The sequence below is a fragment of the Micromys minutus genome, assembly GCF_963924665.1.
Source record: "Micromys minutus genome assembly, chromosome: 19".
NCBI lineage: Eukaryota > Metazoa > Chordata > Mammalia > Rodentia > Muridae > Micromys > Micromys minutus.
Window position 1 is genome coordinate 36,019,452 of NC_137954.1, and position 129,737 is coordinate 36,149,188.

General features: G+C 46.0%; 1 protein-coding gene across 1 annotated transcript; it reads left to right on the forward strand.

Annotated features, from left to right (window-relative positions):
• The first annotated feature begins 11,397 nt into the window (after nt 1-11,397).
• On the forward strand, nt 11,398-108,047 carry INPP5D (inositol polyphosphate-5-phosphatase D). Its single transcript, XM_080932838.1, has 27 exons — nt 11,398-11,558; nt 25,238-25,301; nt 55,968-56,118; nt 58,390-58,561; nt 60,187-60,327; nt 65,495-65,582; nt 70,240-70,320; nt 70,441-70,512; nt 71,872-71,995; nt 77,621-77,727; nt 80,392-80,494; nt 82,106-82,302; nt 82,727-82,844; nt 85,202-85,298; nt 85,800-85,938; nt 87,289-87,397; nt 87,544-87,632; nt 89,073-89,154; nt 92,458-92,547; nt 94,844-94,957; nt 96,282-96,364; nt 97,440-97,527; nt 98,397-98,546; nt 99,569-99,665; nt 101,426-101,701; nt 105,383-105,977; nt 106,980-108,047. Exons 1-27 carry the CDS (start codon nt 11,416-11,418, stop codon nt 106,980-106,982), a joined length of 3,573 nt encoding a protein of 1,190 aa, XP_080788964.1. The 5' UTR covers nt 11,398-11,415; the 3' UTR covers nt 106,983-108,047.
• Nucleotides 108,048-129,737: the final 21,690 nt, after the last annotated feature.

Here is a 129,737-nt window from a genome sequence, read left to right on the forward strand (position 1 = left end):
GGAACCCACAGTAAGGGTTTTGGCAGATTAGTGAAGAAAGCTGCTGGCTGAGGAAGCAGAGAGGAAGAGGTAAAAAGTCTGAAGCTGGAAGCAGCTGACGTGTAATCAGCACCGAAAGCGGGTAGCTGTTGGCAGAACAGGCGTTTGGGAAGCGCGGCTGCGGGCTGCCAAGGAAGGGAAGTGCTGGAGGCCAGAACTCAGGCTGAAATGGTCCAGGCATGGCACAGTACAGTCGGTAGCCTGGCAGCTGTGGTGGGCTGACCCTCTGGTCTGGGGCTTGACTCAGGGACTGAAGTCCAGGGGTGGAAGAAAAGAAGCCTCAGGAATCTGCCACTAGACGAGCATCTTCAGAGCATTTTTCTGGGATGGTTATTTCAAATCTGTTTTTTTTTTTGGGGGGGGGGAGGAGGGTCTCTTTCATTTAATACTGTAATACTGTATCATTAGTACTCTGCTCTGTCCCTAAAAGCCCTGACACCAGCTCGAGTTCTTACTCAATTCTTCCTACCCAATAGATCCTACTCATCAAGATGCCTGGTTTTCTGTCACCCTTGGGGAGCTGTTCACAGGTTTCCTGTTTTCAAGCGTGTCATGGAGCATAGCTGTGGGCATCATGAATTCTTTGTCCTCTTGGGAAATGGAGTCTGTTCCTGATGCTGGCTTTATTTGAAAAGTGACCAGCTGGTTTAGATTGACACCTGAAGGTTGTTTAGGCTTGGGGAGGCCAGGGGTCAACACGCCCCCTGGTGGTAGAAACTGCAAGGGTTTTAGAAGTTGGGGGTAAAGTGTGTACTTGTAGGATGCAGTCCTCTTTCAAAGCAGGGTTGTTAACCGGAGGTGATTTCCAGTGATGCTGGCTACCCCTGGAGCCCACCTGATCCTGTGCTGACCAAGGCCCTGCCCTCCAAGCACTGATCATCTGCACCACAGGGTATCTATCTTACCCTGAACAACACCCCGGCCAGCCATGTTTCACAGCCTCTCACGCTGTTGTCTCAACTTTCCTGAGGTATAGCATGATATTCGGATGGGCTAAATGTTACAAGGCTGAGCTTCAGACTCCGGTTCTGCTCCTGTGTATAATTCTAGGTCTGATCTGGACAGCTGCAATAAAGTTTTCAGAGGTACAGAGGGGAGATGGGATGAACTGAGAGCCCCATCATCACATCAAGGCAAGCCTGTTCCAGGAAGCCAGCCAAATCCTCTAAATCCAGTTGCGATGAACTTTGCAAGCTTGAAGGAAATGTGTGTCTGCTGAAGCCCGATGCTAGGATTTGCAAAGACCACCCTGAGGATGTGGTCCAGGAGCAGAAATGCACACGGGACTGAAAAGGGAAATAGGCCAACAGAGCATAGTGCCCTGACCGAGGCAACTTAGAGGGGATGTGGGAGCAGGAGGAGCAGAGTGAAGACTGGATGGAGAGAGAGATGGGAAAGGGGAGGGGACACATGGGAAGAGTGAAGGGGTCAGATGGGAAGAGAGCCTCCCAGCTCACACCCAGGGCTGCCGTCCTCCTCATGACTTTCCTTGATCTTTGACTTGGAAGAAGTTAATGCAGACCTACAGTGCAAGTGGACCTAGAAGGTGTGGCGCATGAGAGCTGTGTAATGTACCCTGGTGCTCTGAGGGTCACATAGACAGGGTAATGCAAGATTGAATCAGGCACAGGAGAAAATGATGTCATCAAGATGCTGGCTCACTATACTACAGTAAAGACCTTTTTGGAAGTAGGTTAAAAGCACAGTGCACTAAAAATGAAGCCAGTAACGTAGCTGCTTATTATCACTACAAAATAGTCTTTGTCATTATAAAATTTTTGTTTCATATCTGTCATACCGGCACCTAAGAGGCTAGGTGATGTAAGAGGGTCTCATGCTTGAAGCCAGCCTGGGCTATGTAGAAAGACTAAAACCAAATAAATAACTTGTTCTGTATATGACTGTATTGGCCTGCTTTTATATATCCTGCTGTGCCGTGGGTTTTTGCCACTGGCCTTGCCCCAGACAAGTGAATGGAACACCGGCCTATACTATCAGAATGTTCATGACAGCACCAGAAAGAAGAATTTTTTAAAGCACTATCATCATCTTAGGAGACTCCTGACAGGGTGTCATTGGTGATTGTGCCACATACATACTGTCACACACCACATAAGGGTATTTCAGCAGTTGAAGAACTGTGGGGAGTTTGACATTAGCTACTCGTGGAGGAAAGAACCGACAAGAGCAAGTGTTGAATGTGAATGAAGCATCCCTGCTCTGGGACGGATATGTGAAAGGACTTCCCGTTGCTAAGAGGCCGAGACAATGCAAAGTCTACGGGTTTTTACAGACGGGACAGATGACTTACTTAGGGGTGATATAACAAGCTACACGTCGAATCCTCTAAGTTCTGGCCAAGTGAGTGCCTCAGAGCCTTCCAGTATATTAATAAGCACACACTGCCAGTGTCCTACAGGAACGTAAGGAGCCCCAGGTAACCTGGCAAGCCAGAGAGGTGGAGAAGTATTGGCTGGCAAGTACCACACCTTTCAGAAGGATGATGCTGGTGAGACCCGGACACCATTCTAGGTTTGCAGCCTCTCTGATCACATTGAGAACCTGGCTCAGGCTTAAGTGATGTCACCAAGGAATGTAATGAATGCCATCTAGAGACGCATTGAGAACATCATCCATGGCTTCAAAGGGATCCATCAACATAAAAAGGTTTCAACACTCAGCATGGTGGCCGACACCTGTAACAGGCAGTGGACAAGGTTGGCTTCCAGGAGCTCCTGCAAGCGTATCTGAGCAGACAGCCAGGCTCCAGGCAGTCTCTGCCCAAAATGCTGACATGGGGACAAGATATGGGGCTGATGTAGCAGAAATACTGATGAACCTGATCCTACAGAGTCTGAAGCTAATGTGTTCATTTGTGCCTGATTTTCTTAAAAAAACAAAACAAAAAAACAAAAATAACTTAAGCAAGAATCACAACTTCCAAAATAAAGACATAAAGAGAGTGGTTTCGTGTTGTCATACAATGTATTTATTTTAAATCAACTTATTACAAAATTGAAGAGGTTTTAAAATATATGTTAGACATATTTTATAATGTTAGGATGAAAAGCAAAAGCTTACATTGTTGAGCAGAAGACAGGAAGAGGGAAGACCTTATTTTAAAATGGAGTCTCTCTGGGTGTGGTGCCTCAAGCCTGGAATCCCAGCATTCAGAAAGCAGAGGCTGGAGGATAGCCACAATTTTAAGGACAGCCTGGGCTACTCAGTGCAGTCTTATTTCACAAACAAACTAGTCCCCCTAGCCCATTCCTAAGTAACATCTACTGTGCATATTATCTAAAAATTAGCTGGGAGTGGTCCCATGCATCTGCAATCTCTGCCCTTGGGAGGCTGGTACAGGAGAATCATTGTGAGTTCAAGGCCAGCCTGGGCACATTGTGAGATCCAGGCCAGCTACACATAGAGAGTGTCTCAATTAAATAAACAAAAGAAAAAAAATGATGGGGCTTCACTCACCTCACTACATTAGAACAGAAAATGTCACTTAGCTCCAGCTCAGGGACATCACAGCTCTCCAGACCTGAGCTGTGCCTGCCTCCCTTCCTAAAGCCTAGAGAAACCCACTTAATATATCATGCAGCTGCACATGGGCATGGCTTACACACACACACACACACACACACACACACACACACACACACGATCTTCCTCCATAAGAGTCCTCCAAACCACCAGGACCCTTTCAAAGGCTCAGATTCTTGCTTCAAATCTGAGAAATAACACACATGCATTCATTCACCCATGTGCCCCTGCTTATTCTCCCTGTGAGTGTCACAGAAGGCTGTCCCACTACAGCTTCAGGTCCTACTAAGAAGGGTCCTGGGGAAATCCTGGATGTTGGTGGAACATAATGTAAGGCAGACAGGAAGTTTTTAAGCCACTTTAGGGATCATGGGGACTTTTAGGTAGTGACCCCTGAATAGTCAGCTGATGCTCCAGGGAAAGGGAGGTGGGAGATAGCAGCTATCCACTCAAATACAGTCCGTGTGTTTCATGTGAGCCAGCCCCATGGTCTCCTGCTTAAAGAGGCGGGGGCGGGGGAGCAGGAGAGATGGCTCAGTGGTTAAGATCACTGAGTACTCTTCCTGAGGTCTTGAGTTCAATTCCCAGCAACCACATAGTGGCTCACAACCATCTGTAATGGGATCTGGTGCCATCTTCTGGTGTGTCTGAAGACAGCTACAGTGTACTCATATGCATAAAATACTTTTCAAAAAAGAGGGTGGGGGCTGTTCAAGACTCCAGTTGACTATGAGATAGTAAAGGAGGACACCAGCAGCGGTGCCTGGAAGTACCAAGGTGATGATCACCTGTCACCAGAGTAGAATGCTCTTAAAGACCTCTGAGCCCCATCCAGCAAGAGTGACTCAAATGTCCGGACGATGGGGGGCCAATGTCCGGACCATGGGGGGCAGGGTTGTTGTAAGTCATCTCCAATGGCCAGCAAACACATACAATGAGGAGGTTGTGCCTATGATCTAGTTGAAGAAACCACTGATGATGTCCAAGTGTGCAAAAGCGTTGGTGGCAAAGATGCTAGTTGTGCTGCTAGGACCTACGATGAGAAAATCATTATTGGTGAAGCTTCAGATGACAGCCTATGGTGGTTCATGTCCATGGTCAGCTTGGTTGGATTTGGAATCACCTAGGGAACACAGCCCTTAGCATGCATGTGAGAGGGTTTTCAAAGAGGCCTCAGCGAGGATGGAAGACCTATCCCAAATGTGTGACACCAGCCCATAGACCAGGGTCCTGAACTGAATAAAAACATAAAAGGGGAGGAGCCAGGGGAATATTTGTTTCTTTTTATTTCCTGCCTGCAAATGCCATGTGACCAGTCATTGCCTGCTCCTGTAGCAGCTACATACTCCTTTGCTGTGACAAACACCTGGCAAAAGCAACTTAAAGACTGACAGAGGGTGAATTTATTTCAGCCCATATATAAGGGGATGCAATACATCATGGTGGGGGACAGGTCATAGCATAGAGTGTAAGCCTATGAACCTCTGATTACAGGAAGCAGAGATGAACACCAGTCTCCATTCGTTTTCTCCTTTTTATTCTGTCTTAGATCATTGTCATAGGGTTTTGTTGCTGTGAAGAGACACCATGACCAAGGCAACTCTTATAGAGGCAAACATTTAATAGGGGGTGACTTACAGTTTCAGAGGTTCAGTCTGTTGTCATCATGTTGGGAAGCATGGCATTTTGCAGGCAGACAGGCTGCTGAAGGAGCTGAGAGTTCTACATCTTGATCCGAAGACAGCCAGGAGAAGGCAGCCAGGAGGAGACTCTCTCTTCCACACTGGGCAAAGCCTGAGCATAGGAGACCTCGAAGCCTGCCTACACAGTGACACACTTTCTCCATCAAGGCCACACCTCCTAATGGTCCAAGCATACAAACACATGAATCTTTGGGACAAACCTATCCAAATCACCACAATCACAGAACATGGCATAGTACTGGCCACATTTAGAGTGAGTCTTCCCTCTGTACTGGTTTGAATGGGAAAGTCCCCATAGGCTTATATGTTTGAGTGCTTGGTGTCCAGTAATTGAAATTGTTTGAGAAGGATTAGGAAGTATGTCCTTGTTGAAGGAAGTGTCACTGAGAGTGAGCTGTGACATTTCAAAAGACCACCCCCCTCTGTGTCTGTCTCTGTCTCTCTCCCTCTCTCCTTCCCTCCTTCCCTCCTCCCTCCTGCCTGTGGGTCAAACACAAACTCTCAGACCCTGCTGCAGCATCATGTCTGCCTGCTGCCATACTCCTCACCGTAATGATCGTGGGCAAACCCTCTGAAGCTGTAAGCAAGCTCCCAATTAAATGTTTCCTTTAATAAGTTTCCTTAGTCATGGTATTTCATCCCAGCAAAAGAACAGTAACTCAGACACCTCTTCAATTAGAGTGCTCTGGAATCTCAACCTCACAGACACTCCCAGAGTCTGTTTCCTAAATGTGTCAAAAAAAAAAATCACCTCAAGTTGGCAATGGACATTAACCATGACATCTTCCCTGTCATGATGGACTTATGCTCTCAACCTGAAGACAAAACAAACAAGGTACCAGCCCAGATGAGTAGCATGCTACTTCATCTAGAAAGAACTGTTTAGAGTGTTCATGGTAACCAGACTGTCTTCCTTGACATATATTGTTATTAAGCAATGTATTACTGTATCAACATATAGTATATGTGGATCTAATTAGTTTTTTCAAGTGCTGGTAATTGAACTTTGAGACTCATACATATCTATTAGATCAGCAGTTTCAACTGGTAGATCATGACCTTTTTGGGGTTGCATATCAGATAGCTTGGATATCAGATAAATCAGATATTTGCATTATGATTCATTACAATCAGTAACAAAATTATGACTCAGTAACAAAATGAGTTATGAAGTAGCAGTGAAATAATTTTATGGTTGGGGGTCAGCACAACATGAGGAACTGTGTTAAAGGGTCGCACCATTGGAAGGTTGAGAACCACTGTATCAGACAGATGATTGAAGGGTAGATGAATAAACAGACAGATAGATATTGGTTCTCCAGTAACTCAGGAGACAAGCAAATCCAACCCTGTTAGGCAAAGGAGAATGCTGCAGTTAAAATGTAAAAAGCATTCTGCTGGAAAATGCCCTCCTATTTGAAGGAGGTCAGTTTTTCTCTCTTAAAGCCTTCAAGCCTTTGGATGAGCCAAACCCACACCAGGGAGGATAATCTGCTTTACTCAAAGTCAACTGATTTAAATGCTAATCTCTCCTTCAAAAACTCCTTCACAGGGACATCTGGAGTCATATTTGACCAGATCTCTGAGTACTGCTGCTAGTCCGAGTTGACTGATGAAATGACCTGTTTGCATTTGGTAATGTGGTGAGTGTCCATGCTTCCTGCCTAGTAATGGCTCCAGGTAGTAGTTGACATGCATTTGCCTTCCCAGGCTGGAGTAGCAAGGGAACCCAGAAGAACAGTAAAGGGGTTTGGTGGGCATAGGAGAGGAAATGTGATACATGATACATGTTTGTCTGGTCATGTGTGGTGTGGCCTCTACTCCATTAATTCTTGCTCCCTATCAAGTCTTATCCTTATACCTGTGACTTCCTAGTCCATCCATCAATCATCTAGCCGTCCAATAGAAAATTGATAGATGCGTCGATTCATATTTGGGCTGAGGATATAGCTCGGAGGTAGAGTGCTTGCCTAGCGTGAGTGAAGCCCAGAGTTCAATTCTCAGAAATGAAGAAAACAATGAGATCCACATATATATTACACATCGGTGCAATGATGGTCGTTTAGCAGCATCCCCTCCCAGCCCCGAAGTCCATTCTGTCCCAGAGGAAGGACCCCCAGGAAGGTAGGTTGACTGTGTCCCTAATGACCCATCTTTTAGCTTTCTCCAACAAGAGACTCAGCTTGAGCCTGTACTCTGCCCCTCGTGAAACTTTACACACAGAATCTGTGATGCCTGGCACCAGCCCTGGGATATAGCCCTTCCAACACAGCTCTCTCTGTTCTCCAACAGCTCTAGAGATGGACCAGTGCCCAAGTCAGAGGCCTGCCAGACCACCCTGTTGCTGTCACTAACTTCCCAGAAAATGTCTAAGCCTCCCTCCAATACCCAGATACTAGCCATAGCTAACATGGGTACCCTAGCTGGGCCTACAACCATGTGAATCTTAACCTTCCTTCTCTCCCTCAGATAGTACTATCCAAACCTCTGCCCCATATGACAAATTAACAAATTGCCCAAAAGAGCACAGCGACTCACACCAATAAAGCCATGTGTGGCTTCCAGAAATAGCTTAAGGAACAACAGATCATTCCTCTGAGTAACCCTAAGTACCAAGTGTAGCAGAGGTGGTGTCAAGGGCCCTTTAACCTCTGTGCCCCTGCCAACATGATCCAGACAGCCACTTATCTCCTTTGGAGGCTCCCATCCAGGGGTCAGGCAGCCTCCCTCTCCAATAACAGCTGGGCATGTGGATGTGCAGTGCCCACTGGGCTCCTTCAGTCAGCATCTCTCCTACCTCCTGCTGTGTTCCCACATTCCCCTAGTTGATGTGAAATCATGCCAGGTGTACAGTGAACACTTCTGGCAAATGGGGGTGCTCTCCTGTGTGGAAAGTTGGACTGTAGTCATTTTTGTAATGGATTACCAAATAGGAATGGAACGATTATAATCTAAAATGTCAAGAGAACATGGCTGGGTGATACAGTAAATTCAACATTAGAAGATAATAAAATCTCAGCGTCTGGGGGATGGGGGCAGAAGGGTAAGAGTTCAAGGCCAGCCTGGAACAGGTAACAAGCCTCTGTCTTGTACAGATGTAAATGAGCTATGGCTGTTTTCTTGTATGGTGTAGGGAAGTTGGGCACCATGGTCATAAACAAAGCAACACCACAATGTCAGCAGGAGCCCTTGAAAGCCAGGTTCCAGAGCGACCTGTGAATGAGCCAGAAACATGAGGGTGGGCATAGCTAGCAGAAAGGCATGGTGCTACCTAAATTCAGAAGCTACATGGTCTCAGATTCTGCAGATCTGTGGCACTGTGAATAAAGCAGCTGCCACCCTTGGTGCTCAGTGGAAACAAGTCAGCCAGAACAGTGTATCAGCCAATGATAAGACACCAGGGCTGGCTCCTGGCCCTTTGGGGGAAATAAAACAGAAGATCATGAAGACTATGTATGCACATTCGACTTTGAACATTTGTTATTCCTTTCCTCTCTGTTATTCCTGGTGTCCACTGGCTCCTTGTTTTATCCTAGATGCTCTGGGAACTTTGTGGCATATTTTAATTGAATTATTGATGTAGATAAAAGCCTACAAAAACATAATCTCTACCTAGACCCAACACACCGTAAGGACATCAGTGATGTTTTCTCCAAGTTAGAGAGAGGGCAAAGAAACTGTGCTCATGCCTCAGGCACATGTTTAGGGAACAAAGTGAAGAAGAGATGAGCCTTGGAAATGAGGGAAGCAGGAATGTTCCTTGGGTGTTATGTGTAGTAGGCAGTATTATTGAGTTCAAAGGTAGCCAGGCATGGTAGCACACACCTTTAGTCCCAGGAGACAGAGACAAAGGGATCTCTGTAAGTTCAAGGCCAGCCTGGTCTGCATAGCAAGTTCCAGACCATCTGGAGCCACAGAGGGAGAAACCGTCTTAAAACAACAATACAAAGGTAAATTCAGTGGTAATAAAAGCTCAAGAAGTGAGATGTTTCGTTAGTTGGACTTCTTATCGATATGACAGAATACCTGGTATAACTTAAAAAGAGGGAGGATTTCTCTTGGCCACAGTCCCAGATGTGTCAATCCATCACTATGGCAGGTAGAGGGGAGGAGCTAAGCAGCCTCTGTCATGATAGTGGGGCCATGTGTTGGAGGAGCTTTTTAAGTTGAACAGAAAGCAGAGGAGCAGGATATAGGAAGGGACTGGGGCAAGAGAGAATCCTTAGGAGCACAACCCCAGTGACCCACTTCCTCCAACTAGGCTTCACCTTTCACCTTTTCCCAATAACACAACTGTGGAATTTATTAAGGGATCTGACTGTCATCAGGTTAGAGTCCTTGTGACCTGATTATCTCGGAAATGTCCCTAGCAGACACTCACAGAGGTGTGCTTTATTGATTTCCTATGTGCTTCTTAGACTGATAAAATAAGTCAAGAGTAACCACAACAGGAGTGATGCTGAGAAATGCAAAAAAGACTTAGCTATTAGCAGGACAGTCCTGGATGTTGACAGATGGATAGAATTGAGTTAGTCAAGACACCAAGAGACTAAGATTGTGATGAGACTAGAGCTTGGCCCTTGTGGTGAACTCTGGAGGCTCTGGGATAAGGGCAATGACTCAGTTTGCAGAGGTGTTCAAGGAAAAGAGGAGAAAGATTCGAGGATGTATTAGTTCGTGTGTTGGATAAAGATTTCCTACAGAGGGGTGCATGGGGTACTGTGAACATGAGAGGTCTCCATGATGGGTCTATTTTAACATCCTTTGCGCCCAGATGGCAAAGTCAGAATGTGAATGTGAGCTCTCACCGTGACCGTTGTCCCCTCCCTCTGGCTCAGGACTTGGCTGGGGTACTCTACCCAGTCTCAGATTTCTCACCCTGCAGGCCTCAGACTCCTGCTGTGGATGACATCAGAACAGCTCCCAGGTCCTCCATACACCAAAGCTCCTTTCAGAATTACACACTGCAGTCTAAAGAAGAGAAAACTGAGGCTGAAAGGGAAAAGAAGCTAGGCCAGGCTCCAGTATGTGTGCGCACGTGTGTGTGTGTGTGTGTGTGTGTGTGTGTGTGTGTGTGTGTGTGTGTGTAGGTGGGTGCCTGGCTTAGGTCTGTTGCCACATCTAATGTGAAAGGTTCATATGAAGGAGTGAACGATCACCACTTCTGCAGTAAACCAGCACTTCCCTTGGTGGGCCTGGCGTGAGGAATGAGGTCACCCAGCTCTGGGATCAAAGGGACAGTGGCTACCTTAGAGCTTGCAGAACTCAGATAGTATTAAATGGTGACCCTTAAGGGGCGAGCAGATGTGGCCATGTCCAGCCACAGAGGGAACAGCCTGACTGGTCATTTGAGCTTCTCAGTCACATATATCATTAAGGAGGCCAGCTTTTGCCATAGGGACATGTAAGCCTTCCATGAGCTTCTCCCCCCAAGTGCCCAGCAGAATTCCAGAGGGGCCTAACCAAACTGTTTTAGCTGGGAAATAGTGATCCTCACAGTTGGCTGGATTTTGTGACATCTATTAATTTCATTAAGACAACCCTGTACAGATATATCCAAGGCCACCCAATGCAGACATTCACTCATGGAGAGTCTCTTCCTGGGCAATTCTGAGTTGTGTCGAGTTGACAGTTAAAGCTCCTCACCACAAGTATGCTGGGTGGTACTGAGGAAAACTGTAACCCTTGTGGACATCAGCAAAGGCTTCTGAGCACCGTTCCTTTGGCCTGTTCACAAATACTAGGTCAGACTGGAGAAGTCAGCCATGAAACTTGGCTTCCCTCATGTGAAACTTCGGCTGATAATGGACGCTTCTGGAGGTTGAGTCCCACTCAGGGGAAGAAGAGAGCCAATGAGTGAGAGGGTGGAGCAGGCAGCCAGTGCTGGACTGGGTAGGAAGGTGGATGATTACACCCCCCCAACTTGGTTTCTATAATGAGGAAGTTCTCTGCAGTTCAGTTTCCTCTCCCTCGCTGAGCGCCTGAAACAGGAAGTCAGTCAGTTAAGCTGGTAGTAGCAGCAGAGGCAACTTCTGAGAGGCAACAGGCAGTAGGTCTCAGCCTAGGGCCCTTAACTGCTTTGCTGGAGTATCCATCCTGGGAGTGGCTGCTGACCCAGCCCAGGAGACCCATGCCTGCCATGGTCCCTGGGTGGAACCATGGCAACATCACTCGTTCCAAGGCAGAAGAGCTGCTTTCCAGAGCCGGCAAGGACGGGAGCTTCCTTGTGCGTGCCAGCGAGTCCATCCCCCGGGCCTACGCGCTCTGTGTGCTGTGAGTACCCCATTTCCTCCCAACTGTCAGATCCAGGGACCCCCCCCCAAGGGGTGGATCCAAACCCCTGTAATGAGGGTTTGAGTTAGTTTTATGTCACAGAATGGTGGGACCTGCCTGGTGCTTTGTTACCCTGTGGGGAGGGTGAAAGTGGGTACAGCGCCTGAAGCCCACTTCGGACCTTGACTTTGGAGTTCAGGGAGCCTGTGTCATGACAAGCTCGGGTGGTGCTTGGGCTCTCTGAGTGACTCCGGTCCTCCCCCACACTGCAGCCCTCCATGACCCGTGGTGCGAGAGGCCTCCCTGAGCTCCTGTGGCAGGAGGAGGGATCCTCACGCTGAGCCAGGAAGAAACTCGGGACTCTCTGGTGGAGGGTGCATTGGAAAGCATCTCTGTCAGTTCAGATGTCAGTCAGGGACGCAGTGAAACGCAACAGTGACAGGAGGGATTCCCTTCCTCCATCCTGCTATGGTCTTAGAGCTCATTCTATTTGGGGAGCTGAGTCTGGGGTGCATTTAACCAGGAAAGGACTCCTCATGCAGACATTTTATTCTAGGCTGCAAGGACACAGGAAGACACAGAGCTGCTCTTTGAGTACGTGTTTGTCCTTCCCCCCTGGACTCAGCTATGTCCCTATCTGGGTCTCTGTCTCCATTGGTTACCCCCACAGCCCAGTGTGAAGATGTTGCTGAATGTGCTGATTATCCTAAGAGGAAGCAGCCACTTGACTGAAGGTTCCTTTTTAACACTCCGTTTGTCTAACGTCTGAGGAAGGCCGTCACCCCTATAGCCCTGTGGTCTGACCCTGTCCCTGCTTCAGGCTGGAGCAGGGCAGGAACACAGTCAGGAAGGGTGTGTCTACTTGAACAGCACAGGTAGCATCTGATAGATTGTCCCTCGACTGAAAAAGATCGTTCAGAGCAGCTAGGGCCCCCATATCTTCGTGCAGGAGGGAAGTGGGTAACTGACCACAGACTGTTCTGAGCTCTGACTCATGTTGGGACCTGCTGTGCTAGGCATTTGTTCGCTAGTTTCATCTTCAGGAGAGCCAGGAGTGTGGGTTCCATGAACATCTAGACCTGCAGATAAGGACCATGGGGCTTGGACAGGTTATGGACAGCTTGCTCCCAGAGACCACCAGCTGGTGCTGCCTGCCTCCTCTACCGCCATCGAGCTGGGCGTGCCAGTGGACTTGGGTGGGAACAAGAGGAGCTAGGGTGTTCACAGAGTTGGGGGGCAGGGACACTAGAAGCCAGTACAGGCTCACGGCTGGCTGAACAACTTGTGCTGGTGGAGATAGCAGCCAGCTTCCTGCACACCCACCAGCGTGTTTCAGGAGAGGCAGTGCAGGTGGCCTGGACCTCCCCAAAGCACTGTCCCTTGGGGAGTCTAACAGTGAGAGGCTCTAAAAGCAGGACAGGGAGGTACCTTTCAGTGTGTCACAAGCTCAGCCTGACTCCACTAACCCAGTTACATTTTTCTGCCCCAGTGGGATTTGGGCCAAGGGCAATTTTGTTGGGAGTTGGCTTTGGGCTGAGAGACTGTTGCGTGCTTTGGTTACAAACGTGCACCAAGGTATGGATTCTCTTATGCTAAGCCGGCAGCGCCTAGAAGGCTTGAGTCGGAACAGAAGGAGCCTAAGCCAAGACCAAAGGGTCTTGGGGGACCTTCAGGCAGACAGACCTTGACTCTGCCTTTCCTTTTCACCTATCACCCCTGCTTCAGCTGACTTAAGTCCCTGCAAAGCAAAGATGATACAGAGATACAGAGATTTTCAAACTAAAGGAATGATTTCCACCTCAGTGTATGGTATAAAACATCGTTCCATGTCACCAAAAAAAAAAAAAAAAAAAAAAAAATCAGGAAAGGCTTACTTTTTTAATTTGAAAAAATTGTTAGAAGCCCTTTAATGCAAAGAGATTTGACTTCCTGTAAAAACAAACTTCACATCCTTACTTTCCCCTGTTCCCAGTGGATAATGGAACCTAGCCCACCTCATCCCTGCCCCCTCACCATTTGCCCTGGCCAGAGTCCAGGCTCCTGCCGGAGACGATCAAGTCAGCAGCTTCAGGACAGCAACAAGGTAGAGGTCAGAGCTGGGGCTGCGAAGGAGAGATGAGGTATGGGGTGGGTGTGGGATACAGGACCCTTGCGTTTTCTTGGGTGATAGATTTGGCACGTGTGCTGTTTTGCTGGACACCAGCCAGTCTGTGTGGGTTCTGGGTCATGCAGCTATGGGTCAGAAACTTGGTAACACTGCTGCTGGGGTTTCAGCCATGTCCCTTCTTGTGACCAAAGGAACAGCAGCAGAGGCATCATGCCTCTGTTGGGTTTGTTTGGCACTCTGGGAAGAATGCAGCATTGTGAGGAGGACCTTCCTGGTCTGAGATTTAACTAGATGTAACAGGGAAGAGGGAGGTAAAGGCTTAAAGACAAGGTTGCAATTCAGTACCACTCACGTGACAGAGGAGTACACATTCACCCCACACCCTGACCTTTGTTTGGAAGAGATTGATCCTGTCACTTAGCTTAGGCTTTTATTTCTTCTCAGTCACCACTCAGAGAACCTTGGTTTAGGGGAGCCTGGGTTCACACTGGGGTCCTGAAGCACCGGCTTGGGGAGACCTTGCTAGTATGAATAGAGCTGTTCTTCCTCCTTGAAAGGGGAGATGTGCCCTTCTAAGTGGGGACTGTGTCACCTTCGCTCATTTCTACTCAGTTCCTCCATGGTGAGTCAGCTACCTTCCAAGGAGCCTGTGCACCCTGTGCGGGGTATCGGCTAGGTGGATGGAGACCTTTTAAGAGGCTTATGAGCAGGGACAACATAGCTGCCTGTTACTGTGTGTTATAGAGAAAATAATGCGTCTGAGGGTAGCTCAGCCAATGCAGGGTCTGTGGGGCATCCAGGTAGTTTCTTTTTGCTGAAACATCCTAGAAAGAATCTGAACAATGACCCAGCACTTGAAAACAACCTGCTCTTTCTAAAAGACATGACCAGGCCTAGACAGAGCACAGATTCAACTAGGTCAAGTTGGCTGCTGTCTATGTGAGTGGCCATTTCCCCTGAACCACTCTGGAGTGATCTGGCTTCCTCCTTTGCAGGGAGAATGTGGTTGCCTTTGGTCCAGCCTGATGTGCGAGGATTCCCTCAGCAAGTGGCCTTCCATAGTGTACCCAGGCCTGGCAGTGGAGTAAGGCTCCATCCCATGGGTAGAATGCCATGAACTCTGGGTTTGGTAGCTCTGACAGTGCAGAAAGAAAAGGAGACCAGGCATGGGACATGGACAACCAAAACTACCCTTAGAGAACGTATTCTAGTCTTTTGAAAGAAAAGTGACCAGCCACTGGTGGGAGAGCAGGCACCAAGCCCACCAGGGGTAAGAAAACAAGCCATGGTTTTAGGACTAAAGGGGAGCAGAATGAAGACTGTATCATGCTTGTTCTTTGGTGGAAAGAAAACGGCGGAGCAGGAGCTGGTGAGGGTGGAAATGCCTAGCAGAGGGGTCAGGCATGGATTGTGCTGTGAGAGGGTGTGATGTCATCTCCCCTCCCCCATCCTCCTTTGAGAATGCCTGTAAGGCTTGCACAGTATGACAATGACTTTTGTGCAAGCGCAACATGGTATTGTTTTGCATATCTGGCATCGAAAGGCAAATGAGGGAAATACCTGCATAGGCAGAAGCCAGAGCCGAAGGCTCCTGCCATGAGAAAGGCCTTTGTCTGAGAATGACTCTTGAAGACTCATGTCCAAGACCAGGAGGGAAGGCTGGACCCAGGAAGGCCTACTTAAGGCCTATTGTATCATTTATGTAAGTGACAGGGTGACTATGATTCTGCCCGTGCCCTGTACCCTGGAGGGACAGGGTAAGCACTGGCTTAGGTGCACTTTCCAACTCTGCCTATGGCGTAGGTTAAATTCACCTGTGCATGCCATTAGTACTTCTTAACAATCTTACCTCTCTGGGACATGAGGCTCCCATCTCCCTGCCACAGCAATGGAACAAGAACTCTGCTTTTGTTCTCCAATTCACCCCATGTAGTCCTGAGGAACAAGACTCTGGAGCTTCCTAGAATCTCTTGGGTTGTGTCAGCAAGACACCCAGAACCCCAGCTCCAAAGTGAGGCGGGCCAGACCAGTTCACTGGCTTACAGTGCTTCGGCTCAGGTTAATGCACACACTGTAAAGTCACCCGTCCACAGTCTAGTTTGTGGTTCAGTGGTCCTTAGTAATAGTCACATAGTCGTGCAAACAACACCACAATCTAATTTCTGAATGTTCTTATTATTCCCAGAAGGACCCCCGCCCAATACACATGAACATCTGCTTGCCACTCCCCTCTCTTCTGACCTCTGGAAAGGGCCCATCTACTTTCTGTCTCTAAGGATTTGTCTATGTGAGATTATATGACATATAGCTATCGACATCTGGATTTACCCTCTTGGCATAATCTAAACTGTAGCAGACCATCCATCTTTTGAAAACCCATTGTACGGGCTTACCACATTCACTGGTTGAATGACTTTTGCACTGTTTTTACTTTTTGACTGTTGTGAATAGTTGTGAACAGCCATCCTGCAGCCTGTGTATGGATGTCTGTTTGCTGTAGTCTTGGGTGGTGAGAGGCAGGGCTGGTAACGTGGTGGTTTTATGTTTAGCATTTTGAGGAATTGCTAAACTCTTGTGTTCAGATGTGGCTCTAACCAGTCATTGTGACAGTCCAGCTTCTCTACTAGTTGTTACCTGGTGTGTGTGTATGTGTGTGTGTGTGTGTGTGTGTGTGTGTGAGAGAGAGAGAGAGAGAGAGAGAGAGAGAGCAAACCCAGTTTGCTGTTTGTGGTGGTCAGTTGTTTTTTTAATGTACAGTCTGGGCATCCAACTCAGGTTCTTATGCCTACAAGGGAAACACTTTATCAGCACTTCTCTCCCCAGCCCCTCACTTGTTTGTGTGTTTGTGAGCTCACATAGCCTAGGCCAGCCTCGAACTCCCTATTGTAATCAAAACTGGTTTTGAACTCCCGATCTTCCTGCCCGTACTTCCTAAATGTATTCACCATGATATCTGGCTGTCTTTTTATTCTACCTGCAGCAGTACAGCATCCTACTGTGGTTTTAGGTTGTATCCCTGATGTTAACAATGCTAATGAGTCATTTGTATGCCTTATTTGGAGAACTGTGTATAGCCTTTGCACATTGAAATAGCTATATCATTTCAGGAGTAAGATAGGAAGAGTCACGTGGATATCCCGTAGCCTAGCCTGAGACAGGCCACAATGTTTTACATATACCACTAGGTGCTTTGTATATGTAAAAATACAGCTGGCCATTAGTTTTTAGATCTGAAAGCAACCAGTGATATCTCAGAAGCAGAGGACCCATATGTGAAGAAATTTCCATGACAGAAGGGGAGAACTGTGACACTGTCACTTCCGGGACTTCCTGCAGGCCTGGAGGCCTCTGGAAGACACAAAGCTGTCATATGGGGCCTCCACAAAGGAAGTGCTCAAAGTGATTGAGGCAGGAAGAGGACATCAATGACGCAAGAGTGTCTGGTGGCTGCTGAGCCACCGGGGTTGACAGCCTGGAAGCCTAGGGGAAGGAGGGGCCTAGGCACAGACACAGAAAGAAATGCCTAGAAGACTGGGGGGGAGTGAAGTCTAGGACAGATACTGGCCCCCCATGACCTCTGACCCTAGCTCCAAGTTAGTAAAGAAGGGATGAAGTCCTCTGGTTGCTAACAAACTAGACACAACACAGAATGTTCTATGGGAGGGAGCCCCATAGGGGTAATTGTGGTGGGCATTGCCCTTTGGGAGAGAGGGTGATGGAGGTGGAAAGAAAGAGCCTATGAAACGTTTGGGGTCAGATTGATTACAAACGCTACAGAGTTTGTAGTGTTGTCTCTGAACCTAGTGCACATGCTCTTTTTACTCTCTGTAACTTAGAAACCTGTCTTACTGGGATAGAAAGACGGCTCAGTTGGTAGCATGTTTGTCTTGCAAGAAAGTCAACCCACATGGTACATGTTTGTAATCCCAGTTCTAGGAAAGTGGACACAGGAGGATCCCTGGGGTTCACTGGCCAGCCAAACTAGTCTCGGACCATGTCTCAAAAAACAACAAAACAACATCAAAAAAATCCTAGAGGATATCTGAAGGAGGACACTCAAAATTGTCCTCTGATCTCTACTCACACATTTATGTATGTATACATGTGTCCCTACACACATTCCTGGGGACATACTGTTAACATGTACCAGACAGTCTGGGTTTACTTTGCCATTGAAATAACACTGTGGAGGGCTGGCCAAAGGAACCTCTGTAAAAAGAGAGTGCTCACATGGCCCTGCGACTGGAGTAGTGTGGGGTAGACAGACCTGGTGGTAAACAGCAAGGTTTAAAAGTAGCAGTGCCATTGGCTGTGTGTGTTGGACACACACATGCACACTCAGAAAGCTGAGGTGGGATAATTGTTGAAAGTTCCAGACCAGCCTCCCAGGCTACATAGTGAGGCCCTGTCACAACTGCTACAATGAGTCAAGCATAAGGTAAACAGTGTAAAATAAACAACAAACCATCACCCAGGCACTGAGAGTCTAGCACAGCCATGTTCATCTGTTGATGTCTTTTCATTCCCATTTCCACCACATAATGCACACACATACACACACACACTCACACACGTACACACACACATGTACACACACATGTACACACATGTACACACATATGTACACACATGTACACCCATGTATACACACATGTATGCACACACATACATATACCCACACGTACACACAGGTGCACACACACACACACACACACACACACACACACACACATTACCTTTCATTTGTGGTCTGGGGTTCCAGCAACACCAACTTTTCCTGCCCAGTTAGAATTTCTTCCTAACTATCACTCTTCCAGGGTGTCTCATGCTTTATGGAAGGATTCTTTGATTGGCATTTATATTACCAGCAGTTTTGCTGTAAGTGTGGCAGCAGCTAGGAAGGTCTTCCAGCAGAATTGTTACAATGTTGCTGGTTACAAATCCCCACTATGATTAGATTACCAGCAGGAATCTTCTTCAAAGACTGAGGATACAGAATGGCAAAATTGCTTTCCATAAATTTCAACTTAATTGATGCTTCTGGCAAGCAGTATGAGAGAATGCCCACCTCCTTCCATATCCTATTCTACATATGGTTACTTAAAAAAAAATTAGAGTCATAAGGTACAAGGTCATCTGTGACCATTGTGATTTGCTTTTGTTTGCTGATCTTGTTTGAGAGGCTGGCCATTCTCTTTTGTGGGTGGCCCTCTATTCTCTTAGCTTTTTTTCTTCAATTAAAACTGTTTGTAGCTTGAGAAGAAAGATTGTGATGAGTTCCAGCCACCATGGACTATATAATGAGGTCTTGTCTCCATAGAAGGCAGAGTGGGGCTGGAGGTATAGCCCAGTGGTTGAGTGTTTGCCTACTGTACATGAGGTCCTAAGTTCAATCCCCAGTACCAAGCAATGTTACAAGCTTTGTCATCTGCCTATGTGAGTTAGATATGTCATGTTTGTTGAAAATACATATTCATGAAGGTCTGACTTCAAGCTTTCTATTCTCTGACATGGGAGGACCATAAATGTTTGGGGGGGAAAATTCTATCACTTTGATTTCTTCTGGGACTTCTTCCTTGAATTTCCAACACAGAGACTCATTCTGCATGAAGAAATCCACTCATAAAGGTTAAGACTGGGTCTTTGTAGCTCATTGACTTGGGTTAAGGAAGTTAGTCCAGCAGTTAGACGAATTACTCTGGGCCCCAGACTCATCATCTGAAACCCAAGCATGGAAAGGCCTATGTGGTAGAACTGGTGCATGTGTTGATGTGTGTATCTGTATCATGGATCATGATACAAACAAATGCAGCAGCCATGGCTGTCAATCCCATGTTTTATTGTTCACATTTAAAGCTAAATCTTACTGGACTTAATAGATGACAAATGATAAAGATTTGTGTGTATTTTTCTCAAGTAACCATCTTTCCCAAACCTTTTATTAAATGGCATGCTTTTTCCCTCCATGGTTTCTTTGTCTGCCATGTTCTAAGCTCTTTCTTGGTTGTTTATCTGTCCAAAAATATCCCCTTACATCACTACCATTACAAAGACATAAGCGTAATTTTTCAAAATGTTATATTCAAGTGTTTTCCCAGGCAAACCAGAGAGTAATATTTTTCAGCTTGGACAAAACTTGCTGCTGTGACTTTTACTGGGATGGCAGAAAATCCTAATGTAAGCCCTGAGCGTGACAGTCTTACTGTGTTATCTCTTTGATTGTGTCATATTTTTTGTTTCTTGTCTGGGTCTCTGCTGATGACTTTTTTTTTTGTTGTTGTTACTGTTGTGAATGACACATTTCCCACACAGTTACTTGTTCATGATAAGAGCTTGCTTATGCATAGAGTTTATGTTTTTGTTACTGTTGTGAATGACACATTTCCCCCCGCCCCCAGTTACTGGTTCATGATAAGTGCTTGCTTATGCATAGAGTTTATGATTTTACCTTTTATTCTGTCCCTCTCTCTGGCCATTCCTCAATTGGCTTTCAGCTGCTTCTCTTGTCTTTTATCTGTGGTGTGTGATACCATTCGTGTGCACACACATGTTTGTGTTTGCCTGTGCATGGGCTGGAGGCTAGATAAGGACATCTAGAATCCTGATCCATCACTCTCTGCCTTGTTCCCTTGAGACAGTATTTCTCACTAAGCATGAAGCGTGCTGATTTTAGCTATACTGAGTGACCAGGTCCAACAAGCCCTCTATCTCTGCCACCCACCCACTCCCAGCCCAGCTCTGCAGTTATAGATGTGTGTGACCACACCTCAAATTTCTTAAATTTAAAAAATTTTTCCACTATATATCCCTGGATGGTTTATGACTCACAGAGATGAGTCTACTTTCCAAGATTCAGTATTCAAGGCATACATACAGGCTCCCTGCCCTACTTTTTTGTGTGAGCTCCAAGGAATCTAAACTCAGGTCTTTATGCTTGCACAGTGAGCACTCTTAACCACTGAACCTTCTCCCCAGCACCAACTTTTCTGAATAGGCCTTCATATCATCTACAAATCAGGATCATAGTGTTTGCTTTCAAATGCTTACAACTGCTTTCTCAAATTTCATAGTTCATTATATTGACTAGTATTTCTAAAGTAATATAGTGACAACCATTGGAAAAGGAAAATGTCTACCTTAAGGAGAATCTCACATGCCCTACCACCGAGTTGCCTTTTGGTCAAGGCATTTTATTACAAGCACCAGAATGGAACTGGAACATGTGGGTTCTGGAAATACACATACCCACCTGGGCTTCTCCATGCTGTTTTGGAATAATGAGTTTATTTAAGATAGAGATAGCTCCTCTATATCATTTGTTGGGTGGGGGCCCCATTTTGAGTGGTGATATATTTTCACAGGTCTGGTGATTTTTTATTTGACAACTGGGGGTTGGGGGGAGACAGTTTCTTTTAGAATCATAAGTCCACTTTTGCCCAAATTATCTTATCAAAATAAGGAAGGAAGGGAGGAAGGAAGTAAGAGAGAATAGAAAAAGAAAAAGACCAAGAGGAATGGGGATGAAAGACACCACTAAACCAACAACACCCATGCAGTATTGGGCCAGGTGGTAAACTCTGACAGACAGACAGACAGACAGACAGAGGACTTGCTTGCTGGAGCCTTACTCCCATGTATTTGCTTAAAGCTTTAGGTCAAGAGTGACCACTTGGGTCTCTCCTGCTAAGCACGGATCTCTCCCTGTCTCTCCTCCATTTCTCACCTGTTGGACACCTGCACCCTCTTTCTGTTTTCTCTCTTTTGGAGAGGCCCAAGTAATCCAGGGATGGCCTCTGTTAATACATTGATTCTTAGTCCTGTGACTTCAGTGATCTCTAGGTTAGAGCAATAGAAATAAATGTTCTTGCTTCCTGTGGCTTAGGTACATTTTCTCTTATTCCGTGTTAGCCAATATGCCTTGCCTCCCCTCTTTATTAGTGCATAGGGGCAGGGTCACTATGTAGCCCAGGTTGGCTTTGAACTGCCTATCCTCCTGCTTCAGCCTCCCAAATGCTGGGGTTTTAAGTGCACAGGATCATAACCAACTCCAGATGACTTTACAGATACAGCCTTTCCATTTTGACTGTTTTCTACCCAGCCTGCCCAGAGTTGTGCAGCATTTATCCAAGAAAAGAGAAAACACATGCAGAGAGTGTTTTCTAGAACACATAGCTGGAGTCCCAAGCAATTAGAAGACCAGAATGCAGGGCAAGAAAAGGCCTGGTGTCCATTCTCTGCCTCTTCGGGGCTCACTGTGGTGAAGGGTGTTTCTGGGCACTGTTGATACTGTTTGGCCAGGAATCATCGTGAGACTTGAACAGTTTTCCATTCCCATGTGACCGTCCTCTCTTCTTGTGGTGAAACACAACTTTCCATTCCATTTCAGGATCGTCCAGAGAAACGCCCACCCCTCACCCACTTCCCACTCTGGCAAAGACAACTTCCCCCTTTTCCTCCAGGATCAGCTTAGGACAGACATCTGTCACTGGGCACCAATGGAAGGAGTCAAGCAGGAATTCTACCCTTAGAACTCCTTCCCTCAAAAATGGAGAATGTCCTTTGGTAACGGGAAGCTCTGCTCGTCCCCAAAGAGCAATGAACATGCTATACAGATCACGGTGTGGAGAAGCACTTGCCAAACAGAATTTATCTGTTACTCTTTACCTTCTTTTTCCCCGCTATGGAGTTGTGGATCAAATCCAGAGCCTCTCACATGCTAGGCAAGTGCTCTACCATGGAGCCATGTGAAGCCTGCTTTCAAGATTTTAGCTGTGATGCTTTGTATGTTTGTAGAAGTGTTCTGTGTATCCACATGTGCATGTGCATATGTTACGTGTGTGCACATGAGCTGGTCTGTGCACACATATGTGTGTGGGTACATACTATACATAAGGCAAGGGAGAGGTCAGCTGCTGGTAAGTTGGAGAGGCTAGCCTCCCTATGGAGGCCCCAGAATGTAATTAAAATGTAATTTTAGACTAATGTTTTTGCACGGGTGATGGCTATGATGCTGTCTGAATATTGACAGTGCTCAGGTAGGATCGCCTGAGATGCTGTGGTTGTGTTCAGTTCTGATTTTGGCCTTAGTCACATGAGGCCGTGTCTTTGTTTTAGTTTCTAGAAAATCTTTGAAAAGGCCAGGTGAACTTTTCTCCTAAACTTGATTAAGTGAAGGGTTTTTTTCTATTTGGAGCAGCCACATCTTTATCTCTGTCTTTTCTGTCTGCATATGAGCCTTTGCCAGTTCCTTGGGGCTATGCCATAAGTAGCTGCCCTCAGCCTAGGAAAGCTGTTCTCATGCTCCCTCCTTTGCTTAGGGGAAAGAGTCAGGGCTCCTGAGAAAGAAAGAAGGCCAGGGCAGAGTGGGCTCTACAGTTGCCCTGGCTCTGTAGGTTGAGCCTAGGAGCCATGGGATATGTGAGTGGGTGTGGATTCTCCATTGATATCTGTGAGAAGTGAGAAGATATCCAGACGGATGGTGGAGATACCGACCTAGCCCGTGGAAATAGGTTGGGGTCGGGGTAGAACAGTAAGTCAGGATGTGAGCCAGATTTCCCATGGGGAATAAAGCAACAAAGTCATGAAATCTCCCAAAAGCACTGCCCCAAGTTTTCTTTAAGTATATATGAATTCAAAACAGTAGAAGAAAAGATTATAAATCTGGCTACGTTCCTAAAAATGTGAATTTATACAGCTACAGAAGGTAACCAACAAACATTATTGAAATAAATACCAAAATCCATGGTAGTGTAGATCAGAGTCCTGTCTGATAATAAGCACAGATGACATTTAAAAAAAGAAAAAAAGACAGAGACATAGAAAAGAATTCGAAGAAAAAGAAACAGAAACTGTCAAGAACAAGAACGAACCAAACCTTTCTCACAGAAGAGGCAAATTAAGGCGAGCAGTCATTGTTCTCCCTCTCACCGATTTGAAAAGATTAAGAGATCTGATAAGGCAGCCAGCAGGGTGTGGGGAAGTAGACACTCTCATATCTGTTAGGAGGAAGCAAAAAACCTACAGTCTCACTGGATGGCAACTGGCAGTCTTTATCAAAATATAAAATGCCAACAAGACATGGTGGCTCACACCTGATATTCTAGCACTTGGGAGGCTGGGCCAGGAGGATTATCATGAGTTAGAAGCCAACCTAGGCTACATAAAAGTGTGTGTGTCCACAGGTGTATGTTTGTAAAGTGCCTATGTCTTTTTGTCTGGTTGACTCTGTCTAGTTAATTGTTTATCAAAGTAACTAGCAAATACTGACACGTGTGGTGTCCAGTGTGAGCCAGGCACTGTTCCAAAGGCTTTCAATACACAAATACAGTTAGTCTTCCCAGCAACACATAGATATGAAATTGCTGTCATCTCCATTTTACACGGAGGAAACTAAAACCAAGATGTCAGCAATATGTACACACAGATGTAGCCATGAATATATGGATGTAACCATGCATGTACACATGAATGTAGCCATGTATGCACTCATTAATGTAGTCATAGATGCATGGATGTAACCATGTGTGTATACACAGATGTAGCTATGTATGTACACATAGATGTAGCCATGAATACATGGATGTAACCATGCATGTACACATGGATGTAGCCATGTATGCACTCATTAATGTAGCCATAGATGCATGGATGTAACCATGTGTGTATACACAGATGTAGCTATGTATGTACACACAGATGTAGCCATGTATACACGGATGTTTGTTCACTGCAACATGTTATACAGGTAAAACATTCAAAATAACTACCACTACCAGGCCACCCTGCCCAAAGGCATGATAGTACATGTATGTGGTAGAATGCTAAGACCATCAGCAAACCATCTCTGTCATGTGTGTCTTGGCTATTTCCCTATTGCTATGAAGAGACACCACAGCAAGGCAACTTATAAAAGAAAGACTATCTTAGAATTCACAGTTCATGATCCTTCTCAGGGTTAGAGTCCATGATTGTTAGGACAGGGAACATGGAAACAGGCAGGTAACTGAGAACTTACATCCCGATCCTTTCAAAACCTCAATGTCTACTGCCGGTAACATACATGGAGGAAGATGGGTAAGAGGCTATTCTAGCAGGATTATGATGATGATGATGATGATGATGATGATGATGATGATGATGATGATGATGATGATGATGATGATGATGGTAATGTTTCCAAAAACTGCTCACAGCCTACCAGGCTCGTTGTGATTCGGATCTTGCTGAGCTCCTGGGAGTTTTGGCTCTTTGCACATGTCTCTCGCTCTATTCTCTTTGACAGTGTAGCAGCTGAGGGGTCAAGGAAGCCCCTCTAGATGATAGAACTTCAATCATAGCTATCTAGCAGTTACATAATGACACATCCATGTCCACTCTTGGTGTGCTGAGGGGGGGAAAGCAGTGCCACATGCAGGACTGTGAGACATCAGGTTCAGCACTGCCTCAGAACGCCATCAACCCTGACACTTACAGGCTTTGTACGCAGACGCCCCAAGCTGTGTCAGACAGCCCTGCTCTCTCTGGCTCTTTGTTTTCCTTCCTGGTTTCTAATGTCATCTTTGATCTATTTCAGGTTCCGGAATTGCGTTTACACTTACAGGATTCTGCCCAATGAGGACGATAAATTCACTGTTCAGGTAAGTCCCAAACCAACTCATGTTTTCTATGAGAGAAAAATGAAAAAGAAAAGAAAAAAAAAAAAAACAGATGGCCCAAGTAGTCTCGATGTGAGAACCTGGTGGGGCTTAGCTTTGTCCCTCCAAAGCTATGTGTCTAGGGAACTGAGTGGATAACAGTGACTCTTCGTAGATGACAGTCATAAGATGATAGCCATGCATGCCAAGGATTGTTGGTGGCCATGGCTGGGAAAAGGACACAGTGGTGAAGGAAAACCAAGCCAGTGGCTATGCCTTGATCCATTATTTTGTTTGGCTACTATAAATGAGCAAATGTCAGCGGCCCAGGAAGCAACAGAGGGAGGTGAACTTGCAAGAAAGATGGAAGGTCAGATGAATTAGTGCCTTTGAATCTCCATAGTTCACTTTCCCTCAATGCATCTATCGTGGATCTGAACTATACAAAGCCATAAATAAACTTCTTGATTGATTGGTTGATTGGTTGATATATGGGTTATGCCACAGTGTGTGTGTGTGTGTAGGGGTCAAAAGACAACTTGCAGGATTAAGTTCTTTCTCTCTCTCTGCCATGTGGGTTCTGGGGATTGAACTCAAAGCCTAAGGCTCGGGTGGCAAGTGCCTTTACCCACTGAGCCATCCAACCAGCCATAGCTGGACTTTAAAAGGGAGACAAACAAACAAACATCAGCAGTGCCAATCAAAGCCTGGGAAGACCACCTTTGCAGAGTTCGTGTGACAAATGTAGGGGCCTGGGTGGCAGCTGAGTGATATAGAAGGCAGGGAAGTTAGTTTCTGCCTGGCTTTGTTAGGAGAGCATGGAATTGTGCAGAAAGGAGGTGACAGCCTCGGTGTCCTCAGTTAGAGGAGGGTGCCGTGCGTCACTAGGTTCACAGCAGCATGTGGGGCACATCTTCGTGAGCAGTGCAGTAAGAAAAGACAAGCATCGAGGCACAGTGTCACCGGGACAATGAGGAACAGAGTGTTCAGGGTATTGCTAAGAAAGGAGCAGGAAGGGAGAGGTGAGGCATGTTGATGGATTCTGAAGTGTGAAGGGAATGATGAATTGTTTAACTCACAGCTGCCTTGACAAAAGGCAGTCCCCAGACAAAAGCCCCCAGAAACATGGAAGAGAGAGAAGTTAAAAACAGACGGAAAGCCCCGAAGGGCAAGTCATAATGGGATTCAGAAGAAGCCACCTCAATACTTCCACCAGCTGCTTCATCCAGAGAGTGGGACTCGAAGGGGACCAGTTTTGTCCAGGTTGTGGCAAAGCTTCCTTCTCAGGGGAAGGGTCTATTCATACTGAATTTCATGGGAGAGGCAAGTGTGGACCACTGTGGGCTGGAGTAACGGCACTACTGCACAGCCTGGTGGTCAGGCTGAGCACAGTTCACGCTTCTCCTTCTCTCTGGTGCATGAACACCAGGATGGAAGGAGGGTCGGCTGGCAGGTATAGGCTAGGGATCAGGGAGTCCCTGTCCAAGCACAGTCATCGGTGGAAATCACCAGAACAGATCTGAGTACATGTCAGCAAACGCTCTCTTTAAGGTTGGCAGATGCTCGTTATCGAAGATGTGGACTCCACAAGCTTCTGAGGACATGGCTAGCTCAGGGGAGGTGGCTCAGGCATGTAGTGGGCCTTCGTGGACCCTACTTTTTTATCCAAATCTAGGACTGTGTGAACTTTGCCTGGTGGCATGGTGTCCTTGGCAGGTGGCTTCCCACTAGGAGTCAGCTCTCTTAAGTTAAAAGTTAGCCGACATCTTTGATCTTTCTGCACTTTTGTGGTTTCTTCTTTTCCTTCAAAGTGATGAAAACTTTTAAGTGTAACTGGAAAAGAGGTGACTCTGTGGCTTCTTGTCAAGGGTTTGTGCCCACAGCTTATAAACCCGTAACTCCTCCTGTCTAGAGTCTCTGCCCATGTTTTCTTCACTCTTGTGTTGGTGGCTTCCTGTGACCCCATAAATGACCACAGTCTTTCAGTGTGCTTTGGGGGTCCCTCTGGCTGATTTTTGCAAAGGTCTACTGTCCTTGGTGGCCTGGAAGACACTAGAGAAGCTCAGGGATTGGGACCAGGGGCTCTGGGGCCCTGGCTGGGCTCTACCTGAGTGAGTCAGCTCCTCTGTGGGTTGCTCCTCCCCTACTGACAGCACTGCCCTTCTCTGGTCCCCAGAGGGAATCCAGTTGGCTCATCCACCAACAGTTTTCTCTGTTTGAACCACTTACTGCCTACTGAGCTCTTTGTGGCTTGGCTGTTAGGAAACAGGTACCTGGATGGAGAGAGAGTGTAGTCACCCATTGCTACCTCAGCCAGGGCAGTGAGCAGGCAGTTTTTACAGAAGAGATATGGCCTTGCTGGACCTAAGTCTTGCACTTGACCTAGGACTGCCTATACCGGCTAAGGGACAGGAAGCCATGAACCCAAATGGTCTGGGGAAGTCCTCATCTATAAGGATCTCTTGTCCTATAGAAAACAAACAAGCAAGCGGAACGACGAACAAACAAATAAAAAAAAAAAAAACCCACACATTTGCAAGTGGCTGGAGATGTTGCTCAATGAGTAGAGCCTATCCCGCATGTGCTGCCCACAGTTCAGTTCCCTTGTACTGCCTAATGCCTGGCATAGTAGCACAAACCTGTAATCTTAGAACTTGGGAATAGGGTTAAGGGGATCAAAAGCCCTTAGCTACATAGTGAGTTTGAGACCAGCACACATACACACATACTAAAAATGGACAATAGCACAGGACTACTGAGGACCAAATCAAAGCTCACACCCAGTGAAGAAGCCAAGTCGGAAATGTCCCGCAGGAAGCGTTGGTACTGGCTGCCGCTTATTTTAACTCCAGTTCCTCTTTTCATGTTGAAGCAAAACCTGCCTTCTTTTCTGAGCTTAGCCACAGTTTCTGTATAACTCAGCCCTTACACCTGAACCTGCTTAGTGTCAGCAACAGCAGGAGCTAGGCTGAGAGACTGCACAGTGACACACCAAGGGTCTTCATGACCCTGCCTCCTCCTGTGGAAGATCCTTGTCAAAACCTCCATTCCACCCTCACTCTTTCAGAAGGCCAGTCTGTATCTCATGCTCCAGAAGGTCCACTGGCTGACTCGACTATGGCTCCATCATTTATAGACCTACAAAGTCAGAAACAGGAAGGTTCATGGCAGAGCTTCATTGGATTCTCTTGTTTAACACATAAATGTTTGGAACCTACAGACACTAGAGTTCACAACCCTGCTTCCAAGCTAAGTCTTCCTCCTCAGGGCTTAGAATATGTTTCCAGGCATGAATGGGTGCTGAAACACTTGAGCAAGATGGGACCCAAGATTGTTTCATGGATAGGAGGCAAGGTAGTAGTATCTCTGAGATGAGCCCTTTGTCACCTATGTGGGTGGTATTTGATCATGATTAGCACTTGGCTGTGTGCCCCATGCATTCAGGCTTTTGTAGCCACATGGTTTTGTTCAGGGACTTCAAGGAGACTAAACAGGAAGATATAATACTACATTTGCCCTACTGTGGTCACAGTTCTGTTTATGGATAGGGTGGGCGGTCTACATGGAGGCCACTGCTCCCTTTACTACCCTTGTTCTTGGTAAGGAGACACTCATGTCCAGTTCTTGGTAAGAAGGGAGACAGCCACGTGTACTTTCTCAGTCTGCAAGGTGAGAAAAGAATGGGGAAAATGGGAAGACAATGGGAGAGAAAGAGATGCTTTATACTTGGATAAAACAGGAAAATACAAAGAAAAGGAATCAGAGAGTGAGGCAAAGATGTTAAAGAAAGGAACAGTGAAGAAAGAGGAAGGCTGTGGACGAGATGGAAACAGTTTCTACAAAGGAAGAGGTAGGTGTAGAGCAAGAAGTTGCAGAGTCAATGGTGATGGGGGGTGAAGATGGGAGTGTTTTATTAGGGCTGTGAAGGTATCTGTGGAGAATGTTTATCCTAAGCTCTGCTCTGTACACTGAAGCAAGGATCCAAAGCAATCACAGATGCTGTGAGACAGTTTTAAAGGAGATCCTCCGACCTAGAGAATCTTCTGAATTAGCGTGTATGTGGCCATCCTCTGGGTACTGTGTGAGGCCAGAGGCAGGCAGCATGCTTAGCCTCTCAGGCCCCAGGTTCTCCTGCGTAGATTCGGGATTCCTGTGAATCTTGGGTCCTTCCTGAAACTACAAAGGAAGTGACTCTCCCCGCAGGGAAGTGACATTCATCTTGGGCCACTGACTTCAGAGTGAGCTGTTCACCCAGTTGCTGCCTTTCAGAGTAGCTCTGCTCCCTGGGGAAAAAAAGGGAAGGTCTGAGGCAGGACAAGAAGTCTTAGCAGACAACTGCTTTGTGTCTGAGGAGGCTGCAGAGCTCTGAGCAGCCATTAGACATGTTGCCCCTAACTAGGTCCACCACTGAGGTAAATAGGGGTCTCTGGATTTCACTTGGGGCCTGACACTTCCTATGAAGAAAATAGCCCAGCTCATGATTCTGTCTCACAAATATCTCTGCAAAACGAACTTCCTGTCTCTGCTGAACTGGCAGTGTTGGGAATAAGGACTGTAAAAACTGGAGTACCATGGGTTTTCGTGTATGTCCAGAAGAAGAGGGTGTTTGAGATGATCTTTCCCACAGATGCCAAGGTTACCCTTTCAGACAGAAGGAAACCTCACAAGCCAGAGCTGGCCATGATCTATGTAGATCAGACGCGTGACTCAAGTTCCTGGTTCCTGGTGATGTCTGTCACATTGCTCTGGGTAGTACAGCATCTGGAGAAGGAACAAAACCACATTCTAAGAGCTGGCCCGTCACAAGAGTCAGGGAGGGTGAACGGTTGAGCCGTTGTTATGAAGTTCAGGAAGCGGGTGGCAGCTGTTATTGTTCTGAGTGGTCACCAAGTGAAATAAAGATTCCGTCTGAGCCTCTGGGCAAAGGATGTGGCTCAAACACACACTTCCTGAGGTTGCACAAGGAAGAGTGCAGAACAGGCTCGGGGGTTAGCATGGCTATGTGAGAACAAGGAGACCCTTTTATGTCGTGGCAACCATATTCCGGGGTCCTGCATTTTTATTGTTTTAATTTTTTATCTCCTGTAAACATAGATCTATTTTTCTAAGCCCCTGACTGTCTCAAAACATCTTGCAGCTGGGTTCATATTTAAAAGGGAAATCTTTGGGGCCAAGTTTTACTTCAGCATTCCCCAGAGGTGTAATTCTGTTGCCTTTGGAAATATAGTATGACTGAGTCCCAAGCACCAACCCAAGGCCGGCTCATACCAGTTCTAGTAGAAAGATGGTATTGCCATCTGCTCTCTGTGTCCTTTTCCTCCTGTGGCAAGCGTCTGGATCCTGAGCTTGATTATTTTGCAACTCAAGTCTCTCCTTGACTCAAAAGTTTTTATTGTTTGACTGGTTTCTTTTAATCCAGATTATCTATTTTATTTTCTCAGATTCTACTCAGAAAGCCAAGTCTCTCCTTCATTTGCTAGCCTTCTGGAACGCTCTTATTCCCAAAAACAAACAAACAAACACTGCTCACCTCCCCTTCTCCTATGTGCCTGTGGGAGATCTAGTTCATTCCCAGGTGTCTGGGGGCAGGGAGTATTTACTATCTGCCATCACTGCTTCTAAATGACTATCCTTTTCTCCCCATCTCTGTATACCCACAGCCATCTCCCAACTAGGATATGATGGCTGGAGTTGCTGATGTTGTTTCACAACTGTGAGAAAAGTTTATTGAAGAATGAGGTCATGCAGATGGTAGAGCAGAAGTATAAAATGAACCCAGGTCTTGAATGGTGCTATTGGATTAGTTGCATAGAATTAACAAGCCTAGGAGCTGACCTGCACATGGGCTGGCTTCCTGTTAGTGAGATGCCTTGTGTTTAAGTACTTATAGGATTCTGTTATCTGTAGCAGAAAGTGGCCCAACATACAAGGTTTGGTCTACTCTAGGGGGAATATCAAAAAAAGTGTACATTTCATATTGAACACCAAATTTCACTGCACAAGTCCATGGGTCATGGCCTGCAACCTCTATTATACCTCTCCCCTTAGTTCTGGCCAGCTCATGCTGCCAGGAATGGTTCTGTGCCACCCAGACATTCCTAACCACTTGTCTATGGGTTCAAAAATCTTATTTCTCTCACTAAAATCAAAAGAAGCACAAAAATCAATCCGCATGTTAGCAACCTCTGTGCCCTGGGAAGATGTCTCAATTTCTGGTTCTCTGTGGGATGATTTAGTTTCTCATCTCAGTTTGCCCTTTGAGAGCAGATGCCACTCAGAGTTGTATTGAACAGCTAAGTCTTTCCTCTGAGGAAATGTCATTCCCTCCAGAGAAGCCTTGCTGGATCACTCATAACACAACAAAGCTGTGGGCCTGGGGAGGTGGCTCCCAAGTGAAGTGCTGGCCAAACAAACATGAAGATCAGAGTCCATAAAAAAGACGGGTACAACTACACGTGCCTGTCTGGAATCATTGCCTTCTGGCACATGCTTTTCTCCCTGTGGTCAAGTTCTTCTGCACCTTGAGAAGGCTTCTCTCCCCAGAGACTCAGTCCTGCTGTAACTACCACCAGGAGGCTTACATTTCAGTATTGAGATACCAACTATGACCAGCTTGCCTTGGTACCTAGTCACTCTCTACTGACCCCGTTACCAGCAGCTCTTTCTCCTTTCCTTCCTGTGGGCTCTTTCTTGGGTCCTCATGGCCTCATTCCTTAAGGCTGTTGGGTCCTGCCCAGGTGGTTACTCCTGCAGTCACAGTTTCAAAGAAGGCTCTTAAGCTAGGTCTTAGGATCCTAGCACATAAGATGCTGTGTGCAGATTCCATTAATGATGCTGTCTGTGCTTCTGAACCTATCTCCTCAGGAGTGCTGACACACCGTGGCATTGCTTTCTCACAGAGGTTTAAGTACTGAAAGAGGTGGCCTCATAAAGCACAGAGCCTAGTATACCACTATAATTGGTTTTACATGATGGAGCAAATAACTCAGAAGTCTAGAGGCTAGTTAGCTGCCATGCCAGCAAAGGGTGACCCAAGCAGCCACCTTGGCATGTTTGGAGCAGGGCTGGAGACACCAGATATAGAAAAGAGCAAAACACTGGTGAGACTTAGAAGATACCAAAGCAGCTGGAATGTCCAAGAAGGAACTTGAATCAAGACTGAGTGGCCAAGGGGTCCTGACTGGTTTCTAATGTTGGCCATGGACAGAGTAGGAGTCCTGTCTCTAGGAAAAATTGCTGGCAACTGCTCACTGGGGCAAAATCCCTCTACTTAGAAGAACCAGGAAGACAGAGGCAGGGGATAGGGTCATGGCTGGTACCTGGACTACTGGTTATGTCTAAGAGAGACCTGAGGATATAGAGGGGACCTCATGACTTCACCTAGGGTCTATTATGTCAACCTGTTTTACCACTGAGTCAATTTAGTGAGCCTCTGCAGGAGGCAAGGACTTAGGACATTAATCCTGGAAGAGGGACAGCACTCAGCTTTAAGCTAATGGAAACAAGACCAGTGAGACGGCTCCCCAGATCCACCTGTGGCTGACCAACCCAGTGTCACTCTCAGAGCTGCTTTTCCAGGCCTCCCCATCTGAAACCATGTTCACCCAACACCCCTCTTCACTGTACCCTGTTCTAGTTTCCTATTGTCCCTTACCACTATCTACAGCTATAGATATAATAACAATATAACTCAGTGGTATACAGTCATACACATTGATTCGCTTGTATTTTTGGATGCCAGAAATCCAAAACTGACCTTCTCTGGCTGTGCTGAGATCTGGGTATGAGCAGAGCTCTGCCATTTATGAAGGCTTCCAAGGAGGGGCATCCATTTTCTTGTCTATTTCTGTATCTAGGGATTTACTGAAATGTGTGGCTATTGGCTTCTTCCTCTGTTCTTCAAGCCCTATGATTATTTTGATTAATTGGTATCCTTTCCCATCTTAGACCAGAACATAAGCAACCCCAACTCATTCATACTGAATGACAGCTTATTTACAGGGTCTGAGGTGTTCTATACATGAACATCTATAGAACCAGTTGGGAAAATCACTCTTCTCCCGCCTACAGTAGTGATGCTCATGAGCTATCCTACCCATCTCCATCCTGAGAGCAGAAGATGGATCTGAGTGAACTGAGTCTTTATCTTGGACTGAAGTTCTGGGAAACCACCTACACTCATTAGGCACTCAATAAGTATTTGGCAAATGCAAGCTCTACGTTAGGTACTCAATAAATACTGGATACATATAGGCACCCAGTAGGACTGGATACATGCAGGCACCCATTAGGTACTCAATAAATACTGTATACATACAGACACTCAGTATGTACTCTATAAATACTAGATATACACAGGCACCCAGTAGAACTGGATACATGCAGGCACCCATTAGGTACTCAATAAATACTGGATATATGCAGGCACCCAGTAGGTACTCAATAAATACTGGATATATGCAGGCACCCAGTAGATACTCAATAAATACTGGATATATGCAGGCGCCCAGTAGGTACTCAATAAATACTGGATACATGCAAGGACCCATTAAGTAATCAATACATATTGGAAAATGCAGACATGATGGTACAGGCTTGTAATTTTGTGCTGCAGAACTGGAGACAGAAGAATCCCTGGGCCTCACTGGCCAGGCAGCCAAGCCAATGAGAGACACTGACTCAAAAAGTGGGGTGACCAGTTCCTGGACTATGACACAACACGTTGCCCTTTGTCTTTCATACACATGTGCCACACACACACACACACACACACACACACACACACACACACACACACACACACACATGCTCCCCCACAGACATGCACATACATCTAAACACATATATAGATATTGGCTAAAAACCTCTAAAGAAAGGAAGCGAACCATTATATTCTAATTTTCTACAGCTTCGTCCATAATAAGGTGCCCCAGTTGCTGCCTTTAGGACCTCTCTGCAGCCAGGATGACTGGAACCACCTGGCATGATGCTTGGGCAGTGGAGCATCAGCAGCAAAGCTAATCAGACAGCTGCCCTGGGCTGCCCCTTGAGGCAGCTCCTCTCTGGGCTGGCTCCCCGGGCCAAGCACACCCACTCGTCTGCCGGCTGTCACTTCTGTCTCCCAGAGTAACTTGAGTTTTACCGAAAGTAAAGAAAGAAGCTAGAAAGAAGGGCTACTCAGGGATGTAATTAAGGATAAAAATATGCTTCATCCTGGGCTCTGGCAACACGGAAATCTAGACTGCTCTTGTTCTTAGGTCTGTGTTGTCTGTGTCCAAGTGGTCCCAAATGCTGTGTCTAAATTCTTAACAGGAGACAATTTAAAAGTTATATGCGTGTCTGCCTCTTTCCTTTCTTTTTCATATGATGCCAAGAATTCAACCCAAGGCCTTGCATACCCTAAGTGATACTCTACCACTGATCTACACCCCTAATCCCCCCAGAGTACATCTAAAGACAGATTTTGCTTGTGTAAAGCGGGGGGGGGGGTGAAATGCATATTGTACGGAGGTGAGTTGTGCGCAGTAGGAGAAGGTTCCTCAAAGTCAGATGCCCAACATGGCAGTAGCAGAAGCGTGATATGTCTCCCGAACATCTCACCCAATCTTCTGTCCCGAAACACAGTCTGGCCAATGAGCCTGGCCTTCACTATCTCCAGTCCTGAGAGACACCTCCCCCATACTGCCTGCCCAGGGCTCAGTAGATTCTCTTAAGATACAGGAAGAGTGGGCGTAATAATCCTGACCTCAAGATGGCAATGAGCACACAGCAAGAACAAGGTGGGTTAATGTGGCCTGGGAGAAATGGGGAAAGCAAACTGAAGGATCCATCTGGGACCACTGCACACTGGAGTCCTCACGCTACCAGCTGGGAGGTGCCGTGAGCCAACACTTGCTGCCCCTGCTTTTTTCCTTAAGGCGAGTAGAAAGCAGGAATAAGGAAGGCAGGTAGAAAGCAAGAATAAGGGTGTTTAAATCAAAAATACCAAACACAAGTAAAATCCCCTCACCTGGAGGCCAGTTTCCCTTCCTGGGAGAGTATCAGTGTGAACAGACTTCTCTCAAATGCAGCTGTAGAATCTGTAATGTAGCTGGTACCCTGAAAACAGCATTGGAGCACTTTGTGGACTCACCGAGGAGCTCTTTGAAGGTTCGTGGAGGAGAGAGCTGGGCAAGCAGGGACTGGGGCAGTGGCATGGTCTGGAAAACCTTGCAAGCACAAGGGCCTGAGCTGGGTCCCCAGAGAGCACAGAATGGTACGGGGGTGTGAGTGTGATTAAGTTTTCATCACTGGATGGAAGAGACACCGGAGGATCCCTGGAGCTTACCCAGTCTCTGCTAACTGATGGCCCCCAGGCTAATGAGGGATCCTATCACAAAGGACATCCTGAGAAGGATACCTAAGGTAACCTCTAGTCTCCACAGGGATGCATGTACACATGTACAAAGACATATACACGTATGTGTGTGCATGCACACACATAGACACACACACATATGTAACTATACATAAACAAGTTGAAGAAACTATTGACACCCCAACATCAACTTCTGGCTTTCATGTAACATCACATACAAACAAAGAAATACATAATTAATTTTTTAACTTGGGAATAATTATATAATGTCTGCTCAGCTAAACAGTTGTGTCTACTTTTAAGCGCACTGTGATTCCTTTTAACATTTTGGGGATTGTTGCCTAGGAACAGACACTACAGGTTAAATGTCCCTTGTCAACTAGGAATCAGCTCAGGGGGCAGAGGTTTGAATTTAGAACTTTTCCCTCCTGGATGTTGGAATATTTGCACATTCATGAGATATTGTACTGCCTGGACCCAAGTGAAACACAAATTATTTGGTAGACCATGGAACATAGCAAGCCTGAAGGTCACTTCCTGTGTTCTTTCAGCATGCCTGCGTTTTGACTGAAACCTGTCCCATGATGTCAGGTATGGAATTCCCCCACTTGTGACACTCAATAGGTTTACTCAAAAAGTTTTGAATCTTGAAGCGTTTCAGATTTGGGGGTTTTGGATTAGAGGTGCTTCCTGTCTTAGTCAGTATTGTGTTGCTGTGAGGAGACACCATGACCACAGCAACTCCTATAAAAGAAAACATTTAACTACGGCCTTGCTTACAGTCTCAGAGGGTTAGTCCATTATCATCATGGCAGGAACATAGTGGCATACAGGCAGACATGGTGCTGCAGAAGGATCTGAGAGTTCTACATCTGGGCCTGGATCTACAGGCAGTGGGAAGACAGTCAGACTGGGCCTGTCTTGGGCTTTTGAAACCTTAAAGCCCAACCCCAGTGGCACACTTCTTCCAACAAGGCCACACCTCTTAGCCCTTCTAATCCTTTCAAATGGTGCCACTTCCTGATGACTAAGCATTCAAATATACGAGGATCATTCTTATTCAAGTCCCCCTGTAATGATTAATGTAACAAATATCACCTGAGTCCTCAGAAAAGTGTGCAAGTATTATATTTAAAATCTCCAATGCAAAAACTGAGTGGCAGGATGATCTTTTGATTCTTAAAATTGTATTAATGAATTGTTGGTTACAGTTATGCTAGCTGCTAGCCTCCTGGGAGAGAAGACTTCCCTGAAACTCTCCTGGGTCAGGTGCAGACTGGGAGCTATTGGGAATCATTAAAAATATAGCAACCTGCTTACAAACAATAACCCCTTCACACAATACACCCTTCTTTTTGTGTTTGCTTGGTTTTGCTTTTGTTTTCTCTTCCACCTAAGAAAAACACAAATAGGCTTTTAAAAATTATTCTGACAAGGTCTGGCCAGAAGACTCAGGGATAAAGGCACCTTCCACACAATTCTTACCACCTGAATTTTGATCTCCAGGACCCATATAAAGGTGGGAAGAGAGAACCACTCCACAAAGCTATTCTCTGACCTACACAAACACACACGCACACACCCACGCCCACACACATGCTTTCTCTGGTGAGAAAGAGACCTACATTAAAGATATATTTATTTTTATTGTAGATTTGGTCCTTTACCTTGTCTAAAAGCTCATCAAATGAGTCTCCCATAGGATATCTCTTAGCTCCTACCAAGTCATCTTTGTCTCATTACTGGACATTATCACTCTGTGAGTTTCCTCAAACAATGGGTAAAATTTGCATCCTCGGTATTTTGCTTTGCATTTCCTTTACTAAAAGTAACAATAAGCCCTTTTCACATACATTTTCATCATTTGTATTTCTTTTCTTGTGATTTGCATATGTATTTTTTTGTTTGTTCATTTGTTTGAGATAGAGTCTCATTTGTCTCAGGTTGGCTCTGATGCTTCTGTTTCTACCTCCAGTGCTGGACCAACAGGTGTTTTACTCCTATGCTCAGATTTAATATTTTCTTTTTTAAAAATCTTTTCGGGCTGGAGAGATGTCTCAGCACTTGTTGCTCTTTCAGCAGACAAATGTCTGACTCCCAGCATCCATAGGGTGGCTTACCATCATCTATGGCCCCCATTTCAGGGGATGCAATAGGCACACATGTAGTGCACATACATTTATGCAAATAGAATATCCACATGCATAAAATAAAAGTAAATTTAAAAAAACTTTCTGATTAAAAATATGTTAATCCTAGCACTCAGAAAGCAGAGGCAGAAGGCAGGTGGATCTCTGAGTTCAAGGTCAGCCTGATCTATAGAGTGAGTTCCAGGATCAAGGCATACATTTATTGAACTGATTTGCATTTGGTTAGTTTACTTTTTCTTTTAATGGCTTCTCTTCCCCCTGTGTGTGTGTGTGTGTGTGTGTGTGTGTGTGTGTGTGTGTTATCGTTGTTGTTGTTATACATGTGTGATATATGTGCCATTGTGCCTACAGTGCACATAATAACTAGAGGTCAGTGTCTAGTGCCTTTCCTTGATTTTTCTCTCCTTTTGTTCTTAAAACAGTGTCTCCCACTGAACCTTTAGATCTTCCATTCCTTTAGGCTGTGGGACCAGTGAGCTGCAGGTATCCACTTGTCTCCAGGCCCTGCTGCAAAGACTGGGGTCACACACACCACCACCACCAGCAGCAGCACCACCACCACCACAACCACTAAGGCTGGGGTCACACACACACACACACCCCATCATACCCTTCCTGCTCTCTATGCAGTTGTGGGGATCTGAACTCAGAAAATGTATAAACTAAATCATCTCTCCAGCCATCTTTTATTTTTTTAAGATTATATTATTATTTCACAAGTCTATCTGACTTGTGAAAATTTTAAACAGGGGCTGGGACATTGCTCAGTTGGTACTTACCTAGTTCTTGCTAGAACACAGGGAGCCAGGCCTGTGCTCAGTGCTCAGTACCACATAAAAGCAGCATGGCAGCACACTTCCTGTACTTGGGAGGTAGGGGTGGGGCAAACAAACGATCCGGGTCATTCAGCTAAATACGGAGTTTACAGCCAGCCCGGGAAACCATGAGCTCCTGTTTAAAAAGAAATCATTTTAGCTTATCAGTTGCTTTCCTATGGATTCTAGATCTTGTGACTCATCAACCTTAATTATCAGAAGGAAATAGTATTCTTTTTTATTTTCTAACACATTTATCATGTTTCTATGTCAAGTGCTTTATTTTGACATTTGCTATAAAACGGGGGCTACAACTCTTCCTCCCAGTGACTCAGCAGCCTCAGATAGTAAACAGTCCACCCTTTCCTGCTGACTCACTTTTTATGATCCTTTGCCCATATGCTAATATCCCACTTCCTCTCCAGCTGGATGTACACTCCTCCTTCTGTTTCACTTATTGATTAATCTCTACTGGCAATAATGCAGCCGTGCACATTGGTAGCAGTGATATTCCTTTTTTTAAAGATTTACTTATTATATATAAGTATACTGTAGCTTCTCTCATTACAGATGATTGTGAGCCATCATGTAGTTGCTGGGATTTGAACTCAGGACCTCTGGAAGAGCAGTCAGTGCTCTTAATTACCGAGCCATCTCTCCAGTCCAGCAATCATATAGTCTTATGGCCTATTTCTTATTCCTGCTCCAGAAGGAGGCTATAAATCAAGACCAGGACAGCCAAGGAGAACAGGAAGTGGGTAAATAGGACAAGGGTCAGCACAGGGCCTATTCCTTCCAGCCCACTGTGGACTTCTTAGGGAAAGCTGAATGCTAGGTGAGTGGTCAACGCTAGACACCAGGAGCTCTCAGGGGATAACCTGTGCATCCTATAATGTGTTGCTTAAAGGGGAAAGGAATCTGCCTCCTAGGACCATTCCTGCCCACGGCTGGCCCTTCCTCTAACAAGATGCAAAGTCTTTAGCTGTTTGGAGCACAAGCATCTTCCTCTTGATGTTCCCTCAGGTGAAGCTCTGAGATCTGGCCACCATTCTGTATGACCCTCCTAACTCATAGTGTACTAATGCTGCCTTTCCCAAAGGACCTTTGAACCCGAGTGCTGCAGGGTACCCTTCCCCTCCCATTTGCCATGCTCCTAAGAGCTTGGCTTGACCAACACTAGCTTCTGGAAGGCTGTGCCATGCCTTTATTCACACGGCTTTATTCACAAGGTCCTTCCTTGTGTGTACTTTTTCCCACCTCCACATAGGGCGCCTGCTTCGTTTTCTCATAAACTTCACACTGGTAGCCCTGTCTCAGTAAAGCCCACATCCGATCTGAACAGCTGATGGAACGGAGACCCGTGTCCTTGCTGAGTTGATCTCACTCATTTTCTGTGTGGCCCTCAACTAGTCATGAACGAATCTCACAAGATGCTTTGCCCAGATCTACATATGTGAGCTTGACAAGCAGGTGGCTGCTATGGTAATCGAGGCTTAGCACTGTTGGTTACCTTTAATTATGGACCAATGAAAAACAGTTCTTAAAATTAAGAGATTATTTTTTCCACATAATTATTTGGAGTTATTTGAGGGAAAATGAGGTTCTGATGAGCTTGGATTTCTGTAATCCCATGACAATATATGCTGGAGGTGAGTGGATATATGAGTGGGTCCTCCTCCCCCTCAATGCCATAGTTCCCTCCTTGTCTACCACCTCACCTCAGATTGTTCTGCCTTCTGCCTTGGATACAGAAAAAGATCTTCTTGTTGTGGAAGGAGGAGGCACTTGTGAGGTCCCATCACCCCCTGAAGATCTATTGGTAGTTAACAGTACTTTGGGAGGCAGAGATAGTTTCTTCAGGGGTGTAGCTAGTAAGGTACCCATGCTAAATAACCTCTCATCTATGCTCTCATAAACAACCCAGACTAAACTCATCAGCATATGCACACACACACACACACACACACACACACACACACACACACACGCATACCGCATAAATGAGAGATAAAGAGGGGATTAGAAACAGAAAGAGATCATCAGAAATGTGAGGGGGCAACAGAGGGTAATAGGGATAAATGGGAATAAAGTGTGTGTGTGTGTGTGTGTGTGTGTGTGTAAGCCTCACAATGAAGCCTATTATTATGTATAATATTAAGTATACAAATCTAAAAGATTTAATAAAGAGCAAACATACACAGGCCTTCTACTACACATATAAAATATAAAAAATGAGGTTTCACTGACTGGAATGGTTCCCAGTGCACACCCACTGGTCCCTAGACTGCAATACACTTTGCATTTTCTCATAGAACCTGCTTTAGCAGACTGACCTGAAACCACCCAAGATGCACATAAGTCCACTGAACCATGAACTGCAGAGTAAGCCGTCTCCCCCATTGTGAAAGTCACAACTTCCCCAATCTACCCTTCCCCTTAGACCTCCCCTCCCCCAAGGTTCAGTTCTCTTGCTTAAAGGTCTCTTCCTTCCTTGGGATAGAGTCTGGGTGTCACAGCAGCAGGTGTAACTGCAGATGCTTGCCTGCCTTGGCCTCTAGTCTCAGATCGAACCATGTCTTGTTCGGTTCCTCGGAGTGGCAGGAGGTGCGTCAGAGGTAACTTTCGGTTCCTCTGAGGGCTGGTATTTATCAAAGTCTACCTAACTGAGCTTCTGATCCCCAGAGGTCTGGGGCGTGCCATGCTGAGGAGCTGACGGGCCCATGCTATCATGACAGCTTGCCAAGCAGAGAACACTGTGTTCTTGTCCCTTTCCGGCATCTCTCAGCCTCAGACAATCCCACCACCCACCAAGGCAGGCTGGAAGCTTCCTGTTTTGGTCTGGGCCTTTGCCATCTTTAAGTGGGAAAATCTTTGTCTTTGATGAATGCTCCGTTCCCTCTGCATTGCCCCAGCAGTCATTAACCACTGTGCTTTCTTCTGTATTCGATACTGCTTTCTAATCCTGGGGCCATGCAGAAGGAAAACCAGGTATATACAGGAGGCCCAGTCCATAAGAATTGGAGAGATAATGCTGTTAAAGTGGCTGATGTCACTCCCTATGACATATAAGGTGACAGACACTTGACAGCTGTTCTCCTATTAAGTAAATAATGCCCCAATCATCTGCCAATATCTGTGGTGTCAATAGTCCCAATAAGGGGCTTGCTAGAATGGCTGCTTGGGATTGAAGTCAGTGGGAACCATGGATAATCCCATACAGTGTGGTGTAAACTCAAACTGGAAGAGCTGGCAAGGTCCTGCCTCTGGACTTTGGGTGTCTTGACCAGAGCCTCCTTGTCCTAGTTGGGGTTTCTGTTGCCATGGTGAAAACCATTGACAAAAGCAAGTTGGGGAGGAAAGGGTTTATTTGGCTCACACTTCCACATCATAGTTCATCACTGAAGGAAGCCACAACTGGAATTCACACAGGACAGGAATCTGGAGGCAAGAGGTTCTGCTTACTGGCTGGCCTGTTCCTCATGGCTTGCTCAGCCTGCTTTCTTATAGAACCCAGTACCACCAGCCCAAAGATGGCCCCACCCACAATGGGCTGGGCTCTCTCCCCATCAATCACTAATTGAGAAAATGCCTTACAGGATTGCTAACAACCAGACTTTATGGGGGCATGTTGTAAAAAACATTTTATCTCAATCTGTGTTTCTACCCCACCTTTGATCATTCAGTTTCCAGACAAAACACACAACTTTTATATTTATAATAAGCTTTTAATGCACTAGAGCTGGGCAGATAGTTACTCTCTAAACTATTTGAATCTACTTCCCTATTGATATCCCTACTTGCCAGGTTCCATCTGGGCTGCTCTTAACTCCAATTGTCCAGCCCTCATGGCCATGTTTTCATTACTCACCTACCCATGGGGACTTCTCTACTCTAATCTCTCTCTCCTCATGGTTCTCCTCCAACCCCATGCCTGGGAACCCCCAAGCCCTATTTATCCCAATTCAGCCCAACTATAGGCTGTGGGCATCTGTATTCACCAATCAGGGATAATTTGGGGGCCAAGTCACTTGGGTCTAGTTGTAAATTCTTTTGTCCCTGGGGGCAACCAGGCCTTAGGGTCTAGTATTTAGCATTACAATACATAGAAAGACCAAACTTGTGGAGGTCAGGCAAATTCAGTCACTTCCACCTGACTTAGGGTCTTACAGTTGTTACAATTCCGAGTTTTCCTTTCTTTTTATCACCTTTGGGGAGGGTTTTTTTTTTTTTTTTTTTTTTTTAATTTTCCCCAGAGACCTCTTTTGCAGACTTGACTGTGTTGTCAAACTTCCCATTTCTCTGAGCTTCAGTTTATGCATCTGAAAAGTGGAAGCCAATTAAGCTTAGCAGATGACTCCTGCCTTAGGCTTACAGCAGCACCTAACTTCTCTCTTACAAATAGATCTTACCATCCTCTTTCACGACCAGGACAGTAATGTTGTGTTAGGTATCACACTCCAAAGACAAAAGGTCCCAGTTAGAAGCAACTTAAGGGAAGTAAGGTTTATTTGGGGTCATGGTCCATGTTGGTGGGGAAGCAGAATGGTGAGAATATATGTCTTACTGTATCCAGTCAGGAATTGGACAGAGATGAACAGGAGAGTTTGGCTGCCTTTCTCCTCTTCCGTGTTTGGTTATAAAGCCTAGACCCCCGCCCCATGAGAAAGAGTGCTACCTGCATTCGGATGCTAACTCTCCTCAGTTAATCTTCTCTGGAAAGTCTTTGACAGGCAGACAGATTGAGAGGTTTGTTTAGCAGGGGATTCTAAGCCCTGCTTATGTGGCAATGAAGATTAACGACAAAGGTGGAGCCTTGAATTACTTTCCCTTGACATTTGACATTTGTAAATTCTGGCAACCCTAGGTCTAGGTTCCCCCATAGGCTATAATTGGAACTAAATGGGAACAATTTCAACAACTTTCTTCTACCAGTCGCCCCTCAGGGTAATTCTCCCTTGTGCCACAGTAGCCCCCTCTCTCTACCTCACTCACACGAAATTTCAGTTTTTATACTTTTTCCAATGTTGCTTCGTATTGTCCAGCTCTCCTGCATTTGTTACTTTCACATTTATATCTATTTATCTGGCAGGGTCTCATTCTGTAACCAGCCTTACATTTTTTTTTTTTTTTTTACAACTTTCTACACAAATGGTACTTTTGACCTGGGAATAAGTCCCCAAACCATGAATGGGAATGTTGTAAATTTAAACTGTAGCAACCCTCTGATAGCGTGAGACCTCCTAAAGCCTCTGCCTCTGACCATTTTTTACTGGCTCTGGTAGCCGCTGAAACCGCTGGCAGGGGATGGGGGCAGAGCCCATTTCAAGTCATCCCACAGAATCCTTCCAAAGGGATGTGAGCAAAAGGCTGGGTGGGATGGGTGAAGAGAGGAGGCAGTGTTAGAACTGGGAAGACCCCAAGGTACTAGCTGAATGCAGAGAAGAGCCTGCCCTCCCCCTACCCTCCCCCCATATCTAGTACTTCTAGAATATATGGGACGGGGAAAATTTATTTTTTGTGGCTTCTGCTCATGGATGGAAGTGGGGCAGAGTCTGTATTGTGTCCACTTACATCCCTTTACACTGCAGGTGTCCTTCCCAGGGCTCGGCGGCTGTCTTTTCTGCTCATAACTCTCAGCTTTGGTTTTCTAGTCATCAGTTCGGGAGTCCTGGCCTGGGGCAAGTCAGCAGAAATAGGACTGTACCCAGAGAAATGAGTGTTAGTCCACTGCCCCTACCTTCATCTGCACTGGGAAGGAAGATCTGGGGTCCCCACACGGATGCCTCCAAAAACTCCACCCAAACTATCTTCTGAGACCAACAACCTTGAACCTTCTGGTCACCTTGTTCACACTACCTTGCAATTCCCTCTGTCTGCCTCCTCCTCAGACTCTCACCCAGTCCTTTCCACCCCTTTCCTCATCTCAGAACACCCTTCCATGTACTGTTCTTCTGATAAAGTCACTGACCACCTAGGTGGCTTGCTAAAGCTCTCCAAGACTCTCTCCCTCTGTAACATGGAGAAGTCCTTTCTACCTGTGTCAGACCCGCTGCATGCAGACCACCCTGTTCTCCACGGCAGTCATGTGCTTCCTCCCTCCCTCCTCCTCCCCTGCTAACTGGATGTGAACTCTCTGAAGGGTATGGTTTTCAGCTGGGAAGGGCCTGGAGCCCAGGATTTGGCATTTGTTGTGTGCCTTGTGCCACCAAGAGCTTAGTGTCTGTCCCGGCAGCTAGGGATGAATTAGTCACTGCTAAAATGAGAGACGGCAAGGAGAGACTTTCCCCTAGACACATGTCCACCTGCTACCTGCTGCCTTGCCTTCCATCCACACATATGCCAATCATAGCTCACTGGCCCGTGTCCTAGAAACCCATTAAACCAACCATCTATATGAGATATAGTGGCTCAGGTTTCCTGTAACCCAACTACCAGGCTGGCCTTACTCAGAAGTTCCCTGGAAGAATTCTGAGATACCCTGAGATACCCATGCATCTCAGGTAACAATACCTCATTGGCTCCTGTTGTGTGGGTCTCCCATGTACAAGACCACTTTTATCACCCCACTATACCAGGAGAACACCAAGGTCCCTCTCTTAGCTCAAGGATCCATGCCCGTTGCCTAAGCCACCTGCTCATCAGTTTACCAGATTCTTCATGGAGAGAGGGGACAGCTTCCTGCCAGCATAAGGGCCCCATGCCATTGGTCTTCAACTAACACAAATTTGTGATAATGCAAACCTCTGGGTCCTGGGAAAGAAGAGACTAGGGTCAGCATCGACTCCCATTCTGCCTGCTTTCGTCCAGCCAGCCAGTCTCCTGTTCTCTCATAAGCAAGATCCGCCTTCCTCCTGGAAGATGGGACTTTGGCAGGAGTACCTGCCCAATTGCTCATTGCCACCTCGATTCGCCAGCCCCAGCCCAAGACCTGTGTCAATAAAGGGGGTACCACCCCCAGGCAACCCCAATAACACTACAGGTGAGACAGCAGCCTGTGGCTGTCACCACCCCTCACCTCCATCACACACAACTACCGGACACTCTGTGACTGTGTTTGTGCTCCCAGTGTATCTGAATTGTTACAGCTGTCTGACAGCTGCAGGGTTTTACACAGAAACCTCTAAAAGTCTGTAAACCTGGAATGGTTTTTATATGGTCTTTTTAAATTTGACACTTTAAGAGAAGATTTGTTTGAAAACCTTTCTCTCCATGTACGTGTGTGTGCATGTGTGCACATGCGCAAAGTTTACATGCTAAAGAAATGATCCAAGTTTCATAAACTGATTCTAAGAATGCTTTTTATAACCATATTAAAATTTTAAAAAGATGTGTGCAACCAACTATGATATAGGCCATTTCCAGCCTGGTCATCTTTTTAAAATAAATAAATAAATAACTTATTTTGAAAGTAATTTGACTTAGGAAATTTTAAAGCTTAGTACAAAGAATTGCATTTTCCCTCTCTCCTTTTTCCCACTGAGCATTTTAACGTATAATCTGCTGATGGTTCTCTCTCATATTGCCGCTGCTGGTTTCTGGATTATTGGAGAGGAAGAGTCTGCCCTATAATCTCTCTGTCCTTCATACCACATCCAGACATCGATATCAGGACATGAACATGGACCTACCATCCAATCCCATAGCTCCATCCAAATTCCTCCAACTGTCTTAGCAGCAATATAAAAATATCCTACTTGTGATATCTATGTGAGCTGTAATTTCTTACATAAAATAGTTTTCCCCCTAGACCAGTGTTCAATCTCTAAAGTTGGGTGCACTCCTGTATTGTCCCTTCCCTCGTGATACTGGGTTTTTTTTGTTTGTTTGTTTGTTTGTTTGTTTTTTGAGGACTTGCTAGTAATTTTGCAGGCTGCCTTCAGGGCTTTCCTCCTGGCTGGGTCCTGCATTTCCATTTCCAGCAGAACTTCTCAGAACTGGTGCTGAGCTCAACACTTCCCCTCAAGGAAACTCACTGGCCACTCTGCTCTGTTGTTAGAGTACACGCTGAGTGTGGGGCTGAGATCACATCCGAAGGGTTTTCTCTTTGCAAAATTACTATAGATGCCTGTTATTTGGAGGTCTTAATATTCTCCTCCTCCTCCTCCTCCCTTCTCTCTCTCCCTCCCTCCATCTCTCTGCTTAGGACTGAAACCAGAGACTCACACTATTATATATTTGGCCACTGATCCATATTCACAGCCTCAAGGATTCAGGGTCATCCTAGTAAGTCCAAGGCCAGCTTAGACCACACGAGTCCCAGTCTAAAATAATAAAATAGGATAAATGACTGAGGTAGGCTTAGCAGCACAGCTTGAAATCCCAACACTCAGAAGCAGAGGCAAGAGGACCAGGGGTTCAAATCCAGCTTCAGCTCCATAATAAGAACCTGTCTCAAAATAAACAAAATACCGATGACTAGGCTGATAACTTATATAACTGGAAGCAGACCCAAGGCTCTGAATTTGATCCCTATCAATGCAAATAAAATAAAATTAGAAAATTAGGCACACACACACACACACAAACAGGAACAAATAAATATTTTTTTAGAAATGTCACTTGGTTAGATACTGTTTTTTTAAGATTTATTTATTTAATATATGTGAGTACACTGTTGCTGTTAATGTGCTATCACGTCTAGGCACTCTCAGCAGACAGAACCAAGGGGTGTGTGTGTGTGTATACATAATTCACACTGCTACTTCCCAAATCCAAGACGACAGGCTGTCTCTGTGGTTCCTTCCCTAGCGTGGCTTGCTTGCTTCTCCTTGTTTTCTAGCAGGTATGGAACCGTGCGCTGCTCAGCTGTCCCTCTGGACTCACCATCTCCAGTGGCATCTCAGGATCTGGATACTTCCTTATCTCAGTCTCCACTGTGCCTTCAGCCCAACTATCTCTGTATGTGTCTCTCTAACTATCTCTGTATCTCCATGACCCCAGCTCGGAAGTTGGCTCTAGCTACTCAGAAAGCGGTGAAGCAATGAAACTGCATTACTAACGAGGGGAAAGGGAGTTGTGCATGGTGGGACATACCTATGATCTCAGTACTTAGGAGGCTGAGTCAGGAGGATCTCAAGTTCCACACTACCCTGAACTATATAGTGAAAGCCAGTCCAGCCTGGGTTCCAGAGCAAAATCCTATCTCAGAGAGGAAAGGAGGGGGATGGGTTGTCTTCTATGGGGACAGCCTTTAGAGAAACCATTCTCAGCCTTAGAACTGAAGACAGACTTCAGAGTCTAAAGCAGCTCCCCCCCTTCCCAGCCCAACCTGCCCCTTTCCCCAGGATTTTGGGTCTCTCTAACTGACCACACTTCTTCAGTGTATTAGTGTTCTAGCTGTACCAACTCTCCATCCCTGCTCCTCTCCTTTCTTCCACCCTACCTTCCTAATTCGAGTACAGCATCTATCCTTGCTTCATACCACTGCCAAAGTGATGCCATCCTGACCAGCGGTAATCTGTCTCCACACTCAGGAGCCGTAGCAGGTAGATGATGAGTTTGAGTCCAGTCTGGGCTATAGTATAAGAACTTGGATCAGTCAATAAATAAAAATTAAAATATCAATCCATTTATACTACATGAATATGCTCCTGAGCTCTTAAATGCTCTCAAAACTTTAAAACCCTGTTTAAAAAAAAATAATCAATTCTACAAAACCCCAGAGGCCCCAGAAACCATGTTCTCTCCCCTTCACCAACATGGAGTCTGTTTGGCCAAGGCAGAGGAGGTGACTAGACATTGAGAAGGAGGTAGAAGAAACCCCCTGGTGACTACAAAGATAGAGAAGGCAGAGGAGTCTGTGGAGAAAGACTCTGGAGAATCTGGGTCTTACCCACACTGAGAACCACATAGGAAGATGGCAGACCTTGGTACCCAGACCATAAAGGCCTGGTCAGGCCAACTGAACTCTGAGCTGCCCTGACCCTCTCGCAGCTAACACAGCTCTCAGATCTGGGTAAGATGTATCTGTGGAGTGCCCTCATACCTGGACTGCATCTAGTCCCTGCCTGTCCCTCAATCACCGACTTTTCAACTTTGGCCGACCCAGGGTACACATGACCACTGGCATTCCTCTGCACAGCTGACGAGTGTGTTTTCACCCCGCTGCCTAAGCCCTGTCTCCTGACTTTCTCTGTGGACCTGAAACGAGTGCTTTGATTTAGTGGGATCGTGCATGGAGCTCTTTGGTTTGGGTTCTCCACTTCCCACTTCCCACCATTCATAATATTGCCATGGTAACTGGATAAGCTGGCCTCAGAATGGCTAAGTAGCTGAGGATCGCCTTGAATTCCTGATCCTCAGTCGCTGTCTCCCAAATGCTGGCATTGCAGGCCTGCTGTCTAACTCTGGTTGGTCTTTTCAACCTAAAATGAAGGCTGCCCAAACCTTCAGGAGTGACCACCCAGAGCACCACACTTCCTGCTCAGCGGCTGTCAGACTTCCTCCCCTGTGCCCCGTCTATTTCAGTTCTGCATTTAGAGATGGCAGACAGTGCTGACATTAAAACCAACCCCCCCCCTGGGAAGTTTCAGCTTGTCTAGGGCTCTGACCTCCCTGGCCTGCTCTCCCTCCCCCAGGAGGGTATCTTCAGTCATCCCCAGGACTGAATCTGATAAAGCAGCCAGCAGTCTGAACACAAACCGACCTTCAGCTACCCTTTGTCTCAAAGGCACTAGTGCCCTCCTCTTCCTGAAACCCAGGCCCCCCCCCCCAGCCCAAGGGGTAGCCCTTTGTCCCCAAACCTTTGTACATGGCTTTGTACCTTCCAAGACGTTGCTTCCTGGTAGATGCAGATGCCAAGAGACAGGAGAACAAGATTTTTCCCTACAAGGTCTAGCTGGACAGTCCACTTTCTTCTGCTTCCCTCCACCTCTTCCAATGGCGAGGTCTGTTTTATGGAGCAGATGTGTCTCAGAAGGACTGGTGGGCCTGTGGTTATGTGCCACACCCGTTTCCCCTGTAAAAAGGCTGGGGCTATAAGACTGGGTTTCTCATGGCTCTTATGAATGTGTAGGGGAAGTAGGGACTACAGCTGCATCCCAAGGCAGAGTGAGCTGTGCATTCAAAGCTGAGCTCCTTGGGTTGGTGTCTACAAAGGCCTTATAAAAATGCTGCTTCTAGATACTGTTTACAGACATGTTAGCTAAGTGGGGACAAGGGAATAGACTGCATTTCCTTCTGTAAATAGAAGTAATCTTTACCCTATTTTCTCGTGTGTGACTTCTGATTCTGAACATAAATTCACATCCAGTCTGTTGATTAAGCAAATCCCAGAGACAGGTCTATCTGCTTCAAGCCTGGGATAACTCAGTTCCAAGCATTATTCAGAGGCTGAGGGTGGAGCATGGTGGAAGAGGACCTGCCACTCAGCCTGTGCCACGCCCAACACCATGATAAAGATGCTTCTTATTGGATGTGCTCATCTTCAGGGTTTTTCTTTTCTTTTTTTTTTTTTTTAACAAACATGCTTCAGTTGAGAGAAGGGATTCATTCCTGCCAAGTGGAAGAGGAGTTACTGTGGAAGCGGAATCTCTTAGTCTGTGGGCATCATGGGCTATCAGTCCTGAGAGGCACAGTGAGAGTACATTGATGAACAGCTAGGAAGCATGTTAGAGGCACGCAGCTAACGCGAGGCCTTTGGGGTTCCTTCTCTATTTCAAAATGACTTGGTGCATCTTTTAAGGAAGGCCACAGCTGCAGAATGAGGAACAAAAGCTGGCAGCCTGGATGCTAAGTTCCAGCACTATCCTTCTGCTGGGGGTTCCTGGAGTAGGGGTAGACCATAGGTAACCTCCCCTGTTAGCTCTAAAACTTTACTCCTATACCTACCAAACTCTCCCCAAACTCCAGCTTCATATGGCCATCTGCTTCCTGCTAGGACTCCGACTAACGCCTATGACACCTTTCTTGACCACTATTTTACATTTACATAAAATAGTTGAAAAAGCACCATATTTGGGGATTGTTGGGAGGAACAGAGTGGGGAGGGGAGGTGGTACACTGAGCCCCACCTCTTACTGTTTCTCTCTATCTCCAACCCCAAGCACACAGAAGGTATCTAACCTAGTTTTATTTCCCGTGGCTGTAATAACAAAAAGCAACTTGGCGGGGGGGGGGCAGGTTTATTTTCGCTCACAATTCCACATTACAGCCCTCTCTAACGGGGAAGTGAAAGTGGTGGCCAGGCAGTGGTAGCACAGGTGGATCTCTGAGTCTGAGGTTAGCCTGGTCCACAGAGTGAGTTCCAGGACCACCAGGGCTTCACAGAGAAACCCTGTCATGAAAAACAAAAACAGACAAGAGATAGAGAAAGAGAGAGACAGACAGGCAGAGACAGACAGACAGAGAGAAGCACGAATGTAAACAGCTAACCACATCCACAGTCAAGAGCAGAGAGAAATGCATGCATGCATACATATGTTACACTCAGGGTCTCCAATCACTCTGACATAGTCCAGGACCCAAAATAGAGGATGGTGCCACCCACAGTGGGCTGGGTCTTCCCAATCTACTAAATTAAGACAATACCCCTCTCCTGTTCCCTGCCTACCCCCCACATCCATACCCCCCACCCCCGCCCACATGCCACAGACCAACCTGATCTAGACAATTCCTCGTTGAGGTTCTCTTCCTAGGTAATTCTAGATTGTGTCAAGTTCACAATTAAAACTACAAATTCTTGCCTGTCATTCTGGCCCCAGTGTGATAGGTGGATATGTGCAATATCTGATGTAGGAAGGGACCTCGGGGCTCATTACTGAAGGACATTACTGTTCCTCCTGGTCCACAGTTAGTACACGGCCACCTAGAAGATCCTTCCCACATGTTGGTTTAGACTTAATGGGGTTTATTGGCTACACATAGCTTGCCATTCACTGACCACCCTGCCTGGACACAGAGCCTTTCTGTGCCTCCAAGAGACTCCTTTCTCTGGCCTGTTGAGACCCATATCTTCACCATCTTCTCTGCCTCTGTCTGCTGCCTATGGAGACAGGCTGCTTCCTGCTGGCCCAATGGCATAACAATTGAAATTTACCTCATGGGAATTTGCTTCCCTTAGGAGGACCTCTGTATTCTTTCTGGGTACTAGAAATAGGAAGCACTCAGAGCTGCCCCTGAGCCCCAGCTCCTGGGTAATAAATCTGTCTTAGAGTGTGGCCATATGGCCTTTGCAAGGACAGACACGTCTCTGTGGAATGGACCCAGGCTACCTACCTGGCATCTCTGCCTCCTGTCTCATCCCCATCTGCCTCTTCAGTTGCCCTTGTGTATGGGTATATTCATTGCACACACATATGAACAAGTGAATTTTGTTGCTATGACTGAATACCACAAACAGAGTCATTTATAAAGATTAAAGACCGGGCATGTAGCTTGAGGGTAAAGCATCTGCCTAGCACGAACGAGGTCCCAGCCAAACACACATGAATAACATACATGAATAGAGGCGTACAGCTTCTGTGGATGTGAGATGCCTAGGAACAATGTGCTGGCCTCTATCTAGGGAGGGCCTTCTGCTGTATCACATCATGGCACAAGGTATCATATGACCAGACAGCGAGCGTGAGCTGAGATTGCTTTTCCTCTACAACAAGAGCCATTGACACCATGACGGGCCCCACCATTACACAGGCTCTACCTCCAAATACCATTTACCTGTGAATATGAGGATTGCCTTTCTAACAAGTGGGAAGACAGTCCAGACTATCCCTCTCTTGGGGAGCCCTGCACATGGACAGTGAAGGAAAGCCTCCCTTCTCAGCAGTGCTATTCCAAACTGGCTCCTGCTCATGTATCCGCCCGGAGATGCCGCCATCCCTGACATTTGAGGTCCACCCTACACTCCCTATCTTCCTAAAAGCCTGACCCACATAGGCAGTCAGCCACCCTGGCCTGCCCGACCCTGCCCCCTGGTTTCCATGACTGTGCAAACACAAGCAGGGGACAGAGGGACATGGCTGACTAACAACTCTCAGCATTCACAGCTCCTCCAGCTCCTGTCTCCTCCCTGCGGGGATCCCTTTAGCTTTTCTGTTCCTCTACTTGCTTAATACACAACCTGTTCACCCACCATTGTTTATCCCCCGCCCCCGCCCCCAGCCGCCCGCTTTGAGCATGTCTACAATTCAATAGTGCAGCACAGGTCCAGTTTCTGGGTTTGGTTTGGGTTTTTGTTTTTCTGCTGTATAAACCAATGTGCGTCTCAGCTTGCGTGCCTCCCAAACCCCAAATCTCACTGGCTTTCACACATGCAGTCCTTAGGCATTCTCCACTCCCTGCTGAGACTCCTTTCCCAGATGCACTCGTGAGTCAACCCACCTCGAATCTCTTTGATATATTCATTCTCTCTCCAAATACCCTGTGGCACATCATCGATTACCCATAACCCCCCACCAAGACCGCACACACTTACAACTGCTTTACCTGAAATGAGTTCACAGGTCTTACATCCCATCAAATTATTCTTGTTATTCCGTTCTTGTTTCCATTTGAACCACTGAAAGAATATTCTAGAAATCTTGGCAGGGGCTGCCACTCAGGTGGTTAACAGTGCTTACAAGAGATTGAGCAGCATGGAGCTTTGAGGACACATGGGAGTTTTATTGAAAAGAATAAACAGACAGTTTTGCTAAGCTCTCTATAAATTTACTCAGACAGCCTAAGCCATTCAGCTGAGCACGCTCCACACACACACACACACACACACACACACACACACACACAGATTTTTGTGTACAAAGCACATGAGCACACAGATACACTTGAAGAGAAGGAAGCACTCAGAGGGAGACCTGTAGCCCATATGGACTCTGAGTCCACAGAGACTCTTCTCACACAAGGCCATGTGACCTTACTACAGTGTGGAAGACCCAGGGATAAGCCTGAGAGCTTCCTAGATGAATCAGCTGTTTATCTCATTGCTGTAACAAAATACCTTACAAAAGCAACTTGAGGAAGAAAGAAGTTAATCTGGTTTACAGTTCCACAGTGATAGGGAAGATATGGCAGGAGGAGCAGAGGCCCCTGACCACACTGTGTCCACAGTCAGGATACAGAGAGATGAATGCTGGTGTCGGTTTGCTTTCTCCTTTTCACTCAGTCCTGGACCTCAGCCCATGGGATGACATCACCAGCATTTAGGATGGGTTTTCCCACCTCAGTAAGCCTAACCTAGATATGCCCAAAGATTTGTATCCATGGTGAGTCTTAATCCCATCAAGTTGGCAAGATACCTGAGTCTGTCCCATTCACATGAGATGATGAAGCTACCAAGTCAAGCCTCAGTTCAAGCTGTCAAACCATCAACAAAAGGAATCTAATGTAGAGGTTATTGAGTCAACCACCTGCTCATCCTCCTCTGAGGACCCATCTTCCTATTGGCCTGGTTTACCACAAGCAATGGGTTTCTTTCAGCAAGAAGGCAGCTAGCTGGCCCCAAAGAAAGGGTTCACCTCTGATCTCTAGACCTGAAGTTGGACACAAGTCATTGTTAAAATGATAGGGACAGCTAGATGTGGTAGCTTATGCCTGGAACCCCAACACTTAAGTAGCTGAGACAGGAGGATTGCTATGAGTCTGAGGCCAACCTGAGCTACAATGTAAAACACTATCTTAAAATAAAATAAAAAGTTAAATAATAATAACAGAAGAGTGAACTATGGGCAGACACTGGCCCAGGTGGAGGGATCACGACCCAGCAAAGTCACAGAAGACTTGGTAGAAAGAATGTATCTCATTACCCAAAACAACTTGGTCTTTTGCTCTGGCTGCCTCTAAGGATAGCGGTCTTTGCAAGGGTATACCTAGATGGAGGAAAGGGCATCTTGGCGGGGGCCAGACTAACTGTTCAGGGAAAACCTTGAATTTCCTGCTAGAGTTGCCTCTTCCACCAACATTCAAAAGATCCTGGTCCCAGAGTGTTGTGATAGTAGAGCAGAGACATCTCATCATCAACAACAGAGGCACAAACTCGTGAAGATCCTTGTGTTGCTTAGACCACTTTCTGACTTGTGGTTGAAAAAACAAGCAAGCAAACATAATTATGAGCTGTAGAGGGGGCCAAGTGGTTAAGAGCCCTGGCTGCTCTTGCAGAGTTTCCTGGGTTCAGGTCCCAGCACCCATATGGTTCTCACTGATCTCTAACTCCAGTCCAAAGGATCTGATGCCCTCTTGTGGCCTGCATGGGCACTGCAGTCATATGGTACACATGCATAGGTGGTGGGGGGGGGGGCAAAACATTTTACACATAATTTTTTTTAAGTAACCAAGTCTAGCATGGTAGTGCATACCTTCAATCCCAGGACTCAAGAGGCAGGAACAGAAAAATCTCTGTGAGTTCCAGGTTAGCCAGGGCTACATAGTGAGACCCACTCCAAAAAATATAAACAAAAAATAGAATTTACACAAATGGAAAAAGAAACTGCAAGAATGAATTTTCCTATGTTTAAAGACAATAATCAAATGTGGTGGCACAAGCTTGTAGTTTTTAAGTTCTTGAGTCTCTGATACAGGAGGATGGCTGTAAGCTGGAGACCACCTTGGGTTACACAGCCAGACCCCATTTCAAAAAGCCCTAAAAAAATAAATAAACAAGCCGTGTGTGGTGACATGCATTTTTCATCCCAGCCGCCTGGGGGTTGGGCCAGGAGGAGGATGTATTCAAGCTCAGTCCAGATAGTTTAAAGTGAACCTGCTTCAAATTGAAGTTTAAAATAGCAGCCTGTTGGTGCCTGGTGAGACACATTTGTAACCCCAACCCCCAGAAGACAGAGACAGGAGGTGTAGATTGCTTACATAGCTTGAGTCCCGAGTTCAATCCCCAGCACTGGAAAAGTCAGTCATTAATAAACAAATCGTTTGGGTGAGACTGTGTGTGCTTTGCATGTGTGAGAACCTGAGCTCTATCTTCAATGCCAAAAATGAAAAATGGTTTTTAGAAACGGTCTTTGTGGGGGGGGATCAAAAATAGCCCTGTTCACCACACACACACCTAAACTAGTAAAAATAGAACTCTTGGGCCTTTGAGATTATAGGTGATTTCTTTTTAAAAACTGGCATTTTCTAATTTAGATATAATTAAAAATAGACTAATTTGTATAGTAAAATACTTATAGAAACGAGTTTTAACAGATGGAAAGAAAGAATAGTTTTTAAAATATTCCTATTTGCACTTTTGCAAAGGGCTCCTGGGAGCCACCGGCTGCAGGATGTGGGGTGTGGGTGGAGACCCCAAGGCTTTTTCTGGAATACAGTCACTCCCAGTCTCTTCAGTCTCTGCTCCAGGTGGCCTTTGCGGTTGGGTGACAGTCTAGCTAAAGTGTGCTTTGACCGGGGCTTCTGTCCTCAGGCTTCCGAAGGTGTCCCCATGAGGTTCTTCTCGAAGCTGGACCAGCTCATCGAGTTTTACAAGAAGGAAAACATGGGGCTGGTGACCCACCTGCAGTACCCTGTGCCTCTGGAGGAGGAGGATGCCATTGATGAGGCCGAGGAGGACACTGGTAGGAAGGGAAGGCAGGGATGGCGAGGGCGGGGAGGTGCCAACAGGACTCTGTGGTCTAGTCTCACTGGTGTGTAGACTACAGAACCTGTTTGGAGGTTGAAAGATCCTTTCACAGGGGTCATACCAGATATCTGCATTGCAGTTCACAACAGTAGCAAAACTACAGTTACAAAGTAGCAACAATGTGAGGAACTGTATTCAAGGCTTGCAGCTTTAGGAAGGTTTAGAACCACTGGATTAGCCTGCCCTGCTGGCACAGAAATGATTGGTTGGGAACATGGCTCTGAAGTCAGGTGTGGACTAGAATTCTTGCTCCCTAGCTTGCTGTCTTTGTGGCCTTGGGAGACTTTGACTCTCTGAACCACAAGCTTCCCTTTAGAGAGATTAGATAACAGTAGCACGTGTTGATATCACAAGATCAGATGAGAGCGAATGGGATGCCAGTCACGGTGCACAGCAAACACTCTACATATTAGGTTACCATCAGTTTCATCATTATGATGAAACCAGTGAAGATGGTCCATGCACAGAAGTGGGAGGATGGGAAAGTTCCATCATTAGAGGCAAACAATGGTCATGGTGATACACGCCACTGGCTATCCCAAAATTTAGGAAGCCGAGGCAGGAACAGCATAAGTTTGAGCTAGCCTGGGCTCTATAGTGAGATACTACCATCTATAAAGAGGCTTCTGAAATATGTTGGGAAAAACAAAAGTTCCCAAGAGTTTGTAGAGGCCAGCACAGAGACAAGGAGCCAGTCATGGAGATACAGGTATAAGCAGAACCCTGCAGCAGGACATCCTTCTTCTCATCTCAAAGGTTCCTTGCCTGACAGAAGCCCACAAGTTACCTCCTGCGCCCCTCAGCAGGTCAGTGTGTTCCCAACAGGTTGGCTCCTACCTGTCCTGGAAGAGAATATGCCAGGCACGTTCATTCGAGGCACCCTTTTGTACTGTGGGCTAGCTGTGGATTAACTGGCCTCTGTTCCTTGGAGACCCTCGGAAGGGCAGCCAGGAGAGATGCCTCGTTAGCCTGAAGGAGCAGCAGAGGCATGCAGTGAAGCACCTGTCCCAGGTGGCCATAGTTCTAAGCCTGCTTAGATGGAGACTGCTCTGTCTCCTCTGTCTGACCTCTAGAGATCAGCAGCTGAGGGGTAGCTGGGCTAAAGCCCACAAGATGGCCACATGGCAGCCTTGACCTTGTCCCGTAGACATGTCTTCAACATGGTCACCGTTGTCTCTTCCCTCAGGCCACCATGCTTTTTCTCGGTGTGCCCTGCCCCTGGCATGCCCATGGAAGCAAACCCCTAATGCTTCCTATACAGGCTCCGGGGAGAATCCCAGTTCTACTGACCTTGACTTCACCTACACAAACAAGGCTCCTGCTCACCTGCAAGACCTAAAGCTAAGCGACATCCAGGCCCAGGATCAAGGCATCTGGTCTGTCTTGGGTCTTCTTGAGGACTTGCAGTTCCAGGGCTCAAAATTCAGAGCTGTCTCCCACAGCCAGAAAGAAAAGAATGGGAAAATACACTGAAGAAAAAGATCCCTTGTTCCTGTCACCTGGGCAGGAATGTGGCTGGGTGCCAGGGTGGCCATTAGGGTCATTAGGGCAGGGCTTGGGCAGGAAATCCTGAATCTAAATGCCCCAGTCACCTTCACTTTTTGCACATGAAGGACATTTGAAAAAGGTGGGCAAGGGTCTCAATCTCCCAGATGAATGTCAAGTTGTTCATTTGGTATTTTAGGTCTCAGAAGGTCCTTGACTTTTCCAATGTGTTTCTGAGGGTCTAAAAGAGAGAAAGGAGCCCTAAGGCTAGAGAGAACAGAGAGAGAAGGAATGCAGAAACAAAGAGAGAGAGAGAGAGAGAGAGAGAGCCATTGTGTGGGCTCGATTTCCTGTCCCTAGGTCCTGGCTATACTTTGTGGACCCTGAGAGCCAAGTCACCTTGCAGATCTGCCGATTGGCGTGTTCAAGGCCAACAGTCCTGAGGGTGTCCAGTGCTGCTCAGGGCCAATTGACCTAAGGAGGTCTTTGCTGAGCAACGGGGTAGAACAAGACCACAGCCAGAGGCTTCAGATCTAAGGATCATGAAAGCAGGGTAGCCTCAAGAGGCTCCCTATCTAATCAGCATGGATACAGGAAGGAAGACTGGGAACAGTGGGGCAGGCTGGGCCTGGACCTCACATGGCTGTGGTAGAAACACAGAACAGGGCTGTATAGATAGCATCCTCACCAATGGCATTTGTCCCTGCTGTCCTCCTGGCAGAAAATGTCATGTCACCACCTGAGCTGCCTCCCAGAAACATTCCTGTGTCTGCTGGGCCCTGCGAGGCCAAGGACCTTCCTCTTCCAACGGAGAATCTCCGAGCCCCTGAGGTCACCCGGCTGAGTCTCTCTGAGACGCTGTTTCAGCGTCTACAGAGCATGGATACCAGTGGGTGAGTTTCTACCTGGAGGGTCCCCTGGGAAGCCAGCCTGTGCCTAGGAGCCAGGCACGCACAAGCCCAGGCTGCAGGGAGCAGCAGGCCTGCTTATTCATAGTAAATTTGGAAACCAATGTCTGTCTTTCTAGTCGGAACTGTCTCCCTGCCCCCAAGTTGTGTTTTTTGTTTTGTTTTGGATTTTTGTCCTTAGCCCATTTCTCTGTCAAGGTCTTCACATTTTCTTGTGAGACTTTATGATCTCCTCGGAGTGTTTTCTACATTCATAACTTTAAGGTCTTTGTCGCCCTGTGAGTGCAAGACTGCTTTTCATGTAGAAAGTCACTGCTCTTCTGTGGTCAGATGGCTCCTACACACCCAGGGACGCCCACGTTCCTGAAGCGTTTCTCATAGGAATCACTCCTCCAGCCTGTCACACTACATCCTACCCCAGCAGGAGAGCCTCTCCAGCCCACAGCCACACCTGAGAAACAGTAACCCCAAACCCCAGGAAATCCAATGTGACTATCTACATGCTTTTTCCTCTCACGGCTCCCATGGGGCTCCAGGATGATACCACAAACTTATAGCTTCTTTAATGGAGTGCACAGTATTAAGTGACCTGATTCATAAAAGAACTCCATCAAGTGCTAGAAGAAAGGCTGGCTGTATAGAGCTGGAGCCTAGGGAGTACATGGTCCCTGGGGATATGTGACAGTGGTGAGGGGATCAGGTAGTACAGCCTAACTGAGAGGAGACAACTTGGGTCCCAAACCAGGCCAGGGGCTCTGGGGACAAGTTGTGCTCAAGGTCAGGCCACCTGAACATCCACTACCTGGTCTTACATCCCCGGTTCTAATGACACAGGGAAGCCAGGCATGATGGTGTCTGTCATCCCAACACTTGGGAAGTCAAGTGGACATGATCTTATACCTTTAGTGACAGCACTGAGAAGGCTTGAGGTTGGAAAATCAAGAGCTCAAAAGTCAGCCTGGGCTGCACAAGCAAACCCTATTCCTTCCCCCAACCCCCGAGAAAATAAAATTAAGAATATGTTGACTTTACAATGGAGGCCTGATGTGACTCCAGCCCCTGTGTAGCACTCTGGGTCACCTTTGAGAGTTTGAACTTGGCATGTGGGTCAGAGCTATTTGTTATCTCTAAGCTAGATTGTCCTTCCAGCCCTTGGATTTCAGCTGTATGGACTAAGGAGATAGAGAACTGGCCACTCCATCTGTTTGTGAGGCTGTCTCTTTAAAAAGCAAAAAGTCAGCACACACCTTTGATCCCAGCACTCAGGAGGCAGAGGCAGGCTGTAAGTTCGAGGCCAGCCAGCCTGGTCTACAGAGTAAGTTCTAGGACAACCAGGACTGTATAAAGAAACTCTGTTTCCAAAACAAACAAAAGACAAGAATAGCCATTTTCCAGCCCTATCACCCCCTCCAACAGTGTCCAGAAGTGCTCATCCCAAGAGGTACTCTGGTGGCCTCTATCGGGCTCTGATCAGCCTCTCTGCCCACGTGAGGAACCTCTTCACAGAGGCAAACAGATCTCTCCCGGAACGTGTCTCTATCAAAAGATCAGGAGTCCTCAAGGTGGCTAGCTCGGGCGAAGTGGACTTTCGTTATTTCTTTGTTTCCCAGGCTCCCAGAGGAGCACCTGAAGGCCATCCAGGATTATCTGAGCACTCAGCTTATCCTGGACTCTGACTTTCTGAAGACAGGCTCCAGCAACCTTCCTCACCTGAAGAAGCTGACCTCACTGCTCTGCAAGGAACTCCATGGGTAATGGAGACCCCTAAGGGAGGGGTGGGGGAGCTCCACGGGTAATGGGGACCTGGAGGATGGTCACAGCGATGAAGGTGCCCATCAGAGTGACACTGTGTCTCCTCTCTGTCCACATGTCTCTGCAGTGCTCGGTTGACAGTGGGCAGAGTCTGGAATGCCCCCTTGCTTCTTTGAGGCTCTTGTCATAGAATCTGAATTCTAACTGGGCTGGGGAAATTGCTCATTGGTTTATTATTTTTTTGGTTTATTTTGGGGGTGGGGCATGTGCATGTGTGCCTGCGAGGGGATGTAGGGCCTTGTGCGTGCTAAAGAGATGTTCCTATTCTGTAGGGTTTTGTTGTTCGCTTGCTTGCTTTTAACTCAACTTAATTAGAGGCAGTTTCTCTGAAAAAAAAATGTGGAAGACACTGCCTTCTCATTTGTGTAGGACTTGGTATATATATATATATATATATATATATATATATATATATATATATATATATATATATATATATATATAACACATTATATATATATTATGTATATATATATATAATTTGTGTGTGTATGTGTGTGTGAGAAGGGGGAGGACATTCATGTGTTGTGGGGATACACATGTGCTGTGGGGGGACAGGCATGTACTGTGGTGTGGGAAGATATGTATGTGCCACTGTGGTGGTGGGGGGTGGGATACACATGTGCTGTGATATCTGTGTGTAGGACAGAGGACAGATAGACTCACACAGGAGCCTTCTTACCTCAGCAGTCCGAGCCCTTCAGACTGTACCCACTCTCCCCCTTGCTACAGCCCCCACATCCAGCCGATACATAAAGGCCCTGGCAGGAAGTAAATTAAAGTCACTTTGAGTGTGGGTGGTGACGGCTCAAGCCTTCCGGTCATGGCAATGTTTAAAGTGACCCAACATTAATTCCCCAGCACTGAAGTTACTGAATGACTGACCAATGGGTAAAATTTGTGATCTTTTTATAAATACTTTTGGTTGTACTTTTGAATTTTATTAACCTTAAAATAAACTACAAACATAAACACACTGTTGTCTGTGCCAGACACAGTGGCACACACCTCTAATCCCAGAATTTGGGAGGCAGAGGCTGGCATATCTCTGTGACTTTGAGGCCAGCCTGGTCTATATAATGAGTTCCAGGATAGAGAGACCCTGTCTCACAAAAACAGAAAACCCTGTAACTAGACTTTTATTGTACAGGCTGGTCTACCATGTAAAGAATCAGCAAAGAGTGTGAAAGGTTACACCAGGAAGTAGCTGAAAGCCATCCCGGGTAATGAAGCAAACCCCTCACACATTCGGGAAACGTTTCTCATGGGTGAGGGCTTGCAGCCAGTCTGTGCTAATTCATTTCCAGATCTCTGGTGCTCTCCCCATCTTAGCTTGCTTAATATTCAGAAAAGAGTCTTCCATCACCAGTAATCTAATTCACCATTCTATTTAAAGGCTCTCAAAGGCACAGGCAGTGCGTTTGGTAAATGTGACAAAGAATTTCTTTGACAAATTGGCCAATTGTCAGATTGGCCTGCTAGTCATTTGTTTCAATGAACTGGTTTTCTCAACGGATGCTCTTGCATACCACTGGAAGCAGGGCTGTCATTTTTATAGGTCTCCATGGTATTGTTTGTTCTGTTGTTGCAAATCTTTTATCACCAGGGGAAAATACACACAAAGGGCCCTTTCTTTAAAAACATACATGTATCATTTTGTGACAGCTCATAACAAGCTGTTGTTTCTGCCTGGACACAGGTCTTGACCTTTGCTGTGTGCTCACTAAGCTTTGTCCACGGCTCCCCACAACACCGAGTTCCCCAGCACCTGCCTCACCTCATCACTATGGTGACGGCAGCCCCTGCCATGCCTGCTTCTCTGGCACATTATGACTGGGTTAAAAGCTTCCATATCTCTATTTGCTGTATAATTAAGTTCAAGTTGTTCAAGAGACCGGAATGTTCTTCACCTCCCTGCACACTTTTCTTCACTTTTATAGATCAGGTGGTAACTAGGCGTGTAGATGGAACGCAGTGTTTTCTGTGCCTCAGGCATTCCTGCAGGTGCATTCCACATAAATCAAGTGTTAGAAGCGCTTTGATTAAACAGGACAGGTGTGTTAGCGCATTCCTCCGTTTACCTATCTTCTAGCGAGCACTGACTGAGGGTCTCCTGCATCCTGTTCTGAGAACTTAAGATAAAGACAAAGCAACAAACAGAAAACTGGAATTTAGTGACTGATCAAACAAATAAAGGCATGGGGCTGGAGAAATGACTCAGCAGTTGAGAACATTTGCTGATCTTTCAGAGGACTGGACTTGGGTTCCTAGCACCCACTGCGACAATTCTAAGGGATCTGGTGCCCTCTTCTGACCTCCGTGGACACAACTTTACATACAGGGCACATACATATACTCAAAATAGAAAATTTTAAAGTATATTTAAATAAAGGAATCACTTACATAAATAAATCAAATAGGCAGAAATATATATCTGCATTTTATTATTTTTAGTTTACTTTTATCTGTGTGTATATGTGAATGTCATCTTATCTGTATGTGTACCACGTGCATGCATGAACCCAAAGAGACCAGAAGAGGGCCACAGATTCTTTGGGGCTGGAAAGACAGGCTGTTGGAGGCAGCTTACTCCACATGGTCAAGCTAAGAGTTGAACTTAGCTCTCTGCAGGAATAGCCAGCTTTTAACTGATGGCTTGTATCTCTGGCTACCTCTTCCTCGTTTTTAAAAGTTGCTTTTTTTGAGACAGGGTCTCAATACATAGCTCATCCCAACTTGACCCCTCTCTCCTCTTCCTTAGTTACCACAATGCTGAGTTTGTAAGTACGAACCACTATCCCCAGCTTTAAAAAACCTCACCCATAACCCCAGCACTGTAATAGACATAAAGGAACGCTGGAGCTGAACCCCAGCACTGTAATAGACATAGAGGAGGAACGCTGGAGCTGGCCCCCAGCACTGTAATAGACATAGAGGAACGCTGGAGCTGAACCCCAGCACTGTAATAGACATAGAGGAACGCTGGAGCTGAACCCCAGCACTGTAATAGACATAGAGGAGGAATGCTGGAGCTGAACCCCAGCACTGTAATAGACATAGAGGAACGCTGGAGCTGAACCCCAGCACTGTAATAGACATAGAGGAGGAACGCTGGAGCTGAACCCCAGCACTGTAATAGACATAGAGGAACGCTGGAGCTGAACCCCAGCACTGTAATAGACATAGAGGAGGAACGCTGGAGCTGAACCCCAGCACTGTAATAGACATAGAGGAACGCTGGAGCTGAACCCCAGCACTGTAATAGACATAGAGGAAGAACGCTGGAGCTGGCCCCCCAGCACTGTAATAGACATAGAGGAACGCTGGAGCTGGCCAGCCACAAGCCTTGCTTCAAGGCACAGAGGATAGAGCCAGACGCCTGACCTCTTTCTCTGGCCTCCACACAGGCACCGGTGCACCTGTACCGTCACGTGTGCATACAGCACACGCACACACACACACACACACACACACACACACACAGAGTGAGAGAGACAGAGACGGAAAGGCAGAAACTTTTAACACACGCACAGAGAGAAACTTTTAATGAGCAAATAATTGCTCCCCAGTAAATACTAATAATGTTTCTAACCATACCATACAGGGATTGCTAGAGAAAGGAAAATAGGATAAAAAATTATAAATCACTTTAAAATGGTATCTAATCCATCTAGAGCAAAAACAATGTAATCATACAAAAAGCACAGGGCCAAGATTAAATAAAAAGCAGATCAATAAGTAAACTTTATAGCAGCATATGGAAATGAGAAAATTCCCAACAAAAAAGTTGGTGAAAGAGATGGGCAATTTATTTAAGGAGAGATAAAGCACAGAACTATACTTAAAGGCTTTAGAAGTTAATATAAGAGGCCCACTCAGGACCCCAGGCACGTTCAGTCCTAAAGCATGACATGGTTATAGATATTAAAAAGAGAAAATTCAGCTGTAGCATGCGCGCATGGCATACGCAATGCCTTGAGTTTCATACCAAATGTGATTTAGACCACTGGTGGCAGTGCAAACCGATCCTAGCCCTTGGCAAATGCAGGCAAAAGGATCCGAAACTCAAGGTCACCTTGAGCTACCCAAGTAGGAGGCTATCCTGGGCTCCAGGAGGCCCTGGGGGAGGGGCAGAGGGAGGCAGTTCAGAAGGCAGTCAAGTCCTGGGATGTAAAGGCATGTGCCACCACTTCCAGCTTCCTTTATCATCTTTAAAAAGAATTTCATATGTGAGCACTGAATTTAAATCATTTTCCCTCCCTGTAGTCCCTCCAGCTCCTCCCAAACCCCCTCTACTCACTCAAATTCCTATCTCGTATTCTTTATCATTGATACAAGTATGTACATATAAATATATAAACGTAATCTGCCAATGTTATTCATAGGTTGCATGTTTTAAATGTGCTTTCCAGGAAGCTGGGGAGATGGCTCAGTGATTAAAGCCCCAAAGGACCAGGGTTCAGATCCCAAATTACCATATAAAAGCTGGCTGGATGTGGTCACTCACCTGTGATCCTAGCCTGCATGCTGGAAGCAAAGATTTCCTGGAGACATGGGGTGTCTGAAATGAGCTGGGCTGGAAACACTAGCTGAACCGGCCAGCTCTGGGTTCCAGAAACACTACCTCCATACCATAAAGCAGAGTGTGAGGGAGAATGACAGCTAATGTCAACCTCAAGCCCCTACATGCACACACACACACACACATACATGCACACACATCTAATAAATGAATAAAATATTTAGCTCTCAAACCTGGGCATTTGCATTTTTAGCGTGTGGGGGGGGGGGAAGGGGGAGAGGGAGAGAGACTCCTACAAACACCGAAGGTTAAGAAGCATGTTCCTAAGTAAGTTTATAGTTGTTTGTTTCCACATTGGAAACAGATTCTATAGGCTACATAGTGCTGAGTGGATTAAGCTCTGAAAAGGGTTAGGGTCTGGGCCAGGCCGCTGGGCTGACTGATCTTTGCCTGGGCATGTCCTTAAGGGAAGGGTGAGGGATTCGCCACTGGGGTGTGGCCTGTCTGCAGTTAGGACCTGTACTGCCTGGAGTGCTTCTAATCCCCACTAATTGTTGAACTTGACCTTGATCCTCTGCTCCCAGGGAAGTCGTCAGGACCCTCCCATCCCTGGAGTCTCTGCAGAGGTTGTTTGACCAGCAGCTCTCCCCAGGCCTTCGCCCACGACCTCAGGTAAGGGGTTTGGATTTGGAAAGATGCAATTGCTATACCAGGGACTCTGAAGGCAGATAGAAGCACTGCTTCCTCATGTTGGCTGGTCTAATATAAAAGCATTGGGGTGACGGTGGAGTGGGGGATGGGAGTGGGTGGTGAGGATAGAATCCATGCTCTTCTGTAAAGGCATTTCCCAACATTTTGTTCCTGACTTCAGACAGTTTCACCCATCAGACAAATTGCCTGGTAATGCAGGAGGAGGCAAGCAGGGCAGTTCCCATCATTTCTCCTCAAAAACTGAAAGGCTAGGAAAACATGAGGTTCTTCATGCACTTAGCCTCAGGGACTGCAAGATGGTGGTGCCCCTCCCCCACAGCTAGCTGCTCACGGTTGGGCAGGAGACCAGGGTCAAATGAAGTGTAGATCTAGCTATGTTTTTTAGTGCCCTCAGTAAATTTAAAGTCAAATAGGGATGATTCTTGCAGTAGCATTGTTAAAAATGTCATACAGAGGGGCATGGTGGCTCGAGTTCAAGGTCAGCCTAGTCTACAGAGCAAGTTCTACAATATCCAGTACACAGAGAAACCATGTCTCAAACAAACAAACAAAAATCAAGGAAGGGAGAATGTGAAATAGAACAGCTTGGTCTAGGGGTCAGGAAGGGCAGAATCTCCAAAACACCAACGGAGCCTGTTGTAAATGCTAAGGACAAGCCAAATCCATAAATGTTAGCCCTATTCTATTGGTGAACGTATGTCGCTGATCTGGGGGAAGTCGGCCTTCAGCTCACCATCTTCTGCCTTACTCAGCCTCCAAAGATTAAATCTTCATTCTATCCCCACCCCACTTTCACTCCCAATCGCTCACCACCAAGCCCAGTTTTTTCCTGGATGTTGAAGATCCACACTTAGCAGACACATTTTCAGTTAAGCCTTCTCCCCAGCCCCTTTACCCCAGTCTTTGAATGTGGGGAAGACTATAAATCAAGCTGTTCACAGAGAGTAGGTAGGAAATAGACTATATACGTGAGGAAAGATGTTCACCTGCCCCATGGGTACCAGGAAATGCTGTTTAGTTCCTCTCTTGCTCTTAGTTAGGAGAAATACTGACTGTAGCTGGTAATTTTGACTTTGGGAGGAACAGGGACCTTCATGGGGCCTCATTCCTCTGCTGGTGAGTTGAAATGGGCTTTTTAAAGGGCAGGAGATCTGTATAGAAAAGATGGGTACTGTTTTCTGAAGGAAAATGGAGACAGAGTACATCTGGGGGAGAGGGGAGGTGGAGGTGACTGGGAGGAATGAAAGGAAGGGAAACAGCAGTTGGGATGTGTTGTATAAGAGAAGAACCAGACAAGGGAAAAAGAAAGAAAACCCTTCAAGTGTTCCTCTGTGTGGGAGCTGTCTCAGGGACCACATGGGCACTGAGAAGCACGCACAAGGATGGGTACTGATGCTGTGCCCCTGAAAATGAAGACAGGAGATCTTCCGTCTGGCCAAAGATGGCAAAATGTAGCATAATCAAGTAAGGCACAGCACTGACCTTGGTGCAGATGCTGCGGTGGAATGAGCTCCCAGCATTCCCACTAGTTGTGTGGAGACAGTGTGTGGCAGGGCAATGTGAGGATGAGGGTTCAAGCCAGGAAGATGTCAGCCTACCACCATGGGACCAGAGGGACCAGGGAGATGTGGGCCCACCAAGGAGCTTGAGCAAACTGGCAGTGGATTATGTACATAGGCGTGTCACACAAATGTTTGGCACTGAGAAAGCCCCTTTGATGATAATTTTTAAACCACCCTGAGGCAAAAGGCGGAGCTAGGGGCTTAGAGGCCCAGCATGCTGGAGTCAGGTGGCCATGCAGCTCTGGAAAGATAGGTTGTCCTCCTGGAAAGATAGGTTGTCTTCACAGCGACCAAGACCATAGATGAACTGTGTGCAAAGTAAAACCTGCCCCAGGCCTGCTTCTTCAGGAAGACGAAGGCAGGAGGATTACTTGAGTCCAGAAGTTCTAGGCCAGTATGGAAAACATAGCAAGATCCTGATTATTTGAGAAAAAAAAAAAAAAGTAAAGAGGGAAACCAAATGGGTGAAGTGTCACCCTAGTATCTTCCTGCTCCAAACATCCTGTACACATGAGCTTTCTTAGTGCCAGAAAAGGCAGAGGAGGAAGGGCAGACAGAGACCCTCATCTCTACCACCTTTGACCTGACTAATGAAGCCAGCTCTTGTCTGTTTTACAAAAGGACAGCTCTTCAGAGCTGTTTCTATCTACAGTTGCTCTGGATAGCCATCTCAAAATATGCCAGAGAGGAATATTTTGAGGCGGCCTATTTTGGTCTCCCACAAAGATTTCACAGGGAAAATGTATTTGTGTTCTATTTATACAACTAAAAATATTCATCAGCAGGGGAAACTGGCTCTTTGCTGTCTTTGAAGTGAAGGATGGGTTAATTTCTAAGAAAGCAAGAGCAAATGTAAGCAGCAAGGATGCTGCCAGACGCCAGCTAGAATGGAAGGGTACACCCCAAACCTTTGAAGTAGGTGAGGGGAGAGACCAGGTCTCTGGAGTTGGGGCTGCAGTAGCCAGGGTAAGTCCAGTGGGCAGTGTGAGGAACTGAGTTTGCAGCTGGAAGCAGAACACTGTGGCAGCCTCTACCAGCAGAACTCAGGTCTCAGCCCCCATAAAGCAAAGAATATTGGGGTTTGGTTTTCTTAAGTCTTTTTTTTTTTAGCTCAGAGATCCTTCTGCCTCTGTCTCCTCAGTGCTGGAATTAAAAGTGTGTCCCACTACACACAGCTATCTTTAGTTGGAGACAGACACACAGACAGACAGACAGAGTATGATGTGTGCAGATGTCCAGAGAACCCGTAAGAGGGTGTTGGATCGCCAGAAGCTGGAGTTACAGGCAGTTGTAAGCTGTCCGGTGGGTATTGGGAACTGAACTCGGGTCCTTCAGGAAACTGGAAAGCGCTCTTAACCGCTAAGCTGTTAGCCCCAAAGAATGTCTATTTTGACAGGCCTTGACAGGCCTTCAGGTCTTTCAGTCTAGGGGCTGACCTGGGGAGAGAGGAAAGAAAACTGACCCCAGGCCTGAGTTCAGAGTCTCATCTCAGAGTTCTTCCTTCCCTTGTTCCTGCAGTAATGTAAGGACCACAAAGAGGAAAGGAGCAGATATGCCCAGTATGTCTGACATCTTGAAAGGGCACTGACTCTTGCCACCAGAGAGCCCTTTTCCTTGGGGAGTACAGAGAAGTACTTACTGGAGAGGTTAAGACAAAAAAAATACGACAGTGAAAATAGTTGCTGGCTAAGGGGATGGCAGGTGCCCCGGGTCAGGCCTGCCAAAAGTGTAACCAAGGCCATGTTTGACAGTACAGGCCTGTAAGCCTAACTTATATGAAGCTAAGAAAACTTAGACCCTCAGACCCACCTCCAGACCCTGCCTCAAACAAACAAGGAAAAAAACAAGCAAACCAAAAGCCAGTGTAGCATGGCTTATAGCATGAGCAAGGAGTGTGGTGAAGGGCTTACTGTTCAAGTTAGCCATACACACGTCAAGTTTGTTCATCCTGCATCCTTAGGCAGGGGCACTTAGCTTGCTAGCCCCGCCTCTCCAGCAGGGAAGCATGTCCACAGTAAGGTAGATACTGTCGCATCTAGCTTTGTTTTGATTTGTCTTTCTTTGATGCTTGGGATTGTGCTTGGGACCTTCATTCATGCAGCTCATGCCACAGCCTGGCAAATGCCTCTTCTATAAATGCATGCTTGGAGTCAGGCCTGGCATATGTGGGTACCAGTCCCAGTCTGGAATAGCAATTTATTAGCTATTTGTCTTTAGACAAGAACTATAGGCTTCTGAGCCCCAGTGTTCAATAAACAGGTCTTTTAAGCATCTTCATTGGCCAGACACCAGTGCTAGAACACTGATACAGTATGCTGGTTTCAATCCTCAGGGAGCCCATATTCTATCGGGGGAATTTTACACCCAACTCACAAATGATACAGACCACAGCAGGGTGATTTGACAGAGACAATGAGGCGCTTGTCTGTGCTGTGCTAGTCAGGGAGCATCCCTTGGTGGGAACTGAGATCTGGATTGCAGCGTGCCCTTCTCAGATGAAATCCCTAGCAAGTATAGTTGGCGGAAGATCAGAAGCGAGGAGGAAAATGACTCGGAGTGGAGCATCTAAGCCTGCAGCACCTTCAAAGACGGGATGTGGAGCTTGCCTGTGGTTCTGCCTTCTGTGGGAAGAAACCAGTGAGGGTTTTAAGCGGTGGGGATGGATATATTTTGGAAGTTGAGCAAGAGCACCACCAGCTCAGGCAGTGTAGGGGGTGGGAAGGTGATGATCGAGGACGGCCCCAGAGTTTTTAAGGACGGTGTAGGTGGGGTGAGAAGCACTGTGGGTGAGGTAGAGTTAGAGAGAAGTGAAGATCTATTTTTTTGGCCATGAGGAATTTGGGGTGCATCATACACACACACAAACACACACGCACGCACACACACACACACACACACACACACACACACACACACGAGCGCATGCACATCCATGTGCACACATGAATGTGTGTGTGTGCGAGCGCGCACTCGTGTGCATGTAGAAGAGGACCAGCATGAAAAGTGTCCAGTGCCCACTCTAAAAGACCTTCTTTGTTCTCATTTTCATTTCTCAGGTGCCTGGAGAGGTCAGTCCCATCACCATGGTGGCCAAACTCAGCCAGTTGACAAGTCTGCTGTCTTCCATTGAAGATAAGGTACCACAGGGGTCCTGTAGCAACCTCTTGGTTTCTTTATAGTCCCTTATTTGTGCTGAGTGTCCCAAGTTCCAGGTTCTGCATTCCTATGACTCTCTGACCCATTACTGCTGTCCACAGGTCAAGGCCTTGCTGCATGAGGGCTCTGAGTCTACCAACAGGCGTTCCCTTATCCCTCCCGTCACGTTTGAGGTGAGTGATTCTGGAGCAGTAGCGCCTAACCTGAAAATCTACCACTGGGGGCCATTGTGGTTCCTGTGAAGAGAGCACTTTTGACTTGGGCTGTAGAAAGAAAAGGAACCCAATGTCAGCAAGTAGTAGTCAAGGAAGCCACCTAGCTGGGACAGTAGGTAAACATTAAAATTGTTGCCCAAATGCATCAGTGAAGTACCCTTTGTGGGAGGCTGCAAAGAAAGAGCTCCTTGTTGGTCCAAGATGGTATGAACCTCCTTAAATGGAAAGGAGTAACATCAAACTGAGATCACAAGCTGCCTATAAAAAAGTGTCTAGTAGAGGGTCGGTTAAAGAACACAGTTCTTATGATTTCCTTTAAAATGACTGGCTTAGGTTGAGCCCTAGAAAGTTTTTTTTTTTTTCCTTAATGGACCCCCACAATCCTAATACTCCAGCCCAACTTAAGTCTTGCCTTTATGAGACACTCCACTGCCCACCCAAAAGCCTTATTCATCCCTGGAAGAAGTATCACAAAAGACAGATTTCCACCTCTTCCTACTACCTTGTTTTTTAAATTTCATATTTCCCTCTCCCTCCCTTTCTCTCTCTTTCTCTATCTGTCTATATATCTATCTATGTAACTATCTATCTATCTATCTATCTATCTATCTATCTATCATGTGTGTGTGCAGAGAGAAAGAAAAATATGAAGGAAGGGGACAGCTTGCAAGAGTAGGTTCTCTCCTTCTATCATGTGGGTTCAAAAGATTGACTTCAGGTCGTCAGGCTTGGTGGCAGACTCCGATACCCGCAAAAACCGTCTTGCCTGACCTTTCTATCACTCCTGGTTGGTGGGGCATTTTTTTGTTTTTATGAGATAGGACCCCCATAGCCTCCTTGGATCCACCTAAAACTGCCACCACACCCCAGCTTAGATTTTCATTTTCTGAACATGTCTAGGAAGGGAGTCTTTTTCCTAATTATTATCAGTTGATGTTCAATTAGTGGTTGTAACAAGGCCCCAGAGTGTGACTGTGTTGCTAAGATTCTTTTCAAATGTGGATGACACATCAGATTAATAAGTGTTGTCAAACTAATCAGTGAATGAACTGTTTCCCAACAGTTCATCTGTTTACTCCACCAAATCTGTTGGTGGAACAGCTGGGTTGCACATGGGCAAGCTGGGTCCAGCCTTGGTGCCAGCCATTTTTAATCATGCTAAGGAATATAGGAGTGTTCTCAGGTCAGGGTGGGAAAGGCCTGGAAATAGCCAGATGGATGGCCTCACCCAGGACATTGTTCCAAAGCCATGTAGACAAGTTAATCAGAGATGTCATTACTAAAGCCAGCCACTGACTGCATGTCTTACACCCAAAGGTGAAGTCAGAGTCCCTGGGCATTCCTCAGAAAATGCATCTCAAAGTGGACGTCGAGTCTGGGAAACTGATCATTAAGAAATCCAAGGATGGTTCTGAGGACAAGTTCTACAGCCACAAAAAAAGTGAGCCACCCAACCCCCACTCCCCATCCCACCCCAACCCTGCAATACACACCTCATGTTCTGGTTCTGTGTGGAAGCTCTTAGGAATGACCAGTGACTAGATGTCAACAGTGATTGTCTTAGATACTTTTCTATTGCTATGACAAAACACCATGACCAAGACAACTTACAAAATAAAATGTTATGGGACTCACAGTTCCAAGGGGTAGAGCCCATGACCATCACAGTGGGGAGCATGGCATCAGGCTGGTAAACATGGCACTGGATCAGTAGCTGAGAACCTACATTTTGATTCACAAGCATGAAGCAGAGAGAGAGAGTGAAAGAGAGCAAGGTAACTAGGAACATTGTGATCTTTTGAAACCACAAAGCCCCACCCCCAATTCCACATCTCTCCCAATAAAGCCACACCCCCTAATTCTTCCTAAACAGATCCAGAAGCTAGAAACCAAACATTCAAACATATGAGTATATGGGAACCATTCTTATTCAAACCACCTCAGTGACTACCAGCAAAAGTTTGGGTATCCCTGTCCATAGGCACTCCCCAAGCTTTTCCCTGACTATGGAAGTCCTTTCTTGATACAAGGACACCCCCGTATACTTAGCCACCACCCCTAGAAATGAGAGTATAAATTTATCTGTCACAACTTCTCCAAAGCAGTCCTATGTGTACACATAGTAACTTCATGTCTCTGTGTGACGATCCTTCTCTTCCCTGCAAGCAGGCAGTTACCTCACTGTGCTAGGACAGGCCTTGTACTGATGGTATGGGTAGCAGAGCTGCTGGGTTGCCTCCCTTAGCAAACCACTAACCCTGTGAAACTGAAGTATATGAAGTCTGCATCCAAATGGTCCAAATGCACACCCCTGCTCTGTCACTTACTAGCTGGGGGACCTTGACCGCTCTCTCAGTGTCCAATTCTCAGGGATGAGTAAGGCTGAGTGAACAACTCAGGGCACAGTCCAACACCTGACTTCTTTTCAACCAGCTGTTTTGATGGACAGCGCTGAGCCACTGCAGCTCTGTATGTTGTACTGTCCAGTATTTGTACACACAGTGGGAAAGATCCCCATGACAGCTGGTGGAGAAGCTGCTGTGGGCAGAGCAGCAAGCCACCCATATGGTCCCTGCCCACATTGCAATTTGTATTCTGGTGCATTGAGGGTGAGAAAATCTCAGCCAAATCTATCAATACAGTGGTTTCAGCTCCTCAGAAGCTTTGAAGAAATCAGAACAGCATAAGTAAAGATCCTTTGGGGAGCAGGGGTGGTTTAGGGGGGCCGACAGAGGAGGCTGGCCCTTTTGAGCAATGAGCGTGTGAGCCGAGATCCCAGGTTTCGAGGCTACCAGTTGGACAGGTGCCTGAGGGAAGAGTCTTCCAGAGAGTGCAAACACCATAAGGTGGAATGACACAGGACCTTAAAGAATAGAAAGAGGTGTGGGGGTAGCGTGGAATGGAACAGGAGGGCAGTGGGAGCATCGAATGGCCTAGCTTCCTGAGCAAGATAGGTATCACACAAAGAGGACTTTGGAAAAACTCCCAGGCAAGAAGTTTCAGGCTAGACCTTGGTGCTGTTGAGTTATCGCTTCAGATGGTCCTGAGGGTAGCACTGGGTGGATGCTCATCTCCACGTGGTGCTTGACAATCCACCTTCAAATTCAGGCTCTAGCTCCTGCCAGCTGTATAACCTAGCCTCTCTGCACCTCCAGTCTTCATCTGTAAAATGGGGATGGAGACAACAGAAATCATGTGCAGACTGCATGAGAATCATGCTTATGAGAGCATGTGTGTAGGCGTGCACTCTCGAGCTTGCCTGTGTGTGCTCACCCATACAATCATACTTGCAGATGACCAGAAGAGGCGTTGGATCCCCTAGAGCTGGAATTAGAGTTGTAAACTCTCATGGCTGCCCACAGCCAAACTAGTGTCCTCTACAAGAGAAACATACTCTCCTAAACACCAAGCCTCTCCAGCCCATACTCTAAGTGAGGGCACACAATGTTTCATCTTGTATCATAGGAAAGGACCAATGCTGAGTATTTCAGACCCTCAAAAGCCAGAAATTTCATGATCCAATGTGTGTGTGTGTCTTCTTTATGAAACCTATCTTTAATTGGAAAAGCCTCAAGATCTGGGGTCTCGGTTATCTTCGTGTCTTTATTTTATGAGTTCGCACCCATGACGGAAGAGTGGGACCAGGCAAAAAAATGAATGAGCAGACAAAACACATGATGGGGTGAGTTACATAGATAGAAAGAAATAAGAACATGAGCCTGTGAAACGAGCTGGAGAGATGGCTCGGCAGCTGAGCGTATTGGGTGTTCTTTCAGGAGACCCAGGTTTGGTCCCAGCACAGACATGACAGCAACCATGACAGCCGTCTATAACCTCAGTTCTAGGAGAACACATCTGACTTCCATGAACTCTTCCTACATTAAGAGCACAGATACATGCAGGCAAACACCTATACACACAAAATAAAAAATTGAATCAAAGCCAGACATCCCTTTAATTTCAGCACTTGGGAGGCAGAAGCAGGGGGATAACTGTGAGTTTGAGGACAGGCTAGTCTATATAGAGAATTCAAAGATGGTTAGGACTACGTAGAGAGATGTATTTATATAGTCTCAAACCAAACAACAACAAAATAGAATTTTAAATTGAAATATGTTTAAGTTAACAGAAAGAGGAAAACAAAAGGAAGAAGCACAGCTCTGCACAGGGTCAAAGGCGGAGCGTCGGGAATTCAAGCCAGCTGTGGCTATACACAACTAGTTTTCAAAATCCAAAAAGAAATAAACAGATTTTTTTCAAAATTTAAAATGGTTGGAGATAGACCTCTGCTGTCCCCTGCTTACCTATCATGTGGGCCCCACTCAGTGTCCACCAGCCTGACAGACTCCACTAGTCACTGCAGGCTTTTCTACATTGCTGTACCAGCCCAGGGCATTCATACCAATAAGCATTAGTAAAAGAAAAGAAGGGAAAGAGAAAAGCTCATCAAAGAATCCAGAAAAACATATCACTGACCTCATGAGTGTCAGGATTGAGAGTGTCCCAAGTGCTCAGCACATGAGAAGGCAGCTCCAACAGTGGGAGCCTCACAGCTCTGGCTTCTGTGGTAAGGCCAAGGGACTTCCTGATTGAGGTAGAATCCAGAATACATTATGGATTCCCAGCTTCTGTGGGTGCTCGGAGGACTCGCGGGACTCAGCATGGGACTCCTGTGCTTGGGTCTAGAAGTTCCCCCACCCCCGAGTCATAAGGACATACTCAATGCCCCCACCTCTGTTAGGAATGACAAGTCTACCATGGACTCTCATAGAGATTCGGTGCTCAAAGTGGTTGCTTGTTTAGTTAATTAGTTTTGTAATCACTTGGGAATCAAACCCAAGGACCTATGCATGTTAGACAAGCAGTAGCCCAGGCACTCTCTCACTCACTCCTCATCCTCCTGCCTCCACAAACAAACAAACACCCAACTCCAATAGAAGGGAAACACTTAGCAGACAGAAATGGGAGAAAGTCTTTGTCAGTCACACACTGACAGGGGATCAATGTCAGGATGGCTGCAACCCATGTTTGTCACAGCACCATTTGTCATAGCCAAGTTATAGAACTGACCTTGGTACCCATCAGTGAAGGAAGAAAATGTTCCTGTGCATCACGGGATGAGTATTACTCAGCCATAAAGAACAAGATATTGTTTACCAAAAAAAAAAAAGGATGGAACTAGAGATGATGGAAGGAGGGGGGAGCAAGGAGAGGGCAGTTAGGGAAGAGAGGGACCAGAACAGAAAAGAGCAACTGTAGAATAGAGAGCAACGTGTGTAGGAATGAAGAGGCTACAATGACTAGATATGTTCACGTATGCTCGTTTAATGGTTTAGAAAATAATTCTTGGAAAGCTACTCAAGATGTTACCAAAATGAAGGTGTAAACAAAGAGGGAAAGAGAGAGAGAAGGGTCCAAGGAGAGGGACAAAGTAGTAGATTTCAGGGCGCTGAAGAAGGAAGGTTTCCATCAAGCCTCCAAGTCAGCAGACCTAGAGGCTGTGGGAAAGCACTTACTCACAGGACAGACAGCAGAGGAATGCTTAGTCATGTGGGGAGGAGAGTTTGAATGGAAGAAAGTACTTAGCACATAGTTAAAGATGGTAGTTCAGCGGGCAGTGTGACCTTTGGCACTATCAAAAAGAAAAAGAACATGGTAAGTGTACCTTTATTAGCCCAGGAAAGGCTGACATAGTATTTTACCCATATTCACCCCACACTTCTCCCTCTAACTCCCCTCAGACCCACCCTCACCCCTTCCCTCCTCCCAACTTCCTATCCTCTCACTGAGCCTATGTCATAGTTTGTATGTGCTTGGGCCAGGGAGAGGCACTATTAGGAGGTGTGGCCTGTTGGAGTAGGTGTGTCTGTGAGTGTGGCTTTAAGACTGTCATCCCAGCTGCCTGGAAGTGAGTCTTCTGCTAGCAGCCTTCAGATGAAGATCTAGAACTCTCAGCTCCTTCTGCACCATGCCTACCTGGATGCTGCCATGTTCCCACCTTGGTGGTAATGGACTGAACCTCTGAACCTGTGAACCAGCCCTTAAATATTCTCCTTGTAAGAATTGCCTTGGTCATAGTGTCTGTTCACAGCAGTAAAACTCTAACTAAGACCGAATTTGGTATGTGCTCATGGGTGTGCGACCATCCCCTGGGACTTGGCACTACGCCCTTAAGAAACTTGACTTTCTCTCCCCCAGCAGTCAACTGCCAATTCATGGGGCCAACTCAGGAAAATATGTTTTAAGTTGCATAGGAAAAACATGAGCAACCAGGACTAGTCTGTCAGGAGCCTTGTCATAGTCATGGTGACAGAAGCGCTGAGTGTTTATGTAGCTAAAATAAACCAGGTGGTTGTGCATGCCTTTGATTTATTTATTTGTTTGCTTATTTATTTTAAAAAATGTGGGATAAAGTTCAAAAGAGTTCATTAAAAACCTTGAAATGAGTTGCCTTCAGGGTCGGGACATTGGAGGGAGTGGAGTAGAAGGATATTATTACCAACAACAAATCTTAGGGAATGGTTTGATTCATTTTTAATTTTATCCTTATTATGTATGTGTGTGTGTGTGTCTGTGTCTGTGTCTGTGTGTCTGAGTATGTGAGTGAAGGTGCCTCAAGAGACCAGAGGAGCTACATCTCTAGAGCTGGAGTTACATACAGTGATTGTGAGCTGCCCAATGTAGGTGCTGGGAATTGAACTCCGGTCCTCTGAAAGAGCAATATTCGTTCCTAGCTGCTCAACCACCTCCCCAGCCCCTCAAAGTTTGATTTTAAAAGAATGAAATCTACAAGTTTTCTGTGAATTTTCACAAATTAGGCAAGACAGAGAGGGGGTTGGGGGAGGGGAAGTGGTGGGGAGGGAGGAGGAGAGAAAGATAGGCAGAGTTTCACTGTGTGTGCAGTGAAGCTGACTCCCGCTGGCTCTGGGTATCACATTTTAAGATGAGCCCCCAGGGCTTAGCCCAGGTATGTAGGTCAGGTTGGGGCTTGGGCACCTGGAGTGTATTGGACACAACGGATGAAGGAGTACAGGTACGGGATCAATGACCATCTGTTTTCCTGAAGTCCTGCAGCTCATCAAGTCCCAGAAGTTTCTGAACAAGCTGGTGATTTTGGTGGAGACAGAGAAGGAGAAAATCCTGAGGAAGGAATATGTTTTTGCTGACTCTAAAGTAAGTGATGATAGACATCTAATGTGCGGTGAGAAGGTACATGGGTGTTGAGGACCGGGATGTGCTGCCAGGGGTTGTGATCGTTATCTCCCTGGGTTCTAGAGCACCCTTTTCATACCTGGGAAGCTGCGCATAGCTAGTTAAGGACCACAGTCCGGGCTAGCTGGGACTTGCAGTTTTAGTTCCAGTGTCCCAAGACCACAAGTACTAATTTCCAGGTACAAGGAGACACTCCTTTTCTCATGCCCAGTGCTGAGCTGGCCAGGAGGCCTTGACTAACAGTGTCTCTTGGCTAGATTTAGGAGCCCTTTGGGTACGCTCTGGATTTAAATCTGAGTTCTGACCAGTGTAGCAGTAAATATTAAACATTGGCGAATGGTTCCGGGCACCACACCATGCTACCTCCTGCTACTCTCTGGCCCCAGCAGTGGCTGCCCTCTTGTGACTCTCTGCTGTGGACTCTGCTCACATTCCAAGCATCTGCCCCCTGTCGTTAGTGTCACAATTCCCAGTAACCCAGTAACAAAAATCAAAACTCTGGGAGCTTGTAATTTGTCAATCAGATTTCTATTGTAAATTCTCACTCCACAAAACGTCCACACAATAAACTGAGAGTCAATTGATACTGATATAAATTTCCCACCTAGATAAGACAAATTTCCCTGTAATAATCCATTCCTTATAAGATATTCATACCTATCTGTGGCTATTTAAAGCCACACAGGTCTGAGTCATTCTTCTCTTTCTCCATCTTGGTTTCTTCCCTCTCTCCTATCTCTTCTTCCGCTCAAAAACTTTGTCCCCGCCTTTCTTTTTCACTGCCCAATCACAGGCCTTGCCTTATCTTGAGCCGGCCCTCACCTACATACAGACATCAACCCACAGACCAGCACTTCCCTTTGACTTCTGTGTTTAAACTCTGCCCCACTCTGCCAAAGTAAGCTACCTCCACCATCCACCATTCCTGGCTGACAGAGGAAAAGGCAGTATGGGCCATGAGAAAACCCCTGTATGTGCCTCATCCAATCCAGATCAGATCCAGTGTGTTCGCTACATCTTGATCACTCACCTCAGAAGTTAACCTCAAATGGGCTGAATCCCACACAGAAGCCTTGCTCTTCATGATCAGAGGCAGTAAAAATGGACAGAAGAATAGATTGTGTGGGTTCCCTGGGGAGGTGAAACATGAGGGGTTTGACTGTGTTTATCACATGCTGCTGGGCTTCAGGGAAGTGCTAAGACACTGGTGGGGGTGGAGAGATGCAGTCAAAGATGCGGGAGACCTAAGTTGTGGTATCCTGACTTCTGGGCCTCCAGAGGCCGCTGGAGAACCACACAGAGAAGTCAGGAATGAAGTGTTGGGGGTCCACCAGTTCCCCCCAACAAGACCAGGACCAGGGGCTCCCAAACTCCTGGACATCAGGCACTGCTCAGTTGAGAGCAGAGTCCAAGCCCACAGTGACATACTCTAAGACCACACCTATTCCAACAAAGTCATACCTCCAAATAGTGCCACTCCCTGGGCCAAACATATTCAAATCACCACAGCACTCCTTGAAATTTTGTGTGTTCTCATTTAAAGCCAGCCACCCTGTTGACAACAGCCCTCTAGACTAAGAGATAGACAAGTCTCATGTCCCCCTGTGAACATAGGAAAAATACCTGTAAGAGATTAGGGAGGCTCCTTTCTTAACCTGCCCTTCTGCCTAAGTATTGGATTTATTTATCTGGGGGTGGGGTAAGCATGTGCCACAGAGCATGTGTGGAAGTCAGAGGACAGCTTGTAGAAGTCAGCTCTCTCTTTCTACCATATGCGTCCCAAGGACTGAACTCCACTCCACAGCATAGGTCTTTATCGATGAGCCATTGTACTTGTCCTGGCTCCTTTACATTTTCTCTTGCTGAATAAGTAACTCCGACTCACTGGCATTTAAAAAAAAAAAAAAAAAGGTAGCAAATACAGACAGTCAAACGTTTAAAATAAAACAGCACAGCACACTCCTAACCAACTCTGGACTTCCCCTTCCAGGTGTTTGTGCATGTTGTTGTTTGTATGATTTGCTTTGGTTTGGGCTTTGTCGAGACAGGATTTTTGCAATACTGCTCTGTCTAGCTTGGTGCTCACTGTATACCACAGGTTGACCTTGAACTCATGGAAGTCTTACCTCAGCCTCCCAAGTGCTGGAATCACAGGCGAGCATGGCCATGCCCCATGCATTTTTTTTTAACTGCAATGGTGGTACAAATACCATTTTGCCAAGTGGCTTTTCATGACAATGATGTACTGTGGCCACCTCTCTGGATAAAGTACTTCTGCACCATAATGTTAAAACTCTGTAGAGTTCTATATAGTTGTGAGTCCCTTACCTATGAACATGCTTCCTGATGTGGTTGGATCTTGGTACAGTTCCTAATTTTTGGCTTCAAGTCACAACTTTGCAGTGGAATGGCTGGATCCAGGAAGCCACATACTCATGGCTTTGAATGCATCTCTCTAGGTGGCTGCCATTCTCCTTCACACACACACACACACACACACACACACACACACACACACACATGAAACTACCCCTCAGTGTTTTTTAAGCTGACCACATCCTTTGCAAAGGCCAATGTGCAGGAAGGTGGAGGTCCTTCTAAGTGTGTCTGCCCTTCCTCCTCCAGAAGAGAGAAGGTTTCTGCCAACTCCTGCAGCAGATGAAGAACAAGCATTCGGAGCAGCCGGAGCCTGACATGATTACCATCTTCATTGGCACTTGGAACATGGGTGGGTCCCTGTGCCCCTTCCCTCCTATCAGCTCTGTTTGGGTCCACCTTCCTGCCTTGACATCTGAAAATGGCACAAGGGGGTACCTCTATTTCTCACCCATAGTCTGGAATCCATCCCATCTAATCAACTTCTCTTCTAGAGAATTGTACCTTTGTCCAATGATGATGAACAAGTAAAACAGGCTTTAGGATTAGTGTACCCCAAAAATAGCCAAAGTAGCTTACTCTGCAGTTTACCAAGGGACCCCAGGCCTGGAATAAAGAAATCTGGTCCTGGCTTATCCAGGATAGATCCTAAGTTTAAATTCCACACAAATAATATATAAGTTTTTAGCATACATGTTTAGTTAAAAGTAAATAAACAAAATATATATGCTAAATATATGGTAATATATCCCATATGATAAGTATATAAGTGAAATAATCATTTGGTTTAAGGACTCAGCTAGAAATAAAAGCTACAGTATAACATATATATGTGTATGTATGTATATATATATGTGTGTGTATATATATGCACATATATATATATATATACACACACACATAATATATTACCATATATTATTATACTAAATATGTACATTATACTATGTCAATTATACTAAATGTTTTGGTATATATATTGAGCTAGAACTAGATTAATAGATGCCCAGTTAAATCTGAATCTCATACAAGCAACCATTGTCTGGGGCATACTTGTTCTAAAAATCACCCGTCCACTAGAAATTAAGATTTAATGGGTATCTTAGTCTATCATTAACTCCTCGGGCTCTCACCCTCAGGGGTTCAGGCATATGGCACAAGGACCTTTCTAGTTTTCTTGTCTGTCTGTTAATAGTTCTTTTGGTTGGTCATGGTGGAGTCGTCCCATTGCTGCCTTTCCAGCCGAAGACACATGGGGGCAATAGGCAGGAGCCCTGCTACACGTGGGGAGGGTGGGCACGTCTCCATATGAGTTTCACTGAGAGCCCCAGAGGACAGAGTTTGGCAGAGATCGTTATTTGGGTTCTTGGCTCCTTATCTCTCTGTTGGCCAAGAGACATAGATCTCCTTGGGGTGTGGGGGGAAAGTCTACCCATTCTTAGGGTATCTCCAGAAGTAGACCCCCCATCATTCCTCGATTTTTCAAAATGGAAGCTGAGGAAAGTTTCATGCCCTACCTGTTTCTCTTCTGAGCACCTCTTCATCCCAATTCTTAGCTGTAACTTTCTTCCAGGAAGCCTTTGGTGTTTCCTGGCAGTAGGGTAGAAGCCTCCATCCTAAACATGTCACTCACCATGTAATCTCCTGAGTGACAGGGCCACTTATGTGTTACTGCCACCTTAGAGCCTAGGACATGTTTGTTCAGTTAGTTCAGGGCTCCAGAGATGGTCTCCCAGGGTTCCCATTCTTTAAAATGTAATGTTATCTTCACAACAAGATCTCACTGAGCTCTGACCATAGCTGACATGTTAGCTGGTATCAGCACCAAGTCCTCCATCTAGGGCTTTGCCCTTAATGACTTTTGTAACCATGTGATTCTCCTCTTCCCCTGTTTTGAATACCCCCTAATGCCCTTGACCTGAACTGCCTTTGACTCATTCGGTGTTGGGTTTTGCTGTTGAAGGTAATGCACCCCCTCCCAAGAAGATCACGTCCTGGTTTCTCTCCAAGGGGCAGGGAAAGACTCGGGACGACTCTGCTGACTATATCCCCCATGACATCTACGTGATTGGCACCCAGGAGGACCCCCTTGGAGAGAAGGAATGGCTGGAGATACTCAGGAATTCCCTGCAAGAAGTCACCAGCATGACATTTAAAACAGTGAGCAGCTGGCTAGGCCAGGGTGGGAAGACAGGAGGCTCTTTCAAGCATCTCGAAAGTCAGACAGGATACTTCCAAAGATGTATAGGATGGCTCCGTGGTACTCCACTTTCTGAGCTACAGATGTGCATTAAGGTGCCATCCTCAGTAATTGATAGGGTCTTGAGTCCTTCACCTTCCCTACTCCTGCTTAAAGGGATAATATTTACTTCCTAGCTGCCTCTTCAGTCCCAGTTCTCATCTCTGAGGTGCTTTGTCTCATTTTTAGACATTGTTACAAGTTCTCCTAAAAGCTAGGGAATACAGACAGGGTGTCTTACTCCCAGGGTGAGAGCTGGGGTGGATCCCTTTGGGATGCTCAGGGTTCTAACAGTGCACCTCAGCCCTGTGTTGCAACATCGTCTCCTACCATCACCACCCCCAGGTTGCTATCCACACCCTCTGGAACATTCGCATAGTGGTGCTTGCCAAGCCGGAGCATGAGAATCGGATCAGCCATATCTGCACTGACAATGTGAAGACAGGCATCGCCAACACCCTGGGTGAGCATGGGTAGCCATTCCTAGGCATGCTTTACCTTTTCCTTCTCTAGGCAATGTCCCAGATTAAACCATGAGGGTCTTGTCCTTGGATCCTTTAGTCTTCAGCAAATTCGGATGGTTTCCCTTGCGAAAACTCATCCAGGGTCTATACCAGCTCTGGCAATCTGGCTAATATGTGGGTTCTGCCTCAGTAAGTCTCCGATGATTTCCAAGGTGCCATTCTGACAAGTTTTCAGGTGGCATTAATGCCAACCAGTCCAGGGACCACACTTTGAGAAGTGAGAATCTAGACTAGGGATTGGCAAACTTTGACTGTCAAGGACCAGATGGTGACATTTTAGGCATAATGGGCCACATGCAACTGTCCCTTTCTGATACTTTCACTTGAAAGTCCCCACACTCAACATGAATGAGATGACTGTGACCAGACCAGGGTTGACCATGGCCTATAGGATATTAACCCAGGAGAACCCCAAGCACCCTGTTGGAAGTGGAAACTGGCCAATGCTGAGTAGGTGGGCACAGAAAACAGAGATGAGAGAGGACAGACTGCATATGTGTGAAAGCAGGGTCCATATCTGCAAAGGTGGCCTCTATGGATATGCAAGTCTGTTTATGAGTATGCGAGTGTGTGCATGGGTGGTAAGGTGACATTGGCTGTGTTTGTGTGTTTGTGTGAATATGCATGTGTGCATGATGAGTTCATGTGAGCATGCCCTGTGTATTTAGATATTTGTGCTTGTGGGTAGAGCTGTGTCTGTGTCTTTTATGTGAGCCCGTGAGAGTCTGTGTTTCTGAATGTGTGGCTGTGTGCATGGGAGTGCCTCAGGGTGTGTATGTGAGCACAGACACTGGGCTGTATGTGAATGGAGGCACTTTGACTTTGCGGACGGGACAGGGTCCCGGAAAACAAAGCAAAACAAGACACAAGATTGCTTTATTTGAGGACCTGTGCTCTTCTGCTGCCTCCACTCATCCTTTCTTGCTACAGCAGCAGTCATGGGGTTAGTGTGAGCTCCATCTCCTACAGAACATCCCTGCCTGCACACCTTCCCTCCCCAGGTATCCCGCTTCCCTCGCTGGCCCCTGCACGTGATTTGTTCACATGTCTTATTGAAAATTACAGCTGTATGACCTGAACTAGGCCTTACTCTAGTCCTGGCCCTAGATCCCACTCCTCCCTACAGAATTTAGTCTGAGTCTTTGCCTGGTATATATGCAAGACCCTGGGTAAGGTCCCCAGGACCAAAATTAAACAGATAATCTTCCACTCCTCAAAAAACATACATGCTGCTTTGGTTGGTAGTAAGCCCATGTCCAGCAACCCCTGCCTTCCAGAGTTTGTCAAGCATTTCTAAGCCCTGGAATCTCTGACTCTAGTTGCATTGTATTTGCCTCAAAAGTGGAGTCTCTAGGACTGCTCTGCTGGCCTAGGAAACATACTTTAAGAACCACTAGTGTAGGATAAATTAAAACATCAGCAAGGTACAGGTGTGTGAGAGAGATTATATTTATATGTGTGCGTGTCTGTGTGTGTATCTGTGTGTTTATGTGTGCACTTGTGTCTGTGTATATGTCTGTATGTGTGTATGTGTTCTATTGTGTAGTAGGTATATCTGTGTGTGTCTATGTATGTATGTATGTCTGTGTGTGTTTGTATGTGTGTCTGTGTCTTTATATGTCTATGTGTGTGCCTGTGTGTGCATGTGTGTGTTTAGGTATGTGTGTCTGTGTGTATGTGTTGTATGTGTGTGTTTAGGTATGTGTGTCTGTGTTTGTGTTGTATGTGTGTGTTTAGGTATGTGTGTCTGTGTGTATGTGTTGTATGTGTGTGTTTAGGTATGTGTGTCTGTGTGTATGTGTTGTATGTGTGTGTTTAGGTATGTGTGTCTGTGTGTATGTCTGTATATGTGTATGTGTTGTATGTGTGTGGTGTGTATGTCTCGTCCTTCTATGTGGGTATGCATGCACGTGTGTGTATCTGGAGTGAATGTGATGGATCCCACACAGGACTGGACCCTGAGTAGAGATCCACTCACTCAGTTGGTGGAGGGTCACCCCCCCAAATCCCGAGGGTCCAGGCTGCTCCAGTCCTTGTCCTCCTCTGCTCAGTGCTGTGGCCCCAAACATCCCCATACCCAGAAATAGATGACAGCATCCTCCTTCCTCTCTCCTATATAGAAAATCACAAGGCTGCTGCCACCTGCCTGTTGCTGGCATGTCCCAGCCTACCACCTACCTGCTTTCCTTAGTCTCTTTGCTAACAGCATTAGTGCCCTTTACCTCACCTCAACTTTGAACCCCTTGACAAGCCTTCCTGGCTGACATTCTGCTTCTTTTCTTTCTTCCTCCCTTAGGAAACAAGGGAGCTGTGGGAGTGTCCTTCATGTTCAATGGAACCTCCTTGGGGTTCGTCAACAGCCACTTGACCTCTGGAAGTGAAAAAAAACTCAGGTAATGGGAGCCATTCCTTCCACATTCCCAGACAGCCTTATCCTCGCACAACCTGACGCTTGCCCACCCTCAAGATTTTCTGAACCTCTGCTATCTGAGCAAAGACAACCTCAGCATAGTAGAGACCTCATGTGTAAGTGACTCTTGTCTAGAGGACAGAAAACATCGATGTCATTAACCTAGTAGGCCCCTCGAGCCTGGTCTGTTTCTAAAGAAAAATACTCCTCAGGAGCATCCTATAGCTCAAAGCTCATTTTGCCTGCAGGTAGCTCTGTCATGACCATAGGCAGCTAACACATTTGCTGATGTGTTTCTTGATGGGTAGATTCCCGCATGGGATCTAGACTCTGTGTTCCCAGTTGGGTTTCCAAGGCACACTCACTGGGACAGAGCTGGAGTCTACATCTCTGTTTCCCACTGGTGGCCTCTGACTTCCTACCATCAGAGCAAGGACAGTACCTATGCTAGACACGCTAGATTAACCTTGTTTTCCTGAATTAGGCGAAATCAAAACTATATGAATATCCTGCGGTTCCTGGCCCTGGGAGACAAGAAGCTAAGCCCATTTAACATCACCCACCGCTTCACCCACCTCTTCTGGCTTGGAGATCTCAACTACCGTGTGGAGCTGCCCACCTGGGTAAGGAGACTCCACCTTGGGTAGAGCCATAGGGGACAGAGGCTTTCAGAAGTCAGCTGTGGACAGAAAATCAGAGACTCATGAACACTCAGAACCAGGCTTAGGTAGCAGCTCCTCTCCGGGACTCAATACAGCTCCAGTCATGGAACCTCTTGCCTTTCTTTACAGTTCCCTTCTGCTTATATCTGCTTTGCCCTAGGACTTCTATGGCCACCCCTAATCACTGTCACAGTCTCTCCAGTCTGCCAGCCAGCCAGCAGCTGCTGGGCTTAGTTAGACGCACAGGCATCTTAGGGGACCAACTCACTTATCTCAACAAATCATGGGGTCACTGGTGGATCTCAGACATTGCTTGTCTGCCTACAGGAAGGGGACCAGCAGTTGTGACCACAGGATGAGTCTAGAACCCTCAGAGCTGTTTTGCATGCTCATAAAAATTGAAGCAGGAGACAGCGTGGGGTGGAACAGTGAGCGCCCTTCTGTCTCGAAACCAGAGTTAGCAGCCTGTTTCCCTCCCACTGAGGGACTTTAATGTATTCCCACACTCGAGCCCTGTGAGGGACAAAGGAAGCAAAGCAAAAGCTGACCCTGTTTTATAGTCAAGCACACAGAGAGGCTAGGAAAACCGCTGAGAGGAGATTGCACATCACTCATAGTTGAGGTTGAACCTCAAATGTCCCTTTATCACAAGCACCTCTCCATAGGGCCCATGTCCCTCAGCCTCTCTCTGCCTCCAGCCACCATCACAGCTCTGCCGCTCATCATACCTTCCTCTCTAGTGACCCCCCCCCAGGTGACATCTTTCCTCCCTGGGAATGAGCAGGCAGGTGGGAGCATGAGGAGTTTACATCCTGAGCCCCCTGGGGAGGGGCTGCCACAGCACTCACCTGGGCAGGAGCCCAGAGCTTGGCTCAAAGAGAACTGCTAGAGCCCAAGGCCTGGGTATCCCCAATCCTGCAGTACCGCACCAATTCTTGCAATTAGGGTGGGTGGTCTCAGGGTGATGCTCAGAGCCAGGAGTTCTATCATCACTAGTGGATTTACCACTGGATATCCTTGCTCCCACAGAAAGAGCCAGAGAAAGCGAAGGAGTACCACCTGCCTCGTGAAATATTGCTAGCAATGGTGTTTAAAGGCCAGTGTACAAAAAAACAACAGATCCACATGCAAATGTGGGCTAGCCGGTAGCTAGTGATAGTGATGATACAGCTCTTCCAGGTTTTGCTTATCTCCCTAAAGTGTTCATGCACCGGGAACCTGCATCCCAGACTGCTGGGTCCCGAGGCCCTGGTGTGGTCATTGGGAAATGTGGTGAGGGACAGGGTCTGACCTGGCGTGTGTCCATCCCAGGAGGCTGAGGCCATCGTCCAGAAGATCAAGCAGCAGCAGTATTCAGACCTTCTGGCCCACGACCAACTCCTCCAGGAGAGGAAGGAACAGAAGGTCTTCCTGCATTTTGGTGAGAGCACACTGTCTCTGCATTGCATCTTTTCCTGTCTTCTTCCCTGCACCTGAACATTCTGACCAAGGGAAGGGCTATGTCTGCAGAAGAGGAAAACTGGAGTTGTTAGGGAAGCCAAACTGAGGGCCCTGCATCTGTTTCAGAGGAGGAAGAGATCACCTTCGCCCCTACCTATCGATTCGAAAGACTGACACGGGACAAGTATGCCTACACGAAGCAGAAAGCAGCAGGGGTGAGTCCTCCCGGAAACAGCCCTCCCGCCCTGTCCTACTTCTGCCCAAGTCACTATTCCACAGTGGTCCCTAGAAGAAGGGAAGCATCCTATGTCACCAGACAACAGCAAAAACAAAAGTCGGAATGCACAGGCAGGGGCTGGAGTGTTCACTTAGTGTGCGAGAAGCTCTGGATTCTATCTCCAGGCATGGAACCACCCATCTCTGATCCCAGTACTCAGGAGATAGAAGCAGGTCATCCTTGACTACAGTGAGTTTGAGGCCAGTCTGTCTGAGCTGCACAAAACTTTGTCTCCAGAAAAGAAAAAAAAAAAAAGCTTTCATATGCTGACTTATATCTTGGAACGAAACTGCTACAACTTGTACGTTAAAACAAAGCTGAATTACTAATGGCCCTATTTTAACATGCTGAGAGAATTTTAAAGCATTGTTTCTTAACTACATACTAAGACTAATTTTATTTTGTTTTGTTTTGTTTTGTTGAGACAGGGTCTCACTAAGTAACCTTGGCTGTCCTGGAACTTATTATGTAGATCAGGTTGGCCTTGAACTCACAGAGATCCATTTACCACTGCTTTCTGAGTGCTGGGATTAAATGCATGCCTGGCTACTACTAAGGCTAATTTTACTTTTATTTGATGTGTACCAATGTTTTTACCTACATGAGCATCTGGTGAACTGCCATGTAGGTACTGGGAACCAAACCTGGGGCCTCTTGTGAGAACAACCACAGCTCTTAAGCACTGAGCCCTCTCCACAGCCCTTTTAAAAGACAAAAACAAACAAAAAACAAAGACACACACAGACAATTCTGTTAGCTAAGACTAAACAGGTGCCCACGAATCTGAGTGTGGTGGTGCACACTTGTAATCCCAACGCCTGGGAGCCTTAGCAGGAGGATCATAAACTCAAGATCAGCCTGGACTACTTGGCTGGACTCGGAAACGCCACCAGCAAAACTGCTTTCTTTGTTTCACGACTTAGACTTTCAGAACATTATAATTCTCCATAGATAAAGCCACAGGCCAAAGTGAACTGATCACAAAGCGACAATTACTATATCAATAAGGCCACGCCTGCTGAAAGGACAGTGATTGCAGAATGATGCAATAAAATACTCTTGTGGAGTACCTGGGTTCGGTTCCCGGCACCTACACGACTGCTCACAAAAAACTGTAACCCCAACTCCAGGGGATCTAACCCTCTTTTCTGGATTCTGTGGGCACTGCACACATATGTTACACATACATATATGCAGGCAAAGCACTCACACACATAAATCAAGTATATTTTAAATAGTTGGGTGCTACCTGAGGGTAAATTACCCAAAGAACCGACAGATGAATTTGATGATGGCGGATGTCCTCATTGTGGTTTTGTTTTTACTAATAACCGTGAGAGTAGCACACGTGCTCTAAAACTGTAATGTCGTGTTGCAGATGAAGTACAACTTGCCGTCCTGGTGTGACCGAGTCCTCTGGAAGTCTTACCCACTGGTGCATGTGGTCTGTCAGTCCTATGGTGAGTGGAACACTGCAGGTTACAGTCTAAGTTTTGAGTTCTGAGGACAGTGGCACGCTGAGGGGCTTCAGCCTGTTTGTCCATAAGATGGGAGAGCTCTGTGGAGCCCTAATCAAGTATCCTGAAAGAGTTGATGCATCTCTGTACCCCTTGGGCTGCAATGTAATAATTCCTGCTCAGAGAGACACTTGAATTAGAAAGTACCCTTTTTTGTTTTGTTTTTGTTTATCAAGACAGAGTTTCTCTGTGTAGCCCTGGCTGTCCTGAAACTCGCTCTGTAGGCCACACTGGCCTCAAACTCAGATTTGCCTGGCTCTGACTCTCTAGGGCTGGGATTAAAGGTGTGTACCGCTACTGCCCAGCTTTATAAAGCACTTTTAACTGTAGCTTTTTTTCTTTTAATGTGCTCTGATCAAATCCACCCCCCACTTCCTCCCCTCCAAGTACTCTCCCACCCCTTTCAGCACTTCACCCTCCAAACTTTATAGTCTGCCCCCCCAACTAACTTAGTTCTGTACTGTTAGTGCTGTCTGTACGTGTGTGGGTACAGCAGTGCCTATTGGAACATGGATAACCTTTTAGGAACCAAATCCCTGAAGATAATCCTGTCCTTGCCTAGCAGCCATCAATTGTCAGTAGCTCCTTAGGTAGGGGTGGGACTTCATGAACCCCTCTCTCATCAGTGCTGAGATTTGGGCTGGCTTGATCTTGTATGGGTCCTGTACATGCAGTCACAGCTGTCTGGATTTGCTCTGCTATTTAGCAAATGTTTCGCTGCGTGTATCTACTGCCTCTGGCTCTTACAGTCTCTCTACTGCCTCTTCTGTAATGACCCCTGAGCTTTGGAGGAAGAGGGTGTGGTATATATGTCCCATTTAGAACTGAACACTCTAAGCTTTTTCTCTGCGTGGTGACTAATTGTGGGTCTCTGTGTTAATCTTCATCTACTGCAAAAGGAAGCTTCTCTAATGAAGGCTAAGAGATGTACTAATCTATGAGTATAAAGATAATAACTTAAAGGACAATATACTACCATATTTATTTAGCAAAATAATAGTAGTAAGTAAAATAAAATACCATATTTATTTAGCAAAATAAAAGTAAGTAAGTAAAGCCTGGGGCCCAAGCAGTCAGAGTTTGTGGCCCGGTTAATAGGAACAGACATGAGTTCTGTCTCATGAGGTGGGCTTTGGGTCCAATCAGAAAGTAACTGGTTTCTCTCATGATATTTGTGCCACTGTTCCACTAGCAGGCATTTCTTGCCAGGCCAGTTGTTACTGTTGCTTGCAGGATTCACAGATGGGTAAGGTTGTTGAATATTTCCTCCCTAATATCATAAATAGGACCTTCTGTTGTTTTGTTTTTTTTTTTAAGAGAACCAGATTGAGTTTGAGTCATATAAAAGTGATAGTTTACCAGGTGTAAAACTGGCAACTACCAGTATTCACATAGTTCATTAAGTATGTCCATGTAGATTTGGAGATGCCTAAGAGTATTTCACTGCGAGGCTGGAGATATAGTTCATCAGGTAAGAGCACTTGCTGGTCTCACAGAGGACCTGAATTTGGTTCCCAACACACTCACTGAGTAGCTCACAACTACCTGGAATTTCAGCTCTAGAGGATCCAACTCTCTCTTCTAAAGCCACCTGGAACATCTGCATGCACACACTCACTCAGACATACACACACATACACACACACACACACAGAGACACACACACACATACACATGCATGCACACACACACACAGACACACACAGACACACACATACACACACACATACAGACACACACACACATACACACACACACACACATACACATGCATGCACACACACACACACACACACACACAGACAGATAGACACACACACACACACACACACACACACACTCGAGAGATTTAAAGGACAAAAGGAAATCTTAAAAAACAAATCACAAATTTCCAGGCAATGGCACTCAACCCTCAGGAATTCATGACCCATGCCTGTCCAGCTGAGCCTTCATGCCTGCCTACCCCTGAGAGTAAGGAAATAGGTTGGGGGAATCTTGCCACTGACTAGCACCCACCTTATGGTCCCCACCCTCTCTGGAGACGATTCAATCTGATCCCACAGATGAAGGTGGTTTCTGTTCCCTTCATCTGTATGTGTCTGCTGTTGCCCTGAGCTCTGTCTCCCGGAAGTGACCTCACTAGATAAACCTCATATAGCACCTTTAGATGTGTGGCACAGAAGCATCTCTTACACTCACAGCCTTGGCCAAGGCATGGTTCTGCCTTCAGAACTGAAAGTGGGGCAGGAGCTATATATCGCTCAGGGGTAGAGTATTTTTTCTGCCATGCATAAGGTCCTGGCTTCCATCCCTAGTACTTCCCAAACTAAACGAGCCAACCAAACAAAAATACCAGAAAGAACCCATCCTTTACCAGGACTCCTCCCTCAAGTGTTTCCTGCTTCCTTCCCACCTACGCCTGATCTCTCCATCCCTGTGACCCTCTTACCAGCACTACAGAGTCAGTCACATGAATATCTACTCCCCAAATTCTGCAGCCCTGAGGGCCTTCTCAATTTCTGTCTCAGAAAATCCTGCCAACTATCTCCGTCAGTCAGCTGCCTCAGCAGAGGCCCAAGTGATAGAGACTCACAGAAGTGCCACTCTCTTTAGACACCAGCTTTGGCCTTCAGCACTGCTCCACAGTGCAGGTTTTAAGAAAGGAAAACGAGTTGGATCAGGAAGTGGCAACTAAGACCGAGGAGGTTATACATCACACGCATTCCCGATGTGTGAGAGGCAAAAAGGGAAACTAACCTTACATGTAGGGCTGTGCTATCTTCCTCAGAAAGACTGAAAATTTTACTAATATTCTTTTGAGTGCCAGAGGACACAGCAGAAGAGTTTAAGGAGTTGAACATAGAGAAGGCCAAGAAGTTGGGGAAAGAAAAGAGAATTTATATCTAGAAAGGGGGACCTGGGTTTTTTCCAAGTGCTACATAATTGAGTGTATCAGCTGTCTATCACTGCAGAACAAATGTCTAAATCCCAGTTCTTAAAACACTGAGTCCTATGCTCACAATCCTCCAGGCTGGACTGAATTTGGACAGCTCATTTCTTCTCTTTGGTGTCAGCTAGACAAACTGAGGTACTTGATCAGATCTGGGGTTGGCTGACTGTCAGCAAGGGTGATGGCGACGCCCAGGAGGCAAGTTCAGGCAGCTTGTCCCTGCTGTGAGTTCGTCATTCACACCTTGATCAGGTCTTCTCTATCCCTGCTGAGAAATGCCTGTCTCTCCCTTGCAGGCAGTACCAGTGACATCATGACAAGTGACCACAGTCCTGTCTTTGCCACATTTGAAGCAGGAGTCACATCGCAATTCGTCTCCAAGAATGGTAACCAGTGGGCAGTGTCAGCTTTTCTTGGTTTCCTCAAAGACAGGGGGGCAGGGCTAGGGCATTTATCATCTGGTTGCAGCTACCAATTGTCTGTGTTAGATGTAGGCCCATCCTTTCCTTCCCACAGGCCCATGGTTTGCCCTACCTGATCTCTTCATGTTCAGGCCACATCACAATTTCAGTCCAGAGAACCTTCTTGTGAAACCCATTTGGTATAGTGAAAAGGAGGAGGTCATAAATTAGTATTTACCAAGGCATGGGTGGTCTAATACCCAAGAAGATTCTTGACTGAGGAGACATGGGTGAATGTTATCATATATAATAACTATATATATGTATATATATATATATATATATATATATATATATATATATATATATATATATATGTTGTATATATGTTGTATATAACTATATATGTGTGTGTGTGTGTGTAGACATGTATATGTATGTATATATTAGTGTGTTTTAAGTATGTCTCTTCTGGATACACAGGTACTTCAAGTTTTTCCCAGTTATAGCATGTCTTATTTAATTTCATCTAAGTTTAAAAATGGACTCTAATTAAAGAAAATATTAATCCAGTGTTAGTGTGGGCGCATAGTAGGTTGAGATGGTGAAAGCTATGGTGGTGGGATGTGATGAAGGATTGGGGGCAAACTAGAATAAACTCGTGGTTCGCATCACAGGTATTGTTGCAAATTGCCCAGCCTAGCCCTGGCTGCTGAGCTTGTCTTTTTGTAGCAATGACTGGGTGTGCCTATTAACAAGTCCATCCAGTCCTGTCTTAAGTGACCAGGAAGCCATTCGGTCAACTCCTCTACCCACTCCTTACTTCTAAGCAGCAGATAACTGATTTAAGTATTCTGGGTGTGGAGAGCCCAAATACAGACAGAAAACAACTATCTCACTGTGGCCTCTGGGCTGAGGGATGTAGATGAAGCCAAACCACTGTCTTTCCTCCCATTGGGTCAAATGTCTGTGGATCTTTTGTGACCTCCCTTTTCCACCCAGGTCTTCACATATGCCCTGTCTGCTTCCTACATCTGGCCGCCTTTGTGGCCTTTAGGCTCCACCCCCTCCTGCTTGCACCCATCTCCCCTTTCTCTGAGTTCTCCAGCATTGGAAGAGTAGCCTCTGTCACCTCCCCCTTGGTTTCCTTCTACTGGGACTCAGTACACAGCAGATGCTTGAAAATATCAGTCTCCAGTGTTGAGCTTTGATAACATTTGTCTAAGCAGAATCTGGCCAAGGTGATGTGGGGTTTAGGAGAGAAAGAAGGCTGACAGGCATGGTAAGTTGCTCTCAAATGGCTTAGAATATATATGGAAGGATAGAATACTTACTTAAAATCAGTTCAAGATTGGTGTAGAGGTGCATACCTTCAGTGCTAGCACTCAGGAGGCAGAGGCAGCAGGCTCAGAAGTTCATTTTGAGTCTGACTTAACTACACAGAGTTTGAGACCTCTTTGGGGTATATATAACACCCTGTCCTACAAAACAGAAACAATGGTAAAATACCAGATGTCATGTAAATAAAATAAATGTCAACTAAATTAACAGTTATAACTGTGTTAGCTGACGGTCAATGAGTCCCAGATTCCAGATTAGGAACTAGTCATGACTGTGTCTGAGGAAGTAAGGACAGGTCTCCCTAGCTGTGGACTCAAAACAGCATATTTGGGTGTTGAGTCTCTAAGTCTCTGTGTGAACTCTCTGTCAGAACTGGGGAAAATCTGGGTGTCCATGCCTTTAACCCTAGCAATTGAGAGCTTAAGAAGTTGATGCAGGAGGATCACAAGTTTAAGGCCAGCCTTGGCTTCATAGTGAATTCCAGGCAAGCCTAGACTATATAGAAAAAAGAGGGAGAGAGGGAGGGAGGGCAGAAGGAGGGAGGAGGAGGGAAAGAGACAGAGAAAGATATAGACACACACACACAAAGAGAAAGGGGGGGTGGAGGATGGGCCACGTAGATTGTTGGCAAAACTGAGATCATATCCATATCTTGGATCCTTGCTGCCTTTACTCTTTCTGATCTGCACCCTACATGGCCAACTTGTGGCAGATCAGAGAAGCTGTGGCTGTTAACAGAGCTGCTGAGCAGGGGTGCTGAGGTCATGAAGCCTTCCTTTAAGGCAAATCTCTCCTTCCAACCTGGACATTTCCCATCTGTGGGTCCTCAGAGGGAGCCCAGCATAGTGGGTGTACACACAGAGGAAAAACCCAGAGAGAAGCTAGAACCTCCATTTTCAGGCACAGTATACAAATAAATCCCCAGTCTCCCATGTTCCAGGTCCTGGCACTGTGGACAGCCAAGGGCAGATCGAGTTTCTTGCATGCTATGCCATGCTGAAGACCAAGTCCCAGACTAAGTTCTACTTGGAGTTCCATTCGAGCTGCTTAGAGAGTAAGTGCCTTGTGAACTACCCTTTAGGGGGGAGTGTCTTTCACATAAGTTCCTTTTTATTAATGGTTGGCCCCTCACCCAGTTCTCTCTCTCTTTCTCTCTCTCTCTCTCTCTCTCTCTCTCTCTCTCTCTCTCTCTCTCTCTCTCTCTCTGATGAAAATCCATGGATGGACCTCAATGGGTTCAGCCAAGGTGGGGAACCTATGTGGCTACCCAGTAGCAATGATGTCCCTTCCCCATTCCTGTGGTCGGTTCTTCTACTGTCTCAGCCCTAGAGATAGGGGCAGCCACTGGTGTCCCTCTGTCCCCTCCGTCCCTCCTGTCCACATTCTCTAGGCAGACTCTTACCCACTTGAGTTTCTACCAAGCTGGGGTCTCACTCTGGGCAAAGTTCCAGAATGCTGAAGATTAGACAGGGCCTAAACAGCTGCTACTGCCTGCTTGCTGTTACCCTGGACCCCCTTGCCCTTTCTGTATTGTAGCACTTGCGTTGTGGGGCTCACTGTGACTGGGGGCAAGGTGGAGATGGACAGTCTGTTTCAGGTGGCAATGTTGAGCACCCACCATGCTTATGAAAGATCCTTTCTATATAACATCCCCAGCCATACTGTCTGAGACTCCCATGAACTATATGCTTTCTAAGTCTCCCTGAGATAGTTTGAAGACTGATGGGGGAAGTGTAGGAACCAACTCTGCAAATAGAGGCACAGACCGCCTGCTTGTAGAGCCCAGGAGAGCTACCAGCCAGGATCCTTCCCCCTCACACCTTTTTCTACTTTCCTTCAACCCATCCCAGCCCTTCCTGGACACCATAACATCCTGAAGCCTCCGGCTCAGCAGCCAGGGTCAAAACAGTTCCAATGGGAATGAGGGGCTTTGTGTGGGTGTTTTTAATAAACTATCGAGACATTTGCATAGATTTCTATGGAAACAGCATATTAGGAGGCTTAAATTAGAATTTCAAAAGGCTGCTATCTTGAGTGGCGTGGGAAGTGGGATGAGCTGTCATGCTTCCCAATCTTCCTGCCTGTGGTGTGATGACTTCTTTGTCGCCTGGGATGTTGCAAAGAAGAGTCAAAAAGAAGGGGGGAATTTCTTTGATTTTTTTTTTCCTAAAAATAATTAGACTGTGTTGGCAAATGACCATCCTTCGAACAAAAACAGAATCCCCAGAAAGCCTGACTCCTAAATGGTTCAGAGGCCTCAGAGACTGAGAAGAGAAAGACCAGCTTCTGTGGTCCAAGGAAGGCGACCCTTGGAGTCTTTTCTGTCTGTCTGGTTCTCTCTCTGTGGTCTGCAAACCCAGCTTCTTACCCTCTAACAGGTTTTGTCAAGAGTCAAGAAGGAGAAAATGAAGAGGGAAGTGAAGGAGAGCTGGTGGTGCGGTTTGGAGAGACTCTTCCCAAGGTAACACAGGAAGAATGTGCCTGGGCCAGAGGGCTGCCACAGTGCAGGCTAGAGTGCAGCTGCCGCAGGTCTGTCCAGAGTGCAGCTGTGGCAGGCCCGTCCAGATTGTAGCCATCCCAGATCAAGGTCAAAGAGACCAGCTCAGATATTGTTGTCACGTGACTTAGGGCAAACTTATCATCATGGACAAATGACGTCAATGTTCCTAAGTGGTTTTCAGCCCTGCTGTGCCCACTCCCCTTCGGTTATTACCTACTTGATGCTCGCAGCGCTTGAGATTGAATCGAAACCTCTGCAGGCACTAAGCAAGCACCCAACCATTGAGCTATGCCCCTGATATGCCTGACTGCTTTTTAGCAGCAGGAAGTTGAGGACAGTGCTGATGTTCAGGAATCCGCCACTCACCAAGCCACACCTCTAGCAAACCACAGGATATTTCAAGTCCAGCTGAAGGCCTTTGGCAAGGAGACACACTTCCCCAGATGGGGAGCAGGTCTAGGTGCAGCTCCTTCAATGCAGCTGTAGACTTTGGAGGGGCAGTAGGAGAAGGATGGAACCTGGCTGCTGGTCCTTCCCTTGGCCTCTGGGATATGCGAAGAAGGGAAGGAAGAATGGAGACAATGGAAAGAGGGACCTGGAAGCTCAACCCAGTTTAGGAGATGGGAGTGGGGCAGGGAAGAAAATTATCCCTCACTTGGCTGAGCAATAGGGTCCACCTGCTCTCTTGGGCATGGAGAACCAAGACCTGAGTCTGCTCGAAAGAATATATTCAGTTTCGTTTTTTATGTGTATTTTTGGTAAGGTTTATCTATTTATTTTATAATATGAGAGCTCTATCTGCATGTGCATCTGTATGCCAGAAGAGGGCATTAGATTCCATTATAGATGGTTATGAGCCACAGTGGTATGGTTGCTGGGAATTGAACTCAGGACTTCTAGAAGAGCAGCCAGTACTCTTAACCACTAAGCCTCTCTTCAACTCTTCTGATGTATTCAAACCCCAAGATTATGACCCTCATTTACCTGTCCTTACCTGCCCCCACCTGTGGATTCTAATCTGGTGTCTCCTCTGCAGCTAAAGCCCATTATCTCTGACCCTGAATACTTACTGGACCAGCACATCCTGATCAGCATTAAATCCTCTGACAGTGACGAATCCTACGGTAAGCATTTCAGGTCAGGGACCTTACCTGCCCATTAGCCTCAGCCTCTGAAGTGAGGGTGATGGTGGCTCAGCCTTCCAAGAAAGCCTGTCTGCCACCGCCCATTATACCCTGATGCCACCTCTTCCTCTGTCCCAAAGGGACTTTTCCTAGTGGGTTACCATCCCTGCTCCTTACCACTTCTGGGAGCTGCTGCCAGCAACCTCCCACTTAGCCTTGCTGAGCGAGCTGCAGATACTTTGTAATTTAATCTTGGCCTGAAGAGGCAGGTTCGGTTCCCCAGTGAGTAAATAGGTAAACTGAGGCTCATAGAGGTCAAGTGACACACCCAGGTCACACAGGTGGTCTTCTCTGAGCTATGACTTGCACCCGAGTCTGCCTATGCCACCGTGCCTCTCGTTTGTCTCCTAGACCCAGGTGCAGAACAATAGCCCCTCCCTGCTGCCTGGCCAGCTCTCCAGTCTACCTCCTTTTCCCTTCAGACTTTCCCTTATATAGAAGTTGTAGACCGACTTACACTCTTACCCGCTTATCTGATTTTGTTGATTTCTTGTACTGTTTCAAACCTTGGGGAAGTTAGTGTTCTCTATAACCATCAGATTAACATTTAATACCATTTCTCTGGTGGATTTTCTAGGTTTTAATTTTTTTCTCCCAACATGGATCTATATATAGCTCTTTTCTCCTTTGAGGCTTCAGACATTTGCCCCAAATTGCTAAGGCATCGATCAAAAGGGTTTATTAGTAATCCCTGTCTGGCCACTTGCTTCAAGGAACTGTCCTCCCAGTGCTACAGCCATATCTCTGAGCATGCTCTGTATCCATCTCGTGCCAAGATGTCATGTTGATGTTGTCTCTCCTCTCCCCAGGTGAAGGCTGCATCGCCCTTCGTCTGGAGACCACAGAGACACCACTTCCCATTTACACACCTCTCACCCACCATGGGGAGATGACTGGCCACTTCAGGGGAGAGATTAAGCTGCAGACCTCCCAGGGCAAGATGAGGGAGAAGCTCTATGGTAGGCCAGCCTCCTCCCGCTTTCCCAGGGGCCACTACACTGAAGACATGTCCTTTCTCTTCGCAAAACTATCAAGTATCTGTGATCTGTGCCTTCAGAATAGAGCACGGTCGGAAAGTCTCTAGGGTAGCGTGGTGATAACAACTTGTAATTCTGGCCACTCAGGAGGCTGAGGCGAGAAGATCATGAGTTCAAGGCTAGCCTGGGTGACATAGTGAGGCAGTGTCTTTGATGAGAAGAAAGGAAGTCATCTCATTTGTCTCTCACAGCTGCCCTGTAAGCCAAATATGGTTATCGTACTTGGCAGGTGGAGAAACTAAGGCTGTTATTAGATAGGCTAAATGACTTGCTAAAGGTTGCAAACTCAGGCTAAGCCAAGGTTCACTCAGGGCCAAGCAGGAGTTGGTAGACACCGAGATTGCTTGCCTATTATGAAAATAGCAGGCAGAGGAACTCACAACATGGGGTCCCTCTTGCCAGGGAAGGCTCTATTGTACCAAGAGCCATTGCTTCTGTGCATGGGACACTCCTGTGCCCCATGAGAGATCTTTTCTCTAGCAGGATAGTGAGTCAAATATATAATGGGTCATCACCTAGCAACCACATGCCAAATTCAAAAATAACGTTGGGGTCCCTTTAAGCTGGTTTATAGAGGTCCTCATAAATAGATTAGCTTCATGTGAAATACTCTTATAGGGTAACCTAATGGTTGTTCTAAATATGTTTTAATCTGACAAGAAATGTTCGTTTTGTCCCTGGCTGAGCTAACAAGTTAGAAATCTTTCATGAAATAACAACGAGGTCATAAGTATCTGTTCTTCTCCTTCTGGACCCATGGCAGGCATCATTAAACAATCACTGAGCATAAGGATTTTGAAGCCTGAAAATCTTGCTTGAAATACCTCTCCCAGTAGCCATGATTTACTGTCTGGCTTTGGCCTGCAAATAGATACTACTTTGGCATTTCTAATCCATGTAGTGGCTGGGCTCTCACATGTTTTTTCCTGAACGTTGCCTTCTAGACTTTGTGAAGACAGAGAGGGATGAGTCCAGTGGAATGAAGTGCTTGAAGAACCTCACCAGCCATGACCCCATGAGGCAGTGGGAGCCTGCTGGCAGGTAGATGAAACTTGCTACAATTTACTACGACTAGCTGGGCTGTGTGAGCCAGAGCCCTGGAGAGGGTAAAGTGGGGCACAGGAAAAGCCAAGGTCAGAGGAGAAGAAATGCTGTGGTCCAGGGGAGCCACACTCCTACCTCAATTTCACATCCTGAGTTCAAATGCCCATCTCTGGGAGATCAAAGCCTTGGAGAACTTTTCCATGTAGGAAGAGTTCAGCTCCACCAGCCTTTAATGAACACCTAGCAGGAAGAAACCAATGTAAATACAGTATAGTCCATGGCCTACAGTCTTACCACTCACTAGTGGAAGGATGTGCAGTCCAGGAAGAAGGAGCTATAGATGACTGAATAATTCCAGGGCAAAAAGATTCCTTTCCTGTGTCCAGGGAGGACAGGAACATAAGTGGTCAAAAGTCCCCATCTGTGACTTTCTAGTTTCATTTCTGTTGCTGTGGCAAATACCCTGATTAAAAGGCAACATGGGAAGGAAAGGGATTATTAAATTTTCAAGTCCATGTTCCAGTCTATTTTTGTGGAAAGGTCAGGGCAGGAACCTAAAGTATCACATCAACAGTCAAGAGTAGAAAAAATAAACACATGCACCCTTGCTTGCTCTCAGTTAGCTTTCTTCACTCTTACACAGTTCAGGGTTTAGCCTAAGAAATGGTGCTGCCCACAGTGGGCTGGGTCTTCCTACATTAATTACAATGGAGACAAGTTTCTACAAACTACCTACAAGCCAAGCAAATCTGGTTAACTCCTCATAAAGACTCTCTGGTGATTCTAGATTGTGTTAAGAGGTTCAAACTAACCGGCACAGAGGGGTATAGTGGGACTTGCCTTTAATTTCAGAACTTAGGATGTAGAGACTGGCTATTCTCTGTGAGTTCAAGGCCAGCCTTTTCTACACTGAATTCCAGGATAATCAGAGCTACATAAAGAGACCCTGTTTCAAGAGACAAAACAAAACACCAACTAACCAACACAGTGACTAACAGGAAAGACTGAATTGAGAGTAATTCAGACATTCCAGTCTGTGTTCTTTCCTAATATCAGAATCACCTGTTTCCTGATGTGGACTTGTTGGTCCTCCTGAGATGGAACCCAGTGTGGAGCAAGGTTTGGTGTGTGACTACAATGGTTGCCTCACCTGGGACTGGACTGTCTCCTCCAGTTTTAAGACAACTGTCCTTAGCACCTCTAGCCTCTACCTCTGTGAACCCAGACTCGTTCTGCTGCTCTGATACCTTACACGGAATGTGCAAACCAACATGTTCCACGTGGACTGTCCCATCTGCCTGGGGAAATGTACTCTTGACCACTCCCCTGCCACAGCCCTGGACCTGCCAGGTTCTCCTTCTACTCTCCCCATGTGCTGACTTGTCTGCAGGGAACCATACAACAAGCCAGTCTCTACCCCTAACCGCGGGGCCTTAGCATGGACTTTTGCCTTTACACAGAGCATCCTCCTTTCTTTTTCCCTCTTCTGTATTTCATTTAAATCCAATTCACAGACAACCTTCAGCCAATCTTCTCCAGTCATGTTCTACCTAGTGGGTCTCAACCCTCCTTCTTGCCTCAACTCGCTCTATTGTTTCTCTTTACCGTAATACATACAAACACAAATGAGTGAATGAATTGTTGGGCCCCATAAATAGAGGTACTAAGAAGCTTAGGAAGCTGAGGAACATTTTCCTCAGGCTGGTCCCAACCAAGAAGAAAAGAGGCTTCAGTTGTGCCTCCATGTCTTCCTACAGGGTCCCTGCATGTGGTGTTTCTAGCCTCAATGAGATCATCAATCCAAACTACATTGGTATGGGGCCTTTTGGACAGCCCCTACATGGAAAACCAACCCTGTCCCCAGACCAGCAACTCACAGCCTGGAGTTATGACCAGCTACCCAAGGACTCCTCCCTGGGACCCGGGAGGGGAGAGGGTCCTCCAACCCCTCCCTCCCAACCACCTCTGTCACCAAAGAAGTTTTCATCCTCCACAGCCAACAGAGGTTCCAGTCCCAGGGTGCAAGAGACAAGGTGAGTGTCTTCTGAATTGTGTGTATGTGTGTATTTCTTTCTGCTCAAATGCACCCCCTGGGGGCTCCCGGGGATGATGGCCTGAAGAGGGCAGAGTTGTAGTAGGTTCTGTCCCACTACTTTGACTTCTGCTTATCTAAAACAGTTGGTACAACTTGATTTTTTTTTTTTTTTTTGAGTCAGAATACTTTATTGAAACAAGTTTGAGGGGCTGGGGAAATGATGGCTCAGTGGTTAAGAGCACTGGCTCAGATGGTTCAATTCATGACACCCACATGGCAGGTTCCAGGGGGTCTGGTGCCTTCATCTGGATTCCTACAAGGAAATGAACTCTGCTTAACAAGCACTGAGCACTTTCCTGCATGACAGCCAAACTGGAGAAACCAACCTGGTCATGCTGGCTCTGCTTAGATACAAGAAACTTCATTGAGGTAGCAATTGTTTGCAATTTAATGGCTAATAAATCTTACCCATGTTTACATACTTTGAGTCTTAGGGTGTCAAACCTAATCTCAGCTTCTGGGATACCCAGATCCAAGCAGCTGGAATTGACTCAGGTACGGCAGGAGTCCAGTGAGTGTGCCCACAGGAGACAACTTGATTTTAAAGTGGACTGGGTCGGGGCTTTCTAAGAAAGGCATCTTTTTCTAAAAACTGCATTTACTGACAAAGACACTTCTCAAACCAGTGAAGTTTATGTCATCCTCCCCTCCCTGGAGGGCTCAGTGGGAAAGAGGTGAGGATTTCTGAAGACATGCCATTGTCCACCCAAATCTCACTCTTTCTTTAAAAACAAGCATCCATGGTCTCATACATAACTATCTGGATCCTCCTGCTGGTGGCAAAGGGAAACATACATTGGGACTAGGAGCCCAAATGAAGGCAGAGCTGTCATCCTACAGATGGAGCTGGCCGGAACAGGTTTAGGAGTAAAGACCACCCAGCCCAAAGATGAAGTCCCTAAGCAGATATGGGAAACACTAGGTGGGAATCCCATTCCTACAGGATGACAGATAGCCAAGCAACATCCAGGACCCAGTAACAGTGACACAGATGTGTCTCCTCCCCAGCTGCCTTGAGCACTTTGTTGTAACACAGGCTCTTACATTTAGCTTCTTTTCTGAGTGCTGTTTCTTTTCTTCCCTCTTCAGAACTTCAGTTCCTTAGCAGAACTGACTCAGAGTGATCAGGAACCCATGCTGGGGCATCATCCACATGAAGTTCTCTTCCAGACCCTCTAAGTCAAATGCCTATTCAAGGCCTGACTGGGGATTCCTCTGGAAAGACACTGTACCGTAGCTGTTGCTAAACTAGCTAAAAGATGGAGGGCAGGTCCCTTAGCCAGATCTAAGTCTACTTCCTAGAAGCAAGGGAGAAATAGCATCAGTATCCTTCCCTGGGAATGAGAATCAAGATATTCATCCAGTAGGTACTAAGATACTTGTTTGACAAAGGAAGTCTCTCCAGAGACCCCATGAAGCAAAGCTAGAAACAGCCACAAAGGAAGTAGAAGTCCATGGAATGATCCTCAGAGGATCCCAAAGTAGAAGTCACTTTGTGCTTCACATGGTAAACAGAGCTCGGTGAGAACATGTTCCATCCAGCACCAGGTCACAGCATAGGGGTAGACATTTATCAGGGAGGTATCTACAGCACTAGACAATGGCCACCCATCCCAGGTTTCCCGAAGGTGCCCCAACATTGGCGTTTAAAAGTCCTATCTCCTGGAAAACACTTCAATCCTCGTTAGCTCGAACCACTGCGGTCTGAGGTCAAGGCTGCGTGCTGAGAAAGGAGACTGCTCAGGCCCTGGCCGACATCCATAGTCTTCTGCACAAGGACTGACTCTGTACCCTGGATAAGGCCTTGGTTTCCTGTTACCTGTACTCAAATACCCTTTTTTGACTAAAACTCATGAGTTTAATCTTTTTTTCCTAACCTCCCTCTAAGGATAGCAGGAGCACCCTGAACACTGCTGGAGGGAGCACTTTCTACCTTCCAACTCACTGGCTCTGGCCTCTGTCCTCTCCATATCTATAGTTGAGTGGATAGTCAGGTACCAAGTCTTGTAAGGTTTCTCTTAATTAAATACACACACACACACACACACACACACACACGGGGATGGGGGAAGTACTGTTTTCCTTGCTTCTATCCACTATAATGCCTCAGAAGCCAGAAGATCAGAGGCCAAAACAGGACATTGGATTCCCAAACACTGCAATTACATACAGTTGTGAGTCACTATGTAGATGCCGGGAATCGAACTTTGGTCCTTTGGAAGTAGAGCAAGCACTCTTAATCACTGAGCCATCTCTTCAGTTCCTGACCTTGTGTTTTTACTTTTTATCCAGCAACCTGTTTCATCTGAGACATTGTGATCGGGATACCTCTTTCCCATGCACACACCCCTTCCTGAGACTTGACCAGAGTCGGAGTCTCAGTGGATCCAAATGTTTAAGAGGTCCACAGAGAAGGGGTAGCTTTTGGCATTTGTCAAGGTCTCGCTATTTCTGGATATGTAATGGCTTTTAGTCTTTCCAGAAAATGAAAGACAGGCTGGTGAATTGTCTCAGTGGGTAAAGTTACTTGCCACCAAAACTGACCATCTAAGTTCAGTGCCTGGAACTAATGTAGTAGAAGACAGTTGTCCCTATGAGTTGTCCTCTGACTTCTACATGGCTTTTTCCTTTTTATTCAGTCTAGGGCTCCAGCGTATGGAATGGTGATGCCCACAGTGGGCAAGTCTTCCCACCTAATTATCTAATCAAGATAATCTTCCAGAGACTATCTTCCAGGTCATCCTAGATCTCATCAAGTTGATGACTGAGTTAAACTGTCACAAACACTATACCTCCCAGAGGCCTTCAGAAAGGAAGCTTTAAGCCCCTGAGAGGAATAATCTGACTATTGGTCCCTGAGCCCAGGGTTTGTTTTGTAGTACATGGCAGCTTTGCTCATGTACTACACATTTAAGTAGTAGCCTCCTATGTTACTCTACCAAATCTCCAGAGATAGCCCACCTTGCTCACGGATACTCTTGTTTAAACAGAATTAAAGTTGCCTCTGAGGACAGCATCTCTAACCCTTCTCTCTGAGACAGGATCTATCTATTATTTATTATGTATGGCTGTTTTGGAACTATGTTGACCAGGCTAGTGTCACAGGCCTGCCTGTCTCTGCCTCTCAAGTGCTGGAATTAAAAGTGTAAGCCACTACATTCAGCATTATCATATCTCATTATTGTGCTAATTAAAGTCATCACTTGTGGTGACACACAGAGGTAAGATATGTCGAAGAGGCCGAGGCAGGAGGATCATGAGGCCATCCTGGACCGTATCTTTAGCCCAGCATGGTGTTGCATGCCTTTAATCCCAGCACTTAGCCGACAGAGAGGCAGGTGGATCTGCCAGCTCTGTATCAGCCAGGGATACATAGTGGGTTGCTGTGTTTAAAAGGAAAAATTCTCGAGGCAAAATTCATGTAAAATTATCCCCTGGAAAATGAGTAATTTGTTGGCATTTCTGTACTGCATGCTATATGATTACTACTGTATCTAGTTCCAGAACATTTTTATTACCCCTAAATGAAACCCAGAGGCATGAAGCATCTACTCTCCATGTCCTGAGTTCTCAACATCGTTTCCTTTCTGTTTTCCTCTCATCTTCCCCATGGTTTCAGACCTGGTGATCTTGGAAAGGTGGAAACCTTACTACAGGAGAACCTGCTGTTGACGAAGCCCGAGATGTTTGAGAACCCACTGTATGGATCCGTGAGCTCCTTCCCTAAGCTGGTGCCCAGGAAAGAGCAGGAGTCTCCCAAGATGCTGCGGAAGGAGCCTCCGCCCTGTCCAGAGCCTGGAATCTCATCACCCAGCATCATGCTCCCCAAAGCCCAAGAGGTGGAGAACGTCAAGGTGACAGGCAAACAGGCCCCCGTGCCTGTCTTTGGCCCTACACCCCGGATCCGATCCTTTACCTGTTCCTCTTCTGCTGAGGGCAGAATGCCCAGTGGGGACAAGGGTCAAGGGAAGCCCAAGGCCTCTGCCAGTTCCCAAGCCCCAGTGCCAGCCAAGAGACCTGTCAAGCCTTCCAGGTCAGAAATGAGCCAGCAGACAACACCCATCCCAGCTCCTCGGCCACCCCTGCCAGTCAAGAGTCCTGCAGTCCTGCAGCTGCAGCATTCCAAAGGCAGAGACTACCGTGACAACACAGAACTCCCCCACCATGGCAAGCACCGCCATGAAGAGGGGCTGCTTGGCAGAACTGCCATGCAGGTATGTTGAGCTGTATGTATGTGTGTGTGCATGCATGAGTGTGTGTGTCCTGGGAAGTGCTCTCTGAAGAAGAGCTGAACCTGCGATTTGAACCTGGCATCTGTCCCTGTTACTGACTAGTCCTACAGGGTACCTGCAGTGATTCTTGAGAGAGACAGAACAGTTGACAAACTCCTACCCCTGAAGAGTAAGGGAGTCTAAGTCATTTATATTTTAGTCTTATCATCCTTAATTAAGGTATGCACTTAAAACATTCCTGGTATTTTAGAGACTTCAGACTGAGTATACCCTTCCTATAGATTTATTCTAGAGCAAAACTAACAATGATTTAAACACACATGCACAGTTGAGACTGAACATGATACTACATTGCTATAATCCCAGCACTCCGGACTTCTAGGGCAAGAGGACTGGGAGTTCAAGGTCAGCCTGGGCTAAATGGTGAGACAAGCAACAGCAGCAGTGAGAGCTGAGGCTATGGCTCAGTGTGGAGAACACAGGAAGACTCCATGAAGCCTCAGATGAATCTCCAGTACCACAACGAACAGACTCTAGACCTAGACTGCTGGCCACTCTACTAGTATATTTATTGCAGCACTGAGGGTCAAACTCAGGGCCTTACACTAGGCAGAAGCTGTACCACAGTCCTGTGTTGGATTTAAATCCCAAGTCTACACTGTATAGCTCAAAGCCTTTTTAAACTGTCAAAAGATACTATTAACGCTATCTGCGGCATACATTTATTGGGGAGAAATAGATTATGCCATATACTGCCATTATATGTTACTATTTTTACAGGTATCACTCATGTTTCGTAACTATATACAGCATATATCTATTTCATATGTTCTATGTGTTTATAACATATGCATGAATTAGCTTATAAGGCACTTAGGACAGTATGGCTCTTTCAAATTAGCCTGCTCTAACTTACAGCACTAGGGGTCAGATGAGGCCTGGAGGTAGCAAGGCCCTGATAGCCCTTTTGTTCTCATCTTACAGTGAAGTCCTTGGTGAACTGCTAGTGATGGGAGTCTGGAAGAACAGCAAAACGCAGATCTACGCCTCTCTCGGGACACCTCTTGGAGGACCTCCTGCTAGCTCTTCTTGCCTAGCTTCAAGTCCAAGGCTGTGTATTTTTTCAGGAAAGGGCCTCACTTCTCTGTGGTCCAAGGGGTGTGCTGGCTACCACACTGTGCAGCAGATGCTGAAGCTGACTGGGAAACACATGCTGCATGGGCAATAGACAGCCGCACCTGGCTCTCAGAACTTGGATTCCAGGGCCTTCTTCCAGTCGCCGTTTGAAAGAAAGGAACTGAGCTGCTCATCTGAGGGTGAAGATATAAATAATAATATTATTAATAATAATAACGGTCAGGTGCCATGTGCTGTGTTAAGTGCTTTATAAACATTTGTCAGGCTGGCCTCCAGAGCTGAGGTTCCAGTCAACCTGAACGCTATGCTCAGACCCACCAATCCCAAATTGGGGGTCCTGAGATGTTTAAACAAAGCATTAAAAAATCAGCAATCTCCTAGAGCTAGCCAGCTGGGCTCTACTGCAGGGACCTGAACAGTCTGCATGGCTAAATGGCACAAGGAGCCCAGCCCTGTCCAGCTTCAGAGATACAAGCTGCTTTAGCTGGGTTCCGTCACAGGCCTGAGCCTCCTGGTTTCTATTGGGTTTTGAGTCGGCCAGAGTCAGAGATCAGCTCCAACTTATCAGTGAGGAGATCTGGCCTCAATCTAAGCCAGCCACTTCAGACCCCTGCTGAGCCTATGGACCAATAAACACTCCCTGTGCCACTAAAGGTGGGCAGCTATCACTATATCCTGGGTTGGGCCAAACCTATCCCACCCCACCCCTGCACTTCTGATGTACCGAGGAGGAATCTCCACCATTGTTCCCAGTGGCTGCGATCACCAGACTGCTATCAGGGAAGGTGAGCCTTGGTCCCAGGCTCTCAAAATAGTGCAGCCTCTTCTTCCCAAGCTCTGTGGTGCAACCTTGTGTCCTTGGTTACCAGGAGACTGGGGGTGGGGGGGGAGTTGATGTCTTTCCTTGTCTTGCTTTTTGATATATCAGGATTAATGTAGGAAACTAGACCTAGATTATTCAGGAGAGCAGGTATATCCCCTGTGTGACCAATAAATTGTGACTTTCTAACTGGGCCTCCTGACTGTGTGGCATCTTCTTAATACCCAGGAATACAGTTCTTCCCTATGCTATAACTACTGCAGCTGAGAGTTCCTGATGGCCAGAAAAATAGTGTCTTCACCATGGAGACAGTCTGAAGTTGGGCATCGACATGGACAAGGGTGGACTTCACTCCTTTCATGCATATATCCGTGTGGGATTCCAGATGTCCTATAGCCAACCAACTCCCATAAGCATCCTCTGATACTGGCTGACCAACAGTTCTGATTATTCCAGGAATAATAGACTCATACAAACCATCCCTGGGATGTGGGTTTGAAGGATAGAGAATAGCCTCCGGCCCAAAGACCAGCACAAATACAGCTTGGTACTGCTTGCATAGTGCCACAGCCCAGGTCACCATTACTCCCACCTTAAGATATTCAGCGTCTCCTGCTCTGACCCCAGGCCTAGGCTGTAAATAGCTTCAGGGAGTAGCATCTTTGAGAGGCACTGAGTAAACCATTCACCACCTGCTATGGTCTGTGGACTGCTAGACTCAAAGCTGAGAATATTCCAGAACAGCTCCTCACCTCTGCTTAGGTGAATGTCTCTCCTACAGATTCACTACTTAGTCCCCATAGAGAGCTTCACCCCCATCTCCAGACCCCAGCATTCTGACACAGTAAACGAAAGTAGAGACACAACAGGAGATTCCTTGAAATTCCAGAGGAAAGACACAGGAAGTGTAAACATTCTCCACCCTGTGTTCCTCAGCTCCCTTGTCCTGGTATCCCACCCTGCGTCACAGTCCCTGCCACCCCAGAGCTGAGGATGAGGACTCGATTGCCTTTGTCTCATGGGATTCCTGCTACTACTGTGGGCTGTTCTGCTGTGAGGCGCCTGTAGCTGCTCATCCGCGGAGTAGCTATTTGCTCCTCCAGGTAGATATCCAGGTCTCCCTGTCACTTCTGCAGGCTAAAGGCGAAGCAGCAAAGTGGGACATGTGTGCGTCCTCTCCCTTCACCCTGAGCTCTGGTCCCCTCGACAGAATCTAGCTCTGTTTCAATTTCCTCCACAGTACAACTTGCTGTCCTAAGAGCCTAGCTTTGCATGTGGATGGTCAGCTGGGGCCCCCTGATGCCCAAAACTGGAAACACCACGATTAAAGTTTCATTCTTGTTCTCCTAGGCTCTCAGCTCCCTGGCCACTCCTCTGGACTCTGGGATAACACCATCTCCCAGGGCCCACTCTAGTTAGCTGCTTTTTTCCTAGCCATTCCATCCTACCCCCTCCCCCACCCTGCAACGCTCACTTCTCCCTTCTATGGCAGAGGAATGGGGAGCCAGATACTGCCCCCTGGCACTTGAGTTTTCTTCACTGAGCTCCACAACCAAGAAGGCAGGGCAGTTAACAAGCTTTGCAAACAAACTGCCCCACCCCTAAAATAACACTTCACCCCTAAAATTATAGATCAACAGTCACTTGTCTTTCCAGAAGTAAATTTGCCCTTCTCTTTGTGGCTATACAAAGCTGGTCAAAGCCCAGATTTCCTGTTACCATAATACGGTATCTGGAATGAATGTATCTGAATCTAATCTCTATACCACCAGTCCTAAGGGTGGTTGCCGTGGAACTAGGCACTGTACTCTTCCTCTGTCCAGCATTTTTTGTTGCCTTTCTGTGGCTTTCCAACCACCAATAGGAGGGAGCCAAGTGAGTCACTGAGCAAAGCTCTCTCCTACAGAAACCTTCCCTAACCCCAGCCTACCAGGTCTGTCTTTGCTTGTCCTTAAAATAGCTCCTCTCTCACTGCAAACTAATTTCCATGGAGACCCAGCTATGGAAAGACCTAGAAGCTTTCTATGAGGCAGTTAGCTCACTCTTAGCCTTCACTCCAACAGAGAGACCTTTTATGATGCAAATATCTGGTCTCACCCCCATATTTACCTACCCCCCTCCCAGGTCCCATTCTGGGAAAGCTGCCCTGCTTCACACAGGAACTCAGGCACATGAAGTCTGGGAACTGACAATATACATCTGCTTATTCTCTGGTTGGTGGGAGTTCTAAGCGGATCGTTTCTCTGTCAGCTCACAGATGACCCACTCACTGGTACAGCATTCTGGAGATCTTGGATTTGATATGCATAGTTAATGTTCTCCACCATCCATTCAAACACTGGGCCTGAGGAGACCACATGGCAGGACATGGCCACGGATGAGGGTCAGACAGAAAGGGGTTTAAATACCTTATTTTGAGTTTCCTGAAAATAGTCTTGAGCAAGCCCAGCAATCTGAGTTGGATTCCCAGAACACATGTCGAAAGCTGGGTGCAGCTCATGTATCTATAACCCCAGCACTCCTACCAAGAGGTAGAAAGAAGAGACAGGAGAATTGCCTAGAAACTCATGGGTCAGAAAGCATAGAGTATGTATGCATCACAGCAGCAGAAACAAGAGAGACCATGCCTCGACTAAACTGAAGGGGAGAACCAACTCCCAAAAGTTGTTCTCTAACCTACACACACACACACACACACAGAATCAAGTACACACACACACACACATACATCAAGTGTGTGCACACACAAGAATACACAAGAAGGAGGAGGTGAACAGGAAGAAGAAGAAGGAGGAGGAAGAGAGGGAGGAGGAGGAGGAGGAGGAGGAGGAGGAGGAGGAGGAGAAGAAGAAGAAGAAGAAGAAGAAGAAGAAGAAGAAGAAGAAGAAGAAGAAGAAGAAGAAGAAGAAGAAGAAGAAGAAGAAGAAGAAGAAGAAGAAATAATCACAGTTGCCAGGCAGCCGATTTGAGGCCAGGAAGTTCTGTACCTGTCTCATTAGTTTGGGTTCAGGCAGGAAAGCAGATTCAAGTTTAAGGATTCATTTAGTAGAAGGCAGAAATCTGAGGCAAAGAAGAAAAAGATGTCCTCCTGAATAGGTGACTACTGGAAATAGTTGGGCTTGACTAGTCACAGCAGCATGGGCAAATATCTGCTGTGGTGGTTTGAATATGCTTGGCCCATGGAAAATGGCATTATTAGGAGGTGTGGTCTTATTAGGAGGTGTGGCCTCATGAAAGGAAGTATGTCACTGTGAAGGCAGAACTCTGAGGTCTCATATATATGCTCAAGACTGGCCAGTGTGATCCAGAGCCTTCTCCTGGCTGCCTTTGGATCAAGATATAGAACTCTTGATTACTCCAGGAACATGTCTGCCTGTGTGATGTCAGGTTTCCCACCATGATGATAATGGACTGACCCTCTGAATCTGTAAGCCAGCTCCAACTAAATGTTTGCCTTTATAAAAGTTGCCTTAATCATGATGTCTCTTCACAGCAATAAAATCTTAACTAAGATACCTATCATCCCATCCAAAGAGTGTTACATTAAGGACTGTCTCTGGGAGCTCATTAATTCTCAGGTCTCATGGTCTAAGTAGAAAGCTAGCTCCAAAGGCCAGGCAAGAGCCCTCTAACCTGAAGCAGGGCTAGCACATGGGAAAGACAAGTGTGATACGAGTAAGTGAGGTACTAGTGTGTGTGCACCACTTAAGTACCAAAGGTCAGAGTTCAAGTGCTAAGCCCAGCAACTGCTGCTACTACTCTGTGTCTATGGGCAGAGATTTCTAGATGCTCAGACAGATGCTCTGAAGAGGAGCACTCCCTTGGGTATATTCTGTCTCTTGAGAAAAACCAGCATGGAAGACCCACGAAAGAATATCTGGACAGAAGGCAGTGCCAAGGCCCTAAGGTGAGAAAGAACTCTGGATGCTGAAAAAGCTTTAAAGTACTACATATCATAGGGACTGGGGAGGTGAGGAGATGGAGCTGGAGGGATGTCAGGGATGCCAGAAGGTGGTGGGGTGCTGCTGGGAGAACCATTGCCAATAGGATCTGTGTGGTCACAAGAGAGGCCCATTATTCAGAGATATAATTCAGGGTTCTGCCTGGTAGGCAAAAGGATAAAGAAGGCACTTGTTAGAAGAGAGTATAGGACATAGTGACAGAAAAGAAAGCCACAGGAGCCTATATTAGTGTCTTCTTCACCCTGTCCCCAGCATCTGACTCAGGACAAGCATCCTGGACCTTAGTTAAACCATCTGGAACACATAGGGACCCAAACAGCTCTACATTATAGGACTCCACAGTTGAAAGGTCCGCAAGCTTAGTAAACAAAACTGTAAGATGCCCAATTCAATTTGGGCTAAACTACAAACAATTTTTAATTGAAGTATATGGTTTTCTGTCTGGATTTTGATTATCAATTCTGTTTTTTTTTTTTTTTTTTTCAGTAGCCTTGCTCCCCCTTAGCTGAGGACTCATCTCCTAGAGTTAGGGGTAGGAGGTGGTGCCATTGCTTCCAAAACTGGAATGAGGTACTTTCGCCTTGACTCCATAAGACATAAACCTGAAGTAAGCAAGGAGAGAGATGGCAAATGGAACCCACCTTATTCTGAGCTCAAATTCTGACTTCTCATTAAGAGTCACACAGCACCATTTGTTAAGTTAGAATGTATAGATAAGAATCTAGAGAAGTGAGACAGCTTTGTTTAATTTATGCCAGTCATATTGACACATGCCTATACTCCTGTCATTCAAGGGGCAGAGAAATGGTACAAGTTTGAGGCTGGCCTCACTTATGTAGTAAGTTCCAGGCCATCCAGGACTATCAAGTGAGACTCAAATCTTAGTACCACCTATTATTATTATTATTATTATTATTATCATCATCATTATTATTATTATTAATTATCTGAAGTTAGTTACCTATTAGCTGTATTGTGTGACTTTGGACAAGCATCTTTCTCTGGAGAGACAGAATTCAGCTAAGATTAACTTTTTTAAAAAAGTTAATGTACTTTGGGGAAACATACTAAAATTCAGAATTTCATTACATCCAGGAAAACTAAAAATACATCAAGCGTGGTGGTTTGAATATGAATGTCCCCACCATGGGCTCATATATTTGAATGCTTAGTCACCAAAGGAACTCTTTGATAGGCTTAGAATGATCAGAAGGTGTGGCCTTGTGGGATAAAGTGTGTTACTGGGGATGGGCTTTGACTTTTCAAAAGCCCACACCCACCCACTGTTTCCCTCTCTTAGCTAGCGGATCAAAGTGTAACTCTCAGCTACTGCTCCAGCACCATGTGCTGCCATTCTCCCCACCATGTTGAGAATTGAACTAAGCCTCTGAAACTGTAAGCAAGGCCTCAGTTAAATACTTGGAATTGCCCTGGTCATGGAGTCTCTTCACAGCAATACTGAAAGGGCAACATGAACCTTATTTGTCTCCATTTAAGGACCAGGCCTGATTTTGAAAAATAAGGCACCAGCTCCAGGAACAGGCCATAAAATCCAGAACAAAATCATAAAACCCCCTCCCAAAGTACAGCCTAGAGATAACCACAAAATGGGGAAATATCCTGTCTCAGAATGGGCCGTCCGTGCTGAGCAGCCCTATCTCATCCTACGGTTAAACATTCACGGCGTAGGAATGCAGACCACTGACCACCTGTGAGCCCCCAACACCCACCAATAAAATTTTAGATTATTTAATCTTTCTAGAGAGTTCTTCTGGTTCCCTATAAGAAGACCTGCATGCCGTTGTCTGGGGTCACCATTTTGAAGAATGGTTGACCTCCACATGCTGGTTGTTTCTGCAAAATAAACACACTTTGTCTTTACATACATATGAGTCTGGGGTCTTCCTTCACCGATTTTTGGACACTTACAATAGCAGTCACTAAGACATGAAGATCAACCCAACTCAAAAGAAAGACAAGGTTGGCAACCCTGTTCCAGAGACCATCACTATAATCCAAGGCTGTCTCTATCATCTCATGCTCCCATGACCGTTTATACAGAAGTTTATGTGACTTGTGGTCCTGGAGTTTGGGTAATGAGAGCCTTCTTGCAGCACTAGAACATAGCAGAAGGCTTGGTTAGGATTTCTATTGCTGAAAAGATACCATGACCATGGCAACTCTTACAAAGGAAAACATTTAATTGGAGCTGACTTACAGTTCAGAGGTTTAGTCCATTGTTATCATGGCAGAGACCATGGTGACATTCATGCAGTCATGACGCTGGAGAGGTAGCTGAAATTTCTATATCTGGATCTACAGGCAGCAGAAGGAGAGAGAGACCCTGGGCCTGGTTTGGGCATCTGAGACCTCAAAGCCCACTCCAGTGACACACTTCCTCCAACAAGATTACACTGCCACTCTCTGTAAGTCCATGGGGGCCATTTTCATTCAAACTACCACAGCAGCACATAGGAAAAGATACACAGCAGAGAGAAGGAGGGGCCCTGAATGAAACCTTTTATCAGAAACACACGTCCATGATAACTAACCTGCAACCTCAAGAAAGACACAAATCCTTTCACAGTAGCTTGACTTTCTTCAACAACTCACTTTTCCACACCACTCCACTGAGGACGAAGTTACCAGCACATGAGTTAAAGAACATATTCAAGCAACAGCAGGAACATAAAGGAAATACTCTTGGGATGGTGAGACAGTCACTGGATAAAGATGCTTGCTGCCAAAACTGACAATCTGAGTTCCATTCCTGGGATTCTCATGGTGAAAGGAACAACTTGGTCCTCTGACACACATGCATAATAGCATATGTGTACACACATACACAGACACACACAGAGACATACTGAATAAATAAATATAATTTTTAAAGTTTAAAGGAAAACACTTTTTAAGTAAATAAGAAATATAGGGAATTTCAGCAATGGAAAGGTAATTTTAAGAGGTCAACCCAGAATTCTCCAGAAATAATGGGCCAGGCACGGTGGCACATACCTTTAATTCCAGCACTCAGGAGGCAGAGATTTGGGTCTCTGCAGAGTTCTAGCCAGCCCTGGCTGCATAGCTGGTTCCGGGAGAGCCAGAGCTACATAGAGGGAAACAGTCACATAAAACAGCAGCAAATCGAGAGTAGCCTTGGCTTTAGTGGCGATAGGTAGGAACTCAGACAGAAGTGAGGGACACTGGAAAAGATAAGAGATGGATAAAATAGAGATAACTTTTCCTCTGAGTGTCTCTCAAATATAACCGGATGAAGGAACCATAGTATCGGGGTTTATATGCAGACTCAGTACTTCAACAGCAGTAGGTGAAGGATGAGGAGGGTCATGGGTGGAGCTAGATAACTGACGGTCATGCTTCACTGTGACCTGGGCAATGAGTGGTTGCTACATCCCAAACTACAGAGCCCACAGTATACAAGTATTATTCTCCATCTTTGTCATGAAAGTTCAGTTGTTCAGTCAGCTGGCCACCAGGAATTTCTCTCTGAAATCTTTCTCCGCACTCCCACCCTGCCCTGTGTATCCAACACCCGTCCTACCATTGTCACAACAGCTATGGTCCTGTCCTGTTACAAGAAGACAGCGTTCTCCCTGAAAACTTCCACATCCAGCTTGTAAGCCCATCTTGTCTCCACCCCCACTCCCACATATAGACACACTATACTATTAAGCTACCTCGTGGCTGTGTTTGCTATTAAACAGAGCAAAATAGCTCAGATCCGAACTTGCAACACCCACTTATCTAGGATTTGAACCGAATGGAGTCTTAGTGACATCAATCCACCCCACTTCTGTGATTATTCTTGCTAACATCTACTCCTTGGGTACCATTCGTTATCGCAAGTGGCTTCCCCTTTTCACTCAAAATATATATTTATTAACTACCTTCTATATGCTAGGTACAAAATGCTGGGTCAAAATATCACATTCTTAACTCTCCCCAGGGGGGAATCTTTCTATTGTCTTCAATCTTCTCCCTGGTGCTCGTATACAAAAGGTCATCTCTATTGTCTTCCAGTCTTCATATACATGGGGTCAGCTGCAGACCAGTTTTGAAGACAGGAGGCTGCCTGTACAGCCTTTGTTGCCATCCCCTGGTGCTGGTAACAAACTGCCCACAGCTTGGCAGTTTTTAGTAGTAATGCATTTTGCTCACCCTGCCCATTCAGCTTACTGTCCTCCTGGAGAGTGGGGCTGAGGACACCTGGCCCATCACTCATTACAAGCTTCCAAAGTCTCATGGGATGATGATGGTGATGATGGTAATGCTGTCTACCAGCTGAGACCTCAGGTGGGCTGGGCTGTAGCTACAGCACCTAGGAATCATTTTTCCCATAGAACGTGCTTGCTTTCTCAATATGTAGTTGCAGGGAAAGGGTTAGAGAGAGGGGAAGAGGGAGAGTGAGAGAGAGGAAGGATGGGGAGGGGGAGGGAGGAGAGAGAAGAAAGGGGAGGGGAGAGGGAGGGGGAGGGGAGAGGATGAAAGAGAGGAAGAAGGAGGCAGGCAGAGTTGAAGCCTCAGCCATAGACGTTAAGGCACTTGGAGACACTTTTCTTGGGCCTAGTGCGTGTGTGATACCTGATTAGCTGGAGCCCAGGATGATCTACAGCAATGGAGAAAATCAAATCCACAAAGAAAAAAACAAAACAAAACCAAAAAAAAAAAAAGGTATTGGTTAAAGATACGTTGGCTTCTCCTCTTCTACCCTCTGATTCTTCCCATTGTTCATACTCAACCAGGATACAGAGTCTTGGGGGAGCCTGGTTAGTAAGAGTGCCCTTGAGCTAGCCTGCAGCCCAGAGCCCTTTGAGAAGGCAGAGAACTCATGGAGGGAGGGCTGTAGGTGGAGTACAAGCACATCCTGTTACAAACATGAGTAAGGGTGGTTTGATGGCTACAAAACTACACAGTATCAGGAGCATGGGAAAGGGGCCTGGGGGACAAGTGTCCAAACAGCTAAGGAAAACAGGCAGTGCCAGCATTTGGCATGGCGACCACTGATAATTAAACAAGTTAACGAAGTAGACTTCCTGGCGTGCCTCACCCCAGAGTCACTTAGATTTGGCTTAGAAAGCAGAATGGTTTTTATAACAGATTTCTTTCTAATTATGTTTTGCTTATGTTAATATGAAGATTCTATTCCTCAAGTAAATACCACCTGATCACAAAGCAGCAGGGCCCAGGCGTACACTGAGGGCCAGGTGGAAGCCAGGCTGGGGTTCACAGTTTGCTGCCATGCAAAGATTTATGTTCATTCTGTGGGGGCCACTCTCTCCAGCTCATCTGCTAAGCATGGGGGCAAGCTACACGATCTTCTGGGCTTCCTCTGAATTCCTCAAAATAAGGACATTTAGCTGGGTGTGGTCGTGCACAGTAAGAATCCCAGCAGCTGGGAGGCTGAGGCAGAAGATGCAAACTCAAAGTCTGCTCAGGTTGCAAAGGAAGCTCAAAGAGAACTGGATAGTTTACTGAGACCCTGCCTCAAAATTAAAAGGGTTTAAAGGGAGGCTGGGGTGTGGCTAAGTGGTAGAGCTCTAGCCTGTGCATGAGGCTCTGTGTTCAACCCCAGTTCCAAGAAAAGATCAGTCTGACTTGGCTTTACATAAAATCACCTGAACAACCTATGTAAATGTGGGTTCCTAGACCCTATCAGGATGATTGACAGACAGGTAGTCGGTTCTCTTGGTCTAGGTCTAGGTGGTGCCTCAGAAGCTGAATTTCAGCAACTATTCTAGATCTTCTAGGATACCTGACCATGCCATTTTTTTTTCTTCCTTTCTCTTTAATGCCTCTCAAGGGATGAGATGTATGATCCACACTTGAGATAAAGCAGATTAGCTAGTAAACTATGTGAGAAAATGAAACCTAGCCCTGGGCTCAGACCCCACCATGGCATTAAGGAAGCATGCTTCCTTCTCTGATTGCTACCCTCCGAGGAGGGTGATAAACCGATACACCCCAAAATCCTGTGTGAGAAAACTGGAGGGAATAAACCCCATGGCTCTCAACCTGTCCAGAAGGTTCTAGAGCTTCTGTGATTCCTGCCTTCTCAGGGTCAACACCTGGGAGCACTAGCCTTATTTCCATGTGTCTCGTGATTCTGTGTTTCAGAGTTCAGAGTGTGTATCAGACTCTCTCTCTGTGTGTGTCTCTCTCTGTCTCTCTCTGTCTCTCTCTGTCTCTCTCTCTCTCTCTCTCTCTCTGTGTGTGTGTGTGTGTGTGTGTGTGTGTGTGTGCTCTCGCAACCACATATGTGTCCACCTGAGGAGGTGAGAGACCAACTTTAAATATCTTCTTTCTCTAATCTCAATCTGCCAAATATGCTGAGACAAGGTCTCTGGCTGCATCTGAACCTCACTGTTTCTGTTAGATTCAGCGGCTCATCTCCCTAGCCCAAATCTCAGACCTGTTAGGCTCCCCAGTCTCCTGTCTCTACTCACGCCATGAGTATTCATCCTGCAACATATGGGCAGCAGGTTTTGCTCCCTCTCCCCCTTGCTGTTGGCACTGCACCATTCAACAATCTGGTGTTAACAAAAAATATTAAAACTAGCTGTCTTACATTCTTGGTTCTTGTTCATAATGTTGCATAATGAAAAGGAAAATCTTTCCCACAGGCCCAGTGGCGCAGAAACATTTAGAGATGACTCTAAATATAGCTTCCCAGATGACAGAGAGGTTGTTTTGTGTCATTCTGTGATTTCTTTTTCACAGCATGTTCTATGTGCCGGAATTTTTTTAAAAAAATTGACGAAATCAGAATGCTAAATTTAAAGGTACCTTTGCTCTTTGCTGGTTGCAAAACACATTTTGTTGTCATTTAATTTGCTGTGCATCTTGGCATCAGACTCAAAGCAACAACAAAACAAAAAAACAGAAAGCCGTGCCCCTGAGTATGCCAGATCCTATCCTCCACAGTGTCTCTGCTAACCTGTTAACTCTTGCTTCCCAGTGACATCGCAGTAGAGTCACAACCGGTCCCTCTATTGGACTTGGGAGCATTTGAGAGACGACTGAAGGGATCCAGAATTTTACATAATACTAATCTCAGATGACACACAGCAAGCTCCCGAATATCGTCAGAATCCTGATTTCGTTAAGGAGAGTAAACTGCAACTGCAAGCTGTTCCAGATAAGCTACTTAAAATATTTCTAACCTGGATGCAAAATCTCTAGTAACCTATTAGTGGCTATAGAACTTCAGCCCTATGTCAGAAACAGTTATAATAAGCTCGGAGCTTCTGCATATGGATCAGGAAGGGACAGGACTCAATCCATAGGAAGTAAGTTTGGTTATTTCTCAGGAAGGCAGCTTTGGCGAGATACAAATGGATAGTTTTCCTTAACTGAAAAGAGAAAGTTCTGTCTGAGAAGAATTTATTTCCAACCTCTTTCTCTCTTGTGGTGAAGTAGGTGGTTCATCTGGAAGCTGACATGTCCCTAGGCTAGATAAATTCAGATACCGTGGCTGTGCTCCCTGAATAGGTGTGCTCAGTTCTTGGTGTGCTTAGCTCTTGTGGAGTTGTGTTTAAGACACCAAGGCTTCCCTTTTGCAGTAAATATTAAAAGCATGGCTTGGGGCTGGAGAGCTGGCTCAGCAGTTAAGAACACTGACTGCTCCTCAAGAGGTCCGGAGTTCAAATCCCAGCAACCACATTGTGGTTCACAACTATCTGTATTGGGATCTGATGCCCTCTTCGGGTGTGTCTGAAGACAGTGACAGTGTGCTCATATATGTATGATAAATAATTTTTTTTTTAAAAAAAAGGGGGGGGCTGGAGAGATGGCTCAGTGGTTAAGAATACTGATTGCTCTTCCAAAGGTCCTGAGTTCAATTCCCAGCAACCACAGGGTGGCTTATAACCATCTGTAATGGGGTCAGATGCCCTCTTCTGGTGTGTCTGAAGATAGCAACAGTGTACTCACATATATTAAATAAATAAACAAATCTTTATTTAAAAAAGAAAAAGGATGGTTTAACCTTTTATCAGCTCCGAGGTCTCACTTCAAGGATACCACTCTAGTGTGGAGCCAAGCGAAAATGGCCAAGAGCAGTCAAGGCTTAACAGTTCAGAAATACTTTTTGTAGTTATATGGTTTTCAAAAACATCAGAAATCCATAAATTATGACATTTGATGTTATTTATCTTTTGTTGAGGCATAACTTTAACTGCTCCTTACAGTTCCTTTCTGGTGGGTTTAATGAAGAAATTGAGCATCTCCAGGTGAGGTAAACTTTGTGACTAGGCAGTTACTGGGAAGAAGCTGCCTATTTTATCTACAGACTAATACTGTCCAGAAAGGGACACATTTTGCAGAATCTTTGCCAAGCCAAAATTATCAGCTCTTGAAGATTTCTGCATTTCAAGGCCTGTTAGTTGATCCTGGGCCAGAAAGCTGAAGACTTACTCTCACATGTTGCTAACAGGGGACTGCTAATGGCAATTTGTCTCTACAACTTTTCTCAGCTCTGAAAACCGTGTTAGGCTTCCTATGTTTTTAGATATTTGGCCGTTCTCAGATTTCTGATGGAGTTGAAGGCTAATTTAGTTTTATAGCCTACCCAAGCTAATTAACTTTGAGAAAACATAGTCATTTCGGATATTTTCAAGTGGTAATAATTGAACACAGCTTACATTTGAGGGAAAAGTTTTTTTAAGTAAATAGAAATGGTAATACGTGGGTTGATGTTCAGGCGATACTTGATTGGACAGTGGAGAGGTAGGTGGGGGAAGGCTAGGAAAACGGAAGAAGAGAGGGGGGAGATTGTAGAAGAAATGAAGATGGAGGCCAATGTTTATGTTTCTCTTGGTGCATCTCTTCTTAAATAAGGTTGTAATGAATGTTTTATAAGGGATGGAATTGTACAAGATCATTTGACTTATCTAGGTTGGCAAATTATATTATACCTATTGGATCAGAGTGGTTTGGTGTGTTCTTTGATGTGACTACTCAATTGAGTTCAAAGGGTGTAGTTTCGGATCATATACAGCCTGCCACAGAGTTGGGATGTGTGTGTCTAAGGCTTGGCAGCAACACACCAAGAGGAAGTAAGGAAAACAACACACCAGGGCAGTTGTAGCAGGGGTGGTATAGTGAACTGCACCTGAATTCTTAAAGGCTGACGGGAGCGCCAAGTGGTGTGGGGACTGCATGGTGTGTGCTCGGCTCCACACTAGAGCGACATCCCTGGAATGAGACCATGTGGGCCCATAAAAGGTTAAGCCATCCTTTTAATATTTACTACAACATTCCCTGATGATTTTAGGACATCACAGGCAAGTTCTGGCCTTGGGGGCTAAAAATTTGGTCCTTGAGATTTTTTTTTAATTGGAATGCTTTATTTTATGTGTTTTGATGTTTTGCCTGCATGTATGTCTATGAGGGTGTCCATTCTCCAGGAACTGGAGCTACAGACAGTTGCAAGCTGCCAGGTGGGTGCTGGGAATTGAACCAAGGTCTTCTAGAAGAGCAGTGAGGGCTCTTAACAACTGAGCCGTCTCTCCAGCCCTAGTCCTGGATTGTTAATATTGTCAGCTTGGAAGATTCTAAAACCACCAAGGGAATAAGTCTTTATGTAGACCCGTGAAGAATTATCTAAATAGCTTAACCTCTGGGCCTCCTTGTGAGGCATTGTTTGGATTCAATTAACTGAGGTGGGAAGTGTAGTTGGTCCATGCCCTGGGCTGGGATCCTGAATAGCCCAGAAAGGAGAAAGCTGGCTGGGCACCAGCATTTATGTCACACTTCATATTGATTATGTATGCGATGTGACCAGTCACCCCAATGTCCTGTCACTACTGCTCCACTCCATAATAGACTTGAACTGTGACCCAAAAGACACTTCTTTCCTGAGTTGCTTTGGCTGGAATATTTTATCAAAACAATAAGAATTAACTAATGGCAGTTAATTAATTAACACACCCAGTCTCCAGGGTGCGTTGATGTGAGAAAGATCACCCTGGGGCTGGCTGGGTGTTAGGCAGATTCCCACTCTGAAGAATCATACTTAGGGTCCAAGAAATGGTTCGTGGAGGTCAAAGTCTTTCTTCTAAAAGTCCACTCTCCTCCCCACTTTGTACTGGAACAATAAATGGGGACACTAATTTCTATAAATGTTGGTAAGGATGACCAGTCAGAGCCTTTTGCATGCCAGAAAAGTGCTCGGCCACTGAATATAATCTCATCCATGAGACAGACACTTGAAACCATTTTAAGGGAGGCAAGAATTATTGTTGGGTTGAGATTTTAGCCGGTGATGTCACAGTGGTTGTGACAGACCTGTAACACTCACATCATAGGAACAGGAATCTGAGTGTGTATTTGTGTTGTCTTGCTTCTTCCTCCTGCAAAATCCTGCTTTCTCCATCTAGACCCCCAACTCACTGGATAGTGCCACACACATTCAAGGCAGGCCTTTAGTCATTAGGTAATTCCTTCTGGAAAGCTCTCATGGACACATTCAGAATTGATCTTTGCTAATCTAGGCATCTCTCAATCAATTCATTCAAGCTGCCAATCAAGTCTAGGGGTGGGAGAATGCCATTAGTGTATGTGCTCACGTGGTACAAGGCACACTTGTGCATGTGGGCATACAAAGACTAGGTCAACCTTATTTTTTGAGACAGGAGCTCTCAGTGAGCCTGGAGCTCACCTTATGGCAATACTGGTTGGCCAGTGAGCTTTGGGATCTGTTTGTGACCTTCTCCACCACCACCATCACCTCCAAGCCCTTAACTCTAGTTCTTGGGTTTTAGACATACACAGTATATTCAGCTTTTTTGCATAGTCTAGGGTTCTAGACTCTGATACCTCCTCAGGCTCAAGTGAGTTATCTCCCCTCCCCAACAATCAAGAGTAATTGTACATTCTGATTTACAAAGCATTGCAACGAATCTCTGCCTCAACTCTGAGTCTTATTAAAGACAAATGTCAACTTGACCGCTAAGCAAGAATTGTCTCTCATGGCATATGATATTTCAATACCCATTTGTTGAATCTTCTCCTAATGCTGCACTTTCTGGTTCTGCCACACGAGAGTGCAGTGTTGGTGAGACACCCTGTGGAGCTATAAATATCTCATGACTCATTTGAACAGCCCGTTTTGAAATGGTGTCCCTTCATTTTCTGTTTAGGAAGAAAAGAAAAAAATAGCTTCAACATATGGCAACAACAGTATTTTCTAATATTCTAGGTTATTCTAATCTTTCTAATTATAACTTTCAGTTTACAATTTTTAAAAAAATGAGTATCTTACCAGCAAATACTATCGTTTAAATCAGAATTTGACTTACTCAAAATTCATGTGATCTCAGCTCCAAAAACCCCTGCACTTTAGGTAGGGATGGCTGCTTACTCAGAGTCCTAGAGAACAGAGCAGCAGGGCAACCTTGGTCATTACTTGCAAGTGGAAAGAACTGGCTTGGTGACTGCCATCTTGTCTACTTGGGCATGGGCTTGCCTGATGTAATAGTGGTAGTGACAGGTAAGAAGAAACACCCAGTGTAATCCAAACCACGCATGTAGCCAGGAAGGAAGAGGAGGTTACCAAGAGGGTAGAAGAAAAGCAGGGCAGCCCAAAAAGAGATGCTGTATGAGTCCCTCTGGGAAGACCCTCACCCTTCCAAATGAGCCCTCAAGGAATATTGGCCCATCTTCTTGCCATACTGGCTGTTACACAGGGGCACCTGGTGCTCCATCAACATCCTTTCCTGTAAATTAAGGCTGGAGCCCAAAGATCAGGCTCTATTAGGGGAGCCATTGATCCACCACTGATCCATATTGATCCTAGAAAACAGGTAGAACACAGGCAGAGGGAAGGGAAGCAGCACGTTGTAGAAGGAAAAGATGCCAAAGGCTAAACATTCTGGCTGATCTGCATCCAGGTTGCAGGGATTCCCAGAGCCCATCTCATCCCTCCTTCACAGCTTCCCATTGTCTCTTGTTAACGTTCAAAAAGCCACATTGTACATCTACCACTAGCAATGGAAAGTATTCCACCATTTTATACTACCTCAACCCAAAACAAACAACAGCGAAGAACTTGTTACACAGTTAAACTGAGGAGTTTTGACACCAACCTTCCTGGCTATCTCTGAACTCTGCCACTTGCCAAGCATCTCTCATGTCTGTCTCCACATCTATAAACATGACATTAAAAAAAAAGATTTATTTTATGTAGGAGTACATTATCGAGGTCTTCAGACACACCAGAAGAGGGCATCGAATCCCATTACAGATGGCTGTGAGCCACCATGTGGTTGCTGGGAATTGAACTCAGGACCTCTGGAAGAGCAGCCAGTGCTCTTAACCACCGAGCCATCTCTCCAGCCCAACATGACATATTAATAGCTGCTTGGACCACAATGTTATGCCTAAAGAAACTGAGAGCCCCTCTTCCCTGCCAAGGATCACAGTCCCAACTTGTTAGAAGTGCCAGGTAGAGGAGGCTGGAAAGATAGTTAAAAGCACTTGCTGTCCTTGCAAAGGACTTAGGCTCAGTTTTCAGCACCTGCATGGTGGTTCATGACTATCTATAACTCCTGCTCCAGGGATGCAATGCTGTCCTGACCTCCAAGGGCACCAGGCACGCGAGTGGTGCACATATAGACGTGCAGGCAAACTACTCATACACATCAAATAAGTAAATGTAAATAACTAAAGCAGCAGCCAGCATACAGAGGGGATAACAAGACCTCTCTAAGAGGGCTGCATGTCACCAACTGCTGATAATGCCATCTTGGCTTGTTTTTAGATATGAAATCTGCAGGCCAAAGCACCAGTATACATTTGTCAGCCTAGTCCTAGAGACAATAAAAGAAAACAGAGGGAGTGAAAAGGCCAAGTGATGAATGCCTATAAGGGGGACCCACTATTGATGTGGGGGCATGTCTTAATGTCTCTGCGTATGTTGGTTTCTTGGCAAATATGAGGTTTCTCTAACAGCTCCCAGGGAAGAAGTACTCAATTACTACAGTAACACAGCTCCCTTTCTTTGTTTCTATTTGGGGTAACATGTTTTGAAGAAAAAAACTGAAAATAAAGATGAAGAATTAAAAATATAGAGACTGACAGGCATGGGGATGCAGACATTTAATCTTGGCACTCCAGAGGCAGAGGCAAGGTTTCTTAGTTCATTAGACTGGTCTATATAGTGAGTTCCAGCCCAGCCAAGACTGTGTAATGAGACCTTGCATTAAAACAAACACAAGAACTGTGTTTTTTATTTTTAAAGAAAGGATAAAAGCAAGAGGAATAAAAAGGAACAGAAGAGAGTTCTAGGAACTTACTGCCATCATATGCAATATTTCACAAAAAATTTACAAACAGGTCTCCTCTAGACGGAGCTCTGGGCCAGGACCCACACCTGGAGTGTCTGGCTCCCTGGAGCTGCTCATTCCTAAGTTTGAACCACAGTGGGAGTGAACTACTTTCATTTACTGATGAAAAGACAAAGGGAATTAAGACAACAGAAAGAGCAAGGAAAACAGCAACTAAGACTGAAGGCTGATCTGGAACTCTCCCAGGTTGGAGGGTCGGTGACAGTGACAGCCACCACAGATGAGGCATCAGGGCCGTCATATTCCTAGTATGACAGTCATTGCCATCTTTATCAAAAGCAACTATGGCTACTTGTGAGCATCCTTCAGGATGACATTTTGGCATTCCTTCATAGAATGAGGGGGAAGGCAAAGTCCCCAGACGCTCACTAGTGTGATTTTCTGCCAGATATATTCAGTTCTGCCTCTAATGCACATGGATTTGGGAGGTGATATACACAGTAACACAGTATGGGAGGGTAACTAAGTGCAAGGAATTTTATCTATGCATCTCTGGGGAAGTCATTCTCATGGGGTCTTCCCAGAAGTCATTGTTTCTGATAATAGCTGTTTTAGGGTCCTCTATACTCCTGTAACCAGTGTGCTGTAAGCAAGCCCAATAAACTCATTGTTCCCCAAGTTGGGTTTTGGCAGAATCCTTACTGTGGTCTGTCATTGGAACCCTATCTGGGGGAGTAGCCAATTGCTGCCTAGGGAAAGTCACTTAGCATACACTTAGAATGAGAATCTCCCTCCTGCAAGTTCTCAGCAATAGAAATGACTGAAAATTCATTATGCAAAAGCAGGCAGTGCTTTGTCTCAGTGAAAGGAGACGTTCCATAAAGTGCTTTTGTGAGTGGGGCTCCTTCCATTCCTTTGAGCAAATCTGTGCTAATTATCATGTTGCTACAGAGCTAGGAGACTCTTATTCTGCTTATACCCATTATGGGCAGTCAGAATCCATTTTACACATGCCGCTTCCCAGCAAAGCGTGCTGAGTTCTGTAGACACTCAGTACTTACCAGAACAGAGAGAAATCTCTTCTGATCTGTTATGAGCCACCAGAAGATTCTGACAGCCTCATCTCCTGTTGCTTTCCGTTATTCATCTCTGGTCCATTTGCTTCCCTTAAAGCCTGCAAATGTACCACGGCCTCCCTTCTCTGCCTGCTGCCTGTCAGGATGCCCTCTCTACTGGCTAATTTGTAGATCCCTGTGTAGTGGCACATTTCTTCAGTCTCACCACTCAGGAGGCAGTGGCAGGCTGATCTCTGTAAATTCTGGACTAGCTTGGTTAACATAGCGTTCTAGGACAGCCAAAGCTACATAGTGAGACCCCTGTCTCTAAAAGCAAAAACAAAATAAAATAATGTGTTTGTTTTATGAGTCCTAGTCAAGCTGAGCTTGCAGTGCCAGTTGGACAAGAGACCATGTAGGTGAGTGGTTATGAACACAGTGCTGGTCTGAACCCAGATCTAGCCAGGCTTTTCAGGCAAGTATTTAACAAATAAGGTCTATAGCATATGCTGCTTTTTCTATAAGCAACTGACAGTGAATCTACAATAATTTAGCCAATCTCTTCAAGTTGGGAAAAAAATCTCTAACTTTACACTATTATTAGCAATGCTGTGACAAACATTTTTGCATACGGTTATGCATCAAGATATTATTTGACATAACTTCAAGTTGATGCTGGCTGGGCAAATTAGCAAACATACCAATTATGTTTTAATTATTTTAAAATTTCCTGTCAGAAATTTATTATCAATAGTTTTCAAGATTTGATGCCATGGCCTTTTGTAGTTGATGCCACTGTTGCAGTTGAAGATTTCTTGTAACTTTCAGAACCTGCTTCTTCATTCACTTTCCTGTAGGAGGAAATAACTTACATCTGATTCCCCAGGCTTCTTTTAATGCCTCCAGAGCAAATATTGGGGTGTCCCTACTACAGATCTAGAACCTGACTGTTCTCCTCTGTCCCATGCTTGTTCTGTTCCAAGGATTTCTTAACCGTCTATGAAGGCTCTTTATTATTACCATTATTTAATCCTTTTATACAGTCCAGTCTTTATCCCCTCGCAGTCTGCCCTCGACGTTCCTCTTCCCATACTATCTCCCTACCTCTCCCACCCCACCAGACCTCTCCACTCCCTGGGGCCTCAAGTCTCTTGACGGTTAGGAGCATATAAGATCTTCTTACTTCAAGATTCTCTGACATTCCATTCCCCTTCTGTGACCTCCTCCTTTGTGTGGCTCCGTTATTTATAAAAAGCAAATTTTATTTACTCTATGTATGCATGCACCTACCTATGTTGTGTATATGTGTGAGGAGTGCCCCAGTGTGTATGCATGTGTGGAGGTCAGAAAAAAACTGGCAGGAGTCAATTATTTCCTTCTATTGTATGTGTTCTGGGACTTGAACTCATGTCATCAAGTTTGGCAACAATTGCCTTTACATGCTGAGCCATTTCATTGGCCGTTGTTACAATCTTACTAACCTGTCAAAAGCAATCTACTCACTTACTTATCTGTTAAACAATGATGTTCAGACAATTCTGACCCAAATTTTCTGTTCCAGTGAGTTTATCAGCCAAAGTCATCTGTCTTAGTCAGGGTTTCTATTCCTACACAAACATCATGACCAAAAAGCAAGTTGTGAAGGAAAGGTTATATTATATTTAGCTTATATTTCCACATTGCTGTTCATCACCAAAGGAAGTCAGGACAGGAACTCACACAGGTTAGGGACTTGGAATAGATGCAGAAGCTATGGAGAATGCTGCTTACTGGCTTGCCTCCCCTGGCTTGCTCTGGTTGATTTCTTATAGAACCCAAGACTACTACCAGGGATGGCACCATCTACAGTGGGCTAGGCCCTTCCGCTTTGATCACTAGTTGAGAAATTGCCTTACAGCTGGATCTCATGGAGGTGTTCCCTTTCTCTGTGATAACTCTAGCTGTGTCAAAGCTGACACACAAAATCTGCCAGTACACCATCTTTCTAAGGGTCTGTATCCTTAGAAACAGTATCCCCAGTTTCTCCTTTCTAACTTCTACTATTAATGGATTGCCTTCTGAGGCTCATCTAATGAAGGAAAGAATCTCTGATTCATTGTTCACAGTTTTTATTTGCTCTTGTTTTCATCCATCTCCTCTCTGGCATTTCTAAGATTAGTGGTTCTGGATACAGAGGCACATGGCTATATAGTCTCAGATACTCCAGAGGGCAGATACGAAAATATCTGGTAGAATACAACCTGTGGAGAGAATCTGAAAGAAGGGGGTTTCTAGAAGACAGCTTAAGCTCCTGCTCCTAACTTTGCACAGCTTGAGAAGCTATTGTGAAACCATGGCCCAGTGTTCATAGCAAAACTTCAACTTCCTTAACAAAGATACATGAGATCATTTCTGAGAACTTGAACAGTCACCAAAAAGGAGCCAGAGATGAAACAACTGTCCTGGGTTTTTGTTGTTTTGTTTATTTGGTTTATTTATTTACTTATTTTGAGACATGTTCTGGCTACCACAGAACTATGTAGACCAGGCTTGCCTCAAATCACAAGAGACTCACCGGTCTCTGCCTCCTGAGAGAACTATTAAGCCTTGCTTTTAATCAAGAAAATGATGCACAGGCTCACCTGCAGGCCAGTCTTAGGGAGACATTTTCTTAGAGGAGGTTCCCTCTTCTCAGAACTGTGTCAGGTTAAAACAAACAACAAACAGAACACAAAACTAGTACAGCATCAAGAAAGCTAAAGCAGTGATTTGGTAGCTGTGTCTCCAGAAGATCAGAATACACTATGTGCTCAAATGTCCTTGAGCCTGCAGACGTCTAATAAAAAAAAAACAAAAACAAACAAACAAAAAAACCCAAGGCTCTAGGGCGTGTGTGTGTGTGTGTGTGTGTGTGTGTGTGTGTGTGTGTGTTCACAGAATCTGCACTCCTCTAGCCTCAACCTGTGGGCTTTTCTGGAAAACCAAAAGTACCCTAAAAGATTGAACCAGACTTCCTTGACTTGAGAGGGGATGGAGTGGCCTTACTCCATGAATTGTTACCTACCTCCTTTTCATTTAAAAAAAAAAAATTCTCTGAAATCTCCAGCAGAGGTTATCTTTTTAAAAAGTTTACTCCTCTCTCTCTTTAGCATGTTTACTTCTTTAGCATGTTTACTTTTCTTTAACCTGTGTCTCTCAACTGATTCATATCCTTTGACAGCATAGTAACCAAAAGACCAAAATGATGATTTGAGTATAGGGGTTTGAGAGAAGCCTTGAAAGCACACACACACACACACACACACACACACACACACACACACACGCATGAGCAAAAAATTCAGTTTGGGTAGGTTTTTGGGTTTTTTTTTTTTTTTTTTTTTTTAAGATTTATTTATTTATCTTATGTGAATACACTATAGCTGTTTTCAGACACACCAAAAGAGGGCATCGGATCCCATTACAGATAGTTGTGAGCCACCAAG

What these genes read in the sequence shown, in the direction of transcription:
- INPP5D (XM_080932838.1), top strand. Translation starts at nt 11,416, where the DNA reads ATGCCTGCCATGGTCCCTGGGTGGAACCATGGCAACATCACTCGTTCC. An exon ending in ACGATAAATTCACTGTTCAG is followed by an intron (nt 25,302 to 55,967) that starts GTAAGTCCCAAA and finishes TTCTGTCCTCAG; the next exon opens with GCTTCCGAAGGTGTCCCCAT. An exon ending in CCCAGGGTGCAAGAGACAAG is followed by an intron (nt 101,702 to 105,382) that starts GTGAGTGTCTTC and finishes CCATGGTTTCAG; the next exon opens with ACCTGGTGATCTTGGAAAGG.